This window comes from Miniopterus natalensis, chromosome 7 (assembly GCF_054644295.1).
Source record: "Miniopterus natalensis isolate mMinNat1 chromosome 7, mMinNat1.hap1, whole genome shotgun sequence".
Lineage (NCBI taxonomy): Eukaryota > Metazoa > Chordata > Mammalia > Chiroptera > Miniopteridae > Miniopterus > Miniopterus natalensis.
In genome coordinates, this window is record NC_142087.1 from 43,974,558 (window position 1) to 44,118,736 (window position 144,179).

The 144,179-nt window shown below is 40.0% G+C and overlaps 1 pseudogene; it reads left to right on the top strand.

The window, feature by feature from the left end:
• The first annotated feature begins 32,258 nt into the window (after window positions 1-32,258).
• On the top strand, window positions 32,259-105,308 carry LOC107535941 (protein PIMREG-like; annotated as a pseudogene).
• Window positions 105,309-144,179: the final 38,871 nt, after the last annotated feature.

The following is a 144,179-nucleotide window of genomic DNA, read 5'->3' on the forward strand; positions in this document are numbered from 1 at the left end:
CCATTTTTGTGCATACCTAAATTTCTAACAGATGGACTTTTTGGTTTCTATCAGAATTACTCCTTGTCTTATGTCATAAAATTAGTCAAGAAAGGAGTGTGTTTATTGGGCCCCCCTCCAACCTCAACAGTGCTACCAAACATTTGGCTGGAATTGGCAGAAGTTAATAAGATCCCAAGGCAACGCCATTCTCTCTGAATGTGGGCATGGTGGACATTTATTTTCTCCCTGCAAACCTGTGCTAGAGTTAGCACTCACAGTGGCTGGCCACAGTGGTCCCCTACCTTCTGTCTCTAATAAACTGCTAAGTTCTTCTCATTCTACTGTCTTTTGGCCTAAACCCACAAACCAATCTGCAGGAATATATCCATCCCACAGTGATCAACAAATGCCTTCCTTCATTAGGGCAGAGCCATTTCCCAGCCCTCATGATTCTATAAGCCTTTATTGAATGACAACTATGCACACATTGTGATCCTACCATGACACTTATCTCTTACTTTGCAAAAGCACCAAGGACATTCTAATTTATGTCCATTAAATTGCATTTTTAAAAAAATATATCTTTATTGATTTCAGAGAGAGGAAAGGAGAGGGAGAGAGAGAGATAGAAACATCAATGATGAGAGAGTCATTGACCAGCTGTCTCCTGCAAGCCCCCAACTGGGGATCCAGCCCGCAACCCGGGCATGTGTCCTGACCGGGAATCAAACCCCAATCGCCTGGATCCTAGGTCGACACTCAAACCACTGAGCCACACACGGCCGGGCTAAATTGCATTTTTGTAGCCTCTTTCTTTTAAGTAGCTCCCAGCAAGTGGGATTATCACAGTGGAGTGCTTCTTATGCCTCAAAGGAAAGGAGTCTTTTAGTCCAATCTATAAATGTATACTTTGGAATTGCTCTGGATATTGGCTATATCTCTACCAATCAGGAAGCTAAAGACTGTTTTCTAACAAACAAGTTTAATTTAAATCAAATGAGAGTGTGGCAAAAGTCAGTCTTGACATGGAACATTGCAGCCTCATTCCCTTACTACAAAATGACCCAGAGAACCTAAAAACAAGTCAGAAATGTAGACACAAGTGAAATCATCTTTCACTCGTTCTTTCCTCTCACCTCCCACTCGTACCCACCTAGTTTCCAGGCCTTTCTTTAGTCTTCTATGCCCAGATCTGGCCGATGCATATGGAAATAGAATCTCCCAACTTTCTCTCTCTGAGAACAACTGAGTGTATTTTATAATCTCAGCTCTTGTTCCCAGAAAACCAAGATCAATCTCAAAAAGCAGTCTTCTGAACTTGGCAGACACTTGTGTGGGAAAGTCTTTAAACAAAAACAAATTTGTTGACGTACTGAGACAAGAAACTCAGAGAACAGATAAAATGTTCCATGAGCCAACTCTGCCCTCAGCTTCAACATTCACAGTTTTCTCAGCCAACAGTCCGTTTCACTCTATAGATGAAGCCAACTCTTCAGCCTGTCATGATTAGGCCAAATGCTTTTACCAAAGGACCAAAAGTACACCAAGACAATCATGGAGATAATCCCTAACTGCAAAAACTTCAGGCTCTAGTGCATGGAGAAAACACCTGATCAACAACAGGAATGAAGAAAGATATTAACAGCAAACAATACACTGAGATGAATTTTATACTTCCTGTCTATGTCAACCAGTTAATTTCTTCTGGCCACCACTTTGCTCCTTTCCAAAACTATAGAGAGGGGTCCCACTGTCTTTGTTACAGTTAGTGACAATATGACAAAGCTTACTGACTTCTGCTTCAAAATAGAAATACAAATAAAGATTAGGGTTCCCCAAGGAAGGAAGTTGCTTTTCCTTTCCCAAGCAACAAGTGAAGGAGACAGGGAGAAGAGGAAAAGGTTCTGGGGAATATCAAAACAGCTGCAGCTCCTCCAGCAAGGGAAAACTATATTGTTTAGGGATAGCCACATGCCAGAGAAAGAGATACTATTAAGAAAACTGGTCATATAAAGGACCAAGACAGCCAGAAGGCAGAGTGAATCCCTTTATAACCTAATGGAAAGCACTGGAGGCTCATGGCAACCCAGTGGACTGATTTATTATCCAAAAGGTAACCTCGACCCCTAGGATTTGTGCCTGTTTCTACCTCTTCTTCCTTTGTAGTTTCTCAGAGAACAAGGGCTTAAAAATAGCACACAGGAGCCAAAACAGAAGATGCAAGAATGTCAAATAACTCCCAAGCACAATGCTGTACATTTGTGGTGCTATGGATTTTCTTGGGTTTTACATAAGAATCAATAAAAGTGGAACTAACAGAACAACCACAGATGCTCAGCCAGTACTTTCTGAGCAAGGCAATCTTTCTCTTCATCAGAAGCCCCTGTCTCCAATGATAGAAATCAATAATATGAATTAAGAATTAACAAGTCCAGTGGCACTGAATCCAAGCAGAAACCTTTATTCTACAGGGGCTCCAAGTTCTTCCCAAATACCAATCCTGTGATTCACAGTTCTGATCAGTATGTACCTGATAGGTTAAATTTAGCTTCTAAATATCAATATCTATGTTCAAATCAAAAATGGATCCAACCATATATCAGTGGAGGGATTAGAACACATAAATCAATGTCCCATCAATCCCATCAATATAACTCAGGGCCATCATATCAGTGCCACCAAAAATGGTATTAACTAAATAGGTGACCACCATTAATGCAAGCCATGATGTCATACCATTGACAGTGTTGTTCTAATGATCCATGCCATTCCTTTGAGCCTGGACCCAGAGCTGCTGTTCACTCATGCCCCATGAAATAAACAGAACCCAAAAGACTGATATTATTTCCCCAGCTTTTCAGATAATTATAATACTTTTTGTTTTCTGAAAATAAACTAGTCTCTCCAAAGAGAAACTCATCTATAATAATTAGTTCCTTGATATCTTTTCACAAAGTACAGGATTAAATGTATCTAGTGGAACTTACAGACTAGAACTAGCATTTTTCTTACAATGGCATCCTCCAGCTCATTAACTATAATAAATTGCTAATTGTGGAATAATTTCTCTGGTATTTTATACAATTGAAATAAAACAGTTATATTCTTTCAGAAATTTACCACAAATGAAACAAGGCCAAGTTTAACAAATCTGTCAACTGTAATCTACTCCACAGAATCACAATACTGGAAAGAATCTTGAAGGTTCACCTAGTTCATTTTCAAGCCTTCATAAAAGACCAAAAGAACTGAGAATAAAGGAAAAGAAGAAGAAAAAACATCTGGATTCTAATCGTATCTCAGCCACTACCACATTTGACCTGAACAAATCACATCATCTCCTTCAACTTCAATATACATACATATGTATTGATGAGAGCATTAGACAAGACTACATCTAAGGCACCATCCAAATCAAACATCCAAGATCCTATAAAATCCGACTACTTTTAAAATTGACTGGAGAGCAAATGTCTACATCCTGCCTTAGAGATATATTCCAAAACTCTGTAACTTTTAAACTATTGGAATACTAAATGTCATAGCTGGCATCTGGGGTAATTTTACCTAAAATTTTAAGTCTGACTGTAAATGTCAAACTTCTACATAATCATTAAAAAATGAGAATAATTTTTTCTACTTGAGAAAATCTAGGAGCATGACAGAATGAGAAGACAGAAAATGTGTCACCATTTATCCTTGTTGAACACAATCCAAACATGACTGGAGAGCAGGTGAATAGTGTGTCTGCCCAGGGAATAGCTCATATCTGCTTTCTTTTGAATTGAGTATTTTTTTGTTTTCCATTCTATGCCCTTTTTGCCTACCTAGCCAAATAATAGCAAATGTTACCTAAATCTCCCCTGTGATAGGGTAAGGGCTTATAAAATACATATTTTTATTATTTCAATCTTTATTCAAGTGATATTGTACTGCTTCATATATAGTATAAGAATGTTTTAATCCTATACGTCCTTTACTCCCTGCCCTGTGTTTATGCTATTGTTATGCATTTTAATTCTATATATCTTATGAATCCCACAATGCACTGTTACCAGCAATTTTGCCTTAAACAACCAATTATCTTTTAAAGAGATTTCAATATTAAAAATTAATTTTCTTTACTTATGGTTTCACATTTCTGGTGCTCTTCATATTTTGTTTAGATCAGGGTTTTTATCTGGTACCATTTTCCTTCTGCTTGAGGGATTTTCTTTAATATTTCCAATTGTGCAGGCCCAATGATGGATTCTTTCACTTTTTATATGTATTTTTGAAAGATACCTTTGCTGGGTGAAGAATTCTAAGTTGACAATTTTTTCCCATTACATTAAAGATATTGCTCCATGGTCATCTAGCTTTCATTGTTTGCAATGAGAGATCTGCTTACACTTATTTTTATTCTTCTGTACATAATGTGTTTTGTTCTTCTGGCTACTTTCAGGTGTTTTCTCTATATCACTGGTTTTAAGCAATTTGATTATGATGTGCATTGGAATTGTTTTCTTCATATTTCTCTTGCTTGGGATTCATTTACCTTCCTGGATCCACAGTTTATAATTTTCACCAAATTTGGAAAATTTTCAGCTATTATTTCTTCAGTTTTTTCCTACCAACACCCTCTTTCAGGGACTTTAATTACATGTGTAACAGGATGCTTAAAGTGGTCCAAATGCTCACTGATCCTCTTTCTGCTCATTCTTTTCAGTCTTCTTTCTCTGTGTTTCATTGTGAATAGTTCCTATTGTGATGTCTTCAATTTCACTAATCTTTTTTTCCAGCAATTTATAATATGCATTATTCCCATACAGTGTATTTTTTATCCTACATATTGTAGCTTTTATCTCTATAGGTTCAATTTTGGTCATTTTTATATCTTCCATATCTCTACTTAACTCGTTCATTCTTTCACCCAGCTTCTTGAACATATAGAATAGAATTATAATAACTTTTTTGTGTTTTTAATGATTTTTAGAGAGAGGGGAAAGCAACAAGAAAGAGAGAAAGAATTATCAATGAGAAACATCGATCAGCTGCCTCCTGCACACCCTGACTGGAGATCAAGCTCACAACCCAAGCATGTGCCCTGACCAGGAATCGAACCAGGTCATCTCTTGGTGCGTGGTCCAATGCTCAATCAACTGGACCACACCAGCCAGGCTAGTTATAATAACCTTTTTAATGTCTTTTGTGATTTACTAAGTTTATCTTCTGGGTCAGTTTTGATTAACTGATTTTTTTACTGAATGCTACAAATGACTAATTTTACCTTTTTGGGTTATGATTCTATTGTATTCCTATAAATATTTTGACTTCATTCAATATTTTGGAAACAGATTAATTCTTTAAAATTGTGCTTTTAAACTTTGCTAAAAGAGACCAGAGAAACATTTAATCTAGGGCTAATTTTGTACTGCAGCTGAGACAAAAACCCTTCTTTGGGGGCAGTTGCTATTCCTGTACCTTTTGTGGAGCTCACAAAATTCTTTTAGGCGTTTTTTTCCCCTAACCTTGAGGAATTTCCTTACAGGCATGCACTGATCAGTACTCAGCTAAATACTTGAGGGGACATGCCTTCTGCCCATCTCCAGAGCTCCCTCTCTGTATGCAGCTCTCTTCTTTCCCATTACACTGTTCTGAAAACTCTAGCCTTTACCTCCCTAAATTTTCAACTCTGGCTTCTCAACTTAAGGACACCCTTTGTCTCTGCTTTGGTTACTTCTCCCTAGGACACAGACTGGAAATTTTCTTTAGGTAGTAATCTGGGGCAATTTAAGGGCTCACCTCACTTGTTTCCCTGTTCTCAGAGATCAGTGTCTTTCATTGGCTGATGTTCAATATCATAAGAACAATGGTTTTATATATTTTATCCAGAGATTCAGCTATTTCAGGAAGGAGTATAAATCTAGCCTTCATTATTTCATCTTGGCCAGAAGAAGAGTTGATCATGAATTTTGAAAATTTCTCTCTCCATAGAGTTTCTCTGTTCAAGTTTTCTATTGCTACATAACAAATCACTGCAAAAATTATTGGATTATTACAATAGTAGTATTTATTTTGCTCATAAATCCGTAGTTGGACAGAGCTCTGTGAGGACAGCTCATCTTTGCTCCACCTGACATTAATTGGGTGGCTCAAAGGCTGGGAGATGGAATCATCTGAAGACTCACTCATTCACATGTCAGGCCATTGATACTGGCTATTGGCTAGGATCTCAAGTGGGGCTCTTATTAGAACACATCATGCCATTTTTTTGATGTGGAGATTTGGCTCCCTCACAGCACAGTTACTGGATTCTCAAGGGCAAGTGTTTAAAGATAGAAAGAAAAAGTCATGTGAGAGCTACATCATCTTTTCTAACCTGGCCTCAAAAATCACGTAGTCAAACTTTATCACATTATATTCTTCAGAAATAAGTCAGTAAAACCAGCCCGTATTCAAAGAGAGAAGACTTGGACTCCACCTTTTGATTAAGAAGTGTCAAAGAACTAGTAAACATGTTTTTAAAACTCCAAACTTTGTTTTTTATATGTTGCTTTTTTCTGCAGATTTTGCTCTTTTTTATATCACATATTTTCCACTGTCATCTGCTTCTCATTGGTTGAATGTTCATATTTATGATAGAGGCACTAAAAATCTCCAAGTGTGTGGGAGGGTTTGTCTATTCTGACCTTTATTGTGTTTTGATTGGATTGTTTAAATGGAGAAATTTTAAAATATCTTTAGGTATTTCCTAAGTTAATCATATTTCCTAGGAAAATATCTCCAATCTTCTCTTTGAAGAATGAAAGATGATATTATGGGAAGAGAGCTGAGATGCCTCAGAATCCAGGATGCAAATACTGTCTAAATCTCCCTGTTTTCTGTCCAGTACCTCCATCCTCAACTGAACTTGAAGTTCCATCTGCTTATCCTCTCTGGGGAATATAACTTTATTCTTTTTCCAGGGTGAAAGAATGGCCATTCATCAGGTGGCTCATCAGAGTGTGGGAGGCAATCTGGGATCTGAATATTTCTCAAACAGACTTTGAAACAATCCTCCTTATTCAGTCTCCATCTCCAGTCCCTTCCAGAGGAATCTAGCACCACCAATCCCCAAGTCTTTGGAGAATTCCTCTCTGTAAATCAGGTGGATATCTGCTTTCCTCACTGCTGCCTTAGGATTCTATTTATTAAAGTCTTCTAAGAATCTGTCACTCATCTCCACCTGCCTTCCTGCTTCCAAAATTTTATTTTTGTTGTCTTCTCTTCCAATCTTCCTTCTTATAGATTTAGCTTTTTAAAAATTCCTTTATTGCCATTTGATGGGATTGAGGAAAGGAGCAAATATAAGCATATGATTAATCCACAATCTTTTCTCAGGTGTCAAACTTACATTTTTAAGCTTTACCTTTGAGTTACTCAATGCCAAGATTTTCCAGGTTCAGCTATCCTCCTTGCAACATCTCGTTCCCTAATTAGTCACTCTATGCTCCCTTGAAATCTGTCTAGCGCTCATTTAGCAAACCTTCTTCAATTTCTTTGCTGTCTGTAGAAATTCTGAGTGCTAACCATTTTCATGCCTTTCCTGGATGATTTGATTCTGCTTGTTAAAAAAACACTTCTAAGTTAGATTATCTACATTAAAATCTGCATCTTCAGTGTTCTCTCTAGTCGTTAATGCTTTAGGGATTCTCCTTAAAGTTTCATTTCATATTTTTATTCCTATTCCTATCTCTGCCTGGATCACACAAATATATATATCATGTTTTCCAGCTTTATTGTTTTCTAAAAACAAGCATTAAAATATTTAACACAAGGATCACATTTACAAACATATGATACAATTTATTTCATCTATAGATAAATCAAGGTAAAATAAAATTCAAATCTTATCAGATGGATCTTGAGGGCATTATGCTCAGTGAAATTCAAAACCAGACAAAGGAAAACAAACATTGGCTGGTATCACTTACATGTGAAATCTTTTTAAAAAAATCAAACTCATAGAAACAGAGAGTATGAGAGAAGTTGCCAGGGACTGGGAGGTGAGGAAATAGGGAGAGGCTGATAAAAGGGCGCAAACTTTCTTCTCTAAGATGACTGAGGTCTGAGGATCTAGCATATAACATGGTGACTATATTTGATAGCATTGTATTGTATAATTGAAATTTGCTAAGAGAGTAGAACTTAAATGTTTTCACCAAAAAATACATGTAAATATTTAAAGTGATGGATGCATTAATTAACTAGATGGGAGGAATAATCACAATGTACACTTTAAATATCTTACAATTTGTTTGTCAATTATACCTCAGTAAAGCTGGGGAAAATAGAGCTTTCTATTAGTGTGGGAGGAGCGAAGGGGGTGAGGGAAGAGCATGCTCTCCCTGCAGTGTTTCCTTTTGGAGCACCCATTGCTCCAGAAGCGGGGATACATTGTGGATATAAGTATATATATTTTTTAACAGTGTTGTCTTCTAAATGAGAGAAAACTCTAGATGCCAGACAGCTTCCTGACACCAGAATGCCTATGTCACCCTCACTATGTTGGCTGGTACATAAAGCCCTGGAAGATGGCCTGAGCGGATGTCAGGCACAGCCGGAGAAAAGAGCTTCAGACTGCACGCTCCTGGCTCCGAGAGGACTTGCCAGCGTGAACTCGGGTCATAGATCCTCAGGGGCCTCCTGGGTAAAGCAGAAATAACAGCACCAACCCAGCCGCAAGGTCATGTGAGTACAGCCACAGCCCACTGAGAAGGTGCTGAAGGCTGAAACGCTTCATTCCTTCGGCAAAATGAACCTTTCTACTAATCTTCTCTGTGCCCCCAAATTGTGATCACTAGGTCCTTGATTTGTACAAGTAAGAGAAACGGTTTTGGACAACAGACTGTCTTGGCCCTGAGAATACTTTCTTGTGCAGTCAAGGACGGTTTATTATGGGTCTGTTCAGTGTCACAGTCAAGGGAGGGAAGGCATAAAATGCTGATCCAAGAAGCCATCTTGCTCTGAGGAGTGATGAAGTACATTTTTGTGTGCTGAGGCACTCTTATGGGTTAGATTTCTTTGCAGAACAAACCCAAGTAGGCAGGTACGGGAATAGAACGGTTCACGGAGAGATTATTAGTGAAACCAGAGGCTTATCTGGCCCTGTGTCTCGGGGGAGATGCACAAAGAGGGAGAGTTAATACACTCCAAGAAGAAAGGGCTAGCGCCTTATCCCTAATTTGATATATCACTCAGATGGTGGGTGGGAAATTCTTTCAAGTCCTCTTGGCCTGGGCAGTAAATTATTCCTCAAGTCTCTGTTTTGTGGTGGTCAGTGAGCCGTGAGTCATACAGTGACTCACAGAGCCATCAGCAATGTATATTTTGGGGTGCTCACTGGGTTCTTGAGTTCATGCTGATAAGGAACGTTAGCTTTGGTTGTGACTGAGTCTTTTTCCGAGCTATGTGTTTTCTGTGTTTTCTTAGCTGTCACAGCCATCCTGATGGTGTCATACCAGTAAGAACAACCAAAATGTAAACATTCTTTGAAACCACGCAGACAAGAACATTATGCATTTGGGGAATTTTAAATGCACACCCACATGTCGGGAACCACTATGTATTTGGAAAGTCATTTTCATTTTTAACTTGCTTTAACAAAAGGAACTGCACTGATGCTCTGTTTAGGGAAAGCTTTGTGACCTAGGACATGTCTCTTAACTTCAGAAGGTTTCAGTTTCCTCATTTACTCTCTACTCCTCTGATTCTACAGTAACACATTGTTAAGCTTCAAATAATTCCTAGAAAGAATCAGAACATACATGTGTCTTTCTAAGGCCTTCTTGGGCCATACCTCTTTCACCCCAGGTTACATCCACTGATGATTTCTTTATGAAAAACTATCGGTTTGAGCTTAGTTTACAGGAGGTTCACAAAATATACTGACACTAGCAAGAAATAGACTATTGGAAATAGTAGAGAAATAGCAAGACCTGACTTACACCTTACCATAAAGATCAATCTGTTTGTTGTATTGAAGAATAAAATAAAGGAGATGGTAAATCTGGAGTCACTAAAACCATTCAGGAAACTATTTCAATAATCCAGAGTAGAAATTATGTTTGCTTGGACCAGAGCAGCAACAGGGAGGTGTGAGAGGTGGTTGGATTCTAGATATAATCTGAAGGTAGATCCATTAAGATCTCCAGATGGATTAGAAGTAGAGTATAAGAAAAAAGGAAGAATTATGGATGGCTCCAAGGTTGAGAAACTTATTTGCAGTATACATTCTTAAATTTAGGAAAATCGATTACTATTGTCTATAACAAAAATCTCTGCTTGGCACTAACATTACTTACCCAATATCTATTTCCCTATCATCTTTACTACTTGAATCCCCAGATTTTTGAAGGCTCAGCTGAGCTACTTGCATTTCCGCCTCCCATTCAGCTAAGCATGTCCATGAGACACAGATCTGGCTAATAAGTTGTAACCGGAAAAGTCTGTTACTATATTGTATTAGATGTATCTCGTGTGATTCCTCATATTCTCTCAGTATCACCTGTTCCCTAGACCCTCAGCCACTTGCTCCATCTCAGCTTTAGCTGTGGTGATGAACTCCATTCCATGTATGTGAAGTTCTATTGCCTAAAGCCAACATCCAGAGTCTCTAGAGGGCTCTGGCTCCTCCTACCACTCACAGACTCAGAGGAAAGGCCATGTTTACGGACATGGACATTCGTTTCCTTAGCAGCTGTTGAAAAGGCCAAGTAATACAACCCACAAATATGAGGGAGTTAATTCTCCAAAGTTAGAACTTAAACCAATGAAAGACAGGAAATGGGAGAAAACCAGAAGATAAATTCTCTTTCCATTTCTTCATCTATTGGGCTATTCTAAAACATGGTTTTTCTATATTGCCTGTCTGGCGACATCTCACATGGCAGAAGAGTAGACTTGTTCAAACAACAGTTGTGTCTTTTAATGTTTTGTGCAGAAAAGTAGCGACCAGTATAGAAATATATCAAGTATCATTGGCTTCCCTCCTCACTCCTTCTTTACTTTATTCTCACTACCTCCCAATAATGCATTAGCGTTTAAACCTTGCCAAAAGTCTCAATTTCTAGGGAAACTGAAAAGCTATCTCATTTAAGACTTTTTATTTCTCTGATAAACAAAACAAGCTGGTGCAATCCTTTCCTCTTCTCACCTCCAACATGAACATGATGTCTGGAGGTACTTCGTGGCCATTAGGGAAAGGCCAAGAGAATCAATGAGACACTGATTCTGACAGGATCAAGTTGCTGAACCACAGTCGATAGTTTACCTACCTGCAAACTTCTTGCATGTGAGAAAAATCAATGTTTTTAAACCACTAATGTAGGCTTTTCTAGTTGTTTGAGCTAAATAAAATCCTAACAGATCCACCTATTCAAGAGTTGTATTTCCAAGTTCTTTAGTAGTAATCATGTCACATAAGCAAGGCATTATACTAAATAAAAGTTAAAGATTTTATCCAGCAATAATTCTGCTTGATTTAATTCTCAGTCCAATTTCTAGTATACATAATGATTATTCCCACCTCACTTCTTTGGCCCCTTCCACAATTCTATGTACTTCTTACCATCTCTGGGGGCCCTTTAACATTCTACTTTTGTGCCCCTCTCCAACCTTCGTGTTTTTGACCTTTGAGTCCCTTTTGTTGGGTCCTTATTACAAACACATATCACATGGACCTTCTCTAAACACTGGATTCTCCAAACTTAGTTCCCATCTGTTACTGTGATGTGTGTGTATTGTATCTATGAGAGACAACACCGTGCTATGAAAAGGGAAAAATGCCATTTAAAGCAACCAATCCGAAACACAGGCACCCTCGCCCATGCACACACACTGTCTTCTAGAGACTAGTAGGGACAGAGTATAAAGGCGAAGGAAGGGGTTTCTTTTAATTCCTGGGTGCACAGAAAAGCCAGATTCCTACTTTAGTCCTCCAGTAGGCCAGGGCTTCGAATCACCTGTAACCAGTGGTAGCAACAGTGAGCCCCTCAATCTGGAATAGACCTATGAAGGGAAGACCCTAGACTTCTGACTGCTTGATAGATTAACAGAGTCCATCCTTTGGGAAAGAAAATGGAGGGGAGGTGGGACACCAGATTTATAGTAATATACACCAGAAATAACCCCAGACTTTCATTCCATACAGAGTTAACAGGTATAACCTTTTTTGATACTCAGGATATTTATTTCTCAAAATTATTTTATAATTAACTCAGAGTTCCACATAAAAAAGGGAAATGAGAGCACCCTGCTGCCCACCTTTCAGTGCTGCTACAGAACACTGAACCTCCTCTCCTATCCGGCATTGTTCATCTCGCCTATAAAAGATTTGTACATGCCCCTGACCTCCAGCTCCTCAGAGATCGCCATGCTCCTCAGCTGTAGGTTGGTTTGTTCGGGGTAAGTCACCATGTATTGGACCCCCTTTGCCCTCTTCCTCTTCCCATCGCCACCCTTCCCCTCTGCTAACCACCACACTGTTGTCTGTCTATGAGTTTGTTTTGTTTATTTGTTTCTTTTTGTTTTGAGAAGTCTCTACTGACATATCTTCAAGCTCACCGATTCTTTCCTTGGCTTAGCGCAGTCTACTGATGAGCCCATTAAAGTCATTCTTTATTCTTGTTACAATGTGTGTGTTTTTATTTCTAGCATTTCTTTTTGATTCATTCTTAGAGTTTCCATCTCTCTGCTGACATTACCCACCTGTTCTTGCATTTTGTCCACTTTTCCACTAGAGCTCTCAGCATAGTAAGCACAGTAATTTTAAATTCTTTTTCTGATCATTTCAAAATATTTGCCACATCTAAGTGGTTCTGTTGCTTGCTGTGTCTCTTCAGACTTTTTGTTGTCGTTGCCTTTTAGCATGCCTTCTAAATGTTGTTGAAAGCCAGATATTATGTGTAGGGTAATAAGAACAGGGGTAATTGGACCTTAAGGTGAGAATTTTCTGGCTCTGGGTTATACTATGTCTATTGTTTGCTGTAGCAATAAGTGTCTGAAGCTTCAGCCTCCTCTACTGTTCTTGTTTTTGCCTCCCCTATTGTATTTGGGTTTCCCTCTAAACTTCAATAGAGTGTGAGCCTTGCATTCCTTTCAGCTGTAATTTTCTGTTACTATACAGAAGTCCTGTTGTGATAAGGTGTGTGGTGGGGCAAGCATTCTGTAATCCTATGATTAGGTCTCGGTCTCTCAGTGGGCCTGTGCCCTGGGTTGTGACATTTACAAGTGCTTCTCAGTTTTAACCCCCCCACTCATATCTGACAGGAAAGTTAGCAGGGGCCACAGTTGGGTACCTACTTCAGTTAGAGTCTGTATAATAAATTCCTTTGAAAATAGGCAAAGAACAGAATGCTCTAGGCTTATTTCAACATGGCTACTCACCCCCCCCCCCCCAGGAATATTTTTAAATGGATGCTTCCCCTCAATCCCCTTGCTGGAAGTATAGGGTATTTTTCTTTAATCTTCACTATGAGAGAGAATCTGGTGGGGTTTCTAGAGGTTAACTCATGAAAGTATGAGGGAGCCCTCCTACTCACTTTTTAACTCTCAAGCCTCCAGCAGTTAACCAATGAAAAGTCTCAGTGTTCCTTACCGTTCCTGGCTCCAGGGACGTCTGCTACCAGTAAGCTGTGATTTTCTGGATTTGCCTGTCTCTCCAGTTTTGGGAGTGTTGGTTTGCCCTGTGACCTCAGTTCTCTGATGGGTCGAAGAAGAGTTCTTAATTTTCAGCTTGTTCATCTTTTTATCTTGCTGTGAGTTTGGGAATGACAACTTCCAAGTTCTTTATATGTTGGAGCAAAAGCTGGAAGCCTAAATCTCTCTTTTTTTTAATTCATAGGAATAAATGATTTGTTCTTGGGAAGGTGTAATATGGTAGATATCAATTCCCCTTTATTTAATCTGTGCAATCAATTCTGTTCAAATTCCCATTTGGTTCATTTTCAGAATTTGAAAAAAAAATATTACTTTCCTCTAAAAGATTAAAAATGTGACAAACAGCTTATAATATTAAAAATAAGAACGAAAAAAGGCCTGTTCTACCAGATACAAAAATGTACTACAAAGCTATAGTACTTGAAACAGTCAGGAGTTATGTCAAAATGTACATACAGATAAATAGCACAGAAAATGTGCTGCAAGAATAGACCAAAGTTTATTTGAGCATTCAATCTATGATTGAAACAGAATTTTATATCACAGGGGAAAATATGGATTACGCAATTAATGTTATTGAAACAACTGGTTGGACATTTGTGGGAGAGAAATTAAGTGAGATCCATTCTGATACTTTGCATCAAAATTAATTCCAAGTGGTTCAAAGTTTTAAATGACAAAAATTAAACAGTAAAAGTAGTAGCAGGAAGGGAGATGGTGACTTGAATGCATGCCTGCTTCCACCCCTTCCCAACTCCAATCCAACTGCCAACTGCCTCCGCTATTTTCAGTGTTATTTTTTAAACAATTAATATACTTAAGTCTATAAAATTTCCTTTGATTTTAACTTTATCTGTGTAACCTAAGTTCTGCTAGGAAGTAATCGCTTTTATATTATGTTTTTGGTCTAATTAGAAGAGTGTATCTTAAATTTCTAGGTAGTTAAGTTTTTGTCATCTTTTTATTATTCATTTTTTTCAGAGGTTTTAAAGGAAATTTGAACCTAGAATCTTATACCCAGCCAAACTAGCATCAAAGTGGGGGTGCAAAATTAAAAGTTTATAGAACTACAAATACTCAGTGAACTTACCACACACATTATTCTTTCTCTGAAAGAATTATTTAATTACATAATCCATAAAAATGAAAACAATTTTAAATGCAAGATTTAAATTAAAATGTGAAGAGCAAATGAAGCCATACATTTTACAATTATCTAAATAATTATTAGTACATAAAATTGGTATATAAAATAATAATCGGAACAAGAACTTTAATAACTAAAAGTTCCAGATAATCTCAACATGAAAGGTTATGAGCAGACTGAAAAAAAGAGAGGAGAACTGAAAGCATGTTAAATTTCCTTTCTTGAGGCGATAGGGGCTGATATACATGCATTAATAAATTCAAGATATCTAGATAATAAGATACATTTAAATATGTGCTTTAAAATTTAAGTGAAATTTAGAAGATTAAGAATAGGATATTAAACTTCCAAACCACTAGCAGACAATAAATGGAATAAAGAAAAAATGATTGATATATCAAAAAACAGGAAATGAATTTATAAAATAAAAAGAGGGAAAAAGAGAAGGGAAGAAGAAGAAAGGGAGAGAGGAGCATGAAAAAATGAGGAGAAAGGCTTAACAAATGAAACTACAAAGCAAGAGGTCAGGAGCCCATCGAAATGCGTCATTAATCACAGGCATTGCAGCTGTGTCAAAATTTTCAATCAGATTGTGAGAGGGTAAAATTCAATTCCATGTCATGTACACGTGTTTCACATAAAACAAAATAATTTTTGAAATTTTTTTCAAGATTCAAATTTTCAATTTCAAATACAAAATCAGAAAAATTGAAACAAAGATAAAAATATAGCACACTAATGTTAACGAAGAGAAAACAGGCATAAAATATTGCTATTATACACTAGGAAATTTAAAGCAGAGTATTAAATGTGAAAAGAGGAATATTTCATGCAGATAAAAAGTCTTACTCCAAGAAGATGTAAAAGGCTGAACCTTCTAATACTTAAAAACGTAACTTTAAAATATGTAAAGTACTAGTTAGCAGTTGTAGAATAGTCTTGGGGATGTAAAGTACAGCATAGGGAATACAGTCAATAATATTGTAATACCTAAGTATGGTGACAGGTGGGTATTGGAAATATCGAAGGGAACCCTTTGTAAAGTATACGATTATCTAACCACTATGCTGTATACTTGAAACTAATACAAAATAATACTGAATGGAAACTAATTGAAAAATAAAATTTTTTTAAAGTTTAAAAAGTAAAACATATAATGGATCTCAAGCTTCAGTAAGCATAAAAATTACCTGGAAAACTTGTTCAAAATGCTGATTCTCAGGTTCTATCTCTATCTCCCTAACAACATTCTACGATTAACTTATCATTGTCTCTTACTTGAACTACAGCAATATCTTCCTATCAGTTCAAAATTGCCACTAAAATTTTAAACATGAGGAATTAAGTAAAATTTAGAGAGGGAACAGTGACTGGTTCAAGGTCACACAGATAGATAATGGCAGATCTGGAATTAAGATCTAAGAGTTGAGAGACTTTATTGCAAAACAAACAGCACTGATTCCAATATACTTCACATCAACATTGATGTTTCTAGACTTTAGATTTTGCTCACATCAGTTTTTGCACAGAAGCTCTGTGTGGGCAAAGCTGACCAAGTGTGGGATGGCCATGAGTCAGAAACCAGAAAGAGCTATTGAGGTGAGTCAGAGAAATCATGGAAGGTCCCACTATGGACAAAAAAAACAAAGAATGAGGCAGAGGCAAATTTATTGCAGCTGGAAAATAACACAGACCAGAATCAAAGCCTGGAAGAAGGTTACAGGCAGAAGTTTTGGCAGAAATTTTCATATTCAGGTGGTCAAAGGACAAGAAAATGCAGGCACGTGGAACAGATAAAGTTACAGCAAAAAACTGGATTATAGATGGGGCCGGGTTAAAGGTGAGAAGTGTGATACTGTGGAAAACCATGGAAAGTGAACTACAAGGCATGGTGTAAAAGGTAAGATATAGTCCTAGCAGCATGGCAGCACCCAAATCCTTTAAGTACTAGAATAGCGGACAGGAATCCAAGCCAGAAATTCAGGCATGAAAAGTGAGAAGGGAAACCATCTACACCCACACAGCTTACTGATTACATTGACACGGCTTTACTGTTCTGTCTTCACCAAAATGGCATTGCTGCTACAGGAACCTCTTGTGCAGGAAGATAAACATTCAGATAATTGCATTATTTCAGTGACCATCAACTTGTTCATCCCTACAATAGGTAGTATCAAGTGATAATTTACTTCATAAGATTCTTTGAATCCTCTCATCTCAAAACCTTCATCTTACTATCATCCTAAACTATTGTCAAGATTTTTATCCAATCCTAAGTAAGCCCTCCTATTATAAGACCCTCCTTAAACCACATTCCAAATACTATTCTTAAGTACTCCAACTTTCCCTTTCTACCCTCTGAAATACTACTAACATTTTGTGAAGGTAGTGGTATCCTTACTAGATTAGGGAAAAAACTCACCGTTATCTTATTTACAAGTTATCTTGCTGACATTTTCAGGAATCTGGCACTTGACAATATTGGAGATCCATCAAAACCCAATCAAGCCCTTTTCAGTGCTATGGCCAAACATTCATCTTAACCCATTTCCCCAAAATATTTTCCCAAAATTCTCTTAAAAGAAAATCTAAAGAAAGACTAAAACTGAGTGTGGAAAGTCTAATAGAGAAAGGACTCATCATACATTATCCTGGCCTTTGTAACACTGCTGTCCTACCAGGTGAAAACCCCAACAGGCAAGGATATAGATTTATCAGGCCTTCAGGGCCATACATAAAATAGTCATTCAGGGCTTCCCAGTAGTACTAAACCCCAATACTATTTTGTTAGGTGCCTCCTAAGACTACATATCATATAGTTGTAGATCTGTGTTCTGCTTTCTTTAGTGTCCTTTTAGGTCAAAATAGTCAATACTTGTTTACCTTCTCTAAGGAAAATAATATACCTGGGCTGTTATGCCCCAGGGGTTTACTGGGGCATCTACCACTTTTTATAAATCCTTACCCAAGACCACAAGGATCTTTTGTTGTATTCTAAAATGAGGTAAACTCTGAGACTGAATCCGTCTATCTATTTACTGTTTTAGCTAAGCAAAGGCATATTTCCAAAGAGAAGGTAAAATGTTGTCAAAGTAACTTCATTATGTAGGACAGGAATTGACAAATTACAGCCACTAACTAAATCCAATCTGTTGCCTATTGTTGTAAATAAAATTTTATTGAAACACAGTCAATAATATATTTATTTATATATTGTCTATGATTACTTTAGCACTACAACTGAGTTCAGTAGTTGTGACTGTATGCGCCATAAAGTATAAGGTATTTACTATCTGGTCCTTTACAGAAAAAGTAAAAAAATCATGCCTTGATCTAGGATATGATGTTCACCAAGGAAGTCAGTCCTTCTTCTTAACTAATTACAGGCCATCAAAACTTTACTGGACCAGAGACAATTAAAAGGATTCTTCAGTGTCACTAACCCAAGTGCAATGGATTCTCAGCTTTTCTAATTGTCACTCTGCTGTATTATTTAACTGAGTTTTCAGTAATCAAACCACTTCCTTAGAAACATAAACAAGAACAGGTCTAATTAACATTAGCTCTTCAACAGCCTTCCACTCTGGGTAAACCTAATTATCATAAACCTTTCTGTCTATTTGTACATGTGAGATCTTGACAAGCTCTTGGCATTTGGGGTCAACTTCATGGAAATTATGAGAGACTAACAGTTTACTAACCTCTCCTTCTTGACCCAGTGGCAAAAGCAGCTAAAACAGAATTGTAGCAGCTAAAATAGTGGAGATGTCTTCCAACTTGGTTTTAGGGCCTCCTTTAAATGTGATGGTCCCTCATGCTGTATAGTCTCTGCCTCTTGCTTCTTAGTAAGTAGGCCTACTTCATATAATATCCTATTTTCTCCCTCACGTTATGCCAGATAGCAGCACTCACTAAGATCCTAATGATAACTGGAGAGATTAAGTCTTGGGAGGGAGGAGGGGGTGTTCAAACAGGCTTTTATAGAATGCCAGTCATGGGATCCAGAATCAGAAAAAGGTACCTGGAGAAATCCAGGTATAAAGTGCACAAGAATAACCTCTAGGTCTCTAAGAATGCCTGCTTAAAGTATTGGAGAACTTCAAATAAAAACTTGCAAGAGCTTTGCATGAAATTACCCACCACTACAAGGACAAATCGGTCACTAAACTCAATGAACATTGATGAGGAAACTACTAAAGGTGTCTCTAGTGCATGTCTCATCTGATACTAGCACAATCTTGGTAAAACTGTAAAGCTGGGACATGGACAAAAGCCCTCTCCTCAGGTCCTTTTCAATATCTTCAAAGGGATTTTGATAAAAACAAATAATAGGGCTCCTCAATCCACGAGTCCACATTGCCTTGTGACTGGTTCTTTCACCATTTGCTGCCATTTCTGAATATCTGTTAACACCAGCAATAGCCTCATACATCTGAGGTTAATGAGTCTCTTAATTGCATCATTTTCTCTTGTGCTTGATTTAATCTCATGTTGTTTTATAAATTTAGTGTAGCCTAAGTTTACAGTGTTTAAAAAGTCTACAGTGGTGTACAGTAATGTTCTAGGCCTTCACATTCACTCACCACTCACTCACTGGCTTACACAGAGCAAGCTCCTTCAAGCTTCATTCATGGTAAGTACCCTATACAGGTGTATCATTTTTTATCTTTTATACAATATATTCACTGCACCTTTTCTATGTTTATATGTTTTTAGATACATAAATACTTACCATTGCTTTACAGTTGCCTACAGTGTTCAATATAGTAGCATGCTGTACGGTTTTATAGCCTAAGAGCAATAGGTTATGCCCTAGAGCCTAGCTGTGTAGTAGGCTACACCATCCAGGTCTGTGTAAGTCACTCTATGATGTTCATACAATGGCAAAATTTCCTAACATTGCCTTTCTCAGAACAAAATTGGCACATGACTGTATACGTAAAAGCGGGTAAAGGGATCAACATTATCTCTAAGTGCTTCACATTCTCCAGCCAACTTTCCATTATCAAGGGGCTGACTACCCAGCTTTCTGGTTTTGACCCTAGAGGGGAAAATTGTTATAATCTAGAAGAAAGAACGCTGGCCATGCTTGATAAGTCCTGGCTTTTTCAGTTATTAGCTTTGTGCCCTTGGGCAAGCCACTGAACCTCTCTGAAGCTCAGTTTTCTCACTAGTCAAAAAAAGCTGCCTACTCCACTGTGTTGTTGCAGAGGGCCGACAAGATAAAGCCTGTTTAAGTCCCTGATGCACAAAACAGTAGGGGCTACTATACTGTAATATCAGTGTAATAAATATTTATAGATTGGTGTTGACTTCCTCATAAAAAATGGAGACTGAGGAATCATAAAACTGGACTGGCAGAAACTGTGAAGTTTTAAAAAGTGCTCTGTAACTGTAAAGCAAAGTACGAATTCAAGCTAGGTTTTATATTCTTTCTATTCTACATATCTTAAGATTTTTATTGTTTACTAGCAGCTTCAAAGAAAGTGAACTTCAAAACAAACAGTATTTCTCGTGAGAGGGTGTTGAAACTGCTGCTTAAAGGGAGATCTGAACTACCTGTGAAATTGGCCCTTCTGTGGCATGCATTACCCCACCATTTTCACTGAAAATGGGTATTTCTTTCCATTTCCTTTTCCTTTCAGAAAGGTGTTATGGAAACAGAGAGGCCTTGGGCTCAGGAAAACCTAAATTTAATTCCTGACTCTACCTTAAAACTGAGAAATTAATATCTACTTTCTCAGAAAAAAAAATATAATTTTTGTAAAGTGCATGGTAGCCAAAAGATTCACTTTTCTTTGTCCTGAGGACCTACAGCTCAAAGCAACATCATTCTGTGACCCTTGATACACACGCCTCAAGTTTTAACCCCCTCTAACAGCCCTACCTTCAAATTCTGACTCTTCCACTAAATAGCAAATTATTCAGCCTCAGTTTATTCTATACAATGGAGATAATAATAGAACCTGCCTCATAGGTTGGGGAGAACAGATGAGAAAGTCCATGTAAATGCTTAACCTGGTGTGTGGCACATAATAATTATTATTTTATCTGACAGAGCTATAATAATAGTAACGACAACATTTCAGATACACTCTAATTCTCACCTTAACAAACATTTAGATGCGTCAGCGGCAAAGCTATTGGGTCGTTGGCTATTTTTCCCTTCTTAGGTTTCCTTGGCTGTGTTCCTCTCCTCCCTTCCCGGGGCAGGCCTGTTTCGGTTCAGCTGCTGGCTGAGACACCTGGCAGGATGCCCACCCTTGACGCTTTCTGCTGGTGGAGCCAACAGGGTGGGGAGGCGGGGGTTTGGTCATGTTCACCACTGAGACATTGGAATCTGTTGAGTTAAACACTGCTCTTCTCTTGCCATCCCCTCCCTTGCTCTCTCCCTCCCTGTGAATGAGCCTGGAAAGAATGAACCTGAGGTCTATCTTGAGCGGCTATAAAGCCTTTATGGCCCGTGGGCTGCTCCTCGAGGAGCGGGGCGCTCGCCTCCCTGCTCATTCCTGGAGTAAACACAGCGCGTCAGCGGATTCCCTCGCTCGGGTCAAGGTCTGCGGGAGCGGGAGCCGCGCTCCCGGTGCCTGGCACCTGCTGGGGTGGGGAGGTCTGCGGGCAGCGCCGCGCTGAGTCCAGGCCTCGCTGCCCCGGTGCCTTTTAATGCACTGAGTGATATTTATCCTGTGATAGCGACATCTCAGACTGCCCTTCTGTTCAACCCTCTAAACTTACAGAATTCTGAAAGAATATATTCTGTATTTTTTTAAGGCTATATTATATTATATTTATTATATATACATCTATATGGCAGAATATATTATATAGAACCTATGCATCCAACATTAAATTCACACTGGTTTTTCTAAGTTATCTCTGTGAGAAAAATCCAAAGTAGAACTTGTTTCTTTCTTGGAGGTCCATGCTGATTCTTGATTAAGATGTTGGAGTTGCCCTGCTGTTCTATTTGATGTCTTCCAGAAAATTCTGCCTCTCTGATGGAAACAGTCAGTGTCTAGACCTTCCATCTATGATTTATTGTAGGTGCCATCTTTGAAGGATCTATGGCACCAACTGTTTACTGCTTTCGTGAAACTTTTTAATTTGTAATACCAAGTCTATGTCCCTTTCTGATTCTATGGGAGGGACAAGGGAGAACATAATTCATTTTACTAGAGGTCACCATTATTTTTTCTTCACTCTATGCTGGGACAGCCAAATAGTCACATTTTATTCCTAATTAGTACTTTTTTTCAGTCATTTTTCCAAAGACCTCTCTGTCCATATAGCCCTCTAAGCCTTCTCATCTCTATGGCACGTTCTTGTACTTCATTTGGGTTTTATTGTAGAATCAATTATTAAGCCATATCCTGGGCAGAAGAATTGTTTGTTGCTTGCAAGCATCAGGATACCAAAAGGTGCTGACATCCAATAACCAGCTAGCCATAGTGATTGACACATTACAATGACATAACCTGGGAAGTCAATTCAGTACTAGCTCTATTTTACAAACCAATGAAATTGAGAAGTCCAGTTTCCTATTTGTGGTCACCTCGTTTAGTCCAGAAGCATTGCCATAATCTGTGCTAAAATGAGGACAGAAAAGAGAATCTCAGAAAGATCTCAAAACCGGAAGAGTAGAAGCACACTCTTGGTTGCCAAAAGTAACAAGTACATTGACCATTTTATATCAACAAACAATTTTTGAAAAATTCAATTCCCAGTTCCAATTCAGAGTTTTGTTTATGGTAGAACTGGTTACAATTCCTTTTTGAGATGCAAGATAACCTAGCTGGGTACCAATTTAATCATCAAATAATAATAAGCCAAACCAGAACCTATGAGTATATTTCCTCTGAGGTGTGACTTCATTGTAAATTTTAACTCAAGTCAGATTCTACAGTTTCATACTTCCATTGTGAACAACAACTCTAAAATGGAAAAAAAAAAAAAAGTTTTATTTTTTGTATTTTTATTTTGAATGCATTCTACTTTATATAATTTTTTTTTCTAAAAACATAATTATTATGTAAAGTTAAATATGTTGGAAAGTACAAAGAAGAAAATAAAAGCTATCTATAGGCCCACCAGCCAGGTGGAACTGATAAAATTTTGTTGTCTTTTTCTACATGTAACTGCAAATTGTTGTTTTTTTTAATTTGGAGCACATTAATCATACCTTTGGGAAACATGTTTCTTTTCATTTAACGATATACTAAAAATATCTATGTGATATAGCACCTTTTTACTTTCTGTCTGTTTCTCTGACATTCTATTTGTATGCCTCCAAAGGCTACAAGCCTCCATATTCTCAAGACTTTATGTAAGTTATTAATCTAATATGTTCTAAACCTCCAAGTACAAAAGTTCTAACACTGAGAATAAAATTAACTTAAACATACTCCCACTACCAAATCCACCAGTTTAATCTACATTTGTATACATGTACTCTGCCTTCTTGCTGCTGCAAAGGATGAACTGATCTAAGACCAACCCCTTCACTTGTGCCCTGGAGCCCATTCCCTAAGGACTTCGTAAGGACTTCACTCTTACAATTGTCAACTTTCTCCCACATCATCAGTTTTTCTCCCTTTTACCATCACCTTCAAACATGTTGTAATATCTCTCATGTTAAAAAACTCTTCCTTGACCCTTCCGTCCCCCTCCAGCTTTCACCTCATTTCTTTATACTCCTATTTGCTGTTTCCAATTCCACTCCTCCATTCTCTCTAAAACAATACAATCAGATTTCACTTCAACCACATCAAAATGCTCCTTTCGATGTCACCAGTCCTCCATGTTACCTTATCCAGTGATCCCTTCTCATTCCTTAATCTCTACCAGTAACTGGCTGTGAGTCTTTCAGTAGGTCCCTCAGTGGCTCTAAGTTGGTTTTCCTAAACATGATAAAGCTGTAGTACATGACCTCTAAGGTCCCTGAAAGATTTAACTGAATTGACATTATTCAAAAAGTGAAGCTATGGTGAACCATGAGCAGCATTTTGCACAGTTGATCACTCCCTCCTTCCTAAAACACTTTCTTTATTTGATTTCTAGGACATAACACTCTCCTTTCCTCACTGTCAGTTCCTGCTTGGTCTCTTTTACTGGTTCCTTCCAATTTCCTGATCTCTAAACACTATAGGGGAGCAGGAAATAGGACTCTTTCTTTCTCCATCTACACTCACTGCAGGTCAGTGATTTTCAACCCTGGTTTATGTGAGAATCACTTGGAGAGCTTTTAAAAACTCCCAAGTGCCTGGGGCTGACCCCCAGAGCTACGGTCTAGTTGGTCTAGGACGGCGCCCAGCCATCCACACGTGTTTTAAGCTCTCACAGTGATGCTAGCGTACAGCCAAGGTTAAGAACAGACAGATGGCCTGGGCCCTGTATGATCTCATCCAGCTTTAAGTACTATCTAAACAATGGCAATTCATATTTATATCTAGCCTGAATTTTTCTCCTTACCTCCAGATTCAAATATCTAACTACATCTTGATATCTCCACTTGGATGTTCATTAGTCATCTCAAACTTAACATGCCTAAAATCAAATTCTTGATTTCATTTTCACCACAAACTTGGTCCCTCTGTCATCCTCTGCATCTCTGAAAATAGCAATCCCAATCTTCCAGTTGCCCAATACAAGCAATGGAGTCAACCCTGACACCTCTCTTTATTTCACACTGCATTTCAATCCACCAGTAAAGCCTATTGACTTGACTTTCAAAATATATCCAGGATGCAACCACTCCTCACCATCTCCATTATTACCACCCTGACCCAAGTCGCCATCATCTTTGATAGGACTATCAGAGTACTTCCTAACTAATCTCACTGCTTCTGCCCAATCGAGTGATGCTTTGAAAAATTGTATTAAATCCTGCCAGGCCTCTGCTCAAAACCTTCCAGTGGCTTCTCATCTCACTCGGAGGTCTTTCTGTGACTGCCACTGTCCTGACCCACTGTGCTTCTCCAAGCTCGTCTTCTGTCATTCTTCTCCTTGCTCTCCTTGATCCAGACACTGGCATCTTTGCTGATCCTTGAACAAATATAGCATAGCTTTTGCATCTGCTGTTCCTTCTACCTGGATTGTTCTTCCCTCAGTTCTCTGCAGACCCTGTCCCCTCACTCTCTTAACAACGCTGTCCAAATGTGACCTTACAAAAGAGAACTTCCTTGCCACCCTATATAAGAGAGCTCCACTGTCCCCCAACCACTACCAGTCTATTCACATACAGTGCTCTATTGTTCCTAACATCTCTTACCAATGCCATATACATGTTTTTCTTTATACACTCGTTGTCTGTCTACCCAGACTAGACTGTAAACTCCATAAGAGAGGACTCATGTCAGTTCTGTTCACGGCTGAATCCTCACCTACTAGAGGAGACCTGGCATAAAGTAAACATTTAGTCAATACTTACTGAACAAAACAAAAGGTGAAGCTATGGTGAACCAAGAGCTGGGAGGCAGAATAATGTCAATTCAATTGAATCTTTCAGGGACCTTAGAGGTCATTTGCTACAACTTTATCATATCATGTTGAGAAAACCAACTTAGAGCCATGGAGAAACCTAATGAAAGACTGACTTACAGCTGGTTACTGGTAGAGAAAGTAGATGGCATACCCTCTCCTAGTGTCCCCCAACTCATCCTATTTTTCAAATAATTCCTTTCATCTTAGGATTTTTCAATGATAAAATAATATATATTTACACTACCACCACTAAGCTAAATTATTGAACTCAACTCAATTTAAAAAACTGCAGTCTGATGTAAAGAGGAATTTCAGACATTCAAACCAATAACTAAGCCTACAATCAAGTAGCAAATGGGAAGCACCTTTTCCACCACTTAAAGCACACCCCTACCTCAATGCCATACTAAAACCCATCATTATATTGTATTCCTAATGCCCTCTTCAGTTTGCCTTTTATTGTTCCTATTAACACACAGGAAAATTGAGGCAGAGACCAAGCACAGAGAACTATCCAGAAAAACTAACATAAAAGTGCAATTTTGTGGTGGCTTAACACCCATGATGATTAACTACATGAAGACATTTACTGAAGGGGAGTAAAGGAGGAGGCATTTCACATCTAATAATCTCACTTTTATCTCCGGTCACTTTAGGTATTTAGTATTTATGAAGGGAAAGGGTGCTGGAAAACATATCAAGCTGGCCTACAGGCACCAAGTCTGAAGATTGGGGAGATTTGTTTTTAACCATTCAAGTTCTGATCATTTGCTGTAAGCAGCAAAACTGGCTCTCAGCTGACTCCTATAATGTAAGATTAGCATGATAACCGGTTGCACTGCTTCATCTCCCCAAAGACTCATTCTTAACTTCCTTTGGCTAAATCACAAGGTATGTTTTTCATTTGCCGTTAAAATGGGGTGGGGGAGAACAGGAGAGAGAGAAGATGCTGAAGAGTTTCTTACAACCATCCCCCCAATTAAAAAAAAAAAACAAAAAAACACTCAGCTTAAGAAAACAAATTAAGCAAGTCATTTTTCAGTTTGTCTATAAAAGTAGAATAATTTATTTTTCATAACAGAGAAAAGTTTTCGTTGCTTTAAACATCAGTTGAAATAGTTTCAAAGTATTGAGAAATCAGTGCATGAACCAAAGACATATCCAAGGAATTCAGTAAATTTTAGTGAAATCCTGTTTGCCACAGATTTTCTCTGTCCTTTTGAACTTGTTTCTGTTGTACTGCTCTTGCAAAATATCCTTATATATACTTTAAAACCTCTGGCACAGCAATTCTCTCACTTGCAAATCATTGAGTCATTAGGTAAGGATGTGCAGGTGGGTGGGGAAGGGAGCTGGGTAATCTTCACATCAGCATAGTTCCTTTCTACCCCCAAATCCTGAAAAGAGTATTGCAGACCCAGAGATAGTGGCCTTATTTATAAGAGGATCCAAATCTAACATAAGTCCCCCAGAACCATTCATGCAAAAATGTAGAATATGATAGGCATAGGCCTTCAAGTCTCACTGACCTTTAAGACAAAGTGTAAATAGATCTAATGACCATGAGTGCAATGAAAATATATAAGTAGGGAACATGGGGAAGAAATAGAACTAGAGGAAAGAGATGTTACTTTGACTTCTATTTCTGTTTTTATATGAAGGCTATGGAGTTTTTATCACCCAGTCCCAGCCTACAGTTGATGGATAATATTCTGGCCACCCAAGAAGACATCTTAAAAACATAACAAAATATATTGTTACCAAATGGTCTCATAAGGTTTGGTAGTGTGCATGAGCACTTGTGGAGATGTACTACTCAGTTCCTAATATCAGGAATATCCTTAACTCATCTGGAGACTTGTCAGCACTACTTAAGAAGGTCCTCAGGGCCTCATCCCAAATTCAGGATCCTTTTCCCTCATTCAAATGCAAAGGGGGAGCTAGTGTCATTTATCTAGAAAATATATGACTAACAGTTAATCCTTGGCATGATGTCAAGTATTCAGTTACTAGGCACAGAAAAAGTCATTTGGAGAGGAAAAGGCACCTGAAAGCTCTGCTATTCAGCCTCAGTTTAATCCATTAGGTGTTTATTGAATGGAACAATGCACAGTTCTAGGCTTATTGACTTTTCTCCTCAACACCGTAACCTAATGTTGACAAATGGATCATATGTAACCACCTCTGCTGCTGAAGTCAAACACAGGGAGCTACCTATGGCCCTGAAAGTTCTGAGCTCCTTGTTCCACAGTCCAGGCATCCTAAAGACTTCTGCCTCCTGCTCGCCTTAGCTGCATTCATTAACTCATAGTTAACAGGCCTTTTAGCAAGGAATGAGGATTCCTCATTTGGTGGAACTATTTGCCACAACTGTGTACACGCCACTGAAACTAGGCAAGGGCAAAACCTAAGCAGCTCTCTCACGTGGGCATCACTGAAGGATGCTAACCAAATACCACTTTCCCACACCATTGAAAACAAGGTGTTTTACTGAGCATTTAGTTTACGTGAATTCCACACACAGACACCTTAGGCAAATTGTAAGCGTATTTGACACTTACCCTCCTCTGACTGTCATCCTGGAGCACAGATGACTCCGGGTTTTTCTGAATTCATGCACAGAGTGCTATCCACGTGCTCCCCCATCACTGAGTGGGTTTGTAATGCCTCCCCAACTAGATGCCTCCCACACAGATGGGGGCCATATTGTCATTTTCTCCCAAAATTAACCCCCTGGGGATATGTTGAGTATATATCAGGTATTCAAATAATTTGTTCTGGGTAAATGAATAAATAAGCAAATGAATGAATGACATGAGTGAGTGACAAAATGACATTCTTTCCCTTCTAACAATCGGTCTGACCTGACTATCTTCTAAGGCTTTTCTGACTTAAAGTATTATCTCACATTTTCCTCTTTTTAGGGAATCAGTAAATTCTACAACTTCCTTTCCCTCACTCTTTCTCTTAACCTCACATACTCAATCTGATTTTGTAGCTCGGGCTCACAGTTTCTTGTATCACCATGTTATTGCTCCACATGGGTAGACTGTGTGCTTGTCTTTCCAAGTGGTCCTGAACTAATTGTGTTCCAGGGGAGCCCCTTCCCACAGTCCCTTGTGGCAGCCTCCTTTCCCCGTTTTCCATTGTGCTACAAGGCCTCCCACATCTGAATTAACTTGCCCCGTATATTTGCACATGTCAGTATGTTAACATGACCCTTAAAACTCCTCCCAAACCAACAAATATAATCTCCCCATCACTGCTGTAGAAAAACACCTTTAAAAGGGTGTGAGGCTGGGTTTCAAACCATGATCGAGGTGCACACAGTAAAAAAGGGAAAATAAAGCTCAATGGCTTTGAGATGATAACAGAGACTTGTCAGGAAAAGACAATCACCTCTACTGTTAGCTATCTTACAGGTCCCATATCATTTTTCAGAGTGTTGGTAATGTAATAATATAACTTCTAAAATGGAAACTAAATGTGTTTAAATGCTACTCAAAAGTCAGCTGTCCAACAGGATTTGTTTTTCTCATTTCTAACACTTATGAGTGCCATGATTGATCAGATACAAGGGTCACTGGGAATTTATTAAGGTCGTAGAAATACTCTCAGGTGAGATCTGTTTGCTGAAGCTGAAGAAAAGAGAAAACAGAACCTGGAATCTTTGCCACTTAACTCATCCTACGGCAAAAAACTCCACATTCTCATTATTTAGTAGGTAATCTGTAGCGTGGAATCCCCCCTCCCCCTCCCCCACCCCATTCAACTTTTTCTTAATAACCACCGCTGGTGAGGTTTCCCTAACTGGGCCAGGCAGTGGTCACCTGCAGGGGAGCAGCTGAGCAGAGTGTAAGATCTGGCTCTGACACTTAACTGGTATGTTACTGGGACAATTCATGAGCTCCCTGAGCATTACCTGCTTTATTTGTAAAGTGAAGCTTTATGACGTTATCGGGAAGACTGAATAAAATATGTGACAACACTCTGTAATGCTAATATTGAATATTTTTTGAATGCCTAGTATGTGACAGTCACTATGTTAAGGATTTCACACGCCTCCCATCAGCTAATCTGAATGTCAGGGCTACTTAGGAAAGTCCTTGGGGTGCACCCCAAATTCAAGATCTTCCCCCTCTGTGAAATCTGAATCGGGAACTATACTGAGTTTATCCAGAAAATATTTGAGTAATAGTTAAGCCTTAATTTTGCAGGACAGGAAACTTAATCTGAGATAAGTTATTTACTTATCCAAATTCACACACTAGCACGTGGCAAAGCCCCCTGGATTAAAGCACTCTATCTGACCTCAAGTTTTTAGCCACTATCCAATTTTTTGCTGTAGAATTTCTTTAGCAGCTCTAAACTGCTAAGTGGTGAGATGTGAAAACTCTGTTCTGTTCTTTTTCTGGAGTAATTATAAGGAATCGGAATGGTAATGTACATTAAAACATTTAGTAAACCATAAAGGGCTAAACAAGATAGTTACTCCAGTCCATCACCACTCACCAGCAACAAAAGGGTGGATCTGGTGTTTATAAGGTTTATTATTAAAGTAAGAATATTAAATGAATAGCATTTAGTCCTGTTTATAGAAAGCCTAAGAGCTCTCAGAGGAATTGCCTATTTAGATGTAAGCCATAGATTACTTCATATTTTGCATAGTAAAATTACAGTTTTTAAAAATCTGGAATTTTCTGAAACTGGCAATTACAGTGCTGAATGGCCTAAAACACTTCCATGCCCAGGCAGCCTCGGGGTCCCTAAAACCCCTCTCTCCATATTCTTCCTGGCTCCAAGCACTGGCTACTTTTAAACTAAAGCCTAAGTCCCCACAAAACAAGAAAGTAGTAATGTAGTTGTATCCATCACTTTTACATTTCAAAATCCTTCCTTTATCATTTGATGCTCACAGGAATGCTGAGGTTATGAAGAGAAGGTGCTTTGGCCTCATTTTATAAGAAGGAAACTAAGCTGCAGAACGGATGGAGCATTAGTCCGCAATCTTACAAGTCACATGAATGCAGGACACCTGAATGTCCCATCTGAATGTGCTTTCAGGTATTATTACCTTCATTTGATTCCATCTTGGTTTCTATGCCACTTCTCCCACAAGTATCTGCTTTGATTCAGTTCCATTCCATTTAACAAACATTGATTGAGAATCAGTTTGGTACCAGGCATTTTGTAGGTGCTGGAAACTGAAACAGACACAGTCCCTGCACCAAAAGGACTCTCAACCTAGAAGAGGAACAGACACACCTAGCTCCAGGCAATGGGCCATAGTATAGTGAACTAGAGGGCTACTTTAAAGCATTCGCTGTTGTGAAATGAAAGGCTTTGTACCAGCCAAAGGAGGTTTAGACATTAGCTGGCAACTGAGGAGTTATCTGGTAATAGGGTGGTAGACACAGGCCACCTTGAGGGAATCGTGCCTGGAACTGTGCGGGCCCCTGGAGAGGTATCAGGGCAGATGAACCTGATCTTCCCCTCTGGTTTCCCCATATTGTCTCTGGAATGACAAGCCCACCCTTTATGACCATTAGTGGCCTGGTTCTTGCAAGTACTCCATTTGTCTCTTCCAACCAGGGCTCTTGTTCCCACAACAGAGGGTCCACCGAGTCCCTCCCTCTAATTCAAGACTCCTGGAGGCCAAGAATCCAGCATGGTCTCTCAACCCCTCCCCCCTTTCATCTCATAGGAAAAACATGCCCTGCCCTAGCAATCCTTACGGAACCAACGCTTTGGGGCCTTATTCTTTCTCTGAAGCCAGAAAGAAGCAGAATCCACAGCCCAGGATCAACCGCAGTGGGAAAACCCTGAGGGGTGACAAAGAGTGTCCCAGACCTAGGAGATGGGCAAGGGGTATGGGCATAGAGGACCCTAGGAGCTAACTGCAGAGTCAACACACAGATCTTGCTTTTTAGGATGTACAAGTGTGCATGGAGTAGGGAAGGGGCAGGGACGGCTACAAAAATGTCCTGCTCAGCTCTCCTGCTACAGGGAGTACAGTTGCCTCATGGCCCAGCCACTGGCCTGCGGGATCCACCACCGTGTCCAAGCCCAGGCCATGCCTCCGGCAGGCTGTTCCCCCAGGGAACTGGAGCTGGCCCATTCCTGGGAGCACCAGGACTCCTCTAACAGGTGCCTTGGGCTCCATGACTGCCATCAGCCTGGCCAAACCTTTCTTGAAACTGCTCCCCAGCCCAGGATTCTTCCCACCCAGTCTTCTTCCCTTCCCCGCCTCCTCCACAGGTGCCCGGCCGCTCGGGGGCTGAAGGCTCTCTGCCTGGGCCTGCCTCTCCCCTTCCCCCTTCCCCCTTCCCAGGCGTTCCCCCCAGTAAGCCTCTAGCACATCGAACCCGCCTTGGCATATGCTCTTCAAGGACCAGAATGTACACAGTGTCACTGAATTAACCTGAACTGTGACACTGCTACTTTATAGGCCACTCTGAGCTAAAGATTTAAAAGCTTTGTAGGAGTACACAGGTAATGACAACTACAGGAATTTACATGAACTGCATACCACTCATACCTAATTACCTTGTGGAACAATGTAATTATGGAGATTATTAAATACAGTTCAAATTAACTTTGTTATGGGTTTGATTATGGCACTGAGTTGTGTTCTTTGAATCTACTAAAAGTGACTAATAAAATGTTTTTAAAGATTAGAGGAAACATTGTAGACAAAGGCCAATTGTCTTTAAAATTCACACACCAGAAAGGGACAAGCTTTAATGCATCTCCCAAAGATATTTAGCATCAAAGATTTGTCCTTCTTGTGTCCCACCTTGGATAATGAAATTTTAAGGGTGAGGAAAGAAATTACTTTTATCCCTTACGTGGGATCCTTTCAAATTTGCTTCTCTCCCACCAAATATTGGCTTTCTGGGGTTGCTCCAGATTCTCTAATGAAAATAGCTTCGTAAAGCACTTCATGATGTTATCCCGGTCACCGGAGCCCATGGCTGGAAATGTGGCCCCTAATTTGCTGACACTGAAGGCGCCCGCAGGCTGGGCCCGCGAGCAGGCGATGGCTTGTGCTGCCTGCGTCCCAGGGCCCACAGGCCAGGATTTAATCTTCAAACCTAGGCAGCTGCAGCTGGGCGCAGCCATGCCCCCCTCTTCCCGAATCAGCACGGGGCCGCTGTGGGATAAGAGAGTGTGGTCCCCGGGTCCCAGAGAGACAAGGTGAGTCAGGCAAGGTCAGAAGTTCACAAGGGAAAGCCAAATCCCCACCCCAGTTCTTCTTAGGTTTTGGGTTTGGACACAATCTCTAAGCCAGCCTTTTTTGCCTTGACTCACACTGAGAAGCGAGCATAGGTATCTTCCCAGGGCTCTGGGGGCTCCTAAGACGAGGTAGAAATTGCCAAGTGAATGGTTTGTGCACTGAATCTTCAGCAGCCTGGTGGAGAGTGGGGATAACATTTCTCGGGGATCTACCTTGAAGGCAATCACTTAGGCATTATTCTGGATGTTTTACACATCTTACCAATTAACTCCCGTTGCAACTCCTTTCCCAATGAAAAAAATTAGAGTCACTGAAGTTAAAAAACTTATTTAAGTTCACCCAGGAAGTGACACAATCAGGATTTGAACAATGACCTGCTGAACTCCAACATCTCTTCTTCGCCATGTTACCTCTTAGGAGTTTTCTCTGAAGAAAAAGGGAGCTTTGGGTTCCATAGGTATTAGTTTCCTATTGCTGCTATAACAAATCACCATAAACTTAGTAGCTCAAAACAACACGAGTTTATCATCTTACAGCTCTGAAAGTCAGAAAGTCTGAAATGGGTCTCACTGGGCTAAAAGCGAGGTGTTGATAGGGCTGAGTCCTGAAGGCTCCAAGTGGGAGTCATCTCTTGCCTTCTCCAGCTTCTAGGGACCACCCGTATTCCTTTCCTCATGGCCTCTCTTCCGCTTTCTAATACATCACTCCAACTTTTGCTTCCCCTGCCACACTTCCTCTTTCTCACTTTGATCTTTTGCCCCCAACTTATATGAACACTTGTGATTACAAGGGGCCCACCAGGAGGATCTCCCCATCTCAAGATCCTTAATTTAATCACATTTGCAAAGTTCTTTTTTTTATGTAAGGTAACATTCATAGGTCTGTGGATATAACAAGGACATCTCTGGGACCGTTTTCAGTCTATTGCACCTATAGATGGGTCCTATCTTTGTCATCACCACTCCACCCCCATGTCCTCTTATGTGGCTTGCACAAGAGTCTTATCTGTCAATCTAAATCACATAAACTCTCTTGGGGACTCCTATTAGAACCTGAAACTTCCAAACTGAGCAATATTTATTTGTACAAAATGGTAAATATCTATCACCTGAAAGTCAAAAACATAGTCGTAACATTTCAATGAGCCAGTATATGGATACTTCTTGCTTTTTGGTTGTTTTGCTAAGAAAGATGGTGACATTGGAACCTTAAAAAGCTATTTGTTTTCTTTAATGAAAATTAATTTCTTTCTGCTTTGAATGTTGAAAAGTTGACATAACATTTAAATCTTCAGGGTAACCAAGGACAGTAGTATAAATCACGTCCTTTCACTCAAAGTAATAGTTTTTTGCTTAAAAGTAAACTGTAATAAGCAGACAAAATAAATATCTTGAGTAGAGTCATTTCCTGTTGGATAAAAATTAACACTTTACCTTGACACTATAATATGTACTTGTTTAATATCCTGTTTATGCTTTGAAGCCTGTCCGTTTCTTTCTTTAATGGGAATCAATATATACCAAGTATTACATGGGTGTTTGGTATGTTGAGGCAGGGGTTAGATTTGTTTTCCTAGGTTGAAGAAACTTAGGAAAAAATATCACAAACCATGTAAAACAAGCATATAAGCTGAATTTTATCTAAATAGAAGGAAAATTTTGTGCATCCAGTACTCTTACAAACTTGTGTTGCTTTAAAAATGGCATCCACATGACTAAAGGATTTGTCCCACTTTAAGTCTCCAAAGTTGTTCCACCTGACTGGAGAGATGGACTCGGGCCAGTGTCAACTTTCTTCGCAATATTACAGATGCTATCTGCTAGGTGCTACGTGACATTCACACATGGGACATACCTCCACAGAAGACATACATGGTGATGAAACTCAAAATAACTTGGAGGGGAAGTCAAGCAGTAGAGTAATTTATAATCACTACAGTTATTAACTCCAAGTCAGTACCAGACAGATCCCACTAGTTTCTGATGGAAACATAGACTGCGGGCTCTATGCAATTCCAGAGTGCCAACTGCAACCCTGTTCCTTTCTCTCCTTACTGAAGAATCATGTTGGAATGAAAGCAAGGAAGAATGAAGTATTGTAAGAGTAATCTCAAACCTGGATTTTGATTTCATTTACTTTAAAATAATTACAAATATATTTGTACAAATATGTGTATAAATATTTAATAATTATAAACATTATTAATTGGTCATTACAGATGAATTACTTAATAAGAAAAAGAAAGTTGGTATAAAGCAGAAATGGGGAGCCTTGGCTATTTTCCAGGACCTTTTGTTTTCTACAGTGTCTCTTTTTATGTCTGCTCTGCACAAAATTGTAAAGCAGATCAAACATACCTTTGGTGTCTCCCACACACCTTGTATGTGGAGTCCCCCTCCAAACTTTCGCACCCACAGCCCTGACTCTGGACTCCCAGGGCCTCTGCAAAACAATCCTGCAGTATTGCCCCACACTAGACAGTTTCTCTTTCTCCAACAAAATGTATCTGTCCAGTGTCCTGTCTCCTAGGACTCCTTTCTGTGCAATGTGAATGTGACCCCTAATGCGCTACTACTCCTCTGGCCAGGCCACATATTGCATTTTAAAAGGTATTTTCCAAACCTTGTCTTGGAGTTCATAGGAGGCAGCAGATATCTTTGAATGGGTGCAGCCTGAAATCTCACTGTATAGAGCTTGTCCTATCAGTAGAGTTGGCTTTTTAGCACTTTGTCCCATCCCTTTAATAACAGAATGGTACTGTCTAGTCCCTGAGAAAAGTTTTACTTTTAACTGAATACTCACATATACAGAATTTACACCTATGAGTTCTTTACTTCTGATTCAAGATGCCCATTGTAAACCCATACAGAGTTTAACTAGCATACAGAGTGATTCCTCCACCTTACTGAGCTCATTCTACCAGCCTCCCAAACTTCTTTCTTAACTTTGGAGCCAACCACTTGGTCACCATGCCCCCATCCTTCAGGGAGCTTCCCCCTTCTGCAGAATCTCTCTTTTCATCTTTTATTCCCATGAGCCTCTTAAAAACCTCCAGGTCTCCCCTCATTTTGGAATTTCTTTCTTCACTTTCATCTTCAGAATGGGGTTGTTGGTCATTTTCTTCCATTTGATTTTGGCTTTTTACTAGTTGGATCTTGATAAGACTTCTTCTATTCATGAAAACAGAGGAGGAAATGAAAAAAACAATCCTGTTAAGGTCAAATATCTTCAAGACAATCACAGTTTTACATTGCCAAGAAAGACTTAGCATAATTCCCCTGTGTTTTTAGACTAAAAAAAGTCTTTGTCTCTTTTCTATCGCTGGAGTTGCCCTAATTTGATATGCACATAACTTCAGAAGGAAGATGGATATAGCCGATGCTTCCTAGAAGGAGAGGGAGGGGAAAATCTATACCGGCCACAGTGTAGTCATTGATTTTATAAACATTATCGGTCACTTATGCCGAGCACTAGGGGTAGTGAGTAAATAAGTCAGACATGGTTTCCTGCTGTCTGAGAGCTTCTGCTCCAGATGCTAGAGCTGGAACAGGCCTTAAAGATTTCTTAAGTCAGTGGTTCCCAAATTATCTATTTAAGATAATTATCTTTATTAATTATAGAATTCACATTATATAATGTGAATTGCTGCTTCTCAGTGCACTGGAGGGAGGAATTGTGTTCAGTGGCTAAATTAAGTTTGAATAGCCAGTTTCCTCACCCCAGGCCTTTAATATGCTAACATACATCTTGACTCTCTGAGGAGCAGAGGGAGAGGATGAGATGCAATATAATAATTTGCTTTCCCCAGACTTATTTCAACACAAACCCTTTTTGATGTGTACCCATTAACATCAACTGTTGACAAAATATATTTCTGTTAATGCTTCCAAAACCCAAGTCCAAATTCTTCTTCTGCACATGAGGAAACTGAGGTGTCCTGGAATGAGGAAGGGCAGAGCTGGAGTCTCCTTCCTATTAGTCCCATGATCTTTTGACCATTTCTTACTGCTTGTTCCTACTATCGTCTCTCATCCCCTGGCAAAACATAAATCAGTATTTCTTCCTTCTTTACCTCCCTCCTTTTCAGATGATGGTCTTGGCATTTGTCTTTTCACATGTTTGCTGGCTTTTCCCCCCATTGTTTATAATATTGGATCTTAAGCTCTTAAAAAGGCAAGGCCAGCTTTTGGACAATTTGTGCTCGGTAAATGTTTGTAGCCAAAAATGATGACAACTCCCCTATGCACCTCTCCCCTCTAGCCTTATATAGACCTTCCTTCTATAGAGTCCCTCCCCATCCCAACTCAGAACTGCTGTCATCTTCTCTGAAATAATTAATACCACCCCTGAAATGGCTTATTCTTGGTATACTCCCTTAAAAGTTTCATTAACAAGTTTTTTTAATTGCTTTTCCGTACTTACACAAGAGATTACTTTATTATTAATACATGTGACTCACACTTGGTTAATACGTGCTGGATGGGATACCCAGAATATTCACCCTCGCATACGGGATAGGTTGTATGGGAGAAATTTGTGAGTATTTGAACTTATGTGAGTATGTATTTAATTACAAAATCTACCTAGCCACAGATTAGGTTATGTGGACATAATTATGATGTTGGAAACCTGAGGGAAGATCTGTATCTCAGTTTAAAAGATCTCCATGTCCCTACCAGGCACGTAGGGGCTCCTGTACTGCCACCTTGTGGTAACTATGCATAAGAGCCAATTAAATAAATACAGCTGACCCCAAAGAAGAAAATACTTTTATTCAAGTGTTATTCGGGAAAATGAACTGCGTTACACTATAATCAAGTGGCTATAGACATATTATTTGGACCCTTAAATTAGGTTTTGCCTTAATATTCAGACCAGCAAATGGTCACACTGAGAGGTCGCTGCACATGTGACCCTCCCACTCTGCGGAGGGATTTCCACAAAGGGAAAACTTGATGGATGAATTAGGAAACACACCAGCGAGCTGTGAAGCAAGCTCTAGTGGGTTATATCAGGAGAGGTGAGCCCAGAGAGAGGCTTTTGTTTTTGCATCTCTGTTCATTCTTTTATTCAACCAGTAATTATTAAGCATCTACCATGTGGCAGGCCCTTGCTAAATGGAGGAGACCTAATGATGAGAAATCTGATGCTGAGACATGGTCTCTGCTTTCATGAGTTTTACAGAGAGCACTGCTTAGATTTGAACAAAGTGAAATTCGATGGAAAGTGATACTTTCATATGTGCTGTCACTCCTGTCTTCCAACGTGCCCCTAAAGTAACTTATGTCAAGTTTTGAGAGAGAGAAGGGAACAGTGACCATCCGAAAGAGCTAGCCAATTAAGACAGTTTTAACACTAAGGAGCTAAGAAACAGAGAAGAGAACCTCCCTGGTAGAGGCCCATCGAAAGGTCATAGTTATGGGTTTAGCCCTTTTAACAGGTGTTTACCGAGGTGGTAGAGTGAGGCTAGCATGTGCTGGAAGAAACAAAAATGTAAAACCTGGCTAATGCCTTCAAGTAGCTGAGTTACCATTGCAAAGCAAGACATATATGAAAAGCTAATTAATTTACATAAGAGATCATAAGTCAGCTTAAAATAAAATGCTAAATGAATGGTACAGGCAGAAAAGGACTGAAAAGAGAAAGCTCCTGAGAGAGACAGCAACTCCTTCATAAGTTCGCCTTAAAGACAGGCAGGAATTGAACAAATAGAGAGGAAGAGAGGGGTGAAGAGAAACCATCCTCGGTGACAGAACAGCAGGAGGGATAAGGGTAAGACACAACTGGAAATGGACACTGAAGACCATGAAAAGTGTTTGAGACTCGACTCTTGGTGTCTGGTAGTGAGCCCAATTTTCTGAGCATAACAGAAATTCACAATGTTCAAAGAATGAGTTCTAATCCTAGGGTTTCTCCTATTTTCCCTCCTAGCCTTAGTGGAGAGCTAGCCAGTTACGTGAGCAGGAAAAGTGTCACCCAACAATAAGGTCATCAGGCTGAAGCTAGAAGTGGGTAGAAGGCCTCAAAGACCTGTTCCAGTTCCCTTCCCTGTCAAGGCCTCTGATTCTCACCTCAGGGAAGAGCCTGCATTTTATCCACAGGGAGCAAGTTCCAGGGTATTTGTCATATCAGAGAAATGACAGCTTCTGGGAGAAGTGCTCAAAGTCAGAAATGCAGGGCTTGAAGCTCAGCTGAGAGATGACCAAGCCCTAGTCAGGCAGAGAGCTGAGAAAAGATCCCTGAGGTTCTCAGGCCGCTCACACTGCTGAGGACCCTGGGAAATCAACTGATCAACATCACCCACTTCCCTTATCTGCTGTGGGTATCCGCTGGGTTCCTGCCACCTCAAGATTAAGTAACCCTCGCGTTGACTAAATTCCCTGTGTTCTTTCCTTGTTATCTGAGTCCCATTAGGTTAGGTTAGGTTGTGTTCCTTTACACTTCATTATTTAATAGCCACATTTTGAAAATTCAAATTCACAAAAGAACTTAATAGCTTATGAATCCTTCCTCTTGATGTAAAGTAAGTTACAGCTCTATGGCATATGATAGGTATCCACAGACTAAGGCCCACAGGCCCACTGCCTATTTTTGTAAATAAGGCTTTATTGGCACACAGCCATGCCCATTTGTTTATGTATTGTCAATGGACGCTTTCACATTACAATGACAGAGTTGAGTGGTTGCAACAGAGACAGAGTGGTCACAGAGCCTAAAGTATTTACAGCCTGGGCCTTTACAAAAGAAACTGCTGACCCCTGGCATAAACCAGATATAATTGAGGATCACAAGAGTGGGGTTCAGACTTACTGAGCAGTCTTATAATCTCTCAAAATCTTAATTTAAAACCTCAAAAATGAAAATAATAATGCCCACTTAGTCTGTCTCATAACGCTGCCCTGAGCAGCAGGTAAAATAGCTCATCAGTATTCAGAAACCATAGACATAGGGCTCCAGCGCTCTCGAGTCCCTACCCTTCCCCTTGCAACTCTGAAGCAGCTCCAAGACACTTCTACCTCCCCAGCGGCAGAGCAAGCCCAATCTTCCTATGTGCCGAAGTCCTTACCTTGGTTGTATTTTTAACCCCTCTCTCACTGCAACTACAAAAGGGCTTCCAAATGTGCCTTTGGCCCTTGTTAGTCTCCCTTTCCCTTTGGTATTTTTGTCACCCACAAGAAATTCAAAAGGGAGCTCAGCCTTTGCCTCAACGGGCGTCTAAGCTTTAGAAGGAAGCAAGCCAGGTGCAGATACCAGAAGGCCACTGTGGCTAAATCCAAGAATGAGTAGAAGATATGTGCAGATGTTTAAAGCATACTGAGAAGACTGAAGACAGTGGTCAGGAGTTTATTTTTGATTTAATGAATAGTGGGAAGTCCCCGGAGGACTGAGTAATAAGACTCAAACAGCAGGTGCAGAGAAGCTCTCAGCTATGGTGGGGAGGCTCCCAAGGGCCTGCCATTTTGTATGGGGCTTCCTCCCAGGCTCCATTGGACACTGGGACCAGGCCTAACCTTACTTTTCATGGCCTCCACACCCCTCGCCCTCTGGTTCCTTGATGATTAAGAGCCTGGCTCTGGGCCTGACAGTGAGCTGGAGCCTCCAACTCAAAGGAAGCTCAGCAAAAACGACCTTGGTAAAATCACTCTGCAGAGCATGGTTGTCAGCGAGCATCTCTCAGAGATTTATGACCCTGAACCTAGTCTCCTGTTACTTAGCGATTCCCTGAATTTTCCATTGAGTAATAAGAGCAGGATAACAGCAGAGCCGCCCAAGGTTAGCAGCCTTCTGAAGTCCACCCTGTTCCACACAACTTCTTCCTAATGGTATACAGAGGAGATTTATTGGGATGTTTTTGCAGACCAGGAAATTGCTACATGATTTTGTCATTGACAAAGGAGCACACGTCACTGCCCAGTTTCTGTTGGACTTTCTCCACCTCGTTAGCTCTTGAACTGGAAATGATGAAAATAGGCCGATTCCTTGTTCAGTTATCAGGTGGGAGGGCAACCCAAACAATATTCTAATTTCATTGTTCTCACTTCAGGGATTATTGATGGCAACTTTAGGGTACAGCTTATATTTGGATTTCCACTCAGCTTCCTGTTCTTGTGGGATTCATTTGAATTGCTACTTGGTTGAGCAGTCAACATTTCTCTTATTATGTCGGTTCTAAACTACTGAGGGAAAACTACAATGTCAGAAGTAATTTTATTCCCACTATCTTTGAAGATGTGTCAAAGCTAGTGATCAAAAGTTGGTTTTTCTACGTAGAAGGAAAAGCTGTGGCTATGGCATCAATTCTGGTTTTCATAGAGTATCTGTCATCTACTCTTCCTTATGGTCAGGGAATTCCCAAGCCAGACACATTTGTTCTAATACTCATTATGTCTGTCCTGGCACAAAAGTAGTCCAAATATTATAATAAAAGAAAATAAGTAGTCCAAAAAAAGCATGAAATAGTAACTGTTCCACTGCTCAGTAAGCACCATATTGGTAATAACTGAACTGAGGGCCCATGGCAGCATCCATATTTGCCACACTTCCTCCATTTCTCCAGTTAGGACCAGTTAGCTACATGGGGCAAAACAAGGAGGGGATATAGTCAAAGACGACTTTTGCTGGGAGATTAGGAGGAGAGCAGGGCTGCTCCTGACAAAAGGTCGAGAGGTTGGAAAGGCGCCCCGTTGTCAGCGCTTCTGGGTTTCCTTTTCCTTGTAGCCATCTCTCTAAAAGGCTGTCTGAGAAACACTAGCACTTCGCTACGGTTGCCTTCGGCGTGGCGTGTCAGCACCCACCGAAGCCCAGGTGTACCAGGGACAACGCCGCTCCCCAGCCTGTGGACGTGCTGAGGGCCACAGGAGGGAGGGGGCGGCCTGCGGGCTCCCAGGCTCCAGCAGCTGCTCTGAGCCACCTCATTTAACCATATTTTCCATCTGCCAAACTAAAAAGGAAGGAGAAGTTAATATGTCACCTTGTAAGAATTAGAAAGGAGTATCGGAGAGTCCTTTGGAAGTAAAGATCCCCCTCACGTCTCCTTATTGCAAAGGAAGTTAAATAGAAAGTAAAACTAGAATGTTCTCCATAGAAAGGTGAGACAAGGTCCTGTCCCACAGCTGTGAGTTGGTAACGGAACCACATGGTCCACGTCAGGCCCCAGGCTTGTCATGCCTGCTCAGGAAAGCAGCCGGGCCTGGCGGAGACGGCCCTCCGCGTCCCTCCCGCTTCCTCGGGCTCCAGCCTCCCTCCCTCCCGCACACGCACACGCACACGCACACTCCCTGTGGGTGGGGGTTGTCTGTGAAGCTCCACTCCCTTCCTTCTCCCAAGTCGCAGTTCCAGGAACTATTGCAAGATCAGCTCTCTCATATTATATTTCATTCAACAGAGGAGCAACTTGGGGGGGTTGGCTTCTGGAACAAGAATAAAAGACCTACAAAATATTAAGAAAGAATCATTGAAAAGAATCTTTTAAGACAATTCTGTGTTCGTGAAAGGGTCAGATCAGCAGCTGCAAAGTCAGTTCATGTTTGTTCCGCTAGCAGGTAAAGATTCGTATTACTGTCCAAGTATCCCGCCGCCTCCAGCACTAGCATAACGTAGCTTCCGTGTGAAAAGGTAACTCCTCGCTCGCCCTCGCGTTATGATCCTCGTGTAACAAGGTGGTGGTTCTAAGCACTTTCCCAGGAATGATGTCATTTCACTCTCCTTGTGAATATCTAAAATAATTGTGATAATGATGATGTATAAACACACCTCTTGGCCCGCTTTAGCCAGGAGTGTTCCTATCTTTTTTAAATTAATAGACTTTATTTTGATCAGTTTTAGGTTGACAGAAAAAGCTGAATTGTTTATGTCTTTTTCAGAGTAGTTTTTCTTCTGAAAAGTTAAGGGGTATTTAGCTGGGATGAAAGTGACTACTTTTCCAGAGTGAGAAGCAACGGGCACGAAGATGAGCATGGACCTGGACTCGGATCCTGACTGCAGGACCTGGACTCGGATCCTGACTGCAGGAGCTGGACTCGGATCCTGACTGCAGGACCTGGACTCGGATTCCGACTGCAGGACCTAGACTCGGATCCTGACTCCTGCTTCATCAGCACCGTGGTCTTCGGTAGGTGAATTCCTCCTTTTCTCATCTCTAAAATGAAAATAACAATAAACACCGCGAAGCAAAGGTCTATAAGAACTTAATGGAATAGCAAAGGTAAGTACCTAGCACAGTGCAGAGCACAAAGCAGGTTTGTTTTATTTTAATTCACGTTGTACCTTAGGAGGCCAAGAAATGGCTATATCAGAGTACCCCACATAAACCTTATCTGGGATTCTGATCTGCATGAATTTACTCTGCCTGAGGGATTTTGTATTTGACTAAGAAAGAAGAAAAGCAGGAAATGGGAGACATCTAGTTTTCCACCCAACCTTGTGAACTGAGATTTTTGATCTGCTCTGAAGAGATGGGATTAGCGGCAAAAAACAACAACAACAAAAAACAAAAGAAAATGGAAAGACAGCCTCTAGACCGGGGCAGGGCTGGCCTGGCAGAGAGGAATGATGAAGGAAACAGTAGGGCACTGGCTGGAGCCCAGCTGAGTATAGCAAGTGCCCAAGAAGACACCTAGAGGCCCAGGGAGGTGGGCCACTCGAACTGGGATCAATGCAATACGGTAAAATGCAAGACAGCCCTGGAAATGGCAAGGAATGCATAGGGGAGCTTTGCCGGCACTACATGGTTCAAGGGTAAACAACTATGGGCAGCAGAATCCAGATGCTAAGGCTAGGTGACCTCATCTGTCTCATAGGTTATGGAACCTGAAGACATTCAGGTTGTGTCCTCAGCTGCGGATGGATGGCTACAAACCAGTCAGCCGGTTCTCAAAGCTTTTCTCTGCCCCGATGGAAAGATAGGAATGGGGACTTTGGAGGCATGCGTGTGAGTGTGTGTTGGAGGGAGGAGGATGCAGTAAGAACACAGGAAAAAAGAAGAAGAAAGCAAAAGGGACAAAGATTCATTTGCTGACCACGAGGGCGTTCGCAAATATCTCTCCCACATCCCATCCAGAAAGATTTCAAGGCCAGGAAAATAAAGGCACCTGTCGGATATGAACTGATTAAAGCATGAGGGGAAACCAGCAAATGTCTTCATTTTCTTATTCAAGGGCTCCTTTTTATAATCAAACACAAGAGGAGAAAGTTTTAAGTAGGTGCCTGAGTCATAAGATATATGAAATGTTTGACATGTTGCTTAGTTCTACAAAGAGAAACTTTCAAATAATTTATAAAGCAACTTATTTTTTTCAGATTTCCACTTTGGAGGAGTCTTGAAATCCAATAAACAGGAATATAAGGACTATTATTTCTTTTAATGTTAAGAAGTAAAGGCTTCCCCTTATACTAATTAACATAATTATGTATCTGTAACTTCAAACTCAAAAAGGCAATGACTCTACTTCAAGGGTCAACTATTTTTGGATCTTCCAGTCTCCTTGCCTGTGAATAATACTTTCGTTGAACCAACACAGCTCTCTGAGAGTGATGTGAGTCTTCCTGCTTAGACAAGCAGTTCAGCAGTGAACTTCCTTCTAGCTCTGGACTGAGAAGGCAGGTCCTAACGTATCCCTTAAAGATGGTATCACCAGTACCCTAGAACTTCTCCCTAATTATCACACTTCATTAAATAAAAGAGCTGTGTGTGTGCAGTTTCTCACAAAGAAATCAAAAGAGAAAGATGTGGTTATGAAGTCCTTTAAAAGAAAGATTTGATGGTCTTTGGGATTGACCATTTCTGTGTTCCCTTCTTATATCAGGCATTAAAGCCAACCACATTGAAAATTTTTTCAATCTACCTTGAAGTGATTTAATTCAACAGTTTATACCAAGTGACAAAAAGGAAGTAAGAGACATCTCGTTAGAGATGGAAGAAAAAAGCCACCATAGGTTTAAATATGAATTTTCATCCGCCTCCCGCCAACCATATTGAAGGACTTTAACTCAAGGCAAGATCCACTTGTCAGTGTGAACAGCTTCCTAAAGTGATTTTGTTGAAATTAAGCTTAGAGTTGATTCAAGTGTTGTCAGTGTATGTTTCATATCATGGGTTTCTCTATTTATAGATGAAGAAAAATCCCTTTGTAATTGTCCTGTGTAGAAAGTGGCAAGGTATTATTTGATTTTGGTAAATTCACTTAAAGAACAAAATTAATGATAAAAATATACAGACCAAGTAATTAAAAATATTTGGTAACCTGAGTTAACCAAATTCAAGTTTACATAATTTAAATATTTTTCTTACCTACACCTGTTGAAGTGAGTCCTCTGAAGAAAAAAAAAAAGGAAGACATTATACTTTGCTAAGCTATATTCTTTTTTTTATTTTTATGTGTCTTTATTGATTTCAGAGAGAGGAAAGGAGAGGGAGAGAGAGAGAGAAAAAAAGAGAGAGAGAGAGAGAAAGAGAGAGAGAGAGAAACTTCAGTGATGAGAGAGTCATTGATCAGCTGCCTCCTGCATACCCCTGACTGGGAACCGAGCCTGCAACCCGGGCATGAGCCCTGACCAGGAATTGAACTGCCATCTCCTGGATCCTAGGTCCATGCTCAATCCTTGAGCCACGCTGGCTGGGCTATATTCATATTTTGAGTGGGCTTGAAAGAGAATTGGGAAAATTCCATTTGACTGAATCATAAATAGAACTAACAAATTAGTCATAGGTTTCAAAAGTTACTGTGAAAATTCTGTAAGAAAATGTTTAGTTTAATAAAAGTTTTTAAAAGAGCATGTGATATCAATGCTTGCAAAAGCACTATTGCAAAATATATGTTGAACTTCAGTACAAGATGATGGGATGAAAATGATTTTTCTTTTCATGATATTAGGGCCAGGTCCCGTCAGACGGTCACCTGATATTTTGCAAGAAAAAGAAGACACCCTCAAGAACAGGTCTACCCTCTGGTCCACGTGGGTAAGGGAACTATCAGGGGGACGCTCTGTAAAATAGATGATTGTCTAACCACTATGCTGTACACCTGAAACCAATACAAAATAACACTGGAAAAAAATAAAACCGAAAATGTGAGGAAAAAGAAGGAGGAGGAGGAGAGGAAAAGGAGTAGAAGAAAGAAGAAAAAGAAGAGAAAGAAGACGAAGACGGAGACAAAGAAGAAGAAGAAGAAGAAGAAGAAGAAGAAGAAGAAGAAGAAGGAGGAGGAGGAGGAGGAGGAGGAGGAGGAGGAGGAGGAGGAGGAGGAGGAGGAGGAGGAGGAGGAGGAGGAGGAGGAGGAGGAGGAGGAGGAGGAGGAGGAGAAGAAGAAGAAGAAGAAGAAGAAGAAGAAGAAGAAGAAGAAGAAGAAGAAGAAGAAGAAGAAGAAGAAGGCGGCAGAGGAAGAAGGAGGAAGAAGGAAGAAGGAGGAGGAAGACGGTGGAAGACGGAGGAGGAAGGAGGAGGAAGGAGGAAGGAGGAAGGAGGAAGGAGGAAGGAGGAAGGAGGAGAAGAAGAAGAAGGAGGAGAAGAAGGAGAAGGAGGAGAAGAAGGAGAAGGAGGAGGAGAGGGGCCCATCCCCTTGGGCTCCCAGGAGAGAGATGAGTAATTGCTCTATCGTGCGACAGCCGGTAGCCTCAGTAGCCACTACCTGCTCCCCATGCTTGACCCACCATGTCGCCCCGTGTATTTGAAACAATCATGTCTGTGGGTAAAATACTACCAGGGCTTCAGACTCTCACCAAGTAGAAGCCACTGCTGTTTTCCCCTCAGGAGCCCTCCTTCCAGCTCTCATCCCTGCGTTCCGTCCCAGGTCTCATGCTCTCCTCCCTACCTTCATGACAGTCTCAAGTCATCTATCACTCCCTCTCTCTGGGATTTAAACTTCCTTTTCTTTGGTGGTACCTTCTTTTCATCAACCTTTTAGATCATACTTGAGTCTTTTCCACCTTACAAACCCCCTTCCTTCAGATTCTACCCTGTCCTCTGCTCCCCTTCACAGCCAGACTTGGAAATGGAGTGCTCACTTCATCAGTTTCTTCACCTTCCTCTTCCATCATCCCCATCACCACTCCATTGAAGATGCTTTTGCCTGTCATCAATGTTCCCAAGTCATTTAATCCAGTGTATGCTTTCTTGTCCTTATGTGCCCTTTGGGCATGTTTTGGGCACTACTTACCCCCATCCTTCTCGGGGCTCTTTCCTGGGCTTCCTGACGCACTGTTTGCTGAGTTTCCTCCTGCCCTCTATCATCTCTGTCACAGACACCACCACCCCCACCAACCCCCTTCAGGCACCATCCCAGTACCCCTGTGTCTTGCATTCTGTACACTCCCCTGAATGATCTTATTGATTCTCATGGCTGCCATTATCGCCCAACCATTAATGACACACACGTGTCTCTCTGCAGACTTCCTGAGCTCCGGACCCATGTATTCAGTTATCTTTGAATAACCCATTGGGTTAGCCCATGGGTCCTCAAACTCAACATTTCCAAAGCCGACCTTGGTAGAGTAATATTTTTTAAGTGTGCATCACATGTCACCCTCTGCGCAAAACCCTTAAATATCTACCCATCCTGATGTAAGTAAAATCCTAAGGCATTATAATGACCTCAAGGCCATACGTAATTTGCCTCCATTCTTCCACTCCTCTGACTTTATTTCCTACTACTGTCCAGTTACTCAGATCACTCCAGCCATACTGGGCAGACTCGCTCTCACCCAGGGCCTTTGCATTTGCTTTTTCTCTGTCTGCTCTTCCTCAATAGAAGCACTTGTTCTCTCATGTCCTTGAAAACTTTAGGCACCTATTGCCTCTACATAGAACTTTTCCTGAAAATCCTATATAAAATTGCAACCCACCTTTTGACCTAGCTTTTCTTATCTTCTTTTCCTGATTTTTTGTCTTTATAACACTTAAAAGTACCTAACATGCTATATACTTTGTTTATTGTTTATTTCCCTCCACTAGATTATAGGCTACATCTTGGCTGGAATTTTGGTTCCTTTTGTGTGGTTATATTCCTAATGCCTAGAACAGAGCCTGGCACATAGAATACAATCAAGAAATAACTGTGGAATAAATAAATGAGTGAATCTTCAACCCCTCACGCCCCAAACTTGCTAGTAATCATTTCTGTAAATGGCACTCTCATCTACCCAGCTGCCCAATATAGAAACCCAGGACTAGCTTGGCCTCAGCTCACTCTTGTTCTTACCCCACATAAAACCATCACTCAACCCTCCAGTTATTCCCTGAAAACAATCTTCCTCTCCTACCTCCTGTCACATAGATATTACCTATTCATTCTTCAGGTTCCAGCCTGTTATATTTCCTTTTATTTTTTTATTTGATAAATTTGACATGTTGCATTTTGTAAATAAAAGGTATGTAAGTATGCTATTTTGATAAATTTATATGTTATAATATGATTGCATTGAATATTTGTCACATTACATCATTATAGTACAATATTATTGTCTACTGCATTTCCTTTTAAACACCCAACTAGACCTGATACATGTCTGGCCCACACTAAGTAGTCATCAAATATTTGTTGAATATCAATGGCAGTTCTCAGAAATGTCAGATTAGGTTTCCCTGCTCTCTGTTGTTATGACACCCTGTAAATTTCACATAACACTCATCTCACTTTACAATAATTACTTTGTTTAAATGTCCTTCTCCTTCCCTAGATAATAAACTCCCTGAAAAGAGAGATTTGCATGAAGAAGAAAATGAGCAAAGGAAGTTCCTCAAACATGGAGCAGACAGGCTGGTCATTTGAATAAATTGGGGCCAGGAGACTGATCATAGAGAGATGGGTTCAGAGAAAGGAACTTGATTCCATTTTTAGATACCGAAGGGAGAGAGGGATTATGATAAAATAAACTCAGCAGATCTGGTCTTATGCTTCTATATAAATCTAACATAGCACTAGTTAAGTTTTAGCCTGGCTTGATTATTAAATCACTGAAATCAGTCAACACATTGCTATTCATTTTTAACCTACCAATTGCAAAGACTTCTAATTTCAAGATGGTATAGTCTCTTAGATATCATACTGCAGTCTAATTGCTCTAATAATACACTTGATTAATGACACACAGTTTAATTACTAAGAAGAATATGTACCTGTATGTATATAGATAGGTTAGGTAAGACTGATGATAGATGATGGATGGATGGATGGATGGATGGATGGATGGATGGATGGATGGATGATAGATAGATGATGATAGACATTCATATATGTGCATACACATACAAACATCCATTTTATAGATAATGAAACTGACACAACAAGGTTTTTTATTTACCTCAAGATCACATAATTCTTAAGTGGTAGAGCCAGAATTTGAACTGATATCTTGTATGACTTTTAAAAACCCATGCAGTTTTCCTATTCCACAGTGGCTCCACAATATGATACCAATTTAGAATAAAAATATTTGTATGAAGAATTATGATAAAAATGAACACAAATTAAGATTATTTTAGCCCAATACTAAGTCATTATGGTAGTGCCTGGATATATTTAACATTAGTTGCTCACAGGTGATGAAAGAAAGGTCTACCATGATAGTCTATCAAATATTCTTTGACCTTTTGCTAGGTATATATGGTAGAGTGTTTATTTTCATCTTAAACTTATATCACCAGCATTGACTGCTACTCGAGCCCAGTCAGATTTATTTTATTCTGAATTTACCTTTACAACTTAAAGGTAAGCTTAAGAATAATATTCCACTGATCTTTTTTGGTGCCCCACGGCACGCTTTGGTTCTCGTTGAACAAATCAATAATTTAGGATGAAAGGAAAACAGAAATAAGTTCTTCTACCCACTTCCATTTCCAGCACAGGCTGGAATATCAGTAACAAGTCATAGCCTTGAATATTCCTGAATTTCAGAAATAATATCATCAAAGGGGGTATACATATGCATTGAGAACCCGGAATCTGTTTTGTTATAATTTTGTTGAATATTAATTGTAATTTATCAGTTTGATGCAACCCTCAAGCTGATTAGAGTAAATAACTATGAAGCATATATAACCACATAAAACTGAGACCATCAACAGCTAGGATTTATCACAACAAATGAGGAATGGGTTTCTAAGAAGATTTAAAGCCCTGATACTACATCACAGGGCTGACATGACAACACCACATTCAGATGTGGCACAAACTCTGATGCCCAAGCTACTTGTTTTTTTAAGCAAAAGCCAATAAATTATTATTTATTGGCATTCCCAAAATATTTTTTACCTTTAAAATTAAATCACATTATTATCTTAATAGTTTTGAAGGCACATGCATGTTGCCATTAGTGTCTACTATGGTCATCATTTCATTAAAGAGTGGCCCAATCAACACTTGATCCTAATCTACTTAACTGCCTGATCTATTCAATTGCCCCATTAGGAACTTCTAGTGTATTACAAACGTTATTTAAATTATCATTGGCTTTGGAGCAGGAAAAAAGTGAGAAGTAGAACTTATTATTTTGATAGACTCAACAAAGAGTTTTGATGCTCTAACAGACTCAGATTAAGGCAGCAGCCACCAACTAAAGAAATAAGCCATTAGGAAATAAACTAAAGAACATGAATAATTATCTCTGTACCTACTATTCTCTCAGCCTCCTGCTCTTCCCCTTCACTAGCCATCCAGACTCAGGTTAAACAGCATTTCTCCTGAATTAGGTCCCTTTGTTATGCACTCTCTCTACTTTCCTCGTCGTAACACTCATCACCCTTTATTGTAATTATATTCTTAACACCCGGTTTTGCCGCTGGATTATAAAATCCCTGAGGACAGGGCTCATGCCTGCCTTGTTTACCAGTCTGTACCCAGCACAGTGCCTGACCCACAGGGGGGTGTGCAGTACATGTTTGTTAAATTGAAATGAAAGTTAATATTTGGACCTTAGTGAAACCTACTAGAGTTACTTTCTACTACCTGTAGGAAATCAATGTCTATGAGCAAAGAATCACATAAAGTTTTTAGAACAGCATTATAATAAAAATAGAAAATAGAAAAATAAATAGTTGTAGGTATAGTCACATTAGAGGGTATTTCAAAGTCTAGGTAAGGTTATATTTCTGAAGTATTTATAAGTGACATGAAGAAATTCTTATTATATTATGTTAAATAATAATAAAACTGGTATTTGTAGTGTTTTGAGCCTGCCATTCTTTTTACAGCTCTGTATATATTAACTAACTTAATCTTCACAACAAATCTACATGATCCTCAAGTGATTCATATCTCCATGAAAGTTGGAGACACATCGACCATTTCTCTCACTTTACAGAGGAGAAAAATAAGGCCAAAAGTATTAATATCCTTTTCTCAAGATTGCACAGCTGGGAGGGTGAGGAGGCTTCAGAATAGAAGAGTTAGGTTCAAACCCAAGATGCTGAAAACTTAGACCAGTGTTCTTTCTGTTTACTATGCTGTAAAGTTTTGAATTCGATGGATCTTTCTTTTTCTCCCCTTTCTCCCACCTCCAAATGGTTTCACTCCCATAGAGTACCTGAAGCTTGGTAATGCACAAATGCCATGTCATTCCCTGAGAAAATTTAGAGTTAGTTGGCAGAGGGAGGCTTAGAAATTAAGTGCCTAAAAGCCAGTAACTGGCCCCAGAGATCTCCAAGGGCTGCTGTCCAGTCCAAGATTCCATGACATCTGCACCACAGCCTTGAATAGAAATCAGAATGCTGGTATCCGATGCAGTGAGAATTTATTTCGTAGTTATCAAAGCAAACCAAAGGTTATCTGTGGGTTGGACATTTAAAGATTAAGTACAGCTGATCGCACTCAACTCTTATGCAGGTAGCTTAACTTCAGTGGGTCTGGTCTCTCTCCGAAGGGAAAATGGAGGTGTTTATGATGCTGTTTCCTAATGGGTTCCAGGTGACTTGGGCTAGGCGGCTGAATCAGACCCTCTCTTCTTTGATTTACATGGCAGGATCCAGGCCATCCCTAAATTGAAAAGATATAGTAATGAGCAAATGCAGAAAAAGAAAAGAGAAAAAAAAAAGAGCTGAGGGAAAACCTGGAGTGCTTTTCCAAGTCCAAAGTGAGCTATGGCTGCCCTCTCTGCCTCAGAAGGTATGATCATAAATTACTAGCTAATGTTTAGCACTGGGACTCTGGCTGATGATATATTACAGAAGACAGGATGCCTCCAAGCAGAAAACACTGTAATTGGGGAGCAATAACATCTGTGTCAGTCATGGAACTGCAGTTAAAGTAAACTGAGAAGTTACAGGCTGGGCTGCACATGCAAAGTAATAATATGCACATTTTTTAGCTGAAAAGATATGTCATCAAGATATGGGCCTCTTTAAATTCTTTGGATTCTAGTTTGTTGCGATGCTTTGCTACACTGGCCACCTAATCTCTCCGAGCCTCCTAATGTGGCAAGGTCAGAGAATTCATGTGTAATGGAGCAGAGTCTCAAACCCACAACTTCAGGCTATGAATCCTGTCATCTTTACAGTGCTTCCCTGTTATGTCATTGATATCTAAGTAATTATACTACAATGAGTAGATGCTTAGTTATTGGGACTGAAATGTGTGCGAAAGACTTATTCCTGGGTCGATCAAAATAAAAGAGAACTACTTTCTTGCAACCTGCCATCTTAAAAATTCTTCAGTAGTAGGATAATAGCTAACACACACACACAAAACAAAACAAAGCAAAAAAAAAAACATTCAGAAGTGCTCTGGAAGAGACTGCCAGCTAGAGGTAGTCTAGAAAGATCCAAAGGGCCTCTGGAGGTCCCTTTCAAATCTGATAACTGGCGATTCTTCACTATATAGGCTGACTAGGCTCAAAATCCACCTGTGACCTTAAACACCCTCTTTCTTCATAAGGTGACCAGGACTGTCCAGTTTTGCATTGAAAGTCCCATGCCCAGGACTGAGTCTCAAGCAAGTGAGAATCGCCCCACCTCTTACCACTATGCTCTGCCTCCTTGGCTCTTACCCAGACCCACGCAGTGCTCTTAGCTGTGTCTTCCCTTGCACAGGAATGGCTGAATGCACAGTGGAAAAGTTCTAGTCTCCGCGCCACAGGTCTTGAGCAAATCTCTAGTTACCTAGGCAAGCACCCGCTTTGTTTCTCTGGCTAGCTCCCTTTCAGGTGTTCTGTGTGCTTGGCTTTACCACCAGACACTGTCTTTCAGGTCTCCCAGCCTCATACTCCTCCTCCTGCAGCCTAATTGATGTGTTTTTGTTGCTGGGCCACCACTTATGGAGGAGGAAAGCTACCGTGCCACCCTTAGGCCACTGCGGCTGCCTAGTCCCGGCTAATGCAGGGTATGACCCAACATCAAAGCTACCATCTGGATTATTCACTGCCAAAGTGATTATTCACCCTGTATCTACACCAGAGCTCTTTATGAAGCTGGGCATTTGTAGGCAAGAGCTTCCCATTTTCATGAGCTTATTTGTTTTCTTGTTTGCTGATTAGTGTTGCCTTTGACTGTATTGAATAGCCTCCTCCTGTGGTACATAAAGTTCCTTCACTTTCTAACAATAAATTAATTTTATTATGGAAAAAAAAAAATCTTTTAGCATAAATTGATTTATCCAAAGAGCCAAGAGAATAGGGTAAATTGGAATGTTTAATTTTTGTTTTCCATTGCATTGAAGTGTGTTGGTTTATTTTAAATTAGTCTAAGGGAGTTGTTTGTTTGTGTTTCACAATTATATCTCAGGAAATGCTGTGAAGAACTAGATAGAATGGATTGATATTTAGCACAGAGCCCAAAACCACATATCCAAAATATGTTCCTTTCTCTCCCCAAAGTTAGGGACATTCCTAACTATTCTTAAGTGTTTTTTTAATTATTGTTAATTTTTATATTACAAAAAGAATCTATATAAAAAGAACACAAAGCAGTCATTTGGAGAGATGGACAATGTCCTCGGGCTCTTACTTCGGAGCATCTAACACTGCTGGCCTAGTGGAAAGAAGTGGAGAGATTGTAGGGAAGGTATCCAGATGTCCCCAATCAAGGGAGCTAAAGATACCTATAGGCACCCACCTGACAAAGGCACTGGAACAAATTTCCACCAGTGGTAGAAACTTTTGGTTGTCCAATATGCATTCTCTCCTAAAAACAGAATGTCCGTTTTCTTCTAGGCATCCATCCGCTCTCCCTCGCAGCTAAGGGTGACCAAGTGGAAGTTTATAGAAGGAGCTTACTCAACTGGGAGGAACAACCCCCGCACCTTCTGCCCTCCCTTCTTCCTTGTTTTTGCCTAAAATGTGTCAGGTTGCCAGATTTAGCAAATAGAAGTACAGGATGTCTAGTTAGATTTGAAGGTCAGATAAACAACAAACACTGTTTTCATACAGGCATGCCTCGGACACCTCGCCAGCTCAGCCCCAGACCACTGCAATAAGGTGAGCTGCAGTCTTTTGGCTGCTGGAGGGTCTTGCCTTCCATTTGTAAAAAGTGCATCTGTGAAGCACAACAAAGCAAAGTGCAATGAAGTGAGGTTTGCCTGTATACATATGTCCCATGCAGTTTGGGACATGCTTATACTAAAAAAGTATTTGTTGTTAACCTGCAATTCAAATGGAGCTGGGCCTCCTGTAGTTTATCTATTTTTATCACGTCTGAAGAATGTGGACTTGAGGACTGAAGCACCGTCATGAGCCAGGAAGAGAAAGTAGCTACACACCAAGGATGGTAGAAAGAAAATATGTAAAGTCTCAGAAGACCAGGAAGTGCCATACCACCCACGGGCCACCTTCCTCGGAACTTATTCCGTGTGAGATAAAGTTTTATCTTGTCTGAGAGCCATTATTTGGAATGTTACACGCAACCAAATTCAGCCCAAACTGGTAAACGACCATTTTCACATTCCTTTTCCTCTCCTCACTCTTTCGTGTTTCTTTTTCTCCCCCCAGTGATCATCACATGCATTCTAGGTTAATTTTATTCATTTTCAAGGATGAATGGGGAGAGTGAATCCCACACAATAACTTGTTCCCTTCCTACATCTTCAGAAACAGCATAAACTAGAGGGTAAAATATAGAAATATGACCTGATGTCTTTTAGCAAGAGTCTCCCAGAAGACCACCAAGTAATGAAGAGATGTCCTTCAAAGGGCCCCGGTGAACATATCTTTATCTGGAGAGGCTTGTTTCAGGGAAGCTGTGAGATTAGGCAGGGATAGGAAGCACCAATGAAATTCTAAAGAGAAGGGGATACATTAGAAAGTATCCAATTCTATTTTATCTCTGATTCTACAGCCTACTGCTAGGCATTAATAATTATAATTATAGCGAATATTTATTGAACACTTACCATACATCAGAACTATATTAAGCATTTTAGACATTTCTATATACATGTCATTATTTAAACCTCATGCTGACCCTATGAAGTTGATATAATTGGTACCTTTGTTTTGCCTGTAAGGAAACTAAGACTCAGCAAGGAAAAGTAACTTCCTCCATACAAAAAGCATGCAAGGCTGCAGCGGGAGCTCGAGACTAGGTCTTTCTGGCTCTAGAGCCAGGTTCTGTGCCCTTAACCACAATACCATACTGTTTCCACTTTATCTGATGACTTGACAAAGGCATTTCAGACTCAGCTCAGTTCTTTCATTTACACACACACACGGCGTATATATGTACAAAGATCTCCTGAACTGGAAAAAAATGTATATGACTTCACAGGCAGAAAGCTCGAACACATGTTAAATTGAAGTCCCACCTCCCAACATCCTGCACTTAAGCTGTGCAGATGAAAGGATGCTCTGCCTGGATTCAGCTCCCTTCTAAAAATCGCTAGAAGCACAATACAAAACACCAGATTTTATCAGGCTGCCATTACTCAGAGCCTCACTCCTTGAGTGGAGAAACCGGTGTGCAGAAGTCAGGGTATCCTGGAAAAGTATTAGAACTGGGGGCAGAGCTGGGGGTGGGGAGGGTGGGGGAGAGAGGGCTCCTGGAGAAGAATTAAAGTGTAACCTAAAGTGATCGGAGCATGGCGCGTTTAACCTTCTGGGCCAAACTGCTCTTTCCCTGAGGACAGTTACACGCTCAGGTCCCCTGAAAAGCTGACCGACCCAGCAAACCCGCCGAACTGATTCTCTTTGCTGCAGCCTAGCGCTAGCACCCCTGAGAACGCCCACAGAGCTGGGCGGGCTCAGCCCCTCGGGCGGCAGGCACGGGCCGCGATGGGGCGGCCGGGTGAAGAGCCCCCTCTGAAGATCGCTGAATCACAGGAAACGCACAGGCCAGGCAGGAAAAATGTGCCTCGCACTTTTCCACGGAATTCACCTACTGCAACTGGGGGTGGCGAGGTTTGCATGAATAGGGCACCCAAGGAGAATAGCCAGGAACAGACGGATCCAGAGTTGAGAAAGAATAGCATGGCATCTTGCCCCGGTCATGAATAGAGGACAGAACAAAGGGAGAGGAAAACGAGACAAGGAGCCCAGGAGTAATGGGGAGACCAGAGCTCCCCGGCCCGGCGTCTGGTAAGCACAGAGTGTGGGAACTTTTCCTTGCCTCCGAGACACATATTGTTGTCCAACAATGGCACGGGGGCTGGCGCTGTAAAGTCTCCATCTCAGAGGAGAAACCCGCAGAGGTGTTCTGCTCCTCCTCGCCCCCTTGGGAAATCCTGGGAAGTGCCAGCCGGCCTGCATTATTGTTGACGATGTGAAACAACACGCAGCAAGCTCTATATTTACAAGAGTGAGGGAGCAGGATTAATAAAATTCTCAGGCAATGCTGTGTAGTAAAACTTGCTCTGGAGGCTAGAGGACAGCAATGGAGTCCTTGCTTGACAACGAACTTAGCAAGAGGTTTTGGCAAGTAACTCTGCCTCTCTGGTCCTCAGTTTCCTCACCTGTCAAGCAAGTAGGCTGTATCGCTAGATTAATGCATCTCTTTCACTCAACAATATTGATTGAGTTAGAATTACATAAAGGGATACCTCGTGGATATAAGAGACAATAAAGAGGTAAACTAATAAATGTCTTTTTGTGATGATTATGAAGAATACATAATCATGGTAAAAGGAAAGTAATGCGTTGAGTTGGCAAGGCTGTCAGGGGAGGCTGCTCTGAAGAAGAAACAATGGAGCAGAAGCTAGACTGACAGAAGGAACCAGCCAGGTGAAGATCTGGGGAAAGAATGTCCCAGGCAGGAGGCACAGCCCTGTGTGGCCATAAAGTAGGAGCATGCTTAGCATATTTAAGGGGCATCAAGGGGACCAATGTAGCTGGAGTAGAGGAAGCAAGGGAAAGGTGGTTGAAGAGGAGTTGGAGAGATAAGTAGAGGCCAGATCATGGAAGATTAGAATCAGATTTTAAGTTTAAAGTGTGATACAGAACCATCGGAGGGTATTTATTGAGCAGAAGTGCCTTAGCTTCATTGAAAGATCACTCTGGCTGATGAGAGCAGAGAGATCATTTATTCGTTCAATAATACTTTACTGAGCATCAGAATCCACTAGGCTTTGCTACCAGTGCAGAGGATACATCAGAGAATGAAACAGGTCTCTGTTCTGATAGAGATTACATTCCAGTGGAAGATCACCTGGAAAAATATTACAGTAGCCCATGAAAAATGAGAGCGACTTGGAAAAAGGTAGTAGTGATGAAAGTAATGAAAAAGGGTCAGATCCCAGAGTTGTTTTGAAGGGGGAGCCAAAAAGATTTGTTGATAGATGGAAATGGAGGTAAAATTAATAATAGATATAGCTCTTCCTCTCTCTCCCTCTCTTTCTTGTTCTATAACCTGAGCTGGCTCCCGAATGGATCCTTCTCATCATTCTGATTTCTGCTCACATGTCACCCCTTCAAAGAGGCCTTCCTGACAACTTTTGTTCCAAGGGCCAAGTTAACTCATTACTCTCTCTCCTTTTACTATTGTTGTGTCATTTACTGAAATGAGGAAGATTTAGGGAGGAGCACAGTCTTATTTGGAGTCCTGATTTGGAAATGTTTTAAGGTTAAGATGCCTATTTGATATCCAAGAGAAGACACATATTCAGCTAGTTTGACATGTAGCTTGGAGGTCAGGGAAAGGTTGGGGATGAACATATAAATTTTGAATATCACCTAAGGAAGATGCGCGTATACTGCAGAGAAGAGGAGAAACTATTTCCTAGACTACTCCAAAAATTAGAGACCAAGCAGGGAAGGAGCAGCTAGTGAGACAGGAAAACAAGGTAGGCACGATGTCTTAGAAACTAAGTGAAGAAATTGTTCCAAAGGAGAAAACATTAGCTTTCTCAGGTGCTTGGGACTTGCGGAGATATTGAAGAAGTACCACTAGATTTGACAATGTGGAGGCCATGGGTGACCTTGAGTGTTTCCAGTGGACTTACAGGAACGAAATGCTGATCAAGGTGAGTTGAAAAGAAAATGGTAAGTGAGGAATTAGAGACAGTAAGTTTAGGCATCTCCTCTACAGAATTTGATCATAAAATGGGGGGGTAAGAAAATGGGCAGCAACTACCAAGAGGAGAGTGTGTGTTTGTTTTTTTTAAGATGGGAGCTGTAATTTGAAAAAACAGCTGTGAAAAAAAATTTTTGACACAATCATGAAAATCTGAAATGAAGATTGGTATAAAATGAAATTATAGAATTGTTATTAATTTTGATAAGAGTGATAATGAAATTGAGATTATGTTTTTTAAAATTTCATATGAAGCATATATTACCAAATAAAATAATATCTGTAATTTTCTTTAAAATATATGAGCAAGAAGAAAGTTTGAGGGAAACAGATAAAACTGGACTCACAAAATACAATTCTTGAGCTTTGATGGTGGGTATATAGAGTTCATTATACTCTTCTTTCTACTTTTGTGTAGATGTCAAAAGTTTTTTTAGTAAAAAGAAAGAAAGAAAAAGTGAGATTTAATTATTTTATGACAGTCTACTACTGCCACAATGGCCCAGCCACCTGCTAGCATGGTGTGAGAGGAAGCTAAGTGGGAAGCCAGGACTTTCACCACCTTTTGGAAATAGTAGGTCCCCTCTCCCCTCAATGTCAAGTAGGTAGCAATAAGGAGACCCCCTTTCCCTTTCCACCAAGGTGATATCAGCAGAGACCTAGGGGGAAGCCTGACCCCACCCACCCCCAGAAATAACAGATAGTCCCTTCTCCTCTGTAGTGTCAACAGAGGTGAGTGGGGAACTGGACTTCCACCCCCACTTGGCAGCGACAAGACAAGACCTCCTTCCCCAGCCAATGTGGGATCAGAGAGGGCCTGCTGAGACACAATATTTAAATAAGATCCAGAGTCTCATAACATAATACCTAAAATGTCCAGTATACAAATGAAAATCACTCTTCATACCAAGAACCAGGAACATCTCAAGTTGAATGAGAAAAGACAATCAACAGAGACCAACACAGAGAGGACACAGATGTTGGAATGATCTGATGAGAATTTTAAAGCATCTATCATAAAAATGCTTCAACCAGCAATTATGAACACACTTGAAACAAATAAGAACAAAATGTTTCAAATAGTACGTACAAATACAGCAGGTTAGAAAAATGAAAATTAATTGTAGATAGTAATTGTAGAAAATTACTATCATCCACATTGCTCATGCTGAGGAACTAAGTGTCCTGAAATCAGGAGACTGGAGTAAGTGCTGGTCCACAGCTGGTCCAGTTCATCACCATCCCTAGAGTCCCGGCTATTTAATACATCACATGTTTCCCAAAACTCAGGCCACATTTCAGCAACTCCATAGCTTACTACATCAAGGAATGTTTTCCCAGCCTTCTCCCTGGAAAGAAGGTTTAGGATTTCGGTGTGTCACTTAAGTAAGAATGTTGTATCTGAGGTAATGCTAACTCCCACAGACTAAGATTTCACATATTTTGATATTTCTTTTGACGTTCCATCCTGTTCCTCCATTTGCAGGACTTGTAAACTTGAAAACATTTCTTAATACATTCAAAAGAGGTCAGTTAGAGCACACTTTAGGTAGGTAATCAGAAATGAATTTGGCTAATGCTCTAACCATTTTAGAAAATGTTTGCATGCTTCCTGTCAGTGCAACATCCATGGGAAAAAAGAGGGTATAGAGAAACCAAGTACAGAAAGAACACAGCATGTGTATCCTCAAAGCCTGGTATTTGTGTTGCTTTATCTACCTTTCAGCCTTGGGTCACAGACCAATGAAGAAGACTTTTTAAACTCACATATTGAGAAGTCAATTGGAAACATTAGGGGATAGCTCAGCTCCTGCACCTTCCACACAAAACACCTATCAACACTTCTGGATGTCTTACCCACACCCATTTCCATAGCAATCGCTCAATCAATCCATGGAACAGACAACCACACAATTTGTTCAATTGGTAGCATGGACAAATAGGACAGGTCAGACCACCTGCCCATAGGCAGTCCTTCCAAAGACAAGAATTACACTCAATTATCCAAAAGGAGTAGAAAATTCTAATGCTTACCAGCTTGCTGAGAGGCCACATTGAAGGCACTGTCAATTTGTGTCCCCAAATAAAGTAGTTCCTACTTGGAGAATATAAATAATTATAAAAATGCCTTCTTTCCAGAGGCACCATGTATGTCCCTGCTCTGTGTACCTGTGTTGACACCAGACATTAATCTGTCTTCCCCCAAAGACCACAGTAGCATATGCCCTTGAGTTGGCCAAATCCAGGACCTGGGGGAGCATTGTTGGAGTCTATACTGCAAGTAGGTCTCATCCTACTGCTTGAACTCTTGTTGATAGCTAGTAGTCTTCATTAAATTCTGTACAAGACTAATTAAATGGATTTGACCTCATCTTCTATTAGTCATGTTAATCAAATCTTAGACCTAACAAACGCCTCTCGACTCCTATCCTGTGGCTTTCCTTTTGTCACTGGTGGGTGAAATACCAAGGGACCTTCTCAGTGCCACATGCGCCTAACCACTAAGAGCAAGGGCATTAACAGCCCTGGGGGAAAACCTCAACCAATGAGAGATGAGAGCTGGTAGATAAATTCTTCTCACTTCCTCCTTAAGAATATCTTGCACATTTATTCATTATTTATTCTTAATCTATGAAAAAGTAATTAAAACTTTACACATATTGTCAATTCAGGTTAACAATGGCTCCCACACATGATCTGACTGGTCATGTGTCACATACACACACCACAGGAGATATCACAGGGAAGAATAGGCCCTCCATGAAGGAAAGCAGCTCTCAGGGACCCCCTTAGGTTGTTTGTTTTTCCTATTGGACTGCACATTTCAGTTTATATAGACCTGAAGGAGTGAATTTACAAATCATATCATCTAGTTTAACTAAACCAGCTCTCAAAAAATGGACAAGCAGCTGAAAAGTTTTCTGTAAAGAAACAGCAAATTGAGGATAACATGGATAGCAAGTACAATAAAACAAGATAAAAACTGAAGATAATATTAATAACAAATTCAAACAAGAAAATGGCAAAGTAGATACTTTTCTTACTTGTGATATAAACTTCTTGTCTATGACACCACAGTGCCAATCCAACTGGATATGGTAGGAAGCTGACCTCCTGGACAGCATTCTCCTCCCAAGGCCCAACCTTGTAAGTGGTACAGGTTCCATATGACCTCAGCTATGGGAAGCCCACTACCACCACTCCCCAACCTGAGGAAACAGGGGAAATCAGAACAAGTACCTATCTGTAAAACCATTAGTTCATACATGGAAACAGGACAAACAGATGGCACTCTCCTGCCAAAGAAAGAAGTGTGGGGAGACAGTAGACTCTTCCTCAGAACTGTGAGAGGACAGAAGTCTTAGCAAAAGTTCCTCTTTCATCAAAACACAAGGAGAGCAGACAGTAAGCATCCCCTGCCCATCTCCCACTGGCTACACATAGCACACAACTCCAGTTAAAGAGCTTTGGTTCTCTAAGGGCTTAGAAACTAAGATTTACCAAAAGTATGTCAACAGAAAGCTATGGTGTTAAAATATATTCCTTACATTAAGTAACATTATATTCATATCACAGGGTGAGAAAGCTCAGTGAGAAGAGCATGAGCACTGGACTTAGAGAAAATGCAGATGCATTCTCAGGAGAAGCAGAGTGACGATTCTGTTCGGGAGACCATAATGACCAGCGAGGGCCTTTAGGCAGTAAGGATCCAGGCTCTGATGTGAAGGAAGGCTTCTCTGAGGCTTAAGGATTAGAGTATGTCAGCGAAAGCAAGTTGTGAAAACGATGGTCAACAAGTACTAGAGGACGCAAGTCTTGAAAAAATATTTCCTGTTTCAGGTAGGCCTTGGGCAGAAGGTCAGATTCAGGTTAGACTGAAGCATTGTGAAAAGGAAACAGACTTTGGACAGAACTAGCTCAAATCCCAGATCTCCCACTTGCTGGCTGTGTAACTTCAGACAAGATGTTTAGCCTCTCTGAGGCTCACTTTCTTCATTGATAAAAGGGGGACAACATTGCCTATCTCAGAGAGTCATTGTGAGGCGTAAATAAGACAATTATATAACACACTTAGTACAGTGCCTGACTCCACATGGGTCTTCAATAATAATGGCTGTCATTGAAGAAAACAGAGAGAGTAGAGCATATAAGAAAATAGAGATGAGCAGTGTTAGACTTAAATGAAAAATGACTCTGGTGTTTGTTGCTTGGGCCCTCATGAAAAGGTGTACTTAGAAGAAGGACATGCAGGGGATAAAGTGTGGACTTTTGTAGGTTACCGTATTTTCTTTGGAAATTTTTGCTCTGTTTTCAGTTTTCTCCATTGAGAATTCCCTGCTTTGGCCACCTGTGTTGGCCTGCTCCCCACACACAATTGTCAGGGACAAGAGGGCATCTCCTTCAGAGGACAAGTGAAACTCTCTGAGTGACAAAGGTCTCCCTGTGGAAGATGCAATCTCACTGCTCCAGGGGTTCTGTAGGTAAGGCAGCAGAGGGTCACTAAGGGTGCCCTCATGTGTGTGGGACAAATGTGTCATGACAGCCACTTTGCTTATTCTATGTCAGTTTTACTCCAGTGCAGGCTATAAGAAAAAAGAAGACTTTTCCAAGGCAACACTACACAGACACTCACAGGACTAATTTCAAGGGTCCAGAAAAGTTTTAAAAATCTTTCTCAGAATACTAATGGGCTCCCAGAGACTCAGCCATGAGGCCTTCAAAGACTACCGAAGAAATAAAATTTCACTGATGAGTGCATTCCAAAGGATGGACCGAGACCTGTTTTGTTTCCCTCTTTGAAATGATTTTTAAATGAGTAAACACATCGATGGCCTATACATGATGAATGGGTGTCTGGATCTTTCTTGGAAGAGTTTTGGGTTGAAAATGCAAAGCATGTGTGTTCTGAGGGCAAAGATCTGAGAACATTTATACACAGGCTTTTGGCTACATTTAGCAGGAGGCGATGACCACAGGAAGGGAGACAGAGTCCATGGTCCAGGCTTCTTGAGACACCATCTCAAACCAGCCCTACGTGTATGCTCTCATTTCTGGAGAAAGAGCCTGAGGAATTACAACAGGGGCCAAGCAAGGAACACTGTCTGAATCACAGAATGACAAAGGTGGGGGGGATTGTGGAAATGGTCTTTACTGACAATAAGCCTGATAGAAAATTCTCATCCTCCGCAACTCTGACAGGTGGCATCCCAGACCTTTTGATTGCATCAAGAAATTGGATGCTCATTGCCACTTAGGGCAGACCATTTCCGTATTTGAACAGTGAAAATTTTCTGGAAGTGCTTTTGAAACTTGAGCCAAAACTAGGCACTGAGGTATAATCCTAGCTTTCTAGGAAGCAAAGGTCTCCTCCAGTTTGAGGGTGCAGTGAACACACTATGAACTTAGAATGGCCAACAAATCTAGTTTGCCCAGGACTGTCGTGGTTTTAGCACTGAAAGTCCTGTGTCCCAGGAAACTCTAGATGAAATAGGCCATAGGCTTTCTAGTCATACGGACCTGGGTTAAGAGCTCCAGCTTCATCATTTAACCTGTTGCATAGCTGTGGACAAATCAATTCTTCATTAATAAGCCTCAGTTTTCCAATCTGTAAAATGTGGATAATAGCCCTAGCCGATTTGGCTCAGTGGTTAGAGTGTCGGCCTGCGGGCTGAAGGGTCTCGAGTTCCATTCTGGCCAAGGGCACATACCTCGGTTGTAGGCTCAGTCCCCAGCCCCAGGCTGGGGTACGTGTGGGAGGCAACCAACCGATGTGTCTCTTTCACATTGATGTTTCTATTTCTCGCTCTCCTTCCCTTCCACTCTCTTTGAAAAAAAAATGGGGAAAAAAATATCCTCATTTGAGGATTAGAAAAAAAAAAAGAGAATAATAATACCCACTTTACAGAGTTAACATATGGTTTAAAGAAGTAATATATAAGACGAGTCATACGTAAGAAGAGCTTAGCAGAGTGCCTTGCATACAGTGAGGGCTGATAAATATTATTGCATACAGCTACAATGAGTATACTTTGACATATGTTGAGCAAAACTTTCCTTCCTTCCAATTTCCAATTGTAATATTTCTTCCATCCTTTGAAACACTGCAGAGCAAGTCTATTCCTTGTCCAAATAAAAGCCTTCAAATATCTGAAGGCTGCAACATGCTCTATGCCACCCCCTCTCCACCCCCAACCCTGCACCATTTCAACGTCCTCTTTACCAGACTAAACACCCCAGTTCCTTTGACCACTGCTCATATGACATGGTTTCCAGAACTTTTACCCTCTTGTTAACCTTCTTCTGGATCTATCTCTCTTAAAGCACAGGCCAAGAACTGAGCACATTCCCTTAATGTCCTCCCAGCACAAGGACACTTGGACAATCACCCCGTTTCTTCTGGATGCACTGTTTCCATCACACGGACTCAGATCACATGAGCTTTCTGGCAGCCTTCACCCATTTGGCTAATGTTAAGCTGACAGTCAGCTAAAACCCTTGGGCTTTTCTCTTACAAACTATTAAGCGAGGTCTCCCTTGTTCTGGTTTCAGCTAATTCTTTAAACGCAAAAGCAAGAATCTAAATCTGTCCCCACTAATTTTATCATGTTAGTTTCAGCCTGTCTCTCTCCATTGCTGAGATGTCTATGGCTCCTTGGCCTAACAGCAAACATACTAGCTGTTTTTCTCAGTTTTGTGTATTCTTTAAACTTGATAAGAATGCTTCATTGATTAAAAATACTGAACAATTTGAAGCCAAGAACAGAGCCATTCAAAAGTTCTGTAAAGGTCAAGTCTGGTTAATATTGACAACTCCTGCCCAGCCAGGCATGGCTCAGCGGTTGAGCATCGACCTGGGATCCAGGAGATCATGGTTCGATCCCCGGTCAGGGCACAGGCCCCGGTTGCAGACTCGATCCCCAGTAGGCGGTGTGCAAGAGGCAGCCAGTCAATGACTCTCTCTCATCATTGATGTTTCTATTTCTCCCTCTCTCTTCCTCTCTCTGAAATCAATAAAGATATATTTAAAAATATATATTTATTGACAACTCCTACCATTTGCTTAGTAATTGCTCTGGGCCAGAGACAGTGTTAGATGCATTATGAACTTTACCTCATTTCACTGTACACAATTCTTCAAGATAAATGATTGTCCTCTTCTTACAAAAGAGAAAACTGAAGCTCAGAAATGTCAGGCGTCTTACTTGAAGTCAGACAGCTAGTTAAGGGTTATAGCTGCATTTTGCAACCAGTTTTGCCTCATAGCAAAGTCAAAATTCTTTCTACAGAGCCCTGCTGCCTTTGGAAGGGGAGTTGTTGAGACCATAAAAAAATTTTTTTTAAGCCAAAGTCCTATTTCAAACCCCAAGGTTAGGTAAACCAGAATCACCGCCATCCTGCATGCCTCCTGCTTCCCCGTGGCCTTCATCACAGCAGCCCACAACTTGGGGTGTGAACCCTCTCTCACACCACTCTCCCGTCATCAGGTCCCTGCCCTTCCTTGCCTCATCCTGCCGCCTTCTTCCCACTCTATCCCTTAGCATTACAGTTAGTTCTCAAGAAGCCCTCTTATATTCCTACTTTTTTCCTAGAACACCCCCATTGCAACCCCTGGCATTAAACTAAAACCTAGGGGCACCAGTTTCTCCCACGGTCCATTAACTTCACTTGGCCAGTACTTACTGAGCAAATGCACTGTGCCAGGGACAAGAATAGGACAATAAAGAAAAAAGGTGCTGGTGGGATCACCTTGTAAGTTTTATATATGTCTAACCACTGTGCTGTACACCTGAAACTAATATAATATTGAATGTCAACTGTAACTGAAAATTTTTTAAAAATTAAAACAAATAAAAGAAGAAAGATGTGAGTCTTGCCCTCAAGGAGTTATAATCAAGGGGAGGAGCAGACATGAAACAATTACACAAATAAGTACCTAGTTACAAATATGGTATGTTCTGCAAAGGAGAAGCCCAGTGCTCTATGAGAGTGTATAGTGCAAACACCTATTCTTCTCTGGACAAGAAGAGAGGCTTCCTACTTTAAAAAAGAATCTTTATTATATTTGTTGAGCATTATTATGTCTCAAATTGTAGTAGCACCTATTATATATGACATAATCTATCAGTACACAATGTTAATAAAAGACAAGAAAGGAAATGCATATTTATGTACAGTGTGATACCTGAATGTAAAAGATAAGCACAAGGGATTTGAATTAGTACTAGAAATCAGGGAAGACTTCCTGGAAAGCACTCAGCCCCATTCTGATGGGTAAGAATTATTGAGTCAGAGAAAGGAGACATTCCAGTCAAAGGGAAGAGCACATGCAGAGCTTTGGAAGTGGTTACATTATAACACATTTAGAGATACCAAGGAGTTCCCTGTGGTTAAATTAGAGAGCATGTTTAGGGGCAGGGTTGACTTTGACCCATCAATACGTTACACTGATGATCTGAGCCTTTAAAAGTAAAAAATCTTCAAGGCTAGATGGTGCTTTGCAAATACAATGTTCAGCTACAAATAAATTATAATCACAATATTTGTGCTAGAAAAAGTTATTTGTGATTATGTGAGAGAGAGGGAGAGATGGTGTGTGTGTGTGTGTGTGTGTACATGTAGCAGAGGAAGGTCGGAAGTTAAAACAAACGAGACTCCAAAATTATTTTATAAACAACCCACAACAGTCTCACTAGGAATTTCATTGCAGTTGCCCAGGACACAGCATCATAAAACATAGCCAAAAATGTAGCTATGACACTGCATAAACAGAAGGAAAATAAAGGACAGTGACTGCATTAATGATCATTCATACGGGCATGCATCTCATTAATTAGACTAAACTAAAGGAGGTTTAAGAATCCAACTGATGGAAGGGGTTTTTGAGAAGCTGGAATGTAGTGCAGCAATTTCTCTGTCCTGGCAGTGTTGCCCACAGACGGTCGTTAATCAGAAAAGGAATTATTACTTCCTGATGGAATTCAGCTTCAGTTATTTTCTCTTAAACTTACCTGGAAGTCTTTAACATGGGGAACCATGCTGCATCCATTCCTAACGGAAAAATTCAACTCATCCTTCAAGTGTATCTCCTGAAGCCCGCTCCTTCCCTTTATTCAGTCAGAATGTACCAGCTGAAATTGAGTTCCTGTCTACCTCTCACATACATGTTTCCGTCACTGTTAAGAATTATGAAAATTAGTTTTAAGGGGAGGGGTTGGAAGTCTACATATGGGATTGTTTAAACAAAACCACATCTTTAGTCACCAATTAACTGAGCCAGATGATCTAGAAACTCAATTTTGAAGAGTTTACGGTATCTGCACTGAGGGTTTTCTTTGGTTTTGGTTTTGTTTTTAAAATAAAATAACAATTGAGGTTTTGGTAAGTGACCAGGGCTTAAAATAAAATCACGGGCTATCTTTTTTTTAATTTCATACACCAACGAGTGTTTTTTCCTTTTGCTTTAAAGGCCGCCATTCATTTTTTTATTGTTTTTAATTAAGAAGCGGTATCAGAAGGAGTATTAATTACTGAGGCATTATCGATCTCTGCCACCACACCAGGTTCACTGCACAAGGGCTTGTTCTACTGGTTAAACCTAGAACACATTATTTTTAGAGTAAATTGTAAGGTTACTTCATTATTAGACTATAATTTCCATTTTCACTTTCCCTCTGTCCTTAGCTCTGCCCTTCTAACACCAATGAGAAGATGCAAATATAGAAGGTGGTTTCAACAGATCTGCAGATGATGACACCCCAGGAAGGACAGCAAGTGTTAAGAATCAAGATTCAGAAAGAGCATGAGAGGCTAGAACAAGGGACCAAATTTAACAAATAAAATTTAGAAAGAACAAGTACAAAATCCTATACATGTGTTCAAAAATTAACTATGTAAGTTTAGTGGCAGTAAGTATATCAGAAACAGAAATTTTAGTTAATAATAAACTCAATATGTGTCAAAAGTGTGATATGATTCCAAAAAAGAGATTAATGGCTCTTTTTGGTGCTTTTATAAATAATATTGAGACTGAGAAGGTGCTAACTCAGTACTGAATTCAACTTCGAGTACACATATTAGAGCATGTTAGGGATATGCTCAGGAAAAGAGCCTGTGGACAAAAAGGGACCACATGCTAAACCTGGCAAGCTCGGGGAAGGCCTGTGTGGCAGTCTTACAAACTCAGAGATCTAAAGTAACCACGAGGATGGTCTGAAATTAAAACTTTTTTAACTAAAAGCAGACTTAGCCACTATTTTTCCCTAACAAAGGCTAATTTTCACCTTAATTGAGCCTGGCAGGTTGTCTTTTTGCATCTGAGATAACATACCCGATTAACATACCTTTGCAAAACAAAGTAATTTCCCCTTTTCTGAGCCCTCAGTGTACCAAGGTCAAGACCACAGTCCTCTTATTTGTATTGTTATCTTGTTGATTGTTGACTGTTAACTATCCTGCACTCACCGAAGTAACATCATTTTCTTTTTTATCCAATCCCAGAATTGCCCCCACACACACCCTTTGCTTTTTCCCACCTCCCTAATCTATCACCAGTAGATTTCCTGTAACCCATTTATGCCTCCCCTTTTGATTGTAATTTATAAAGCAAGGTGCAAAACTGCCCTTCTCTCGAGCTTTAGCTCAATTCGTTGAGATTTTACCTCTCGGCAGTTGTCTACGGTTTGGCTCAAATAAACTCACAAAAATTCTTCACAGGTTTGAATGCTTCTTACATTAACAAGCCTGAATTGAAATCCCAAGAGAATGCATTCAAGGAACTAGGTTATTTAACCTAAAGACAAGAGTGAGGGAACAAACAGTAGCTATCTTCAAATAGTTAAAAAAGGATTCCACTTACTGTGCATGGACCCATGGGGGAAGAAGAGAAATTAATGAGCTTGTTTTAGGGAGGAAGATTTCAGCCAGTAGGAAAAAAAATGTTTTATAGTCAGCCAAGTAATAAGGCAGAGATGGAATCAGGTGCCTCCGAGGTTCCTACCCTTCAACGGTGGCATTCAAGCCCAGGCAGGACGACCCAGCCAGAGGAAAATCAGCCAACAGCGCAGTGAGGACTCCAGCATTACATGGATTACTGGACCGGACAGTCAACAATCCAGCCTTTTTGGACAAACTCAGCTATCACAAAGGGGCTCATCTGGGCCCCCAAAAGCACAAGATCTCTTACAGCTGTCAGAAATTACAGCCTCAAGGGTGATAGAGCTGACAAGAAGCTAATATTTTAGTTGCTCTCCATGGGATCTTAGCCAAAAGGTCAGGAAGCAGTATGTTTTAACAGTGTGCAGTGGCCTGAGAGAGAGAAGCTCCATTATTTTATTATGCAACCCTTCTTCCAACTGGGTGAGATCATCCTAATGTTTTCAAGAACATTGCCCAGACCCTGTGGGGACTGTAGGGTGAAGTAATGCCGTACTTGGGCCTTTCAGAAAAATGATGTGCTGAGAACAAACCCAACTCAGAATCCCTAAACACAAATCTAAAGACCTTTCAGCCAGAGCCAAGAATGCAAAGATCTGTAAAGACAGAAGCTTCTGAGATTAAACTAAATAGGGAATTTATTTACCAAAAAAGTTTTCCGAACATGTCTCTTTAATGCCTGTATTTCCATTGTGGTATATTCGATGTCCCCCTTCACTTTATATTCTACCCTGAAACACAGGCTGGGATGGCAGGGTGCAGTAAAACCTAGAGCCCTTGTTTCCTCAGGTTTTGTTTGAGGCTACTTTTCTAATTCTGTGAACATACTTTTTCTCTCTTTCTGAGAAAATTGCTGTCTCTGATACTTGACACCGTGACCACTCTCAGCACTGCAGAACTTGCCAGAAGCATGAAAACGTATCTCCCTCCAACCACAAGAGCAACTAGAAAAAAAGGAAAAGCCAAAGTCCTCTGTACCTTAAAAACCCAGGGTCTCTTCTGCCAGAAGGTGAGAGAGGGAGGCTATTACTTATTAACTCAATTAAGTACTAGCTTTCTTGTAGTCAGATGTACCCAATGATAAAGGGGGGGGGGGGGGCTGCTCAGAGCGCTCCAACATGTATTAACTCAAATACCACTAAAGAAGGTAGCTGAGGTCAAGAGCAAAGAAACCTAGTTGGTATCTTGGTGTCACATTCCCTAGAGAGACAATTAAGAAGCCCCAAAAAGCCACTATGACATCCCAGCCAACTGGGTTTGCTAAGGAAGTGGGGCACTTGTGTTAGTTTCCAACGGTGTAATCGTCATCATCAATAATTTTGCTTTTCAATGCCAAAGACAAAGAACATTATACAGGAAGCGCGGCTTTAGTTGAATTGAGTGGGAGTGGTTGTCACAGGTGAAGAGAAGGCGGCCTGCTTTTGTTTGCTTTGATCTTTACTATTCTGAGAAAAACTTCTTTGGAAGAGAGATTCCTCAGATATGCTGGTGGTTTGAATTTGCATTATGCTAAAAGAGGGGCACACCAAAGAGAGCAAAAAGGACAACTTTGTCATTTTCTCCCTCTGCCCATTCGACTGGTTTTGGGAGGCTGATTCCCTTCTCTTCTGTTCCTTAGATGAATCTAGAGCAGGTCTATTTCCCTTCTAGTCCCTCTCAGATAACAAAAATGCAGAAATGAAAGTCATACTCTTACATTTAGCCACAAACCCAACTCATTTCAGTAACTTAAATATCCAAGCCCAATCTTTATTTAGAGCCCATGCTCCTCTCGCTCCCCAGCGTGGGCTGCTTCAGGCGGGAAGCCTGCACCTTCTTCCCTGGGTGCCCCATCTGCACCTTGGCGCCCCTGCCGCTCACCAGTGGTTTCTGCCCTCTCCACAAGTGGAGTAAGGCAGAAGATAAGGTCAAGTTCACACTGTTGGGAAAGGAACGAGAAGACCTGACAAGCACCAGCACTGCCTGGTGTTGGTGCTCTGCGTCTGGAGTGTGGTTATGACCGTCCCTTCTCTTCATGGGGCACTTTGGCTGTTTCCTTGGTGACAATAATTCTCCTTCAGAACCACTGTTACATTGGAGAGATCAGTTTCCCTCCTCTGGCAGATTGCTAACTGGTTCCCACCTGCCTCCTCACCTGACTGTGGACCTCCACCCTCCTTCCTGTGAGCTCTCCTTGCCCGTGGCAAGAGGCCCTCCTAGATGGAGTCCTTAGGTCAACCGCTTCTGGTGCATCCCACACCCGCCCCATAAAATACATACACATGCTTCTCAGTGCCTCAGTTCCCTCATCTGTAAAAATGGGGATGTTAATAGCAACTATCTCCTATGTTTGTTGTGAAGATTAAATGAAATAATAACTGACCCAAAATAAGCATAAAAACTGTAATAATAATAATGATAACCATAATTTCCCCAAGGTCATTTTATTAGTGAGCAGTGAGAACAGACCTGTTCTCTTCTAAAGCCAGGAGTGTGTTTTCCTTCAGACCATGCCACCAGGAAGGAGTTATGTTGAACCAAGGAACTACCCTGTGCTACGCAGGTCATCTACTCTGCATGAAGCTGTCCATGGGCACCGTGCTGGCAGCACCCTGGCTGGCCTGGCACCTCTGGCTCAACTGACCAGCCGCGCCCTGGAGATGTGGGTAAGGGTGGAAAGCCCTTTGCTCCAGACCATCACGCAGCCTGCTCTCAAGAACTGTCACAATGCTGGGAACAGTCCCAAATAAACCCTCAGAGACAGGGCACCCTGACACTTCAAATGGATAAAAGGACAGCTTTCTTCATCTGTAAACCAACATATGCTCTTCAAACCCTCTTTTAGAAAAACCTTGTATCAAATCACGCTCCCTCAATAACCAGCCGTCAAACAGAAGCCTCGCTTACCAGGTCTTTGCTACTGCTTATTTAGGTGACTCTGCTACCACCACAGAGCAAAACTAGGGGAGACCTCTGCTCTAGGGACCACATTTTGAGGTTCAGACTTTTCTCGCTCTCTTCTCTCAAAGTATTCCTGAGAGTATCCCTTAACTAATATATTTAAACTGAATTACAGAGCCAGCCTCATGCAAAATATTTATTAAATATCCTCTTCTAGTAAGACAGAGACATACTTTCTATTCTTTAAAATTCAGTAATCTTTTTGCAAGCCACATGTATTTCCACCCCAAGGTGAAGATTCATCCTCATAGGTTCCTAAAAGAGACGTGATCCTGTTGGAGACAAAGAGTGCCTTTCCCTGGAAAAAAAGCAATTGATTTCCATCAAAGCATTTAAAAATATGTATGTGTCATTCTACAGGCTACTTGCTGATTGAAAAGAGAGCGATGCACCTTTACAATGGCAAGATCTAACACTTTAACCAAGAATTCAAGCTAAGCCTCAATGACAAAGGGACCATCTGATGTTATGATGTAGCGTGCAAAGCATCACTTATGATGTACTCCAGCCAAGCATGTTTAACCTGAAGATAATCTATCTTTAGACCTAATTTTCAGTTTACAGGAGATAAAGAAGGTAAAGGAACAAGGCTAAAAATAAGCTAACAAAAAATAACCGTGAGCAAACAATAAGGCAAAGCCAGAATCTGGAATGTCTTCTAAGACAACTTCTTCTTCAAAAAGTCAATGTCACAGAGAAAAAAGTTAGCGAGACTCTTCTAAAATAAGAGACTAAATGCAATTCATGAGACTTCACAGGGACCTACTTTAAAAGAAACAACAATAAAAGATATCATGGGGGAAGTTTGAGGAAATTTCAGTGTGGATTAGATGTTAGTTATTAGAGAATTGTTAATTTCCTGAAGTGTGAGAGTAGAATTAGAGTTACATATTAGAATATACCTATAACTAATATATATATGATGAAGTATTTGTAGGTGATGTCCAACCAATACACACACACACACACACATACACACACTCAACATAGATCAACAATTTGGGTATTGTTGTGGGTGTTCATTGTGATATTCTTTCAAATTTTCAGGGTTTAAAATTTTTACAGAATAAAATCTAACTATCCTTCTTTGCAGAGGACATTATTTTCTGTGTAAACAATCCCAAAGCATCTATATAACACAAAAAAACACAAAAACAAACAAAAAACCTCCTGGCGAGGACGCGGAAAAATTGAAACCCTCTTGCACTGTTGACAGAATTGTAAAATGCTTCAGTCGCTGTGGTAAATAGTATGGAGTTGTTCAAAAAGTTAAAAGTAGAACTATTTTATAGTAAATAATATTGTATGGACATTTAAAATTTTGTTAAGAGGATAGATGTCATATGTTTTTTACCACGATAAAAAAAATTATTTTAAACCTCCTAAAACTGATAAGTTTAGCCCAGTTACAAGATCAACAGACAAAATCAATTGCAATACCTTATAAAACAATGGAGTTGGGGTGGGGGGTGGAGGGATTGAGCAAAAAAGGAAAAAAAGGGAGAACTCATGGGCATGGACAGCAATGTGGTGACTGCAGTGGGAAGGTGGGGGGGTGGAGGGGGAAGAGGGCATCAAGGGGATAAATGGTGATGGAAAAAATAAAATTTTTTTAAAAAATGGAAACATGAAAATCAAACTTTAAAACATAATCCCATTTAAAATTGCTCCAAAGAAATGAAGTACTTATTTATAAATGTAACAAAATATGTACAGGATCTGTATGCTTTAATTACAAAATAAAATGAAAGAAATCAAAGAAGACCAGGATAACTGGACAGTTCATAGACTGGAAGGCTCAACATAATAAAGATATTGATTTCCCCAAATTGACACAATTCCTATTAAAACCAGAGCAACATATTTTGTAGACCTAGGCAAGCTTACTCTAAAATTTATACTGGAAGGCAAAAGGCCTATGTTAGCCAAAACAATTTTGAAAAAAGGAATAAAGTGGGAGGAATTAGTCTTTTCTAAGTTAACATTTAGGATATACCTACAGTAATCAAGACAGGGTGATACAGGCAGAGGGATAAACATATAGATTAATGAAATAGAACCCAGAAATGGATTTATACATGTTGTTCAACTAATTTTTACAAATGTTCAAAAACAATTCAACAATTCAATGGGGAAAGAATAGCCATTCGAACAAATGCTGCTGGAGCAATTCGAAATCCATAGGCCAAGAACAACAACTCAACTCCGTAGATTTCCTTCTCCTCCCATGGTCTTTCAAAGGCTTGCCCCCCATCCCGCCAAGCCCCGCCCGCGCCCCACCCGCTGATCACCCGCCCCCTTTGTGAAACAGTTGAGTGGAGATGAAGCACCGGGGTGGTGGGTTCTAAATGAACTAAGGGGTTGGGATTCAGGAGCCGCACTCAGTTTCACTCTGATCTCTCTAACACTTTGTTTTTCTATTTCGAATCTGGTGTATGTTATTTGTAACCAGAGTCCTTTCTAGCGCAGAGAGGTTAAAAAATCTGATCCAAAGTCACCACCACACTTCGCAGTGGTGAGTACAGGACTATCCCCCCCACGGCCAGGAGGCGCTCTTCCCGTCGCACCACATTGCCCACGAGGGAGGCATTTTGAGGCAAAGATGACTGTGTACTATTCAATTCCTGACACAGAGTCAGTCATCTTCTCTGCCTCCTCATGAATCCAACCATCATGAGCATAGTGTTGGCAGCAAACTGACAGATTTGGCACCCCTCATTAAGTCCGCAGGGCCATCCAGGAGGAGTAAATACTATTGGGGAAAACCCACAGCATCTGCCCCCTACATTCCAGACTGTCATCCTAGGCTGCTTTTGCAAGGTTGTCACAATGCTGGGAACCCCAAGCTGAATCAGTTGAAACCATAAGACATTCTGGAAGTTGCTACTCGGGCTATTTTTCATTTGATAATCACTTCTCCGTGACTGCTTCACCGACATACAAAGGATCAGAGAACTGGTAGATCACAGAACCCACCCACACATCAATCATCGAACCCAAAATATTTTATGACCTGGTTACTATTTGCTTTCCTCACTCTCCTAAATTTCCATAGAGTCCATCTTACAATTGAGAATATGAAGCTCAAGTCTAATCATGAAAAATTCACAAATAATTCCACCTATTTTCCAGTGGGCCTCGTGTTCCTCTGACTCTGCTGAGGACCAGCTACAAGTAAGTGGCTTCTTATTTCCTCGTAGTCCTTGAAAAAATGCATTTTCCAGACAATTATTCAATCTGGTCAATTAATTTACTTTTTTGCATTGCTTTGAAATAAAAGGATTATTAGTACATAAAAATCAATCTGTAGCTATCGACTGTGGAGAGCCAGCATCTGTCTGCTTCCCCATCTGCAGTCTTGATTTTGAATGTTTTTCACTGAATAGAGGTTAAAAGCATGGAGTCTGAACTCACACTGTCTGGGTTTGAATCCTCATTATCTCAGTAACTGCATACTTACCTCTCTGTGCCTCAGTTTCCTCATCTGTAAACCGAAAATAAAAATAACAACCTCATAGGATTACTGAGGATTAAATGAATTAATATTTGCAAAGCCCTTAGAATAGTGCCTGGCACATAATAAGTGCTATAAAATTATTAGTTGCTACCCATTTTGTCCCAGTCAGTTTTTTCTTTATATTTCTTCTTATCTCTTCATAAGCACCTCACTCCTACTCTCAAGCTTAACTTGGAAAAGCATGGAATTTTTCCTTATTACATCAAGACCAAATGTTATTGTTGGATCACTCTTTAGGTACAGGCCCCGTGACTGCATTAAACTTTGCACTGTTGTAACTTAATGAAAGGTTGAGCAGGCTATAGTGATGACTGCGTTCAGAAATAACACAGAGATAAACAGCACCAGGATCTGAACCCAACCTACCTGCCTGGGAGCCAACAAAAGCTTCAAAGCCCAGAACACAGCCATGTCCCAAGTAGTGAAGAAATGTCGTCCCCATTCTCCCCTGGAGGAGTCCAGGGATTTCTCCTACTGATTAAGGTGCAGAATGATGGCATTTTGTAGCTGGCCCTGAGATTACTACATCTGAAAGTAAAATTTGAGCCCCATGGCTAAAATCTGTACTTTGTACTACATTCTACACCACGCTTTCACTGTGCAGGCAATGTTTAAATTATACCAATAATCATCAGCAATCATTCATGAAGGACATAATAATGGCAGCTTACATTTATACATTTTATTCTTTGCCAAAATATTTTATGAATATTACCTCATTTGTTCCTTATGAAAACTTAATAGAATAAGTATTATCCCATTTATAGATAAGAAGTTGAGGCCCAAAGAGTCCAATTTGCCCAAAGTCACATAGTTGATAGTAGAGCTGCCTTTCAACAGGGGCTGTCTGGCTTCAAACATAGTGTTTTTGTACTACGACTCGCTGAGCACTGTAAAGAAAGCAAATGAGTGTAACAATCTCTACATTTGAGAGGCTCACAGGCTAACTGCAAAACAAAATGGAAATTTAAATACTGATATAAGAAAAAATGCAGAGTTGTACGATGTATGATTTTTATAAATGTTTATGTGTGGAGATATCAAACCCTTAGTGGGCTTCTGGGCATAACCACCACCGGTGGAGCATGGTATTGTCACTTGGACTTTCTCTTTAGTTTCTGGAAAAGGCTCCACGGCCCATTTCTGCCTACTACAGGGAAGCCTGGGGAAACCAGGGAAATCTGACCTGTCACCAGGGGCTGGGATATGTATGGTACCTTATACATATGGAAATAAGAGAGCAGTAAACATTTACATAGCTTACTAAGTATTTTAAATAAATATATTGTGATAATTGCTGTAAAAGAAATTGAATAGAATGCACGCTTCCCTAGAGACTGGCAATGGAGAATCGTAATTTAGAAAATATTTCTCTTTCTTCTGACCTTTACATAGTTGGCTTCTGCCCATCTTATAGGTAATAACTTAAATATCACCTCCTCAAAAGGGTTTATCTAAATTATGATTTCCACTGTTATTCTCCAACAAAGCATTCTATTTACTCCTGACAATCTGAAGAAAGAAAAACAGTGAGTATAAATGTCATAAGGGGGTTAAAAGCTTGTGTTGATGGAACATAGAGATGACCCTCATCGCTGAAGCAAGAGACAGAGTGACACAAGATGAAGTTGGAGAGGTTAGCAGAGGCCAGACCTTCATACAGGCATGGTGGGCCATGGCTTGGAGTTTATACTTTATTTTATGTGTAATAAAATCAATGAAGAATTAGCAGGTGAGCAAAATGATCCAATTTAAATTTTTGAAAATTATTTTCATTTCTATATGTAACATTTTCTATTCATAAAATGTCTTCTACGATCACAAATTACTGACAAACAATAAATATTGTGTGCTCTGACTGTTCCACCAACTGGCAGTTCCTCCATCTCTCTACCTCTCCTCAGGCCTTCCTATTCTGTGAGACATAACAATTTTGAAATTAGGCCAATTAATAACCTTACAGTGGCCTCGGGGCATTCAAGTAAAAGAGTCAATTGATGGGGCAAACTTTATTGTTGTCTTATTTTTTAGTTAAAGTATATACATTGTTTTTTAGACATAATGGTATTGCACACTTAATAAACTCCAATATAGTGTAAACATAACTTTTATATGTACTGGGAAACCAAAAAATTCGTGTGACTCACTTTATTGTGATATTTGCTTTATTGTGGTGGTCTGGAACCAAACTCAAAGTATCTCCAAGGTATGCCTGTAGATCAGTGGAACAGACTAAAGAACACTGAAATATATTCAGAAATTTAGCATTTAATAAAAGCAGCACTTTAATTCAGTGGGAAAATATATATTCTTTTAAAAATTGGAGCTGGGACTAGTGGCTAGCCATGTAGGATAAAGTAATGTTAAGTCCTAAAGTAAATGTCAGGTATAAGGAAGTAAATGAGAAAAAAACTACATAAATATATTTTAAATAGTAAAACATTTTCAGAACCTTGAGATGTAGGTCTTTCTAAACAAGATAAGAAACTCAGAAGCCATAAAAGGGAAATACAGAGTATTGACCACATACAAATCAGGAGTTTCTGTGTAGGAAATAAAAAATATAAAAACATAGTGAAATAGTGAGACAAAGGGTTAATATTCTAATATAACCCATCCATTTCTGGGGTATTAGATGAATGGAGAGGGAAACAATCGTTTCTTATTTTATACCTTTAAAGTGTTGAAATTATGGGTGACTTTCACTTTTAGAGATTGTTCAGTAATTTTCAAATAAAACTAAAAACAACTGCATTAGAGCCCTGGCCGAGGAGCTCAGTTGGTTAGAGCATTAGAGCATCATCCCGATACGCCAAGGTTGGGGGTTCGGTTCCTGGCCAGGGCACATAGAAGAAGCAATGAATGAATGCGTAAATAAGTGGAACAACAAAATCGATGCCTCTTTCTCTCTCTCTCCCTCTCTCTCTCAAATCAATAAATAAAAATTTAAAAATTGTTATAAATAATTGCATTGGAGATAGAAGCCAAGTTATGATGAATTAAGGAATCAAAGGGAATTGAAGTAGAAGAAAGTAGTGACAGGAAAGATTGAGTTAGTGGGAGTGAGGGAAGTTATTTCTCAGGTTGTGGACATTTTTACATCTTCAAGAGAAAGAGGCAGTGGAAGAGAGAAATAAAAGATACAAAAGAGAGAGGGAGTGAGAACCAGGGTAGAGGGGGAGGGATTTTACCTTAAGATAAGGGAGATGCCTCTTCCTATGAGACTATGAGAAGGGAGAGGATCTGCCATAGGCAAGTTTTAAGGGAGACAGGAAGAGAATGCCTTTCTGGTGATGATCTCTATTTTCTCTTTGAAGAGGGAAAGACTATGAACACATTGCTGGCTGAGAATGAGAAGAATGAAAGGAATAGAATTCCTAAAGAAAGTAGTACATTTTAAAATAGCTGCTGTGGGGAAAAAGAAAACAAGCTGACCAAGGACAAGTAAGAAGGTTTCTGAACTATGCAGAAGGCCTGGCTGGAGTTTGTATCGATGCCAATCTGATTGGTCACGTAGTTTTCTCTATATAGTAGTCCCAAGACAGACAGACAGCAGAACACAAACACTGGGAGAGGCATGCACCTGGAAAAACTGATTGGGTACAGGGGTGAACAGATAAGGATTAAGGACATTACTATGATTATCAGTAAAATCCAGGCCTGGTGGGAAAGAAATGAAGACAGGAGGACCAGTGGCTCCCAAATGTTATTTAGAACAGGGATCACCTCCACAGAAATCCAAGGAACATATTCTAAAAAGAGCTAGTCTAGAAGAATAGAGCCACACAGAAGAAGAAGCTTGAGGTTTTAGAGTGAAAAATCATGGCACAAAGTCCTGAAGGAAAACTGGGCCTGGGTGTGGCTTAGCCCTTGGTGCATTTTCAGCAGAGGAAAGGAGTTGCAGTTGGAGGTTTTCTTAATGTTGCCACAAATTAGATAACCTTCTCTGCCTTAATTCCTTCATTAAAAAAAATTAAGATGCTATTTTTCTCCCCTTGTATTTAGTTAGTTAAGAGTTAAGCTTACTATTGAGGAGTTTGAAAATTTTTATGCCTACAAAAATAGCTGGTGTGGCTCAGTTGGATGGGTGTCGTCCTGTGCACTGAACGGTTGCCAGTTTGATTCCTGGTCAGGGCACATGCCCGGGCTGTGGACTCGATCCCCAGTAGGGAACATGCAGGAGGCAGCCAAATGATGGTCCACTTTCACATCAATGTTTCTCTCTCTCCCTTCTTCACTCTCTAAAAATATCAATAAAAAATTGTTTTTTACTATTTTAAGGCATATGAGCCTGAGAAATGGTATAATATACCCAGGAGGCTTTCTAACCTATCAGTTTTCATCATTAGAGAGCAAGTGGGATTTTTTTTGTTTGTTGTGTTTTTCCTTTTTTAATTAAATTTATTGGGGTGGCATTGGTTAATGGGATCATATTGATTTCAAGTGTACATCATAATATAGTCTTCAAGGAACTTCAAGTTGAGATGGTAGGGCCAAAGAAACAAGGAATAATGATGAGTGTGTAGTTAGATTAGTTAGAGAAAGCCACTGAAAGGCAGCTAATACCTCTTGTTTATTGATTCATTTCATTTATTCACTCATTGTAAACACTTCCTGAATTCCAAATGGCAGCAGATGATTATGCTACCTAGGAATGTTCAGAACCTCACTAATTTTAATAGCACTTCACTAATTATTCAGGAGGCACCTAATCCATCATTTGAATTGGCAGTCTTTCTTTTTCCCTATTTTTAAAAAATTTCCATTTTCACAGACTTTCAGGTAGTTGTGGAATGTGACTTTCCTTTTCAGAAATTCTGGTGCCAGCATTGTTTCCTCAGGACAGCAATTCCCAGGGTTTGATATTTTAGTTTTGTGGTCACCATTATATTTGTTTTCATAGTGAGAAAATCGAAGTCATTTTGGGCACTGGTTCAAGGTTACATGATGAGGGCATGGACCCCACCCCTGAACTCACTAACAAACTTGGACCATAATTCATGAGCAGTGGTTGAGCCAGGAGAAGAGATGGGGCCAAAGTCACATCTTTACCATTCAGGGAACTTGCCAAATAGACTTTAACCTTTTAATAATGACCCCATTTCCTCATTTCTCAACATGGAATTATATGCAGCTTAGTTTTCTTTTCTTGCTTAAAGTATTACCCTATATGGTCATGGGCACTGGGATTGTGAGAGTTGCAATATCTTACTAGTTTCACCTGCATTTTGTCTCCCAGTCCAGGACTTTCCTTTTCCTTTCTTTAACCCACTGAGGGAACATGAGCCAGTTCACATCACCATGGATCACCCTGACTGCCATGCTCTTGCTCCAGAATTCTGTTTGAGGAAATCCCAGCATCTCCAACCTTCTTCAGAGTTTAGTCTTTCTCACTCTTTTTGACAACTATGGTCCCATCACTGCTTATAGGAACCAACAATATAAAGTAAAGCCCAAGATGAATAGTGTCGCCATACACTTAATTTTCATAGACCCTCCCCCCAGCCTTCCTGTCTCATCTAAAAGGGAAGTAGAAATAGCTAAGATACACCTGTGAAGATCACAGCCCAAGGACACAGCCCACAAGACTGAGGCTAATAATAAGATTACAGAATGCTTCCCTCCCCCATATTTTACCTCCACCACTGCCACCAATGAGTCTTCAGTATAATAACAGTGGCCAAGAGCTAAAAGAGCTGCAAGATGCAGGACCTCTCTAAGGAGGAGTACTTCGGGAAGTCAAAGTTAACAGAGGAGACAAAAACAAGGAGGCAAGAGAAATTTGAAACTTCTGATACCTATAGCAACAGCAAACATTAAACACAACTCAACTTACCTAATTGGCTTCCCTGGTTCTCAGGCCTTTGCATTTGAACTAAACTATACCACCAACTTTCCTGGGCCTTCAGCTAACAGATGACAGATGGTGGGACTTCTCAGGATCCATAATTGCATAAGCCAATCCCTCATATCCTCATAGTAAATCTCTCTCTATATATACACACACACATAAACACACACAGGATGTGGCAAAAGTAGGTTTACAGTTGTGAGTACACAAAACACAGTTTATTCTTGTATTACTTATTAATTATTGTATTATTTTCTATGTGAACAACTGTAAATCTACTTTTGCCCCACCCTGTATGTACATATATATATATGTATATGGGCCTGTCTCCTATTTGGTTCTGTTTCTCTGGAAGAACTCTAACTAATATACAGCCTCTTATACTTTGAAGTAACAGTCCTATTAAAGACAAATCTATAGTGCAGAATAGACCAGGACATGCGAGAGGTTCTATAAATTAGTAGCAGAGAACTGAAATTTTCAGTCTAAATGAATCACAAGGACCCTTGGAAGGTCTTCTAGTCTACTTCTTGATTTTTCCACCTCTTGGTACATCTAAATACTCATCATTGTTAAACAAAAGGTGATTAAATATAAACCCCCACTTGCTAAACAGAAATGGAAACTGTCCCATTCTAAGGCATTACAATTAGAGAGGTGACAGCTATATGCCTAAGATAAAGCACTGTCATTCTTTTGGACATTTAAAGATAAATACATCCTCTCCTTCCTTGAGGTGTCTCTTTTCTCCAGCCTGTTTGGAGATGATGGCCTTATGGAGGTAAAACAAACAGGACTATTAGAGTGAAATCTCCTCCCAAGGAGAATTGACCTAAGAAAATCACTCTCTCTAATGCCCCTGGGAATGAGAAAAGTTCTGACTTTCCTTAACCAGTTTTCCAGTTTTCCGGAGAATTTTCTGGTTCTCCCCGTGCTCAGTGTAGTCATAGGAAGAATTTTCTTTCTTGTACATTTATACAACAGTACATAGATATTCCAAATTTTTGTAGGAATATAAGCAAATTTATAGTAAAAGGAAATGGTCATATTTATTTTTAGTTAACATATATTGAGTACTTCCTATGTGTCTGGCACCACAGAGAGATGAAAAAGAACATGAGGCATTGCCCTGAATGGAGCATTATCAAGGAGAGAGGCCAAGTGTAAATATGTAGTATTTCACTCAGAGTCCAGTGAGAAACTAGAAACAACTTCAGGTAAGCCAGTCAGAGAAAGACAAATATCACATGACCTCACTTAGATGTGGAATCTAATGAACAAAATAAACTGAAGAACAAAATAGGACCAGAGGCATGGATACATGGAACAGACTAACAGCTGTCAGAGGGGACGGGACTGGAAGAGATTAACTGAAGAACATATATGCACATATGCATAACCCTTGGACACAGACAATAATGTGGTGAAGGCCTGGGGTAAGGCGGGGGCTGGGGAAAGGGAGGGAAAGGGGGGAATGAGGGACATCTGTAATACTGTCAACAATAAATAATAATAATAATAATAATAATAATAATAATAATAATAATAATAGGAAATTGGTTACACAAGTGATGGAAGCATTCATAAAACAAAGAGGGGGTGGTAAAGCAATCCAGAGATTAATCAAATCAGGGAGCCACTACCTTACCCGTTGGAAGAACAGAGGAGCAGGTATTAACAGGACCCAGAAACCTCAGAAAAGATGCTGCCCCTGCTGGAAACTGGAAAAACAGTCTCAGAAACAGAGAGAGAGAGAGAGAGAGAGAGACAGAGACAGAGACAGAGACAGAGACAGAGACAGAGACAGAGACAGAGACAGAGACAGAGACAGAGACAGAGACAGAGAGATCTCCATTCCTCTGACCTCTATCCTGGCCAACTTAGTTTAACTGGGTTAGTAGGAGAGCCAGAGAAATGGAGTTTGCAGCAGAAGGGTGAGGAATAGGCCTGAGAACAATAGAAAATGATTGGTGCATGGAGCAATGGTCCTTGTAGACGAGTCTAATCTGTGTTCTCACCTTAGCATTCCGAAAATCCAGCTTCCAGGAGCCCTATATTTGCAAGAGAACTCCATAGTCACACGTGCCTCCTAAAGACACACTGCCCATCCAAACTTGACTATGCCTTTTCTATATGTGCCATCAGCCCTTATAGACTCAGCTGGCCAGCTAACAAAGTCTGACACATGTTCATTAGTGACTTTCAGGTGGTGACTCTTGTCTCTCATACCATGTAGTATTTCCATCTGTGACCTCCATCCATCTCCTACACCCCCACTCTGCCCTAGACAGTTAGGATTTTTATGAAGTTTAGACAACCCATGTATTTAAAAATAGTTTAAGCATGTATTTCAAGAGACTAGCCTCAGGTAATGCTTCATGAAGAAAATTTCTGTGGCCAAATAAGTTTGGGGAAATAATATATTGTTTTTCTCTTAGAGATTTGCAATGAAGGTTGGTTGATATAAAGACTCAGAGACGTCCTCCAGGGTTTCCCAAGTTGATTAAACACAGAACACTTTTGTTCTTATAACACTTATTAATACCCTGTGACTACACTTTGATAAACACTGATTCAGATCATGGCACCACCGTGTCAGTCTCGGCATTGGTAGCATTTATTTTTCAGGGTATTGTGTGAGGTATTGGATTGTAAGATACAATCTATTCCCACAGATGGTTATAATAAAGTTGAGCCAGAACATATAAATAAAGAGATAAATAATCATTTAAGGCACCATGGCGTGAGTACCAAACGGGTGGTGCAAACAAAAAGTGCAGCAAGGGGTGTACAGAAGGCAGGACTGTTGGGAGCCAAGTGGTTTGGGAAGGTTCTAGAAAAATATAAGGCTTGAGGAAAAATCCTTGGGAAACACACACACACACACACACACACACACACACAGATGTGGGCGGCATATTGGGAAAAATAGGAGGATCAGTTTAGAGCTGTTCAAGTAGGTAGGGTCAGAATGTAACACACTGTCTTCAATTTCTACACTAGGGATTTGCGTCATCAATGAGGAGCATTGTTACACAGGCCAAGGGAGCTACTGGAGGGTCTCTGAGTGAAGCGGGAACATCTCAGAGGTAAGGGAGTTTGTAGAAAGCTGTGCTCCTCTCAGCAATTAGAACAACAGTGTTCAAAGAAGGCTGTCTGCTTGAACTGTGTCTTAGCCTAGTCTCCCACCAGAGCCTGAGCCTGAGACAAGATCTGGTGTACAGGTCCTTTATTTTGAGATGTGATTCCAAGGACTCAGAGAGACTGGGATGACTCCAAGAGGGAAGAGGGGAAGCCAAGCTCCTCACCAGCTGAGGCTTGATCCCCCTGGGACCCGCTAAGAGAATCATGAAGAGTGCATTTCAGAATTGTTCACCCAAGAGATGAAAGAGGGAAATATTTATCTACCAATTCCTATCCCCTACTAACCAAAAGTTGTCCTCACATCTGCAGGTTTGTATTCTCTCCAGAACGCCCAGGTGGGTTTCTGCAGGCATCTCACTTAATGCAGGCAGGTAAGCCCTGGGACAGAAAGTAAGAAATATACAGTGAGGCTAAGGTATGGCGTTGTCAAGTTATATCTGCATGCAGCCAGGGGCCCCAGCAATGCCTGGAGTATAAACAAGGATCCAAGAGGATTTCTGCCTAAGAGGTGTCTAACAAAACCTCCAAAGGAAAATCAGTCTATCCCAGCACCATATTTTTAGATTCTTACCTGATTCTTTTTCCTTCAGTCCTTTGTACCATGGTTCTTACACATCTGATCAACTACAGGGTTTTTAGCTTTGTTGTGTGTGTTTTTTCTCCCCTTGTTCCATTTTCCCCTATCATTCAAAAAAACAAAAAACAAAAAACAAACATAAGTGAAAACAAAAATAGCCAAATCATAAAAAATATTTTTGCTTCAACTTATTTATACAAAAACTACCCACAATTTTTGGATCTGTTTAATAAGGTACACTTGGAGGCAAAAGACCACCAAAAATTCCCAGACAACATGTGCATACTCTGTAGGAAAAAACTAACTTCCATAAGATAGTTTTTGATATTTTTACACCTCTAGGACTGTTCTACATCTCTAATCCGAACAAGCCAAAGCACTAAGGTCACTGCCCTGATCATCACTCAGAAGCTGTTCTTGGAGATGAGGTTCTTAGAACTGCCACAAACCAGCAATAGTCATCATCTAGTCTTCCAAAAAATATTTGTTGAGGACCCGCTATGACCCAGGTACTGTTCTAAGCTCTGGAAATAAAGTTTTAAACAAACTTACCAAATCTCTGCCCTTGCAGGGGAAATACACAAATAAATATGTAGTATGTTGGATGGTGAGAGAGCTATGGGAGTGGAAAGGTGGGTATTGTTATTTTGTATGTGTTATAAAATGTGATATTTGCACAGAGGCAAGAAGGAAACGAGAGGAATGAGCCATGTGGATATACAAGGAAGACACTTACCAGATGCGTGTGTTTAAAACAAGTGCCAAGGCCCTGAGGCAAAGTATTCTCAGCCTGTCCAGGGACGAGTGAGGAGACCAGAGCAGCAAGAGCAGAGTGGGTGAAGGGCGGATGTGAAAGGAGAGGGGTGAGAGAGGTAGCCTTGGGGGGATGACACAGGGCCTTGGAGATCGTTATGGAATGGCTGGCTTTTACTCAGACTGAAATAGGAAGCCATTAAAGGATTCTGAGCAGGGAAGTCACATGAGCAACTTGCATTTTGAAGACTCATTCTGACTGCTGTGGGGCAGAGGTGTGGTGGCCCTGGGGCAGAAGTGCAGAGGCCAGTTAGGAAGCTGAGAGAGAGGATGGTGGCCCAGAGGAGGCTGCAGCAGTGGGCCCTGAGAAACGGTAGGACTCTATATTTTGAACATAGAGCTGAAAAGGTCTGATGATGGATTGGATGAGCAATATAAGGGCAAATAAGGAGTCAGAAATGACTCCAATGTTTTTGACCTGAACAACTAAAAGAAGGAAGTTGTCCTTTAACAAGACAAGGAGGGTTGCAAGCCTGGAGTTGGAGAAAATTAAAAGCTCAATTTAGGACATGTAAAGTATGAGATATTTATTGAACAAGCAAGGTTGTCAAGTAGACAGGTGAACTACTCTGTACAATTCAGAAATTATGCACAAATTTAGACACCACCAGTCCTCTAACAAATTCCAGTTACCCACAGTATATGAACTGTGAGTAACTGCAGACAGTACAACTTCACTGCTTCCTCGGCCCACAGATAACAGATGCACTTTATGGTCAGTGACCAATCGTGCCACTTCTCTCAGAGCCTGCCTGTGATTAGTTACTGTTTTGGTTAATGTCTCACTCAGTTCTCACAGACAGCAAAATGTGTCACTGTGATGCCTCCTTGTATCCCAGTGATAAACCCACACGACAGTCCACCAGAATGGGTAGTCAAAAAAGGGAATTGGCCAATAAAAATAGTGTAACAAAGAAAAAAGTGGTAATGCTGAAAGCGAAATTTGAATCAAACATAAATGGAGTTATAGAAGGGATAGCTGGCCTGGGAATATTGTCCCTGCCACCACTCAAGAGACCTTCCATGTGCAGTCCTGGGTGAAGGCAGAGGAGGAAAGTGGTTGTAACGAGAAAGAGAAAGATGTCCCAGAGGAGGTGATGCTGACAAAAAAAACTTCACATTGAGAAACTCTTGGGGATATTTCACAACAATGAAAGCGTGAAGGCTAAACTGTTGGAAGTTCATCCAAACCTTTAAGACTATGACAATTCGCCGAGGCTCAGAAAAGATGCTCCTCCACACCATGCTATACAGCAAGAAGGCAAGCCAGTTCAAGCTACTCTTTTTTTTTTTTTTTAATATATCTTTATTGATTTCAGAGAGAGGAAGGAGAGGGAGAGAGAGAGATAGAAACATCAATGATGAGAGAGTCATTGATCGAGCCCACAACCCGGGCATGTGCCCTGACAGGGAATTGAACCTCGATCGCCTGGATCCTAGGTCGATGCTCAACCGCTGAGCCACGCCTGGCCAGGCCAAGCTACTCTTGATAGGTATTTTACAAAGAAATAAAACACTAATTTTCAATGTTCCTAATGTTTTAAATTACTGTAAACTATATAAATATTCCTTTTAAGTGTTAGTCTTATTTTCTCATTTTACTATACATTTATAACTGACAGGAAGAGTTTTAAATTTTGAACAAAGGTTCCAGAATAATAATATTTTCCACATTGATCGTTACCAACACTACAAGGTTTCAGCTCGCACACTCATGTTTACAGTCCCACACCAGTGTGCAAAGTGAGAACCACCTGTTTGTGAATTTGCAGTTTAGGAGAAGAGGTCCAGATGGAGATATAAGTGTGTGAATTATTACTGGATAGACCATAATGAGAACACATGTAAATGAAGAAAAGGTCTAAGGACTGAGCTTTAGGGAACTCCAATTGTTAGAGGTAAGGGAAAGGGGAAAGAATCAGCAAAGAAGGCTGGGAGGGAGTGGCTAGGAAGGAGAACTGAGAGGTGTCCCCAAGCCCACGACGGTTTTAAGGAAAGAGAACCAACTGTGAAGCTGGTTAGACAAGTGAGACAATACCGAGACATTGGCCATTGTATTTGGCAATAAGAAGGTGGTTGGTGCCTTGACAAGAGCTGTTTCAGTGAAGTGATCCCATGAGAGCCTAGTTAGAGTGAGGTCAAGACTGAATGGGAGGAGAGGAAATGGAACAATGACTACAGCTCCTCTCTGGGGAGATTTTCTGCAGGGCACAGCTGGAAAAAGATGTGAGCCCCGGGAGCTGTCTTCTAAGACGGACACTGTCACGGAACCTTTGTATGTGGACTAACATAATTAACTAGAAAGCTGATGCCAGGAGAAGGAACAGTCCTTGAGAAAGGGTAACACGTAGTCCGCGAGTGGAGTTTACCCCTGGACGGGGACAGGGCCTAACAAGAAGGCCAGACTTGACGTCTTCAGGACTCAGCTGCCTCAACTATAAAATAAGAATGCACCAGACCGGAGGTTCTCAAAGTGCAGTTCCCAGACCAGCAGCATCCACATCACTTGAGAATTTGTTACAAATGCAAATTCCCAGGCCTCATTCAAGACCTACTGAATCAGAAAGTCTGAAGCGAGCCCAGCAACCTGTGCTTTAAGCAGCCCCCTGAAGATTCTGTGCACCCGGAGGGGTAAAACCAGCAGACGGGATGCTCTTTAAAGTATCTCTGGCTCTGACATCTGTGAATCTGTGATTCAATGACCTATTCCTGCCAATATCTATCTATCTATCTATCTATCTATCTATCTATCTATCTATCTATCTATCATCTATCTATCATCTATCACCTATCTATCTATCTATCATCATCTATCTATCTATCTGTTTTCATAATTCTAAAGTAAAAAGTTTATGAAACACAAGCTGTTTTCTAATTTTTCGTCAGTCGTCAGAAGCCAAATGTCTGTGTTCCGCTTCCACAGCCAATAATGACACTTATGTCTTAAAATCATGTTCATAACCATTCCCAACACAACTTTCTCATGGTAGAGTATTCAAGTTAGCCATGAGGGCATCAGGAAAGCGTATGTTTTTTTCCTGTCATTTTTTTATAGCACATGTGTACTTTCTAGTGAAAAATCTTTGGGAATTAAAGTAGCTACTTCTCTGAAGTCGCTGGGCATTGTTTAGTTTTGCTTGGAGTGCACTATTCCCCAGAAGCAGAGCAGACAAGGAAAGACAGGTGACATTAATCCCGTCCCACACTGTTGTTCTTTGTGAACTTGGGTCTCTCCAGCCACACACTTGGAGGAAATTCCATACAAACAGAGGAAGCCAGACTCTTTCTGGGAGAACTTAGTAGCTGACTTACTACATTCGACATTGATGCCTGCTAAAGATAAAACCTGGGAAAAGGCCTCAGGTCCTATTTTCCATTGTTGCCGCCTGGGCCCAGTGTGTATGTCTGAGCTGTGCGCACGTTTCCCTGGGTGGGGGCGCGTCAGCGAGCAGCTCTCTGTGCAGGATTGCTGATGTTTACAGTAGCGAGCGAGGGCTGCTTTATGCCAAAGCATGTTGTTTCTTATTTTAAGGATGAGAACAATTCCTTCTCTCCCCAGCCCATTGTTATTTCGTTTACTAGACTCTCAGGAGCAGGAAGCAGTAAATTACTAAAGAAATAAGTGTAAATCTCCCTAGGGTGTGCTCCCTGTCTTTGGATGAAATTCAGCATACCAATCAGATGTGATGATACGCCAAACAGGCCCTCTCTGCTTCGTGGTAAGTGGGTCTGGGGACATGAAATAAAAGTCACCAGACGCTTTCCTGTGTCCGTATATGCACTTTCTAGAAGCTCTAAGCACTGCCTCTCGGTTGACGGCTCCAGAAAGCCAGCTGGTCAACCAGTAGTAAGGACTTGGCTGGCCAAGCACACTCAGGACCAGCAAGCCCTCTCCCCCGGGTTTCCCAAAACCTGCTCCTTATTTAACTCCATCAGTTCACACTGCAATCTCCTGTCATTGTCTGTTAAGAGTGATGTGCTGGGTGGGGGCGGGGAAGGGGAGCATAAGTGTTTCCTCAATCACATACGAAAAAGAAAAAAAGGAAGGTTGACCTTGAAGTACAAACCTATAGAAAGCCAGTATTCAAGAGGCCAGCAGATGCATAAAGACGCTACCTATAATATAAAGAAATCACCTACTTCCTCATTCTGTTTAACAAACCTTCCTGAACATGCCAGCTCCTGCCTGGCGCAGTCAGCTCCTCTCGCTCAGTGGCCGTACACTCGGGTCAGCTAGGGAGAGTCAGCAGTGACTGAGGCCTGGGTCCTACCCCCAAGGATCCTGAGGATTTATAAAAGCTCTCCTTAGGAAATTCTAAAATGCAGCCAAAGGGAAGACACTGTCCTGCTGCCTCCCTTTTCTCCTCCAAGACCAGCACCTCAGGGTCCCCCCTCCCCAGCAGAGGCTGGGATAATAAAGTCAGACTTAGTAGTTTTTAGGACACTCAGTCCCAAATTACTTGATTGGAGAGTCACTGGGGTACTTACCAGATTGATTCAGACTCACCTCTCCGTTGCAATGATAATTACTAATTATATTAAAATTCATTATCTGAATTACCATAAATGGGTCAATAATTTTAAAACATTTCCTTGAATGACTGGTTCTGGCCTCAGATTTTGTTTTCAGTAATATGCAAGATGAACCTTACAGAGCCTCGGCATCCACTCAAGAACTGAATGTTTCACTAGGTTCAATAGTTAATAGATAATAATCTATTTAAAAGCATAAGAAACACTAATCAGAAGTTCAAGGTTGGAAAGAACTTGAAGATGGCCTAGTCCTACCATTCATCTGAATCACTACAAATCCCCAAATCCAGTGTTCATCCAGTGTAGACATGAACACCCCCCAGTGTCTGGGTGTGTACCTCCTTAGATGGTCCATTTCATCTTTGGTCAGCTCTAAAGACCAAAAATAAATAAAAATCAATTCATTGAAAAAGCTACTTCCCTGTAATTCTTTTAATTAGAAAGATTTTTTTTCATTTTGGAAAGTTTTGTAGAATTTTAGAGATGATGGAACTGTGTATAGCAAGGCCACAGTTTCTCTGCATGTTTAACTCATTGCATGGACTGAAATGTCTGCTGGGCAGCAGCCCGCTGGCACTGTGTACACACAAGTAAATGAAACACATGCCCTGCCCTCAATGTACTTGGAGTCTAACAGTATACAGAATGAAGCAGGAGTTAAATATATTGTGATATGTGATAAAACAGGGGTAAGTGCAGGACCACAGGAGCCTCTCAGAGGGACACCTAACCCAGTCCAGAGGCTTAACGTTCCTGAGAAGTGACATCTAAGCTGAGGCTGAAGCATGAGTGGCTCTAAGTCAGTGTTGCCAGTTTTTGTACAATATGAAATGGTTTTATCTTTTCCCCAGTGCTATGCTGGGTCTCTCTTAACTGATGAAAACTTTCTATTTACTTTTGCTTTTCAAAGCTTAGAACAAGCCAATGCAAAAATGCAAACTTGTGTCAAATTTAAAGACTCTGGCACCTTCAAAGTATTAAGACTGGGAAGAGGGTGAAGGAGAGGGACAGGTATTTCTTTATTTAACTCACACGGTAATGGTTGTCTCAGTGCGTCTCTGGTTAACGTGGGTTTTTCCTGAAGCAGGCTCTCTTATGGGGCACATACCTTTGTTCCTGAGAGGGCCCGCCAAGGCCTCCCCACTGCACTGTTCCCAGACACCTCCCCTCTTCACCTTATCCATTGGTCCATCCCACAACTTCCAGAAACCAGTGCCCCTTACCAACAGGTACTCTTCTTGACTAGGGTATTTGCAAGATGCCTTAATTCAGCTATTTCTCATGGTGCCCATTTTCCAGTTTGCAGAATCCATGGTAAACACACTCACACACAAAAATTTTCCATCTCTAAATACTAGGAATGAGCAATTAAAAACTAAACTTTTAAAAACAAAATCACTTAGAATACCTTTCCAAAAAATTTTAATACTCAAGTGTAAATGTAATAAGAATGTGCAGGCTCTGTGCGCTGAAAACTACAAAATGTTAATAAAATAAAACCTAAATAAATGGAGACACATACTGTGTTCACAAATTAGAAGACTCAATGTACTTAAAGCATCAGTTCTCCCCAAACTGATATATAGATCTAACACAATTCCAATAAAATTCCCAGAAGAATTTCTTGTAGGTAAGTACAAGTTGGTCCCATAATTAGTATGGAGAGACAAAAAAACTACAATAGCCAAAATAATTTTGAAAAAGAACAAAGTTGGAGAACTCACACTACTGATTTTCAAATTGCTAATAAACATAGTAATTGAGACCATGTGTTATCAGACACAGCCATAATCAATGGAATAAAATTAAGATACACACAAATATAGTCAATTGATTTTGGAAAATTATACAAAGAGACTCAAAGGAGAAAGAATATTGTTTTCAACAAATGGTGGTCGAACATTTGGACATTCATAAGCAGAAAATTAACCCCACACTTACCCTTACACTTTATGTAAAAATTAAATCAAAATGGATCATAGATCTAAGTGTTAAACAGAAATTTATAAAACATTTAGGATAAAACATTTAGAATTTAGGTGAAACCTTTGAGACCTCAGGTTAGGCAAGGAGTTTTTAAATATGACACTGAACACACAATTCATTTTAAAAAATTAAATAACTGAGCTTATAAATTGAACCTCCATTCTATATGCTTTCATTTATATGATACTGTGGAAAAGTCAGAACTATAAAGGCCGAGAACTATGGTTGCTGGAGAGCAGGGATGAGGGAGATATAATACCAGAGATATCACAGGGAGCATTATGGCTGATAGAACTGCTCCGCATGCTGATCGGAATGGCTATTGCACAAATTTACATGTGTTAAAACTCCTAGAGCAGTATACTTCCCCCCAAAAAAAGCCAATTTCACTGTATGTTAATTTAAAAATTAAACTAAAAGAAGCATCAGATTCTAGTCAGGAAACTAAGTATCAGGAAAGGACATTTATTTAAATCTAACTGTACTACAGGTAAGATCATTACGAGTTATAAGAAGACTATAGAGATGGTCTATTTAAGGGCAAGAATATTAGGGGGAGAAGGTGATAGAATTTAAGTGAACCTTACAAATGTCAGAGCAAAATACGTGGAGGCATTAACAGCAGCCTGTGAAGCCAACAGTGGGAAGAGGCTCCCCGGGAGGGAAGTGCTGGGTGCTGCTCCAGCACCAGCATCCGGACCCTGCCAATGGGGACTGAGCCTGAGAAGAGAAGGTTAATCTAATGACAGAAGAACATGAGCGACAGTCAGACCTGAGGGAGGCAGGGACAGCTCCTCAGTGTTGCTTTCAATGGGAGAGATTCAGAGGGCCGATGACGGGGTGTCTGAGCCTAAGAAAAGTCCCCCGAAAGCTTGGAGCTGCCTAGGAAATAGGGTCCCAGAGGCCACCGCCGGAGTAAGTGCTCCCCGGAAGGTGCTCTGAGGAGAGCTGCCCAGTAAATACCAAAGCCCAGGTTAGAGCTCCTCTGCACTAAGGGTAAGGGTGAGGGGAACCTTCCAAAGGAATCCTGCCCACAGTTCATTACAAACGACAAAACTTAAATCCTCCATGCTTGGGTGTGTGGAGGTGGGAGACTCTCTTTAGGTTGTTTAGTTACAGTGAGCTGTTAAATTTAGACTTTCAAAGTGAGGGTAAATTCTTTGAACTAAAACAGATTATAGAGGTTAGTATGACATTCAAGAATTTTAATCATGCATATGAAATAGTAATGCACGGGGGTGGTATCTTAAAGTACCTTTACTATGTATACTATATAATCTTTGTGTATTTATTTCTGAAATCCATCCCTTAATTTGGCAGAGTTGTATGTGGATTAGTACAGTTGTCCACCAGAGGGAGACAAAAGACTGTGTTTCCCCCTTGGGGCTCCTTGAGGTTTAATGAGTACTTGGGCCACAATCTCCATCACATGCTTGCGGAGAGTGGGGCACTCTAAGGTGGAGACGAGGTTTATGGTTCTGGAATGAGATAAAAGGATAAAGAGAAGAGTGGTCCTGGCCTCCTTCAATGTCCTGCTTTTCCTCTAGGCTTTGGGTAACTTTCTCCCCCTGAATCTCTGGGGTCTGCAAAACAGAACTATTTGTGTGCCTTAGAAAGCAAAGCCCTTCAGATTCCTGACACTGTCCAAGCGGAACAAACGGTACAGGAATATTCCCACCCCACCCAGCCCCTGCCAAAGGAATTCGTCATTCAGCTCAAGGAGGCATTTATGAAATTTCAAGTGGTCCCTCCTGGGATGATAAATGCCCTGACCAGCCAAAGGCAATCCAGGGCCAGCCACACCATGGAATTTAGTAGAGGGTGGTTTTACTCTTCTTTGGAAGACTTCCTTGGTTAATTCACTTAACAAAGAGGAAGGATTTACTGGAAGGCAAATATTGTTTTGCATTTTAAAAGGGGCCTCTAATAATAGGAAAGCTCTACCAATGAAATGAACCTGTCACTAGAAGCATGCAAAAGCTAAAACAGATTTCCAAAACAGATTTCTGAACAAAATGTGTTGTTAGGTTATGTTGAGATTCTAGGAAATGTTTATATATCATCTATCTTGTACAAACAGAGATTCAAAAGTAGAAGCTGTCTTGACAAAGAGATATTAAGTAATGTATGTACCAACACAGCAATAAGGTACTGCTGGAATTTTTCTCTGCATCGTTCTCTTAAATTAAATCAGACCCATGTGATTGTACAACTACTTTCCATTCATGATCACCTAACTTCCCATGTGAAGCCCCCAAAACAGATCTCGAAACTGAAAATAAAATTAAGACTTCAGCTTACCACCCACTAGAGAACAAACACCTCCACATGGCTTGGCTGCAATCTTTTTTAAAAAGTGACTTTAAATCCCACTTTATTTTATATCCAGAACTTTGGGGTCCTGGGGGATGGGGTAAAAGCAGGGTCATAACACAGAGGATTACTTTTTCCTTAATACTCATTAAGCAGATTGATATGGGGAGTTAGTGACTGGAGTTAAGAGAACAACCTCACAGGTCCACAGTGGGAAAGAACCCAGGGCCTCAACCTCCTTTCACTTGGGCGCTGAGGGAATCAGTGAAAGATGACAACATATATGAAGAGATTTTTTAGTAAGATCTTCCCCAGCCATAGAATCTAATGCAAAATGCTCTCCCCAGCTCAGAGGATTACAAGCGTTGCTACAGCTGCAGGCCTTGGCAAACTGGGGCAGCCACGGGATTACCCAGCGTGCTGGCACTAGACACCCAGGAGTTCCCTGGACAGGGGTCCCACGTGTCTGCTAGCAGTCATGCAAAGAAATGGGAGTTCATCTATGATTCCAGAGAATATAAAATGACGTATTTCGGTAAAACAGAAACTTAAGAAGGAAAAGTGAACCAGCATGAGATGTAAACTTAGCTACGTCTGTTTTGGTCCCAGAGGAGCAGAGGTGGTTGGAATGACTGCAGAGACTCTGACACCTCACCCCTTCCGTTAGTCCATGAACAGACACAGAATTGCAAGGATTCTAGAACCAAAGGTCAATCACTGAAAGGGATTAGTTTCCATCTCCCAGGAACAAATCCATGTAAGAAACCTGATGACATTTTCCTGGATTGGCCGTAAAACTGTTTTCCCAAATAACATCAGCTAACTCTGGATTCTATCTTTGGGACTCTCCCCAAATTCATTGGGGAAATCGATGTATTAAATCAGTTCAGTTTTACTGGGTTATGATACAATTTGCAAAGCTATGTCATACATCCACCTAGTTAGTGTGGATGAAAATACTTCTAATTAGAGATAAGCACTTGTCCAAGAACTTGCTGTAATCAGATCTTGTGGGGATTTCGCCCAGTGCATTGCCAATCAGAAATACAAAATAGGTTTAGATGTGAAGTGTAGTTCTCTGTCTCCCAGGAATAGGTTCTTGCAACTTTTTCTTTCCAAGATAAACTTTGCTCATTTCATTACTCACCTTCCTTTCTTCATTAAGAAATCCAATCTTGTAATGAGCCTTAACTTGTTGGTATTATCTCTTTAAAAGACTTTCTAAAAATTGCCTTTTAAAAGTAGTTTAAGCTTGATACCAGAACAATTATAGTTAGGTCATAAAAAATAATTTCTAATACATAGAATTCTTTTAGGAAGTCTTTTACAAGATAATAAAACCATAAAGCTCACTGTGTGTTTTTTATAAAGAATAAAAATTAGATACGATAAAATGATCTAATTTCTTCACAATCAATTTTTTAATAACTCTTGAATGACAAAATAGATTTATCTCAGAGCTATTACGTTAGTGCTTCCTAATGGCAAGGTTGTAAGATAAAGTTCCACAGAAATGAATTGTAGAAAGCTCAGTAATAATACTTTTTTTATAATTACCCTAGTCACAAATAACCAGAAGTCCTGACTAACACAAAGCTGAGACACAGAGAGGCTAAGGGACTTGACCGAGGCAGGTGGCAGGCCGAGCTTGGAAGGGGACTCCTGCTGTTGGGGCCTGCGCCGCCCTTCGGAGCACAGGCTCCCGGGGATGCCCACTTGCCGGCGAGAGCAGAGGCTCCCACTCTGCGGTTAAGCAAATAAAAAATTAAAAATGAGTCAGGATCAAATTCGGACAAGTTCAATTGCTGCAACATTAGGCAAGTCAATTAAGCTTGAGCTCCATTTGTAAAATGAAATAAATATATCCTACTCACTTCACTGCGTAACCATAAATATGGTTAATTAAGGGGCTAATACCTGTGAGAGCATTTTGAGAATAAAGAACCTATCAAAGGTAAGCGTTGCCAATCTCTATCAGCAATAGCAGTGTGTATTAAATCCATTCTCTCTCTCAGCGCTTAAACGTAGCTACACTCTTAGGGGTGGGAAACAGAAATCCAGAATGTTATCTCATCCATGTTAATTTCCATCTGAATAAACATCACTTCTGTGTTATTGTTGTTACCGAACATTTATTGAAAGCCAGGCAGGGTTTCGGTGCCCTGGAAAATACAGAATCTGGAGAAGTCTCTGGGAAAGGCAGGAAACCCAGAGCAATGGTTGGCATGGTACTTGAGAGCAAGATACCAAAGGTGTGGCTCCCAAGTCTCCTTCAGAATTAACATGGCAGTGTGTCCACACTCCTGAGCCTATTCTGCACTGCCCCTTACACCCCTCCCGTGCTCCTGGGGCATTTTGAAGCATAATTCAATGTGCATGCCTTGGGGGTCAGAGCATAATGTTCTGTAATTAGGCTTGGTTCTGTTTATTGCGGACACCACTTCAGTTTGAAAACAGAGCCCTCTGTCTTTTCCTTTGGGGTATTTTTAATGATAGCATAAGAATGTTGTTTTTCTTTGCTGAATAGGTGTAGCATATACTTGGACAATAGGAGATTCTTTGTCCTGAACATGCACATGTAAATCACATTTTGCCAAAATCAAATTATTTTCAAAATCAAGATTCAAGCATCCGTTCAACCATTTCCTACCTGTGTGACTCTTGGCAAGTCACTTAACCTCTTTGCTCAACAGTTCTCACACGTGTAAAATGAGGATAATATGATTTTTGGACCTACCTTATGGATTTTTGTGAGCACCCAATAAAATGTTTTTGAGGTGGATAAAAAAAGGTTAACTCCACGTCCTCTGGGATTTCAAACCTTATTCATAAAAACCCAATTACACTAAGTGGAAACAATGAGGAAAGGAAGGCAATGGATGTGAAAATAAAACCATCTCAAGATATAGGCATATTGCAGCACATAGCCAGCACTCGATAAGTCTTTATTGAGTGAATAAAAAATGTATAACTGCTTTAGCCGCTGTTTACTATCCTATGGCCTGGGCAGTCACAAGTAGCCCGATACCCAGGTGTACTCACTTATTTTTACAACAGAGGTTACCAGCCTTTGATGAGAGAAAGCACCAACTCCACTCCGTCCTTCAAGAAAACATAACCAGAGTATGTAGTGTGGTGCATGGTAGGTATTCTACAATCGTGTGCAATAGCTGTTCCACAAATGCTAATTCCCTTTTCCAATCTCCCTACACATATCCTTCCACATAATCTAGGTGCTGGTTTACTCTTTTCTTTAACACATTGTCTTATGTTCCATGTTTTCAACTTCAAAAAAAAATGAAGCTGAAAGTATGAGTCACAAATGAGTTCGTCCCAGATGGCCCCACTTCCCCAAAGGTCTAAAAAACGTTTTGGAAGCTTTGTCCTGGAGTTTGACTTTGTGTGTTCTGTGCCTGTGAGATCCACTAGGTGGTGCTAATGGCCTGATCTGAGCTAGGGCACTTTTCCAGCAAGGTACAGCTCACTAAATCTCCCTTTGGATAGATATTTTTATACATGTAAATCCAAATGAGTAAATCTCAATCATAAATAACTGTATTTCTTGAAAACATGAAGGAGAATACTGCTTTAGGTTAAGAATAATCATGGGCCTTTTCCTTCCCAAATTATTTATAATTAGCTACTTTGCCAAGGAAAAAATTCAGCTCTACTTCTCCAGAAATTGGCATGTAATTTTTATCTTCAAGAAAAGCTGTAGCCTGAGTAAGGTCTTCTAAACCAGAAAGTCACGAGTCCCAAAGGAGTGACAACATGGAGAAGTGCTTTGTAGAGCAAGACAGAATTTCTCTTCCCGATCCAGGCACGTTCAGGCAAGAACGTCAGACCACAGCCAGCTGCAGGGGAAATAAATTCCTCTGCTGGTAGAGATCAACAAGCAACTAAATCACTAAACTAAAGGGCTCCTTTACTGGCCTGTCTAAGATGGTCAGAAATTTAAGGAAAAAAGTCTGGCCGGAGTAAACTGTTAGAAGACCAGCTGCTCACCGACCAGCATGTAATCCAGTGTCAATGTGAAACATAAGGGAATATTCAAGTGGATCATACATCCTCTGAATTGGGTTACAGGAGAAAATAGTTCTAATTTGTAAATGTTAAAAGCACCCTTAAATAACTCACTGACTTGTGTGACTAAACACACGCGTCAGCTTTTACTGTCTTTGTCCTTTCAGGAAGCTGGTGCCGTGTCGGGCAGCACCTTGCAACACCACATCAACGTGCCCCTACAAAGTAAGGTCAAAATACTTGTTCCAACTCTTAGTCATACCTCTGCCTGCTGGAATTTCCACACCAGGACTTAAGTTTCCATTCTATAACTCATGAAACTGCCTTTGTGAATGGCTGCACCCAGAAGTTTGGCACCTAGAGGGCCTTTTTTTTTTTTTGTAGAGTAGATTATATTTAAGTAAAGATATCTGCTTCTCCTCATAGTTTCCAAAGATCTCATTGTTATCAGTAAAAGGAGAAATTCAAAACTAAATAAACGAAAGACATAAACAGGTATTGGCAATGTATTAGTTGAGCAGGTAGTGGATTCATTGTCCATTATACTATTAAAAGCATAAATAAACAAATAAAAGAGCCATTCGTGAAACAATGACAATAATATTTTATGAACCAAGGACTATGGTTAATACAATTCTGTTCACTTAATAAATAAAACAAGTCAAAGGCAGCTTGACTTGTTGCACATCAGTGTGGCTCTGTGCCTTGCCCTTTGCCATACCAGCTCTTCAGCTCAGTCCAGGATGACAACTTGGGTGAAGATATTTCTGAATTAGGATATCTAGTCTTCTACTTTGGTCGCAACACAAGTGAGAGAGAGTCATATGGATGATCTTGCAAGGTTTCAGGTCAGGTGCCTCCTTCCTAAGGAATAAAGGTGTGCACATGTCAGAAGAAACATTAAAATTGTCCTTGGAGAACATGAGCTCAAGGTCAGGAGTTTCCAAAGCAGCTCATTAAGCAGAGGGGGGGTGGGAGGGTCAGGGGTCTCATCACCAGGTCAGGACAGACAAGAACAGACGCAGGGCACCCTCCCTGCTGGAGACCCTCTAGAGCCAGACTCAAGGAATGCAACGGCAAAAAAACAAGCTTCGGGGAGACACCGCTCAGAAGATGGAAAAAGGCTCTTGTTCTGCGTAAGGTTCACAAGCAAACACTTTCTATATAAATCCTTGATGTGAAAGGTCTTCTTAAAACTAAGGAGCATGCCTTCTTTCTTATAGTAAGTGCAGGATGCGAAATACAATTTAACACCTTCGGTTCGTCATTCAGAGCATACATTTGTTCATTCAGCAAACATCTACCCACATTGTTCTTGGCACGGGGGTCACTGAAAGGAAAAGGGATGGAGGCCCAGCAGTTAAACAGCAGCAGACAGAATGAGCTCTGAATGGGACTTTTACATCCCTGGTAAAAGCCTGTCCTGTTGATCACTTCCCTTTCTCTCCCTAACTTTGAGTGTTTAATGTCGTATGTCTCAAAAAGTCTCCTGAACTGGAAGTCCTGGGTCACTTAGGATCTACTTCATTCAATTTCCTGTACTATACTTGTCCCAAATGTGAAAACCTTAAAACTCCCATCCGCATGACTTCTGGCCAGCAGGATACCTGATCCCTTTCCCAGAGTGTAAAATGCTACAGATGCTAATGATGATTCCTCCAAATTCAAAACAAACGCACCAGCAAGCCCCATTCGGTGCTGTCCATCCTGCCAAGCAAATTCATCATAGACCTTAGCCCAGTCGGTTATTAGGTTAAGGGTAATTCTTTCATGGGCTTGTTAAAGAGAAACAAATAAATTGGAGGCCATTCAAAGGCAGGGACTATCTTCTCAACTTCTTTGTAATTCCCTGTGCTACCCTAGGCCAATGCTTGGTTCACAGTTATCCCCTGATTGACAATTAGCTTTTGTTCATTTATCCCTTTTATGTGCTTTTCAAACAACAACAAAAAAAGAGGGCACTGTAATGAGGGTTTCATGAGCAACAGGATATTCTTGACATACTTTCCTAGAGGCATAGGACATTACATTTATATTTTTTAAAACTAGAGTACAACAATCAGCATGGATTTTAAAGGGAAAATGTAAAAATCAAAGACAACTCACACTTGCCACTGGGCATTTGAAGACACACTCATCTATTGATGAGCACTTGGGTTGCTTCCAGAGCTTGGCTATTGTAAATAATGCTGCAAAGAACATAGGGTGTACATATTCTTTTGGATTAAAAGGACTACATACATTTAAAGAGCATTTCCAAGTATCTGACTTTGAACAACTGGTTGTCTCTTAGAGAAGCTGAAAACTCAGGAAGAGAACCAGGTTTGGAATGAAAGATTATGAGCTCGCTTTTGAACCTGATGAGTCTGAATTGTTTGTGGAAAATCCAAACTGAGATGTTCAACGATAACTAGATATATAGGCAAGACATTTGACTATGAAACTATAAATTTAGAAGCTAACAAACAAAAGTAGATTAAAAAGCTGTGTTACATACATAGAATGGAATATTACTCAGCCATAAAAAGGAATGAAATCTTACCATTTGAGACAGCATGGATGGACCTAGCAGGTACTATGCTAAGACAAATACCATATAACCTCACTAATATGTAGAATCTAAAGAAAAAAATAAAGGAACAAAATCTCATATATCTGTCCTGTTCATATATGTATGCCACCGGTCTAGCACCTTCAAAGCATTTGAGTTTGAAACCCTCAATTAGGAGCCATACCTGTTTTTTCCTGCCCCAGAAAAAAAATGGATTGGGTTAGTCTAAGTTCTAAAGCAAGTGCCTCTGGTTTCCCTGTGCATGGCCAGAGAGTAAGCCTGGCAGTTTCCTCCAAAAGGTGGTCTTTCATTTTTTATGAGTATCTGAGAAAGGAGACACCTCGGGGACCACAAACAATGTCTGCTTAACATACGAAATGTTCACAAAAACCTCATATGCCAACTGGTGTTTAATAATTACTTTAAAAATTATTCACAGTAACAGAAATGGAATGATTTAGTTCCCTAATGTGAAGAAACAAGTCCAGATTCTATGGCTCCTTTATTATTTTTTTTGTTTTGTTATGTTTTTATTGATTTTAGAGGGAGAGGAATAGAGAGATGGAAACATCAATGGGAGAGAATATGGCTCCTTTATTAAAGGTTGCTGTTTATCCTACCACATATATTAAGAACTGTAAGAAATGCAGGAGAATTAAGATACACTTTACTTCATATTTTGCCTGTAACAAAACCACCAAGCTGGATCGTTTATGTTTCAAGTGTTCCTTTTCACCCACCAATGGTTTCCCGCCTGAAATGTTCAGATATAGCCTTCCATATAAGTGAAGATTCTTACTAAGTTGACATAATTCCAACACAGCCCATTGGTTTGGACAATTCAGCGGAATAAAATCCAGTCATTAGGGGCTGTTTAATGAAACAACTGGTTGACTAAGCTGTTCACTTTTCACCTGGCTGTGTTAGTTTAATGTGAATGAAACATCGTTTTATCATCAGGTCCAGTGTAGAAAGAATCATTCCCTGCAAGGAAATGTGGTGTGTGTGTGTGTGTGTGTGTGTGTGTGTGTGTGTGTGTGTGTGATCTATATATGTAATATTTAGCCCAGAATGGTAACTTGTGAAGCAGAGCTCTTTCCTGTCTTATTCACTACTACTTGTCTAGTGCCTAGACTGTAAGCATTCAGAAAATAGTTGTTGAATGAGTTAATTAATGAAAAATATTATCAGTTGCCTATCTACCCAGGCAAAACATTTGTCTATAGAAAATTTGACTGGCCACATTTGATATTTCAAGATCTCCCAAGTAATAAAAACTCCTAAGTAATTACAGAACTGAAAAAGTGCTATTGGCCCCAGTACTGATTTGGGTTCAAGACAGTGGTTTCCAAACCTTAGCCTGCATCAGAATCACCTGAAGCACTGGTTAAAATGCATACTGCTGGGCCCCAGCCCTAGAGCTTCTGTTCACTAGGTCTGGGTAGGGCCTGAGAATCTGCATTGATAACACATTTCTAGGTGAAGCTGATGCTGGTGGTCCAGAGACCACATTTGGAGAACTATGAATTAAGAGGACCAGACTACTTGGTAAGAAGAGCCTTTTCTTTTGTTAACTGATAGATTTCCTGCAAAAATCATGTTTACAAGCAGATTTCTTGCACATGTAATATAACCTCATCAGTTCTCTGGAATTCACATTGTCTCCATTATTTTATATGGTATCCAACAGAAAATCTTTCTAGTCCAATTAGAACCTGTCAGTTAGATGTCAAGAAGAAATTCTGCAAGCACACCATTCTTGATACTGCAAGATTGTCCAAACATTCCCACTTTTAATTTGCTTTGCTAAGCATTAGTTCTTAGACTAGGTTTGCCCTCCACAGTTGTAAGACACTGTCTAGGTAACTTCTGTCAGTAAAAGCATTAACAAACTACAACCGCTATTTATCAAACTGAGGTGCATTAATAGTTAATACTTCCAAATAGTAACAAGCCATATGGACAAAATATTGCCACATTGATAAAAACTACATATATAGTAATATTGCTAAAGTTTCTAGCTTCATCTTTGGAGCCTAGCCAGTGGGACATACTTATCTTTGTTAAGGATTTTGCAGATGCCTCAAAAAGGCTAAATAATACTCATCTTTTAACGAAAGCACAACTTCTTGCAGGTTTTAGAAGTAGGAACCTATTAATGCTTTTTTTAAACAAACTTAGTGTTAAATAGATGGTAGGATCCTTAGCTGCTTCAGTGGAAAGTTTACCAAGAATTAAAGGACAGCAGCCTCGTAGATTTACTAACCCATGCCTTTCTCTCAAATGTATCACTTTCCTTAGAAGCTTTGCACATGTCAATAGTCAAGTAAAAGAGAGAAGTGAGCATTTAATCTGGTTATTCAAGAGAATCTCCAAAATTGTTCATGGTGGGAGTACGGGTGGAGAATGTCTGACGGAAGGAAGTCACTCTGCTTTTCTCCACAAAATAGTAGCTGAAAGGGCCACAGCTCTGCATTAGCCATGCCTGCACCTGCTCGGGAGAGTCCTCCCTCCCACCTGGGGGAAGTGCTAGCAAGAAATGATTTGCTTCAGATGCTGCCAAGGCTGAGTATCTGAAGACTGGTGTGAGATGCACGTCCAAGAAGGAAGCAGGTTTGGGGCAAGAGCAAGCATCTGAGGACAACACAGGAAGGCTTTCTGACAGCCCCTAGGTTGGAGATTTTCTCAAAAAAGATTTGCAAGATGCCAAATTAATCTTGAGGTTTCTTGCCTCACCTCCTTTTATGTCCTTCCCTGAGCATTCTTGTATAAACTTGTCCTCAGGACGTCTTTTTGCCTCTTATAAACTCCCACCTCTGGGTAGCCTTGGCACCTCTGCCTTACCCTGAGGCTCGTGAATTACTTGCCCATTTCCACATTTCCATGTTTAAAAACCCCCCTTTGAGGCAGGAATGCACAATCTCCTTTCTGGGTCAGGCAAAGGAAGTGTTCATTTCCAGGCCAAGTAGGTTTTCACTCTGGCTGCATCTCCTTTGTCCCAGAAGACCTTCCTCCCCTCTGAAAATGAGAAAATGAACTACCTTGACAATTAATTACCTAGCAAGGCCCAAAGTGAGAGATTCAATCTTTTGAAGAACCAGTTCCCAGACCATTTTGATTCAGAGCAAAACCCTGAACTGAATCCAGAGGGAAAACAGCCAGCACGCAATGCCGCACAGTGCACCTCTCCAGGTATTACTGGCCCCAAAACCTGTCTTTGCTTGGAGCGCTATAACAAAATACCATAGACTGGGTGGCTTAGACAACAGAAAGTTATTTCTCTTTTTTTGCAAAGTGGAGTGGCTGAAATTTTCCAAAACTTCAAGTGCTGGTTCTGGAATTGTTTAACAATCCCTTCTTCAATCACACCTCTCTTCTCTCATCTTACTATAACCAAGCCACTCTTTTAACACTTAGCTTAGAAATCGCCTCAGCTCAATATCCAGTTTCATTGCTTAAAAGTTCTGCCTTCCATAAAACACTAGACCATGAACACAACTCGGCCAGCGTTTTGCCACTTTGTAACAAGGATTGTCTTTCCTCCAGCTTCCTGTAAAGTGTTACTCATTTCCAGCTGACCCCTCACCAGGATGGCCTTTAATGTCCCTATTTCTATCAACATTGTGTCTGTGATTATGTATTCTCTGAGAAGATGGAAGCTTTCTCTCCAGCTCTGCTTTTTCCTGTCTAAAGCCAGGGCAGCAGGGCCTCCAGGCTGCAGCTGGCTCAGGAAGAACACCTTGGAGGCCATGTCCCAAAGAATCCAGGAGTCCTGCCAAAGTGGCACCAAGTGGCTGGTGGAAACCCAGGTGAAAGCCAGGAGGTGGAAGAGAGAGACACAGAAGGGCAGTAGCCCCCAGCTCCCAGCCTGAGCCAGAGGGGCACCCCGCTATCTGGAACCACTCCTGCCTGCTCAACTCTGGGCCTCTGAGACAGGGAGCGTCACCGCCTCTCCATCCAGAAGGGCCGACCTGCCCACCCACTGCAGGGGTACAGGAGGGAGGCCACCTTCTGGAGACCTTGTTTCTCTATAGGGCCCTTTTGTTCCCTCCGTGAATCTGACAGTGACCTAGAGCCTGTGGGGGCAGGAATCCAGCATCTCCAAGAGCTTTCCCAGGAGCTGGATGAGGCCATTATGGCTGAAGAGAGCTCTAGTAGTGCCATGACCATTTCTCATTTGTGACTGAGGACAGTTCCCTTCAGGCAATGCCCTTCTCCTCAGCACCCACTTCTTCCTCCCTTCCTACATGAGCACATGTGCATATCTGGAGGCACGTTAAAGAATTAAGTCTTCTGGAAAAACCCACAGAGCTGATGCTCAGCAGAGTAGGAAGTGTGCAGTCTTTCGACCAGTCAGACCAGAGCAGCTGACCTTATTCACCTCACTTTCCAGCTCCTCATTTTGGGGGAAGGCTATGGTGTGCTCACTTCCCCTACCTGGAGCACAGTGAGGAATGGAGCTCTGTCTGGCAGGAAGCAAGCCATGCCTAACCCCCATGCGCCCACACCTAGGATCCGTGCCTCCCCTTGAGTTCCTGGAGGAAGCCCCCAGGAGTTAGCAGTGCCCCTGGGCCACTGCAAACAAGGACCTGACTAGCAAAGGCTCAGGTGAGGGCTGCTCAGGGGCCTCTGATCTCCTGCTCCAATCACATCTGAGCCCTGCAGAGACCACCTGCCACAGCCCAAGAGTAACTCAGGGAGACCTGGGAGGGAGAGGGGGATTGTTCACTGAACACCCCTTTTGGGCTTTGAAACACACCCCACACTTGAGCCTTGTGATTGCCTCTTTTGCAACATGAAGTGCAGGCTTCAGAGCGCTAACCTGAGCACCCAGGAACAGGGTCTGCGAGGAGTCACCCCCTGTGTTGTCAGTGCCCAGGCTATTGGGAACCAGCTCCCACCTCTGCTCCAAAAGAAGGGATGGGAGAGATTTCCAGGTTCTGGGACCTGAGGCCCACAGTACCTATTTATTTTGTCAGCACAGGGCACTGTGAGTGGCAGGGAGTAGCAATTTCTGCCCTAAATTATTTAGGAAATCTGCTTTGTCATTTTATTAGAAAGAAATCAGTGTGTAACTTCGGTGGATAACATTGTTTTTTCATAATAAAGACTTTCTGATTTTATATGTGTGTGTGTGTATATGTACATATATATACATATACACACACATACATACATATATACATACATATATATATATTAGTCTATTGTGTCCCAGGCACTGTTCTGAGAATTGCTGAGAATATAACAGAGAACAAAACAGACCAGATCCCTGTTCTCATGGGGAAGACAGACAATAAGTAAATAAGTTTAAATATATATATGATTTCAAATAGTGATAACTGCCATGAAGAAAAACAAAGCAGAGCAGGAGAGGCATGGAGAAGAAAGGCCTCTCTCAGACAAGTATCTGACCAGAGGTTATTTAAAGCGGTGACTCTGGATGAGATCACCTGGGGAGGAGAGCAAATAGGGAAGAGAAAGCTGAGGACTCAGCTCTGAGGCATTTCTCCCTTTCAGTTTCCGTAAACATTAAAAAGACCCAGGGAAGGAGACTGAGAGGAGCAGCTGCTGAAATAAGAAAACCAAGGACGTATGAGGTTCTGGAACCCAACAACTACAAAAAAAGTGTATCAAGAAAGAGGGAGCAATCAACTATGTCACATGCTGCTGAGAGGATGAGGAGATGAAGTTTAAGGATTGTTTCTTGAACCTGGCAAGAAAGAGATCTTTGCCAACCATAAGATTGGTTTTAGTGGAATCAAGGGCAAGAGCCTGACCGGAGTGTGTTCCAGAAATAATGGGAGGTGAGAGGCGTGATTGTAGACAACTCTTTCAAGAGCTTTGCTATGAAGGAGAGCAGAGAGGTGGGGGGAAGGATAGTGGGCTGGGAATGTGAGGTCATGAGACCTTTTTTCAGACAGAATACATTACAGCATGGGGGTAGGAATGGTGAGTAAAAAGAAAGTTGATACAAAAGAGAATGAGGATGATTGGGGAAGAAGGTCCTTGAGTAGAAGAGAGGGGACACGATCCCCTGGTTCTAACTGGAGTTACACAGGAGCTGGACCAGTTCACCGGTTGCAACAGGAACAAAAGTAGAGTGTGCACAGGTGCCGAGTAACTGGTGGGTCTGATGGTGCGAATGTGAAGTAGTTCTCTCACAACGGGTCCCGGGTTCTCAGTCAGTCAGATGCCAAGGCTTCAGCTAAGTGGGAGGAGAGATGAAGGGCTGCTAGAAAGTTGAGAAATAAGACTGCTGCACTGCCGTGGAGAGATGACCTAAAGATGTGTGGTCATAGATTTAAAACAGGACCAATCAGCGCAGCTGGATGTGTCCCTCCAGCTACATTGAGCTGAACTTCACATTAAGAACTTTTGCTCTACACCAGCTTTCTGAGTGACTTCATCCAAATACTTGACTTAGCCAACATTTATGTCTCGTGATTCCTAAATCTGTATCTCCCGCCCAAACCCGTATTTGCAGTTACAAACTCATAATGTCTACTAAATTTCTCAACTTAAAACCTCCACCTATCTCTTAAATTCAACATACCCAAAACTAAATTGGCATTTTAAAAGCTACTCCTATAATCCTTAGCTCTGCTACTGACCCGCCATCTATCCAATACCTAAAGGAAGACGTGAAAGTCCTGCTATATTCCTTCCTTGAATACTCCATGGAGCCCAAAATCATGCTGCCAGACTTATCCAGCGAAGCAGTCTCTGAGGCTGCAAAGAACACTGAACACTTTGGCTTGCACAACTGCCCCCAAAAACTCAACTTGGGGTAACTGCCATCACCTCTATCATTGCTGCCACTGTTACCCTGTACATTGCCTTGTTGCAACGACTGCTGCAAACCAGTCCACTGCCACTGCCAAGCTTGATTTTGCTACTACTGCCAATGCTACTGAAAAGTGAGAAAGCTTTTTATGTGATTCCCTCTCTTTTGCATCACTAGCTCCTCTGGATGAAATTTTCAAAATCTAGAGAAGAAAATAGGTCCTGCCTTACAACTATACTCATAAAACGGGGAAGCCTCCAATTAGGCATTCCACCCCACTCTGGTCTGAGAATGGACTATAGAAACAACCAATCACGTAGAACCAACCAAAAGAAACCTGTTATTCTGCCAATGAGCAAGCCATGAGGAGGCCCATTCTTTGCTTGGGGGTCTGGAGTTTAACTTCTGCCATTGGCTTTGTTTCCCTCTGTCTCACATCAAAGGACATTTTAAATATTTCTGTTCAGACATACCAACTATACGATTTGATCAAACTATTAGAGCAATCCAGACTTACAAATGATTTTACTTATTTTTTCACCAAATTTTTCAGTGAACTTATAGTCCAGACAACCTACTGATTCAATGCCCTCATGCTAAAGATGAGAACTACCTGAAAGAAAATTACGTTAGTCACATGTTCCAGGAGTTTGACATAGTATGTGGCATACCCACCAAAAAGCTGGTAAGGAGAATTATCTATACTTTTACAGTGGAAATAAACATCAAGAATCTTTCTCTCTCTTAGCTTTTGAGACATCACGGAGGGACCTGGAGAGTATTATTCTAAGTGAAATAAGCCAGTCAACAAAAAACAAGTATCACATGATCTCATTTATATGTGGAATTTAATGAACAAAATAAAATGACAAACAAAACAGATCCAGCATCATGGAAGCATGGCACAGACTAACGATTCTCAGAAGAAATGGGGGAGGTGAAGGCGGTAGGAGATTAACCAAAGAATTTATATATGCATAACCCACAGGCACAGCCAATAGCGCGGCGAAGGCCCGGGGGTGGGGAGTGGGAGCAGGGTGGAGGGGATCAATGGACAGGAACGGGGGCATCAGTAATACTTTCAACAATAAAGATGAATTTTAAAAAATTAAATGAAAAGAAAAAGCATCTTTCTCTATGGCCTCTTCTCACTTTATTACGAGTGTGGAAGGTTTTCTATCCCTCCACATGGAGATTTGTTCTCAGTGGTGCTGTTAAATTATTCCAGACAAACAGTTGTTCCCAGCTCTAATGATCCCTTGCTTAGCTCTGCTCCCTGTGTTCCCTCTCGGTTTCTGATATAACTCTGGGAAAATGAGCTGCACTTCATCATTAAACTCAATATGAAGTGTGGCTGGCACTGTTTCTTTCAACATGCAACCTATTAGCTTTAAGCCAGATTCATGGTGAAAATTCTCAGGTAATGGGTCAGATTAGGGATGAAGACTCTTCTGGCTCTCTTGCCACAACAAACTGCTTCTCCGTGTGGCACCCGGACAGCTGACAGAGTCCCCGCAGAGAAGTCACCTTCCCCAGCCCCTGCCAGGCACGCTAATCCACACGCTGACCAGTAACCTGCAGGCACTTCCTGGAACATTGACGACACTTTCGACTGCGGCTTCTGCCTCCACCCTGTACCTAATTTGTATACTGCCATAGCACCACTGCTGGAAGTTGTTGAAATCCACCTTTCCCCTTCGACAGTTCGTTTCAGTGGCTCCCACACACAGCTAAGGCTCTGAGTCATTGTCTGCCTGTTTTTCCATTGTATAACCTCAGGGAAGGGCTTTGCAAGTGTTTGATGATGGGGTTTTACCTGCACCTTGGTTGGATCCCCTTGGAAAACTGCTAGGAGGTATCCCTCCTGAGCACTGAGCCTGTGCCAGCCCTTTGTCTCTTTTCTCATCTCTGGTCTCTGACTTCTAGGCCTTTCCTCAATTGCATGTTTTGTTCTGTTTAGGTTATATTATTTCATGTGTAATTAGATATGTACAGTTCATTTTCTGGTTGCAAAAGCAGCTGTAGGTCTCTTTTATCCAAAGACTTGAACTTCCTTGGGGCACTGGATCATAAGCCTTGAATCTACTTTGCAATGAACACATTTCATATCCTGCTTTAATTAAACTGCAGGGTACATTGGATTTATTACATTGCAGAGACAGAAGGCTCTAAGAGACTTCCTAGATATTTTCCCTCATAAGAAAACAGAGATTCAAAGAGATAAATTCTATTTAAAGAAAAATAGCTGTTCAATTTTTGCCCATGTGTAAACTTTCTGTTAAAAATAATCTTTCCTGACCTAGCCCATTTGGTTCAGTGGTTAGAGTGTTGGCCTGTGGACCGAAGGGTCACAGGTTCGACTCCTGTTCAAGGGCACGTATGTGAGTTGCAGATTTGATTCTGGGCTCTGGTCAGGGGGCGTGTGGGAGGCAACCAATCAATGTGTCTCACATCGATGTTTCTCCCTCTCTCTCTCTCTGTCTCTCTCTCTCTCTCTCTCTCTCTCCCCCCTCTTCCCTCCTTTCCACTCTGTCTGAAAAATCAATGGAAAAAGTATCCTCGTGTGAGGATTAAAAAATAATAATAATCTTTCCTAACCACTATGCTGTACACCTGAAACTATTACAAAATAATATTAAATGTAAACTATAATTGAAAAAATAAATTAACAAACAAATAAACAACCTTTGCATGTAGTTATTTAATGAGTGACTTAAAGGGAGGGAGGGAAGGAAGGGAGTATACAACAATGCTTCTTTAGTCGGTGGTGCAGTAGGCTGAATAATGCACCCCCCCAAACCAGATGTCCAAATCCTAATCCATAGAACCTGTGAATCTGTTACCCTACATTGCAAAAGGACTTTCTAGATGTGATTAAGCTACGGTTCTTTAGATGGCTTTGAACATGGAAAGGAAACATGAGCCATGAAACACTGGCAGCCTCTGTAAGATAGAAAGGACAAGGAAATGGACTGACCACTGGAGCCTCAGAAGGGTTGCAATCTTAACGGCACATTTATTTTAGCCCAGTGAAACCCATTTTGGACTTCTGACTTCCAAAGATTATAAAAGTGTGTTGTTTTAGTCCACTAAATTTGTTGTGATATGTTACAACATCATTTGTTGTAATTTGTTACAATGGGAATGAACACAAATTTTGGTACCAGGAGTTGGGTGCTGCTATAACAAGTATCTGAAAACGCAGATGTGGCTGTGGAATTGGGTAATGAGAGGACAGAATAATTTTGAGGAACATGACAGAAAAAGTCGAAGTTGCCTTGAACAGACTGTTAGTAAAAATATGGATGCTAAGAACTCTGCTAGCAAGGACTCAGACAGAAACGAAGAACATGTTACTGGGAACTGGAGGAAAGAGGATTCTTGCTATACAGTAGCAGAAAGCTTACATGAATTTTGTACTGCAGTTATTTAAAAAGCTAAATTTTTAAATTATGAGCTTGAATATTTAGCTGAGGGGATTTCCAAGAAAAGTTTTAAAGGAGCAGCCAAGTTTCTTTTTGCTGCAACAATAAGTGCCAGGAGAAAGAAATAGATTGGGGGAAGAATTGTTAAGCAAAAAGGAACTAAGACTCGATGACTTGGGAAATTCTCAGTCTATCCAGATTGCAAAAGATGCTAAAATTAGGAGATTCACTGTCAGGAAGTGCACTCTGAAGAGAAATCTAAAGATGTGTCTAGACAACCTCTGGCTAGTGTCTTGGATGGATCAAAATATCAGAGTATTCAGTCACTCAAAGGGATCTTTAAAGAGATTGAGTGTGTGAGTTATAAGTTCCCTCAGCCATCTCAGCAGGAGCCAGGAATAGAAATGAGGTTATCCGAAAAAGATCTGCAGTGGAACTTCTTGTATAATGGAGGAAATCCCGTGACACATATGGGAGACCCACAAGGTTCTTGAGAATGCCATACCAACAGAAATGCTGCCAGCTTGGACTGACAGGGACAGAGAAAGTGTGAAATGGAAGAAAGCTGTCATGCTGAAAAAAACTACTCAGCTGCAAATATTGCTGCCTTTCAAGAAAAAGAAAGGATGGTTCCAAGAGCAGAGATGCAAACCCCAGGGCATAGCCATGAGCCCAGAGGCAGAACTGTGGACTACAGAGGATTATTCCTAGGCCTTCATGTTTACCTGGTTGAATTTTGAAATTGCTTGGGATCTGTTCTATTTTCACCCTTTTTAAACGATAAAGTATATATTCCAGTATTTCTGTTACCCTATGCCTATCCCGATTGGAAGTAAATAAATTGTTTACTTGTTTCACAGAAACAGTTGGAGAGAAATTTTTCCCTAGAATGGATTATACCCAGAATCCCATTCATATCCAATTCAGTAAATTTAGGTAATCAGATTTGGGGCTTTTGAGGTGATAAAATTTAGATGAAATTTTAGACTTGAGTTGATGCTGTAAAGACTTGATATCTTTAGGGGCCTTGAGGTAGGGTGGATATATTTTACAAATTAAATAAATGTGAATCCTTAAGGATCATTGATAGGACTGTGGTAGGCAGAATTATGTCCATAAGAAGTAATCATTATGGATTACACATGGTTCTAATGCTGTGTGCATCTGTTTGTGTGGCATTATAGTCTAGCATTGGGAAGTAAATGAGAAAATCATGGACTCGGAGACAGTCCTAGCTCCTCACACCCATACTAGTTGTGTGGCCTTGGACAAATTACTTAACTTCTCTAAGCCCCCGTTTCCTTGTGTGTGCAATAAGACTAATAATACAGCACCTATCTTATAACCTAGTGTTAGAATTACACAAGTTTCTATATGTAATCACACTCTAAGAGCTCAGGAAAGGCTTGTTCCTAGTCCCTTCCTGACATGTTGGGACTATGCCTGTGTTCAAGTATTCCTTCAGCTGCTGGAATTGAGTATCTTCTTCTGCTGACTGTTTTTCCTTCCTCTGGATTTAAATGATTTTATAAAGAAAAACTTTTTCTAAATGCTGATATTTAGGAGGTAATGATTTAACTTGTTCTATTAGGCCTCTTTTAGGAAAAGGAAATACTCCTTAAACAGGGTTGCTTTGATACTAAATGTGTGGGGCAGGAAAGGAAGAAAGAGAAAACAAAAAATTGTAAGTGGGCCCATTTAGAGCAATGGAAATCAAAATAACTCCTTGGATATAACGATAATGTAGCTCCTAAAGCAAAGCTCCTTCCCCAGCAATATCAGAGCTCTCACCTTCTTTCAGCTCCTGTCAGACCTCTTTCCACATCTGTTATCCCTACTGGCACTTTTCCCCCATAACTTGAAAATGTTACAGTTGCTATTCCCATTTCAAAAGCATGAAGCCTCCACAGGGAATTTATTTGCTTTTGTGTTTTTGTGATTTGGGGGGTTGGATTAAGTTGTATTTCTCTGGGGGGTGGGGAGGTGGGAGGAAGAGATAGGAATTGTAGAACAGACAGGCTCAGGAGATGAGGCCATCTGAGAGCCAAACCCTCTTAGAAAGCTAAGTTGGCTAATTTTTTTTTTTTTTTTTTTTAGAAGCGACTCAAACATTTATTTTGAAATTTGGGAGAATAATAGTAAGCATAGGTAAATTATAAATCTAGCCAGAGATGCAGATACATTTGAAAACGAGAATAGTCACACTAAACAGGTTACACATTCCGATGTAGATATGCACTTGACAAGAGCTAAGTTGATTAATTCTTCAAGGCAGTCATCTTCATCTCAGCTTCTTTTTCCTTTTTAATATGTCTTTATTGATTTCAGAGAGAGAAAGGGAGAGGGAGAGAGAGAGATGGAAACATCAATGATAAGAGAGTCACTGATCGGCTGCCTCCTGCACGCCCCCCACTGGGAACTGAGCCTGCAACCCGGGCATGTGCCCTGACCGGGAACCGAACCTCGATCTCCGGGATCCTAGGTCGATGCTCAACTGTTGAGCCACTCCGGCCGGGCTCAACCTCTTTTGACTTGGTTCCTTCAGTATGCCTCTTTGCTGCACCATTTAGAACGAGTAATCAGGAAAAAGGAGTATGAAAAGAAGTGCATTAAAAATGTTAATGATACACTGTCAGATCACAGAAAGGGCAGGAGAGTCTTAGTTATGTCACAAAAGATAAATGCTCTTCAAAACTACATGTAGTTTACAGCCCTATCTGTTACTGTTTGAGAACTCAAACTTAATAGTGCTTATCAGCTTACCTGCATATCCCCACTGCTGACTCCAGCACAATTTCTGTTTTGACCCTAAGATCATATAACTCTGTATTCACTGAGACACAGGGAATTCCTATAGCCCTGAACAGGGGTCACTGAAGTTGTAATCTCTCCTTTCTCTGCCTTATCTCTATTATAAATCCAAGGTGTCTCTGGAGATGGATAGGTACCAAGTTATCTCACTTAGCTTGGCCATATAGGCATCTGGGGAATTTCTCCTGATAATACAATAAGAGCAAAGTCCCAAAAGTACAATGGACATGTGCAAAGCTATGTTCCACCATTTTTTTTCCTACCCAACATTTGTCACTATTCCCCAAATACCAAAGGAAACAGAAAACAGATAGCAGCAAAGGGAATGAACTTGGAGAAACATTAGAAAAATAATGACTTATTAAGATAATAGGGGGGAAAGCACAAAGTCCAGCAGTATAAGAAAGTTACCTAACAGGACGCAAGCTGAAGATACATAACATGAGCCAGAGAAACCCCCTGGACTGTCAAATGACAAATAACATCCTAATTATCAATCTCATTGATAATTACCAAACTTTTTTGTATGGTGTCTGGACTCAAATAATACCACTGAGGTAGGTAAAAAGAGAAAGAAAATATAGGCAAAAGAAAACATTGAGAAAATAGCTACTTACAGGATAAAAACACTTGTATGGTATGGGAGACAGGAAGCACTCTGCCTGAAGCAACTGCACTGCACTGCAGACCGGGGGCAGGATTTTGCTTCTGAGAGTCCCCTCAGTAGTCCAAAATTCCACGGTAATATTGGTAGTGTGCCCATCTGGATGAGCTGAACCACTCAGTCATACTGAAGCACAGCTATCTGCAAATTGATGCCCACATATATCAGGCCCAAAAAGCCACTATGGAACTGGAGAGAATGGACCTTTTGGGTCTGAATTATCTAACCTGGGCTAGATTTGTTATTCCATTTAACTATGATGCAAATTGTTTAGGTACAATTATGTCCTTTTCTGTCTTCTTTTTTTAAATTAAAAAATGAAACCAGTCATTCAAATGATGCTAAAATAGCTATCCCAGACCTTCCTACTAGTCTGTCCTTTCAGTTGTTTTCCACTGTAAAACTCCAATATGTCTAACCCAGTGAAGATGAGAAATCATTAGCAGCTAGTTTGTCATGTGTCATAGTCATGACAGTGCTTCTCTAGACCTTCCACTGTGGGAGCATAATTGACAGTCTCAGATTCTGAGTCTCTGAAGCTACTACTGCATTTGCTAGAGGCCACACTTCCCATGAACTGCTCCCGGGCAACAATGGAGCACAGCAGAGGAGCTAAGGCAGGCCAGTCCTGGCACTATGCAGGACTCCTCAGGGACTATGACTGCAGGACTCCCCATCATCCTGGCCATATCTTTGGCACTACACTGCAGTCTGGGACCTCTCCTACCCAATCCTCAGTCCTTTCCTCTTCTCTTCCACAGCTACAGTCTGAAGATTTCCTATCTCCTCCTGCTCCCTCCCCCAATAAATGACTCCTTTATTTTTAATCCCACTTTGGCATTTGCCTTGGGTGGATTCAAACTAATACAGTTGGTACAGTGGTCTGAGAAAACAGGCAGGAAGATGGGGATTTGGGACTGGCTCTCTCTCCAAACAGTAGATTAAGAGGGTGCCATTCTATGTGGTAGGTGGGGGCTCAGTTGCTAAAGATTTCGCCAGTGATGACCTGGGGAAATGTTCCACTGGAAAAGAACACTGGTACTGGTCCAATCATCCAGGCATTTGAAAGACACAAAATGGCTACAAAGACAACAGATTTGGCAGGTTATTGCTCAGTTATATGGATGCGTAATGAGAGGAGGAGTAATGAGGAACTGAGGGCCATTGACAAGCAGTTAAAGGGAATTCTTTTACAAAGAAGCTCTTATCTCTTCAAGCAGAAAAGAAGAAAGGGAGCAGCAGGCTGCAGATCTAATAGTTCAAGTTGCAGCGCTCCAGTGATATTTGAATGTCAGCTAAGGCAGGTCTGTTATGCTAAGGCGAGGGCAATCACTAGGAAAAACTGGGACCCAGAAAAATGGTATGGGAACATCTGGATGAATGTTACCTGAAGATACTGGCTGTACAGATTCTCCTGCACCCTCAGAGCCTGCAGAGATGCCTACCCATCCCTAGTCAGAGGAAGCACCTCCGCCGTGCTGGAAAATGCTACCGAGGCTGTCCTGACAAAGAAACAGCTGCCACTGCAGGAGATGCCCTCTCCTTCACTCTTGGCTACTCAGCTGAAGGCCTGCTTGGCCTGATAAAAGAAGAAAGAGACCACACCAAGAAGTTGCGAGAATTAGCTAGCATGTACCAGCGAGAACCAGGGAAGTAAACCCGGGATTGGATTTTAAGAGTGCTTGATGAAAAGGGCCAGAATATAAGACTAGGTTGGGTCAGACTGGCTTGACTTGAAAGCACTTTTTTTGGGACACAGGATTTAAAACCTGGCAGGGACCCCAGAGTATGGGGGAAACTCATTGCTAGGATGGCTCTGAGAAGTCTGATAATAGCAATGACCAACACTCAGAAAAGTAGAAATGCCTGAGTTGCTCTGACAGATGTTAGAGATGAAAATAGACTAAGGGAAGTGGACAAGGCCAAGATGAAGGTGAGGCAAGAGAGCTGCACGGGGGCAAAGTTTAAGGAGTCACTCACTCTCAGAGTCGGGCAAGAACAGTCTCCTGCCTCACCCTCTTCCCAAACCTGGAAGCGGGCATCCTAGAATGCACACGTACGTGAGGCCAGAAGGCCTCCCAGAGGGCTTGTTCCATAGGAGGGCCCAGAAAGCCTTTTCCCACAGCCTTCAGGATGCACTGAGAGGGGCAGCAGCAGCACTAAGAAACTTGGTAGCGGCTCCTCTGCAGGCCAGGGAGGATGGTGGGAAAAACTATCACATTACTGGGCTCACTGATGTTCACAGAGATGACAGAGTCCTCAAAGTAGAGAAACCAGGTGACAGTACTTAACTGATAGATGTCAGAAGGTTGCAATTACCTTCATGACCTGCAAGACCAGAGGAGCCAAGAGGTTGGACCCATGAGGAGTTGTAGAAATGGTTAATAGAGTATGGTTTTCCTAGGAACAAAATAGAAGGGCAGCCAGTAAGTTTTCTACTTAACATCTTTAAAAAGGGAGTTCAGGGGATGGCAAGAATGGGAGCGCAAGAGGCTGGCAGCAACACCTATAAAAAGTCATAATGCTTTGCTCAGTTCCCAGACCTGAGCAAATTTTCAAATTCAGAACCCCTTGACTAAACACCACAGAAAATACATACTGTAATGATTCCTATCAGACCTTCTGAGGCAACCCCTACATTGGGCCCTTGTCCCATGGAGTAAGAGCTAGCAAAGCGTGGAAAGCAGAGATCTTTGAATTGTCCTTCCTCTTAGCCAACATAGTAAGTCAAAAACAATAGATATATTGCATCTTGGAGGTGATGTGGAAATTAGTGCTGCCACTGAAGATCTAATGGAGGCAGAGATGGTGGTTACCAGCATATCTTCATTTAATTCATTAATCTGACCCTTGCAGAAGCCATCTTGGAGAATAATTATAGACCAAGTTCAACCTAGTAGTAACCCTGATCATGGCAATTGTGCCAGATGTGGTACTAATACCCCTCTTCTAACTTTCCCCTCAGAAGGAGGAGCCCAAGTGGAGCTACTCCCCAAACCTATGTGAAGAAGGAGATCTGTGTGGTCCAAGGAGTAGACTGAGGCAGTCATGAGGTCTGCTCTCAGACCTCTTGTCATGGGAGCAAAATTGACTAACAGCCTCAGATCCAGTCTCTCTGGATCCACCACTGCATTTGCCCCAAGGCCACACTTCCCATGGACTTCTCTGAGCCAAAGACAGAGCACAACAGAAATACTAGGCAGGCCCATTCTGGCAATATGCAGGACTCCTCATGACTGTGATTCCAGGATTTCCCATCAACCTGGCCACATCTTTCTTGGCACTGCACTGCAGTCTGAGACCTCTCCTACCAAATCTCTGCCCTTTCCTCTCTTCTTCATGATCTGAAGACCCTCCCTCACCTTCTTCTGCTTGATCTCCCAATAAGTCTATTTCTTAGTGGATCTAAACTAACACATTTTGAAAGCCTGAAGGACTATGGAAGAAAGGATCTGCATTTCCATTAGCAACTAGAATGTTTTAAAAGTATACAAGGGGATTAGAAACTTATTTTTCTATTTTTATTACAATGAAGGTAACCAGTTAAGAAAAGTAAAGTCTGAAGATGATTAAAAAAATAAACCTGGAACAAAAATGGCTTTGTATCTTAAAATTTGCATAAAACATAGCCAGAGCACAAAGGGAAAGGTGCGGCCTCAGTGCCAAGGTAAATGCTCACTATACTACTGGTGCCAGTCACACAAATGGGATCTGCCAGAGCTGGTCTTACTTGTATTCCTAACTTGTCTGAAAATGTTGAGAGATTGTCATTCCTGGATCAGCACTTTTAGTTTGGGTCTTGATGTCAATAACACCTTTAATTTTGTGGTTTCCATTCATCTGCTATTGACTTAGCTGTTGATGCATGCAGCCTCACCCATGTGATAATAAATAGTTCCCCACTCTGGTGGAGTAAACCTAGGTTAGAAGGCATAGGGTGGTGGCTCTGCTCAGATGTGTCAGGTTCTGTCAGGTTTGTGATCAACATAACCTAAAATAAAATGTAATGATCACTTTCCAGATATGTCTAGGATTCTAGGAGTGGTCCAGGTTAGTTTGGATCCAGAAACGTGTGATTTACTGGGAATCACCCAGAAGTAAGGGACCTTAGAGTTATTTTTATTCTTGGTGACTAATGGACAGACCATTTAATGTCTCTGTCTTCATTTCCTAATGTATATAATAATCCTTCCCTTTGAGAAGGTTGTGATACTTTATATGTTGGTATGGAATGCCTTGAAATCCTTAATTGGGATAAGGGAAAAAAGTTCTCATATGCATCATTTTTAATATAAAAACAAAGAATTTAATTAATCCTTAAGGCTTAGTTCATTAAGCTTTCTCAACTTAACTGATCTTATCTATGCTGAAATCTCTTAAATGAATATTTTATTGGCACATTTTATTTTATTTTTCAAAAGTGTAGACTGCCTAGTATATCTTTGGCAGCAGTACCTAGCACCATAATAAATATTTAATAAATGCACATCAACCTGTAGAAAGCAATTTGGCAAAGCAAAGAAGTCACTGACTAAGATCCTGAGACCAGAGCTCTAGTTCCAGCTCTACCACTAATGCACTATAGAATCTCCCACAAATCTCTTGGCTTTAATTTCTCTCTTCTGAGGATAAGCACATAGTGTTAATCATCTCTTAAATAATAGTCAAGCTTTTTAAAAAAACTATCACAATTTATAAAGTTGTAAGTCTTTTATATTATTCCAATGATGAGCCACTTTTAAAAAGAAGAAATATGGACACATTCATAAGTAAGCATTTTTCTATTTTATCTTTCTCAAAATCTGTACTGCTTTTTAAAAGACACTGTGGTATAATTCCAAGAGTTCTAGACCTGTGTTCTAAAAGTGGATTTGCTATTCATTGTTCTGGGGGATTTGGTAACTCATTTCACATTTGTAAGGCTCAGTTCCCTTATTTGTAAATTACAGTGTTAGGTTGGATTAATCTAAAGATGCTGCCTATTTGATCTAAGATCTGTTTCAGGCCTAACAGGCTAGGACGTTTCCAGGTGACATTTTAAAATATTTGGGTGGGTTTTTTTTCTGATTACAGTGTTAATACTTATTTTAAAAATGTTCAAAGACTACAGAAATATATTAAGCAAAAAGTTAAGAGTCCTTCATGCTATTCCTTAGAGATTAGTGTTAACAGCTTAATATATAATCTTTCAAATTTCTCACTGATATACTTACATCGATGTATTATTCTTACCTTTATTTTACAAAACTGAGGACACGTCATACATACTTTTATGATATTTGTTTTTTCATTTAATAATATGTAATGAACATCTTTCAACTGGGTACATATAGCTCTATTTCATTCTTTTTCATGATTCTTTTCCATTGAAGGGATGTATCCAATTTGTTTATCTTCCTCCTATTGAACATTTAAATTGTTTTAAAATTTCTATAATGGGAACCCTGGATCATCTACAGTCACCTTTGGTCATCTGTTTTTGTACAACTTTGGAAGTATTTCTTTAAGGTAAATTCCTAAAACTGAAATTTCTGGATGAAATGGTGTAATTTCATATGTAGAGCCAAAATGCTCCCTAAAGAAGTGTTAACAATTTACATTCACACAAACAACGTATGAGATGAGTACGCTGTGTAGTGCAAAGCATGCTTCAAAATAAATCTAGACTAGTGGTGACATAAAGAATATACCCTAATTCAGTCTGGTTGGTCTTTCATCAGGCATGTCACATGCACTCCCAGAAAGCAGGATTTAAAATGTATAGAAATAGCAGACAGGTAAGTTCTGGCTCAATAAAAAGACAAAACTTTCTATCATCAGAATTTTCCCATTAAAAAGTAAATTGTTTCTTAACTAGGGAGTAACCAGACACTACATTAAAGATGGTGATCAATCAAAGACTGGATAACTTTTTGTCAAATAACTAACTCAATCTGATGATCTCTAAAGTTTTCTTCAGATTCGGAGGCTCAAGGACACCCAGATTGGAAAGATAAAAATTGGGGTTAAATCCTCCCACAGGCACTTACCTCCTAGATTCTGTTTCATGTCAGAATAACACATTTTTATGTCTTCTTTATTCTCCATATTTGCATTTCATTAGGTTAATTTTTATAAGTTTAGATAGCTACCTCTTTAGAGCTCAAGGATAATATTTCCACCTCCATTCAATCATTCAACAAATATTTATTGATCCTACTGGGGATCTGACAATGAGCAAAACAGACAATTCCTGCTCTTTTGGAATTTATAGATCATGCATGTAAACATAAGCTCTACTTGCAGGCAGCCATAAAATATTTATTTTAACTGACTATAAAATTAATCAGATAGGCTCCCCAGTAAATCTGAATATATTTATTAAGAAAGTCAGAAATGTGACTAATATTTTTAAACCATTTCTCACTGTTGATTTTTTTTTTCAGTAGACATGAAGCAGAACAGAAAGCAGAAATAATTAACTGAACATTTGAGGTAAAGGTAAGAGCCAAAGTGATTAATCCAAAACTAAAACAAAAACAAATTTACTCTGATCGTCTAGGAAATTGCATCTGTGTTCCCCTTTCACCTATGGGTTTTCATGGGCTCAACCTTTACGATTAGAAACCTCTGAATACTTGAAGAACATGACTTCTCTGGTCCCAAGCCCAGTGGCATATTTCCTCTGACAGAAAGGCTACAGAAACAAGAGAAGATAAAGGTCCACAGGATGGCTTGGGTTGAATTGTGTTTATTAAAAAAATGCCAACTAGATCACATGTGTCATGAGGGAAAACACCATAAAGAGATTTCCCTGAGAAATCCCGGAGCCAAAATCCTTTCTTAGGTATAAATATTATCTCAGGTCACATTCCTCTCCTGTCATGCATGCATGAGCAGAATGCTTCCTGTTGAAAGTACATTCTGAAAATGAAATGCAGTCCCACAGTGAGCTTCCCATGAAGGCAGGACAGAGTGAACAGAATAATCCTCATTTTCAGCTGTATTTCTTTATTTTAGGTAGGATCTAGAATGCTCAGGGAATAGAATTTGAGAAATTCTCACCCTTTGAAATACAACCACACCAGTTAAACTTGGCCAAAGTTTTTAAAATCTCACTTTAAAAAAAACCTCAGAATCTTAAAAAAAAAAATTAATCAGCTATTTCTTTACAAGGTTCCCAACCTGACATTCAGTGGAAATTGTTACCTTTAACCCCACAATCCAAATGTTTCTCTGATTATTTGTAACTACCTGGTAAAGTCACATGGGCAGACATGATTCTTTCCTATAACTTGTTTGGAATTTAACCCATTTAATGTGTCATTTTTACTTTAGACATTAATTCCTTCTCCTTACCAACCTCAAGGAGAGCTCTGTGTCATGATATGGAATGTACACTTTGATTTTTTAGGTTGCAACAAATGAAATTGCCAATTATGGACCATTTTTGACCTATTAAAACAGCAATTTCACCTGGTTCAACTCAAGCAAGATTTCATTTTTCTAGATCTCTCTTCAGCTGTAACATGATGATGTTCAAGATGAGCTCAAAGATCCTAGGCGTAATATTTTCTGATTCTAAGAGCTATGGGATCAAGTTCATACACAGATGCACAGGGGAACACATGCATGGGTGCCATTTGCTATTGTAATTCTGCTACAGAAGGAAAAATATCTCATTTAACAAGTATTCATTGAACACCTGCTTTGGGCAAGGCCTTATTAAGTAGGTATGTTTATGATATCCAAATATTAGAGCTTATGGGCTATTTATGGAGAGAGATGCTAAAATAATTTTGGGGCTTGAATTCCTTGAGCTTTAAACCAAATTTAATTTTGTGTATGTCAAATGCTTGGTCATGCTTAGGAATTCAAAGAGTAGTGGTTAATAATTACAGTCATAATTTTCTCCCAGTGCCTTCTGGAGCCCTGGGCTGAGTCTATGAATGAAAAGGAACACGCTGCACCACAAGAGTTTCACAATTTCTTTCAGGGACTCACTTAATTATAAAGGGTAATTTATGAAATCATAAATGTGCCAGATTCTCCCTGAGTAGCTGCTCATTCTTATGAATAAACAATAAACCACTAAAAGTGCACTAACTCTTTAGGCAATCAATCATTCATCCCGAAAACATTGCCTGGGTGTTTATTAGGTCAGGCACTGACTGAACTAGGATTTGAGATACGAAAATAAAAAGTCCTTCTTTTCAAGAAACTCACATTCTATTGGGCAAAACATATAAGTAAACAAATATTTGAACTGCCGGGTAACAAAGAACTATAACGACATAACATGAAAGGAGAGGGGCATTGGACACTTACACTCTTACTTCACAAGGAAGGTGACATCCGAATTGGAAATTGAAGATAAAAAAAATGTTTGCTATATGTCAGGGGTGTGGGGAATGGGGTAGGGAATGGATACTACAGGCTAATTAAACAAGATGTGAAAAACGTGAATGCCTGAAAGAATATTTTATATTCAGAGAAAGGTGGGAACACCGACCTTAGGGGTACAGGGTATGAGGCAAAGATATTAAAGGAAATAAGATTAATAAGGTAGATTGGGACTAGCTTTTGTAGTCCTAAAGGCCAGCTAAAGAATATGAACTGTTCTGTATGTGACAGAAAACCACTGAGGGGCCTTTAAGCAGGAGAGCAGCGTGATCAAATTAGAAAAATTAGAAAAATTATTGAATGACAGTGTGGATGATAGTTTGAAATAGAGTAAGTTGGAGTCATCAAGATCAGCTAAAAGGCCAGTCTAACAACAGTAAGGAAAACAGATGAGGAAGGACTAAATTTATTAGAGTAAAACACTCTAAACTACCACCAACTAGCACCCAGAAACAAAATCATTCATGTGTTTCATTCAATCTTGAGTTCAATCTATTCACAATTGATCAATTTGAATCTGTGTAAAGCCAAAACAACTGATTTGACTGATTTTTTCAACACATCAGCCAGTTTTTGTGATTCAGATAAAAAATAATTATCTGTTCATTAATTGCCATAAAATCGTGCAGGCTAGGAGACAAAAAGGAAATTTTTAACTTATGGAGGTGTTTTTATGATACAGTAGATACCTAAAGTGCATTTGTTCTAGGTGAGAAAAAAAATCTAATATTACATTTAAGTTCTCCTACTTGAATATTACATAAACTCATTAAATTAACTTTTAATATTTTATGTAGAGAGGAAACTGCAGGAATAATCTAACAGTAGAGAAACAGAAATTCAGAATTTTGGAATCTTTCAGGTAAATAGTTCTTAGCAACAACAGCACCATCTCCCTATGTTTTTTCTTAGATTAATTTTAAGATTTATTTTTTTTATATTTTAAAATGTATATTTATTGTTGAAAGTATTACAGATGTCCCCCTTTTTCCCCCATTGACCCCTCCCCTCCACCCCTGTCTACCCTCCCCCTTTCCCTCTGAGATTTGTCAGTCTGTTCCATGCTTCCATGTCTCTGTATCTATTTTGTTTGTTGGTTTATTTTGGTCATTAGATTTCACATGTAAGTGAGATCATGTGATACTTGTCTTTCTCTGACTGTTTATTTCACTTAGCATAATACTCTCCAGGTCCCTCCATGCTGCCTCAAAGGGTAGCTGCATAGTATTCTCTTGTGTAAATGTCCCACAGCTTTTTTATCCACTCATCTACTGATGGGCACTTGGGCTGTTTCAAGATCTAAGCTATCGTAAATAGTGCTGCTATGAACATAGGGGTGCATATATTCTTTCTGATTGATGTTTCAGGATTCTTAGGATATATTCCTAGAAGTGGAATCACTGGGTCAAATGGCATCTCCATTTTTAATTTTTAAGTGGCAGGCCACAAGCAAGCTAGGATATAACAAACCTGAGAGTCAGCATTTGCTACAGATAATCCACAAATGCATTATGCCCATGACCAAAATAAAATATTATTCTCAATTTCTCAATGTTAGATGATTGATTGGTAGTCTTCTCATTCTATCTATTAGATAACTATATAGGATGGAAGGATGGAGATGGTCAAATAAAAAGAATAAATTAGCTGCACTCTTATGAACTGTGAATCAAAGGACCATGCTTCTCATGGCCCAAGTTTGGCCTGAGTGAGAGAGAGCCCTTGAGGCTCTACCTTTACATGATCAAAAAGAAAAATAGAGATGGTCTCCAGGAGATGAATAAAGACATGTCCAGAGGCAGCAGGACTAAACTCTAGCACAATGAAATAAAACTGAAGAAACAAAATGGTATCTACATAAGTGGATCAGCAAATTTTGAATAATGTCAAGATCTTATCTTTTCATTCTTTTAACAGTGCCTTTTGTAAAGCAAAAGTTTTGAATTTTGATGAAGTTCAGTTTATCAGTTGTTTCTTTTATAGATTACATATCTTCAGTGTTATATCTAAGAACCCTTTGGCTCATCTCTGGTCATGAATATTCGTTCCTATATTTTTGTCTAATAGTTTTATGATTTTACATTTTATACTTAGAGTTATAATCTATTTTAATTTAATTTTTGTATAAGGTATGAGGTTTAGATGAAGGTTAATTTTTTTCATGTCCATATCCAATTGTTCTAACACCATTTGTTGAAAAGATGACCCTTGATCCACTGAGTTGTCTTAGCAGCTTTCCCACAGTATAGATCCCTTTACCCTCCCCACATCACATTGTATTTGTCTTGTGTATTATAGCTACATACATTACTGCTCAGCCCAAATTTCTACACAGGTAGAAAGCTAAGACTTAGTAAATGGACCGTCTGTTTATAACCAGAGTGTTTCCCAGAAAAAAAAATACACAGATTTCTCCTTGTGAAGCTGTTGAAGACGTCTGCTCTCACACCAACCTAGTTACCAGAGTCCAACCATTTTATTTTCAGGATTTGCTCAGTACCTAGAATGGTGTTCTGCACATTGTAAATTCTCAATATAAAAAATTCAAGTCCATTACTCTGCAGTCATATTATGTATATCTGTTGTTTTTATTCCATTTAAAATATTCCAGTGGATTTCTCCAAAATACACAAGGACTAGAATATGGAGTTAAAATTTACTGCGGGTCCTAATTACACTATTTTACTTGCTTTAATCACCAACACAGTGCCTTTGAATATAGTGGGCATTCAATAAATGTCGGAAAGGATAAAGGTATAAATAAATGAGTTAGCTGGACTACAACCCTAGATGAGGGAAAGGAATTGGCCCATTCTTTCTTGTGGCTCCCTGCACCAAACTATCGGAGCCAGCACGCCCACAATGAAAGAACACCATCTGAATGAAGCTTCACAACTGCTCTCTCATTACCACTGGGCTTCTGGCATCCAACACATCTTAGAGTCCTAGTGTTAAGGAATGCATTCTGAGCCTCTGCCGGCACAGGCATGTCACAGTGATGCTTCTAAAACAAACTGGAGCTCAGATTTGTTTCAAGTCTTCACTTGTTTTTGATGGAAAGTGCGCTGGCAGCTGTTGTCATCATTAGCCTTGTGGCAATACTTTTTCCCTTAAGTGTCTTATGTCTTATATGAAAGCTTAAAGCTAGTTAAATAGGGAGGGACTTTGGAATAGGTGCCAATGTCAAACAGTAAAGTTTTTATTTTCTCTTGTTGTAACAGCTTTAAAGGTCTGAATTTCCAAATCTCAGTCCCTAACACCACTCAGGATTTTAAGTTAGATAATGGGGCAAGAACAGGAGGATCCCAATTCTCTCTCCTCTTTTTGTGATCTTTTCCAGATAACTAGGAAAGATTTAGAACCTGCTAGGCACTTGGGTGTGTAATTCTCCTGTAATCTTGATGTTTAGGGAATGAGTGAGCTGTCCATCCATTGCTCCTGGAGAGTTAAGATATCTAAATCTATATGAACAACCCAATAGTCTTCAGTGACATTAACATTTCCCAACATCTGATCCAAATGACACATTTAGAAATTCACAATAACTAATGTTCACTAGATACTTACTAAATTACAGGCAATATCTTCAGTATTTTACAACATAACATTTTCACAAAACACTCTGAGGTGTATATTTATCTCCATCTAATAGATGAGAAAACCTTAAAGAGGTATGGAACGTGCGCAAGTTCTTACCCACTGAAAGGAAGACTTTATTTTAATCCTCATTCAAGGATATATTTTTATTAATTTTAGAAAGAGAGGATGGGAGAGGAAGAGAAAACCATTGATCAGTTGCCTCTGGTACACACCCTGACCGAGGATCAAAGCCACAACCTGGTATGTGCCCTGCCCAAGAATAGAACCCCTGACCTTACAGTGCACAGGACAATGCTCCAGCCAACTGAGCCACAGCGCCTAGGGCTAAAAAGGGTAATTAACACAGCCTAATATTATGAAAACACCCACCCCACTGAACTGTATAGATCTCTAAGGCAAGACCTATTATTTATTTCATCTTTGTATCCCCCACAATACCTAGAACAATGTCTCACACATACAAGCTTCTTAATAAAAGTTTACTGAGCAAACGAAAGGCTCCATAGTTCTGGAGTGGCTGTATGCCCGCCCCCCCCCCCCCCCCATTTCTCTGTCTCTGCTTCCATTTTCTTGATAATAGGGAATAAGTTTAGGTTATGCAACCCTCAAAGTCATTCATACTTATATACATACTCATTTACCAAGTTTACCAGATCCCTTCATCAAATCCCAAAAGGTACAAGCCTCTGGGGCCAAAAGCAACAGCTGCATCATAGGTGAACTTCAACACCAAGTAACAGGTTGAGACAAGTAATTAAAAATATAAAATCCATTTGAAATTGCAGGGGAAATTTTGGGAAGTAGAATGTATTTATCAGAGTTGGAATTTGGCCAGGATTCTAAGGAAAACATCAATTACTCTTTGATAATATAAAGTAGCACATAAACATTGTTTAAGTGAATTTCTGTCTAAGGTAAGAACTTCAGAGACCCACAGAAAGGACACATCATCACTGGACAAATTCTTCCATTAAGGAGAGTTCTTTGTACTTTCATAGTAACCTCTCATATGCAACAAAGAACACCTCTTGTCAGGTTAGCAGCAAAAGTGAATCCCAGTTAATGGAGTTGAAGGAAGTAAAAGGTCATTCTGGCAGTTCAATCTATTTTGCACATTAAATTCTTCTAGATAGCTCCCTTCAGCAAAGTAACTCCATAGTCTCAGATATCTCAATGTGGAAGATACCTACCTCAAGAGAGCTGATTTCATCAAAATCAGATAGCACCTCTCTGTCCAAGATAGTTTAGGTGTGATCTTGCTTGACGTGAAAGTGAAGGAATGGATTGTGTAACCTCCCAAGATCTCTTTCCACCTTTAAGATAAGAATTCTGTTAAAGGATCTAAGCCAAAACATAACAAATAAATAAGAGGAGAAAATAAATAGATTTAAGAGATATACCAACTAAGTACCATGTGTGGACTTCATTTGATATCTGACTCAAATAAATTGGTTTTTTCTTTTTTTTTTCTTTTTATTGTTCAAAATATTACAGATGTCCCCTTCTCTCCCCATTGACCCCTTCCACCCCTCCTCACCCCCCAGTCCCTCAACCGCACTATTGTCTGTGTCCTTGAGTTATGCATATATGCATATAAATTCTTTGGTTAATCTCTCCCCACCCACCCACCCCCACCTTCCCTCTGATCCATGCTTGCATGTCACTGAATCTATTTTGTTCATCAGTTTATTAAGTTCTTTAGATTCCATATATAAGCGAGATCATGTGATGTTTGTCTTTCTCTGCCTGGCCTATTTCACTTAGCATAATACTCTCCAGGTCCATCCATACTGTCCTAAAGGGTACAAGATCCTTCTTCTTTACAGTTGCGTAGTACTCCATGGTGTAAATGTCCCACAGCTTTTTTATCCACTCATCTACTGATGGGCACTTGGGCTATTTTTTTTTTTAAATGAATTGGAGAAATTGAACATCAATTGAATATTTGATGACATTAAGGAATTGCTGTTAAGTTTTCAGTGTAACAATGATAAGTATATTTTAGAGATGCATACTGTAGTATTTATAAATGAAATAATATAATGTCTAAGATTGATTTCAACATGGCAGAGAAGTTTGTGAAGGTATAGATGAAACAAGATCGGCCATCTGTTGATAATACCTGAAGCTCAAGTATGAGGATTCATTATACTATTCACTTTCACTTTGCATGCTTGAAATTCTTCATAATAAAACTTTTTAAAGTAAATTAATATGACTGTTCACCACAGGTTTGAACATAGATGGGATGAGCCATGACTCAAGTGCAATTTCTAGAAACAATTTTCTCTTTTTCCAAAAAAGAAAGAAAAGAAACCATACAAGAATGTACATAACCTGAAACCTGTATAATTTTGTTAACCAGTGTTACCCCAATATATTCAATAAAAAATGGGGGAAAGAATGTAAATAAATGAGGACATTTTATGGCAATAATTTTAAACTTTTGCTAATTCATGAAATAGGTAAATTTTCTAAAACTTAAAATTTTTAAAAACATAAACCTTATACTACTATGTTTGATTTTTTCCAATAAAAGTTTTTTTAAAATTTATCTTAAATCAAGCAAATCACAGTATTTTTCTAAACTCCAATTGAGCTGAACCCAATCAATTAATGCTTTATTGACCAATAGATAAAGCCAAAGCACTTTGGCGGGGGATTTTTCAGCACTTTTGTTTTTAAATGTGCAATAAAATCATTCACTGTGTGTTTGTAAACATTCAAACAAAATTTACTGAATTCCTACATGCTCTCATTAATATGCTAAAAGATACTGTGAATACCAGTAAAAAGTAGAAAATCATATCTGCCTTAGAGAACTTACAGGCAAATTTGAAAGATAAGATTTACATAGGAAATAATTAGAGCATAATAAAAGTCTGAGTACTCAATTGATTGACTTACATTGCTAATCAGACCTAGAGTTGTTTTTAATGATCTTGAAATAAAACTGAACCCAACCAATTAACCATTCAGTCCAGATTACTGTATCTATTCACTTATTTATAATTATTTTTATTTTATTACTGCTTCAGTTGTTTTGGTTTGGGGGTTTTTTGGGTTTTTTTACATATATCTTTACTGATTTCAGAGAAAGGAAGGGAGTGGGAGAGAGATGGAAACATCAATGATAAGAGAGTCATTGATCAGCTGCTCCCTGCAGGCCCCCCACTGGGGATCGAGCCCACAACCCAGGGATGTGCCCTGACTGGGAATCGAACCATGATCTCCTGGATCCTAGGTCCATGCTCAACCGCTGAGCCACACTGGCCGGGCTGGTTTTTTTATAGAGTCTGTTGCTGCCTGAACTTCTTTAAACCTATGTGCAGGTAGACTGCATGCTGATTCAACATGGTCCTCTTTCCAGTGCTCCTCTTCCTAGGCTTCCTTTTGCCTGATCCCTTCCACTTGAGTGTAAGGCTTCTCGCCAATAGAATAGGACAAATATAATGGGATAACCTATCACTTCTATGATTACATTATATTATATACCACTCTGTCTTGCTAACAGACTTTAGAGACTCTCCTTTTGGTTTTGTAAATTAAACAGCTATGTTGGGAAAGCCCGCATGGCAAGAACCTGTGGAAGCCTCAAGGACTTGCATGCAGCTGCTAGGAGATGAAGATGGCCTCCAACTGACAGCCTGCAAGAAGTCCCAGTCTTACAGTTATAAAGAAATTAATCTAGCCACAAACTGAGTGAGTTTGGAAGCAGATTTTTTCCCAGGCCAGGACTTCAAGATGGTGGTAGAATAGGTGGAAGCTACACTAACCTCCCAAAACCAAATTGGAATCACAACTAAATTAAAGAACAATCATCCTGAATAACCAGCTGAAGACTGGCTGAAGAGGAGTCTTATAACCAAGGATGTACAGAAGAAGCCACATTGAGACTGCTACAGACAGGTTGCTGAGGGCCAGGCACAGACAGCGTCTGATATTTGCCTACAACAGAGTCCCTCCCAAGAGGCCCAGAACCAACACACCAAGTGGCCGGCTTCCGACATCAGAGTAGGATCCAATAAGCTTCACAAAGAGCATATCCAAAGGGAGATCTCAGCAGGCACCAAACCCTGCTGAGGCAAATACCACTTCGCGTGGTCAGCACCTGCAAAGCAGCTCACACACTATGGTTGGTGTCGAGCCTCATGGTCAGGCAACCTGGGGGTCAATCCCACACAGGAATGGGCCAATAGCAACCAAGACTCCATTGCAACAGAAGGACCCATATAACCCACACAAGGGACATTCCTAGAGCACCCAACTCGGGTGATCAAGGAGACTGTGCCACTAGGTCCTACAGGATATCTACTACATAAGGCCACCCCATGAACACCTGGAGTCATAGCATATCTATCTAATACATAGAAACAAACAAAAAGAAACAGCCAAAATGAGGAGATAAAGAAAGAGGCCCCAAATGAAACAACAGGAGAACTTTCCAGGAAAAAAAAAAAAAAAAGCTAAATTAAATGGAGGCAAGCAATTTATCAGAAATGGGTATTACATGCAAATGAAAATTCAAAAAAAAAAAAAAGCTGGGGTAGCAATACTTATATTTAACAAAATAGACTTTAAACAAAGGCTATAGTTAGAGATAAAGATGGGCACTACATAATGATAAAGGGAGCGATCCAACATGAGAATATAACCCTTGTAAACATTTATGCACTTAAAATAGGAACACCTAAATAGGTAAAGCAAATCCTGAGGGACATAAAGGGGAAGGTTGACAGTAATACAGTCATAGTAGGGGATTTTAACAAGACAGGGATGTCCACTTTCACCACTCCCATTCAACATAGTACCAGAAGTCCTGGCCCCAGCAATTGGACAAGAAGATATAAAAGGCATTCAAACTGGAAGGGAGGAAGTCAAACTGTTGACATGATACTGTGTGTGGAGAACCCTAATGGTTCCACCAAAAAGCTACTAGAACTGATAGATGAAATCAGTAATCTAGCAGGATACAAAATAAGTCTCCAGAAATCAGTTGCATACTTATACACAAATAATGAGCTATCAGAAAAGGAAACTAAGAAAACAATCTCATTTTTTAGAGAAAGAATGCAGCTCAGTCAACACCTTTATTACAGCTTGGTAAGACCCTAAACAGAGAACTCACCTAAGCCATGCCCAGACTCCTTGACCACAAAAACTGTGAGATAATAAATGTGTGCAATTTTAAGCCAATAATTGGGAGGTAATTTTTTACAAAACAAGAGAAAACTACTACAGCAGGAATTTTAAAATTGTAATATGTAAGAGTACAATTGAATCCTGCTGTGCATTGTTTTAAAAAATAACAACACACAAAGCCAAAAGATTTGCCTGACTACAGTCAGAATGTCTTTTAAAACGACTTCTATTCCACCCTGAGAAATACAGTTTTTTAGATTTAGTCATATTTTTAGAAGGGCACAGCAATTCCAGAGGAAATACCTAGGAAAATTGGTGTGTGCTATACCTGAGTTAGAAAGGAAGATGAATATCCACTAATCACATTTTAAACCAACTTCTCACTCCTGGGATAATTGTTCATTATTTATTATACTTCTAACTTGCTAAAATTTTACAGATTTTTGAAGTGATGCCTATGAAGGATACTGGTCTGTAGTAATGTTTTTGTGTGGTTTTGGTATCTGACTAATGCTGCCCTCATAAAATAAATTGAAAAATATTCCCTCTGCTTCAGTTTTCAAGTCTTCTATATCCTTATTCATTTCTACTTTTTTTTATCAATGTGGAGAAAGTGTTGAAATCTCTGGCTAAAACTGTGGACTTGTCTATTTTCCCTTTCAGTTCTATCAGTTTTTGCTTCATGAATTCTGAAGTTTGTCATTAGGCACACAAACATTTAGTATTGCTATGTTCCCTTGATAATTGACCTTTTTATCATTATGAAATTAGCCTCTTTCTTCCTGATAATAGTTTTTGCTCTGAGATCTACTTTCTTTGATACCATTATAGCCACTATATCTTACTTCTGATTAGTGTTAGCAGGTTATGTCTTTTTTCCATTTTCAATTTTTAAGTTATTTGTGTCTTTATATCTAAAGTAGGCTTCTTGTAGACCACTTACATTTCATGTGACTATTAGTGTGGATGGGTTTAACTTTACCATCTTGTTTTATTTCTATTTAGCCAACCTGCTCTTTGTACCCTTTATCTTATTTTTTCTGCCTTTTCTAATTTTGGATTGATCTTTATGATTCATTTTATCTCCATTATGTCATATTAGTTATAATTCTTTGTTCCGGTTTGTATGCGTACATGGTTATTGAGGATCTACCTATCATTGGCTACAATCAAGTAACATATGACTTCATTTACACAGTCCCACCTTATCTGCAGTTTCACGTCCCAGTTTAAGTTATCCATGATAAAACCGGGGTCTGAAAATATTAAATGGGAATTCCAGAGATAAACAATTTATAAGTTTTAAGTTGCAAGCCGTTCTGGGTAGCGTGATGAAATCTGTGCTGTCCCGCTCTGTCCTGCTCAGCAGGTCAGTCCTCCCTTTGTCCAGCGTATCCACGCTGTATACCCCACCCACCTGTTAGGATCGGTTATCAGATTCACGTAACACTTATTACAGTATATTGTTATAATTGTTCTACATGTAATACAAGACTGTTACAACAGCATACTTCCATTTCTCCCCTCCTGGTCTTTGTGCTATTGTTTTTATACATTTTACTCCTTCATATGTTATAAATCCCACAATATATTGTTATGATGGCTGCTTTAAATAGTATGTTATCTTTTAAAGAGATCTTTAAAATAAGAAAAATGTCCTATATTTACTCACATATTTACCTTTTCTAGTGTTCTTCCATTCTTTTGCATAGATCCAGATTTCCATGTTATCATTTTCCTCTTTAACATTTCCTATAATGTAGGTAAGTGATAAATTATTTCAGCTTTTGTGTGCCTGAAATGTATTTTGACTTTATTTCTGAAAAATATATTTACTTGACATAGCATTATAAGTTGACCGATTTTTATTTTCAGCACTGCAATGCTTCTCCACTATGTTCTGGCTTGCAATGTTTCCAACAAGAAGTCTGCCAGCATTCCAACAAGAAGTCTTGTGTCATTGTCACAAGGATATAAAATGTCACTGGCATTTTTTATGTCAATAAAAAATACCTTTATTTTTCTGGACGTAATGTGTTTTTTTCCTGAATACTTTTAATATTTTCCCTGTGTCACTTGTTTAATTTTCCCCCCTTATCACTGTTTTTAATATTTTCTTTTTATTGCTATTTTATTATGGTGTTTATTCTTCATAAGCCTTGTGCTTAGACTTTGTTGAGCTTTTTGGATCTCTAGGTTTATTGTTTTCGGCTGTTTTTTCTTCAAATAATGTCTTTATATCTCCCTCTTACTCCCCTCCTTTGGCAATTCCAAGAACATATTTGGCTTGAAGTTTCCCATGGTTCACTAATGCACTATTGATTATTTCTTAAATACCTGCGTGTATTAATGTCCTAGGGCTGCCATAACAAGTTACCACAAACTTGTGCTTAAAACAACAAAAGGTATTCTCTCGCAGTTCAGGAGGCCAAAAATCCAAAATCAAGGTATTAGCGTGATTGCTTCTCTCTGGACACTCTGAGGGAGAAACGGTCCTGTGCCTCTCCCCCACCTTTTGGAAGTTGCCAGCAATTCTTGGCATTTCTTGGCTTGTGGGTGCATCACCCCATCCTCTGCTGCCATCTTCACATGGCCCTCTTCCCTTCTCAGGGTTTTCCTCATTTGTTTCCTTTCTCTCAGGGATTACTATGCTTCACTACTTGATGTCCATTGTCTAAAAACTATCCTTTCATATATTTTGTTGCTGTTATTGTTGTTTTGTTTCTGTAGGAGAGTAAGTACAGTCTCTGTTTTCTATCTTGTCCAGAGACAGAAGTCTCCCACTACACTTTACACAGTAGTGTAAATGCCCTCTCTGTGAAATTTAGAATTTCTCATCCTGAAAATTACATGTATGTTTCACACAGCCTAGTATCTCACAAGGAATGAAATCAGTAAAGAAAAAGCTACGGTGGGTCATTATGATAAATAATTTGGACAGTTACAGACATTCCTCTTCTGAAGAACTGAATGTTCAAGCTCTTGAGTTACACACGTCGGAGTCTTTGAAATGCACACCAGCAACTTTGTTCTAGGGATAGATATCTTTACCCTGTAGAATTCACTATTTGTAACTTTGCAAGCCCTTTAAAAGGGGGGAGAAATTGAGTGAAAATCACTACGAGTATTTTATCTTTAAACGCTTCCATTTTGGAAATTTTTCATTAGTGGTTTTGCTTAGTTTCTCAAAAGCCCTTGTGCTAGAACATGGCATTTGGATACAAATTAATTATATAAAGTAGATAGAAACTTCTGCTAAGGTGGCTACCTACAGCAAGACTTTTTAAAGCCTAGGAAATGACAGGAATCTTCTATTAGGGGATGCCCAAATCCCATTTCATCTCAATCTCTGTGCTCACAAAGGGTCCACTTTAGTGACTTATGAGGAAGGGATGGTATATCATTCACTCACTTGTTATTTTCTTTAAAACATTTGTTGGGTGGTTTCCCCAATGAGAGAATGGATACTAAGTTTGAATGTTATAAATTTCCTGTAGTGGAGTACAGTCTAGCAATACACAAAGAAAAGTTTAGGTATAAGAACGCACTGAATGGCAAATCCCTCAGCATTTAATTCTAGATGATGTAACTGAGCACCAATACAAAAGGCATCATAACTCTACCCACACATTGTAAGCCTCCAAAATATCTGTCTCTGCAAGCCCGGACATCCTGTTAGCTGACAGCCGCTTTGGGTGGTGAGATTGCTTGACTTGCCATGGCAAGGTTCCGTGTATTATGAATATACAGTGGGGGGAAATATTTGAATGGGTCCAATTGTATACTACCCCATGTCCCACTAGGACTGGTCACAATAAAGTGACTGACAGATCCTGCACTGCAAACCGTAATTGGATAGACTGTGTCTTCACCACGTTGAGAAAAGGCTATTAACTGGTTCATGTAGCCTTTTCTAATATTTGTACAGTGGACGCCAAAAATGGAAATAGTGACCATCTGAGTCACCCATATGTCAGGTGTTAGTTATTTAGTCCTTCAGGAAATACATTTTCAACCAAAAATTAGTTCTAATTTCATAGTCTCAATCCTGTAGAAAGTTTCTCCTCAAACCCAAGATATTTCTATTTCCAGCAACAATTTTGGGTTATTCAGGGAAGGTAGTCTCTGACTTTTTGTTATTGTTTAGGTGATATTTACCTGTTGCTGAGCTACAAAGGACATCTCCCATTTCTTCTTTTGTTCTCAAAGAAAAACTTCCCAAAGGAAAAGATTTTTCATTTATGTCTGTAGCTTGGAGTCAGTCTTCCTGGTTTGGCTGCCTAAGGAAACATAGCAATTAAAGCCCAAGTTAGCCTCTCAGTGTTTCCAACATTACCTAGAAGCCTTTGTATACTCAATCTCATTTGTTTCCCTATCTGTTATACTTGATTAGAAATAGCGATACTATTTTTTAGTCTTTGAGAGGGACATATTTGTTTACTGCTCTGAGAGCTGGGGTTTAGCACCTTTCATCTAGAAACCAATATGAATATACAATTATTAATAGGTATAATAATGCTAAAAATCAGACCCTATTTTTGATAGTGCTCATATTTACTTGGTTGTCTTGAACAAATATGAATATGGCAGAACAAGAATCCAGGGCAAAATAAAAATGTGGGGCCCTCACTCAAAATATTTTTTATATTTTACAACAGAGCATTAAACCAAGCGTAAGCCCTGTTGCGTGCACGGCTCTCTGTGACTGCACCGCTCACACACACATTGAAACAAAAGCCTCTCTTTTGCTAAATGTTCTACCTACTCGGATGATTGCACACATCACCTAATGACATCTTAATACCAATGCAGAGAAGTTTAGAGTAGTGCCACTAGGAAAGAGGAAAATAGATGTTCATGATAAGAAAATTGGAACATTTATATTTTATTAATTAGATGGTGATCACTACTTAATTATTGAATTTAATGGTACTTCGGGTCAAACCCTTTAAAATGGGTTTTAATGTTTAACCTATCAGTGATCCCCAAACTGTTAAACTATTTTATGTTTCTCATAATTCTCCCACCTGAAATCAGTTCATCAATGTTGAAACCAACTTGAATACTGAGAAGCCAAGGGGCAGAGGTAGGCAGTGAAAGGAGGCAATGGAGCTCAGGACATTAACATCTTGATATCTCACGACTGCGTACAGCAAGCTGCATATTGTAACACCCCTTGTCTTAGTCCATTCAGGCTGCTAAAGCAAAATACCACAGACCGGGTGGCCTGGTGGAGTGTGCAATTGGAGGACATTCGGGTCAGGAACAACGGAAGCCAGCTTAAGGACACCAGACCTGTTTATTAGCAAGAAAATAGCTGCCTCTGGATGGTAGTTGTTTTTTTCCCCCTCCATGATTCCCAAGAGATTTTTTTGCCTTGGTGTAAGCAAAGAGAAGCTTAAGTTATTTTCAACATATTCAAAAAGCCCCTTTAAAGCCCCCAGACTTCGGGCAATGTCTAGTCCAGAACTGGTGCCTGCAAAAAGGATGTTGACAGGCAGGGGAGCAAAGAGCCTTAGTTCTTCCTTATATCCCTGTGTTGAAGAGCCTAGGGTGCTCTCTGAAAAGAAAAATCTAGAAAATTGACAGCTTCGGTGCTAAATCTATGACAGGTGCTTATGATTCCCTGACTATCAGGAAACATTAAGTTTTTGGCGAGAGGGATAATCAATGGAGACCTGTAGTAACTGAAATATAAGGCTGAATGAAGGATGGTCTATCAGTTATAAATGCAGAGGTAGCTATTACTGGTCCTCACTGTGTTTTCATTAAAGGCCCAACAGAGATTTGGCTAAAGAGAATGGGATCCTTCCTAGCAAAGCAGAAAAAGAATGTAAAACTAAAAGCTAAAGTGTTACCCTGTGTTATGTAAAGAAAGTAGAGCATGTCAGACTAATGCATGGCAAGGGTTTAATCTGTGTTTGATAGTAGAAAGTTTGTATCCATTTTTGACTGAGATCTCAAAACACTTAATTTATATGAAAATTAAAAAAGCTCTCAAGAAACACGCCAAGCCCTAGTTATTGTATTTATCCCTTCAGGGGCTTAACATTAGCTTTTAGTTGTTTATGTGATATACACGATGCTTTGGTTGTGTGTGGTTTCGTTGGATTTTTGTTAAAATTTGGAAGATGTGTGCATTTTTTTTCTGCTTCACCTGAGGAAAAACTGATGTCAGAAATAGATTAGGTTTAGATAATTATTTAAATCAGAATACTAGTTGCTGCATTACTGGGGAGAAAGGAAGTGGTACTTGATAACCTGCATACTCTCCATTTATCTACTTATTTAGATGCAAATTTCTAAGGCTGTAATTACCTTAGCATTTTAATTGCAAATACCAGTTTAAGAGTCAAACCAAAAAATTATTCTACCTAAAAGGTCAAGTTCTATCACCTTTTTTAGTGTTCATCTATGAAGCTGGGCTTAACACTGTGCTCTTCAAAAGTTGGGTTATGATAAAAATTATGCTAAAATGGGGAAAAGGTGGATGCACCAATATCCACTAGCAAACACAATAAGTTGGATTGTTTGAACAAATAACAAAAATTATGTCATTCCAGATATGAACAATTGTAAACCATTGTTCCCACAATTTTATTTGTCTGTTCCTCTGAAAACAGCTGCTTTTCCTCCAATTGCACAGAAATAGCATGACTCTAGCCGTTGTGTGGCCACCATGACCACTAGACATGTTGAGGCTTCCACAGTAGATAGACTCCCAGAGAGAACTAAGGCTAAATGGATATTGTGAGTTTGGGGAAACAGGCTTTCTCAGACATTGCTGGTAGGAATGCAAAATAATACCACCTCTCTCCCATTCTCTCTCTCTCTCTGCTCCCCTCCTCCTTCCCTCCTCCTCTCCCTCCCTCTTCCCCTCCCTCCCTTTCTCTCTCTCTCTCTCTCTCCAAGGGCAATATAAGTTAAAGAAAGAAAGAAAATTTCTACAATAAAAAGTATTTTTAAAATCAAAGATAATTTAATTTGGTTTTTAAAAAGGGAATGGAAAGGAAAGGAGGGTGTCAAGGGCTTCAATAAACAATTCTTGTCCATATATCTTCTCATACCAGTGTGAACATAGGGCAGGAGGTTGAACAATTAAGTGAACAGATGGTGGATGAGCCAGGTTTCTTACTGTCAGAGGTGAAAATTGCAAGATAGAATAAACCATGTGGTGCTGGATCACAGTCAGCTTTTAAAACAACTGAAGAAATGTGCACTTGTTCTTAAAATGAAGCTGCAACACTGTGCAGGAACTCTACAGACACCCAGAACAGAATAGCCTGTTTCAAAATTCAGACTAGTTACGTAAATTGGACAAAGAAGCAGTAATACACACTCCGAATATGTTACTTTCTTCTTAATCCACAAAGCATTTAGCACATTAGGCTAAACAAAACACCAAAATTAGAAAAGGTAAGAAGCTACAATCTTTACTGATTATTCACTATTTTCATATAAACTTTCTAACATTTAAAACGGAAGATGAAAATTTAGAAAACTCTTAGCCATAGGAGTTTTCTAAAATTCAATAGCAAAGCAATAGGAATAATGAAATCCTAAAATTTGCACTGTATTTTGCTGAAGTACACTTCTGTAAGAGTAAATGACAGGAAACGGGGATTATGTAAAAAATCTAGAGATATGAATGGCAATAATAAATTGCTTGAAGCTTCAAGTTACACAGCTAGAAAACAGAATCTCTGGTAAGTAATATCAATTACCACATTTTGCATTGAAGAGATGAAGTCTTTAAGCAATTCTGGCCCCCTTTCCCCCTTCTTAGCTACAGCTTGCCCAGTGAGCTGAGATTCATACAGTCCTCATTCTCTAGGGAATTACATGAGAGGGATTGTTTGAAAATAAAATGAGGGATGGAAACACTATACTTCAGAAGACAGAATCAGTTACCTGACATTCAATACCAATCCTCACTGTGTTAAGAATGTCAGTGTTTCACATACCCCGCTCCGGAAAAGGGTTGTTTCAATACACGCTTCTGTGACTTTATTCTGTTTGGTTACACCTCAGGGAGTTTAATTTCATGCGAAGCTTTCAGATAATGCTTTCCAGTGACAGGAGCAAGTCCGAGTACCATAAGACAGCACTTAGAAGTTCAGGGGAAATGAAAGCAGCCTGGGTCGCAAAAGCTTGGTCAGAACTTTGGCCTTGCCCTGGAGTTAGCCTTCGAGAACTGAGAAAGAAGTAGTGTTGGCAACTCCTGATGTAAACATAATGGAATGAAAGATGATCTGGTTAGATTGGGGGCTTATATTATGGCCATAAAGGGAAATGGCAATGAGAAGTGGATGTCGGAGATTTAACTACACTGAACTGATTTCACGAGAGGCTTAAGAATCAGCCTGGCTGGGAAAAGAGAGGCAAAACACCTGCAATACTAGTCCCCACATGAACAATGCATTTATTTTCAAACAAAGAGCAGATAATGCTCAAGCTTTGGAAGGAGAGATCTATTTTTTCAGAGAAAGTATGGACACCTGAAAGAAACACATGGGGCATTGTGTTCAGGAATGAAACATGTGATCTAGGGAAATGCCAGTTTATCCGAGCTTTGGCTGGGTTACTGCTTTGTTAGGAGAAGGGACATATTTTTGAAACAACTGTGATTAACTGAGGTTTAATGTACCTTCTTGTAATTGCCTATAATTTTAAAAGATTACATTGCAAGCTTGTAAGCCTGGTTAAAAAACAAATCAGGTGATGTGTTTTAAAAATACACCATCACACGTGTTTTATTGCTTAGAATTTATCTCTAAATACAGAGATAGTGTATGTTTTGCTATTTGCTAACAGTCATTTTGTGGCCTTAATTTGTCTTCTCTCCTCCACCTTTGGTTTCTTAACATGGTTATATCACCAACAATTATTTAATATTCCTCAAAGTTTATGTAATCATGCTAATTGACTAAAACTTCACTCGACGCAAATGAAATTTCAAGTACTATAAACTTTCAAGATTTATCTTTAGTGTTCCATGTTCTCCTTAATTTAAAAGATAATGCCTGAGTGAATTCTTCTTACATCATTCTAGAACTCACAGATACAAGAACTCTCGGAGTCATGAGTTCGCTCAAAGAATGAACAAAGAATGTTAGAGTTTCTTTTTGATTCTTACACCATTTCTGAACAAGAGGGCATTTCTCTTAGATCTGTTCTTCTTTAGCTGTGTGATCGCACAAGTTTGATAACAGCTTCTCCACCCTTCTTTTCTCTACCTGCATTCAGTTTTTTCCTGACTGAAGTACATCACTTAGTGTTCTTTCTGGAAAGATCTGTGAGCTTTTCTCTTGAATGATATTTTGGGTCGTTATTGACTTCTAAGTAACAGTTAATTTACCTCAGCTCTTAGAAAATATTATTTCATTGCTGTATTATCCTGATGCTGATGAGAAATCTTCCATCAGCCTGTCACTCATTTATAAGCAACCAGTTTTTCCTCCCTCTCAGATGAGGATAACTGGAATTAAAGTCATTTTAGGTCCCTATCTTGTTTATCTGAAGGATAGATATTAACTTCAGATTTGTTAAAAAATTTATACAATTTAAGAAAACTACTGAAATTATAGAATTGTAGCTCTGAAACCAGTAGAAGGGGAGAAAAGAAATAAAATTGATTAAACCAATGAAAGAAAAGAAAGGGGAAAAGCATGGGGGCAAAGAGTAAATAGAAGCACAAAATACGATGACAAAAAAAATTCTATATATGTCAGTAATCACTAAGTGGGGTAAACTTATCAGATACAAAACAGACTCCAAAATTGTTACTTTCTTAAACCCAGCTACATGCTGTTAATAAAAGATAGTTAAAGCCTGAAAACACAGAAAGTTTGGAAGAAATGTAATAGAAAAAGATACACCAGAGGATTCTGGAAAGATCGTAGAGCAGGAAGCACCAGGAATCTGTCTCTCCACCTAGACAACAAATATACTGGTAGAATCTGCTGTAATTATTTTTAACTCTGGAGTCTATTGAAGGCTTGTAACTTCCATGGAAAGTTTTGGATGATATATTGGAGTTAATTTTGATCAATCTCAGCTCTTACACATTAGCAGCTACCTATCCCATCTTTAGTCACATGGCAGGCAGCTGTACTCATGTTCTTGGAGCAGCTTGCACATAGCTATGGGAAACAGGGTGGACAAGAAGGATCCTGTCCTCCAAATATCAAGGATCTGTGCTCTGATCACTGATTGCTGCTTCTGAGCACAGAGGTTCAGACAAAGAGGTGGGAAGCCATTGTTGTTGCCCTTTCCATCACTGATGCAAGCCGCTCCCCCTCTGACTGATGTGACTTCCATGGGACTTAAAGGACTAGTGCCTCTCCTCCTCCCATTATTTTTCTCTTTTTCCCCTTTCATGAGTCAGACATTAAAGACCAGGACATTTTTTAAAAATTTCATATACAAGGAAAAGCAGAAAGTGACCATACATGCGCAGAGAAAGACACAGAATAGAACTAAGACCTAAATTTACACCTCAAACTGACCTCAGCACAGACAGTCTACAACAGCCAATAAACAAAAATAACAACAAAATTCCCAGCAAACCCAGAATTGAATGTGATTTCTAGAGTTACTATCTTATTAGATTCAAATGTCCAGTTTTCAACAACAAAAAAAATCACAAGGCATACAAAGAAAACAGGAAGTATGATCCATTCAAAGGAAAAAAAATAAGTCAATAGAAATTGTCCTTGAACAAGACCTCTTGGCAGATATATTATACAAAAACTTTAAAACAATTGTCTTAAAGACGCTCAAAAAACTACAGAAAAATGTGGAGTCAAGAAAAAGCTGTATGAGAAAAATGTAAATATTAATAGATAGAAAACTTGAAATTCTGGAGCTAAAGGTATAATAACTGAAATGAAAAATTCACTAGAGAAATTCAAAGACAGCTTTGAGAATGCAGAAGAATGAATCAGTGAATTTGAAGATACAACAATGGAAATTATCAAGTCTGAGGAACAATAACAGAAAAGACTGAAGAAAAGTGAGCAGAATCCCTGGCTGGGTGGCTCAGTTGGTTGGAGCGTCAGGTTTGATCCCTGGTCGGGGTGCATACAGGAGGCAACTGATCAATGTTTCTCTCTCACATTAATGTTTCTCTCTCCCCTCCCCCCTTCTTCTCTCTCTCTAAAACAAAAATCAATAAAAACATATCCTCCGGTGAGGATTAAAAAGAAAAAGAAAATGGAAAGTGAGCAGAGCCCAAGGGACCTGAGGTACATAATCAAGCACACCAATGTACACATTTTAGGAGTCCCATGAGGAAAAAAAAGAGAGAAGGAGACTGAGAGAATACTTGAAGAAATAATAGTCAAAAACTTCCCAAATTTTATGAAATACATGAATATAAAACCCAAGAAACTCAACAACTCCAAGTAAGATAAATTCAAAAAGACCCACTCTAAAATATATCGTAATCAAACTTTAAAGATAACAACAAAGAGAATCGTGAAAGTATCAAAAAAGAAGTGAATCATTACATACAAGAAATCCTCAATAAGATTTTCAACAGATTTCTCGTCAGGAACTTTGGAGGCCAGGACACAATGGACTAATATATTCAAAGTGCTAAAAGATAAAAACTGTCAACCAAGAATCCTATATCTGGCAAAACTGTCTTTCAAAAGTGAGGGATAAATTAAGACACACCGAGATAAACAAAAACTGAGGGAGTTATGATTGCTAGACCTGACCTGCAAAAAATGCTTAAGGGAGTCCTACAAGGTGAAACGAAAGGACGCTAGACAGTTACTCAAAGCTATATGGAGAAAAACAATCTCAAAAAGGTCAATACATAGGCAATTATAAAAGCTAGTATTATTGTAAACATGGTTTATAACTGCACTTTTTGGTTTCAGCATGATTTAAGAGACTAATAGATACAGGGGAAAAATTACTAGTCTGCAAGCTAGTATTATTGTAACTTTGGTTTATAATTCCAAATCTTGATATCTACATAATTTTAAAAACTGATACCTTTGAAATAATTATTATTAGTTTATGTTTTGGGGTATACAATATATAAAAATGTGATTTCATAATATCAACAACCAAAGGGGGGGGCAGAGCTGTAAAGGAGTAAAGTTTTTTAATGTTATTGACGTTAAACTGGTCTATAACCAACATAATATTGAATGTCAATTGTAATTGAAAAAAATTTAAACAAGGAAATTCTACCATTTGCAACAACATGAATGGGACCCGAAGGCATCA